General features: G+C 38.2%; 1 protein-coding gene across 2 annotated transcripts; it reads left to right on the top strand.

Moving 5' to 3' along the window:
- Nucleotides 1-11,387: 11,387 nt before the first annotated feature.
- MAP3K7 (mitogen-activated protein kinase kinase kinase 7) lies at nucleotides 11,388-84,366 on the top strand. Of its 2 annotated transcripts, XM_008006642.3 has the most exons (17): nucleotides 11,388-11,695; nucleotides 26,596-26,706; nucleotides 29,776-29,841; nucleotides 37,070-37,115; nucleotides 38,527-38,665; nucleotides 42,022-42,146; nucleotides 45,059-45,187; nucleotides 46,472-46,602; nucleotides 48,071-48,152; nucleotides 50,424-50,554; nucleotides 51,185-51,314; nucleotides 53,925-54,005; nucleotides 62,892-62,956; nucleotides 74,133-74,238; nucleotides 78,620-78,681; nucleotides 79,373-79,488; nucleotides 81,254-84,366. In XM_008006642.3, exons 1-17 carry the CDS (start codon nucleotides 11,576-11,578, stop codon nucleotides 81,432-81,434), a joined length of 1,821 nt encoding a protein of 606 aa, XP_008004833.1. In that variant the 5' UTR covers nucleotides 11,388-11,575; the 3' UTR covers nucleotides 81,435-84,366. The 2 variants fall into 2 exon arrangements, with proteins under 2 accessions (XP_008004833.1, XP_008004834.1); XM_008006643.3 differs by lacking the exon at nucleotides 53,925-54,005.
- Nucleotides 84,367-144,179: the final 59,813 nt, after the last annotated feature.

Raw genomic sequence — 144,179 nt, forward strand, 5'->3', positions numbered from 1 at the left:
ACTTTCTTCATTTAAACAATAGGAAAATGTGCTCGAGATTAAAATGCAATCACTAATTTTTAGTTCTTCAAAATAAATAATTCACATTATTTATTAAAATAAATGCTGCTGCCTATATGTGACCTCAAGAGCTCTCAACTCTGATTGGCCTGTAACATAGAAACTAATGCTGCCATATCAGAGACTTACTGATCAGAATCTATAGAATGGTGACTAACTCTTGTTGTTGAATCATGTTGTTTATTTCTGTTCCTCTATATAGTATTTCATTCATGTTAACATTTTTGAAAACCACATGTTTTCTAGGCTCTGTACTACATACTTTCACATACTGTTTCATATACACTAAAATAGTTAGAGATGGATTGACATTTTAATATTTAACAAAACTGATATGATTCAAATTCCTATTAACAACTAAAACAAAATATTTTAATATTGATAGGAATATAGCATAGCTCATTTAGCTCAATACTTACAGTTAGCATGGTTAGGCTTCAAATATTAAAAGTTTATCAGATTATTTATTTAACAATTCAAGCTAAAGCATGAGTTTAATAATCTGTGCTTAAGATTGTCTTCTGCACTTCAGATAGAAAATTCCATTAAGAAATAGTTGTCATAATTCCACTTGATGAATTTCTTCTAATACTTCTAATATTTCTTTGGATATCTAAGCACTAAATATTGATTTCCCAAACTTATCAAGTGTAATAGAACAAGTGAATATTTTAGATCCAACTAAAACACCATTTGGGGACACTTTTCCCATTAGACTATTTCCCTTAACTTTCTGAATGCCTCTGGGCATAATTAAAAGACCCTGTTACTTTTCCTGTACAGTGTGTTAAAGTTTAAGTGTGGTACAGAATTGAATTGATTAACAATTTTTAGAAGATTAATTAGCATCCCAACAGAAATTTAACAGAACTTTTCATTAATACCTTAATCTTGATAGTACCAATTTCCCTCTCAGAGCACTTTGAATTCCCAGAGATGGCTTCTAAATATGGAGCCTCTATTTACTTAATGGAGCTTTGCACCACTGAGAGTAGCTCTGTGGGGTGCTGGGGAACTCGAAGGAAGATGTGAAATGGGTTGCTAACGAACAAGAATGCAAAGTAGACCCTCTCAGCCTCACAGGTTTCAAGCACTACAATATCCCTTACCCTGATTACAGCTTCAGCAGAGTGGAGTGGTTTGTTTGTTGAAATAATGAATAGTAGATGGCATCCATTTTAGTGGAAAGTTTTAATTTTTGATTCCCTGAGGCTGTGTGAAATGAAATACCCTTATTTATTCCCATAAATGAAACCAAATTGCTTCTGCAGTTTCTTCTGAGAAAGATCAGCTAAGAACATCGATGTGACATATTAGTCTATGATATAAAACATTCAGTGAATGCACTTTTGTAGTGAAGAGCACTATTTCCATGAAGATTATTTTTTTCTGACTCATGTTCTTATCTGATTAAGTTTCTGCCATGAAAAACTGATGCCGAAGTACATCATGATGATGAAGCTTACCTCAGAAACTCAGGAAATAAAAATCTATCTATTCTCTCTATTTTTACGTATTTTTTTTGGTTAGAATATCAGTTATTTCTGAAAGTAATCATTACTGCCATAATAATATCTTATTAACTTTCAACAAGCAAACTATTCAAATTAATTAAATAGGTATTTGGAAAGAACTAAAGTTTACCCTTGGAAAATCCAGGGGGGAAAAAAAAGTATCCTAAAACTTAGTAACTTTAAGATTGGAGAACTGTTGAAACTGACTAGGAGAATAAAGAATTTTCAAAACCCTCAAATACGCAAGAAATCTTCATTACAAATAGTTGGTATGCCAATTATATATCAATTTATTTATTAAATCTTCCCCCAGTTATAGAAAATATTTGGTTAACCCAATCCTTACACCTGAAATAAAGTAAACAGCATCTACTTAGACATGTAGATACTCATTTATTTTCTAAAAAGTTATTAAGTGTCTACTAAACACTTACAATTCTCACCCCAGTTCAGCTAACATCCAATGGGCAGGGCCTGGTAAGGGTTAGGAGGACAGAAAATAATTAAATAAGATGATGTTGATAGGTAAAGGGCTAGAAATAAAACTTAGTAATAGATAGAAGTGAAGGGGCAGGGAGCCAAAGGGAGGACAGTGTCACTATCTCTGAGGTGCTGTTTGAGCTGAGACCTACGGGATAAGGTAGAGACATCTGTGGAATATTTAGGAAATAGCAAATTTAAGCTGGGAACATCTTACCTGTAAATCACTAGTAGTACACAGGAACAGAGATCTAACACATACAAAAGCAGACATTCTCCTAACATCTGTGGGGCTCAGGGTAAGAGTACAAATGGAGCCTCACATATTATATGCCTAAATATTTATAAGCAGTAAATCAAGATAAACTGGAAAACAAAATATATTCCATCCTCCTATCATGACAATATTCCCTTTCACCAGAATGTAGTGGTATAAGCAAAGCTAGCCTCCAACTCCTGATTTATACCCCTGTCCTCCTGCTCTGGGCTCAGTCTACACTGCAAGGGGCCTTTACACACCCACATGTGGGCTCCCCAACCTGCCCATCTGAGCCCATTCACACACACATACGCATACACAGATACTCTTTGGCTAGCCCTCTGGAGGACAGACCCAGAGAATAAACTTGTACACATAGCTTCGGGGCTGTTTGGGGGCTATTTCAGGGTCCTGCGTACCTAGAGCTCTCATCCCATGAGAAACATGCTGTAGAAGGACATTTTAAAGCATGTGGCTCAGAGCAGAGACCCCTCTTACTGGGACTAGTGGAGAGAATATACATAAAAAAAATCACCAGCATGCTTTTTTCCCCTCAACAAATCTCCCCAATCCAGCCTCTCTTTTCTTCCCAATTTTATACCAGTTAGCAACTAAGCTATGATGGGACAATAGCCTCCTACTATCTGTGATGGAGAACTGTTTTCCCCCATTATCACCATATCAAGAAGGAAAAAAGGAAAACTAACAATTACTTCATATTTAATTTCTGTGAACCAGTCACTTTTAATCTGCACCAAAACCTTTGATGTAGGTATTAGATAGATAAACTAAAGTTGAAATTTTAAGTAATTTATTCAAGATGTGTGGCAGAATCAAGATAAGAACTCTATCAGAATTCTAAAACCTGTGCTTTGAAGATAAAGCACAGAAATCCTAACTGCAATTAGTTTACCACCCCTCTCTAAAGCATAAGCAAACTTGAAGCATTTTAAGACTACCAAAGAAACAGAATAGCTTTTGCATGAAGATACCCTAAGAACACTAAATTTAAATACAAGGATATTCATCTCAGTGATATTTAAAGTTGGGGGGAAGTGTTAAAAAGAACCTCAATGTCCAGCTGCAGACAGTTAGATGAATGGCTCACAGACATCCTGACGTCTCAGTTCCTGCCCTTCTCAGTTCCCTCTTTTTCTCCCAATCATATCTCAGATCGAATGTTGCCCTTACCTGAAACTGTACCACCTTTGAAATCACAAATTCAAATGTTTCTCTCTCTAAACATGACCCCAGATCCACCCAGTTTGCCCAGGAAACATTCACCACACCTATTCTTCAATCACATGACAAACCTCCACCCTATTTACCCCTCTACCTTCTCCCAAACTATCATACCCTCCCATTATCTCTTTATCCTCTCTTCAGGTTAGCTCCCATGGCCCATCATTCAGCTATACTCTTTCCAAAGCCCTAAACTCCCTTGCCCCAATGTGGGTTTAATTTATACTGTTCTATATTTTGCCTTCCCTTAAAAATCAAATTTCTCAAAAAGTTGTCCACATTACTGTTCTCATTTCCCTCATCTCTCTCTCACTCAGTCCAACTCATCTAGTTTCTGTTCCTATCTTGGAAACTGCCCTAGTCAAGGTTATGGGTGACCTCTGAGTCCCTAGACCCAACAGACTCTTTTCAAGATTTTCTCATGTTTAACTTCTTATAAGTATTCAACACAAACATCCTTTTCATCTTGGTTTCTACAATATCATAGGTTTTTTTTTATTGTTTTCCACAAATGTCTTTGGCAGTTACTCCAACTCCACCCACCCCTTAACCATTTTATTCCTTATGGCTCTTTCTTAAGTCCTAGTCTCACTTTACACATCTTTCAATTTCTATGAATTTAATTATTAATATCATCAGTAGGTCAGCATCTGTTTCTCTAGCTTTGTCTTTTCCTCGAAAATCAGCTGCCTACTTGATCATAATACTCTCTGGTACCTCTAGCTCAACATGTTTAAAACTTATTTCTGTATTCTCTTCTTCCCTAACCTTGTTCCCGCTCTTCTTCTTGCCTCCTGTAAAAGGCGCCCTTTCTACAACGAATTGCACAAATGAAAAATCTAGAAATCCTCCTCTATATTGCCCTTTCCTTTACCTCCTTCCCCACTTCCAGTGTCAGTCACTAACTTTCACCAATCACTAACTCTACCACTTCTATTTCCTCAATGTCTCCCATTTATCCATTTATCTATAACCCCTATGGCCACTATCCATGTTATTCAAACCACTATTATGTCTTGCCTTGAATACTGCAACAGCCTCCTAACTCGGTGTGTCCCAAACTTTTTCATGTCATGGCACACATAGAAAATGATAATATTTGCCAAATGTGGTGGGTCACAATTCTAATCCCAGCACTTTGAGAGGCTGAGGCAGGCAGATCACCTGAAGTCAGGAGTTCGAGACTAGCACGGCCAACATGGTGAAACGCCGTCTCTACTAAAACTACAAAAATTAGCCGGGTGTAGTGGCAGATGCCTGTAATTCCAGCTAATCAGGAGGCTGAGGCAGGAGAATCGCTTAAACCCAGGAGGCAGAAGTGGCAGTGAGCTGAGATCATGCCATGGCACTCCAGCTTGGGTGACAGAGCGAGACTCTGTCTCAAAAAAAACCAAAAAACAAAAAAAACAAAAAAGAAAAAGATAATATTGTAAGATACTCTGGGATAAACTAGAAGGAATTGAAGTCACCTATTCAGGGCTTAATTTTAAAACCCATCCCCTTTTATTTACATTATATAATTTTGAAAAATAAAATACAATATATTGGAGACAACGTTAAACACTAAATGTGTACAAAACATCAAATGGACTCTCTGAAATTTTAGTAAGAATTTTTAATAAGCTTTCCTTCATGAATATAATTTTAACATAAAATATTATATTTGAAATGACCACCATCAATTCCTAATCCAGACTTTTTAAGGATGATCTCTTGAAATTCTTGATAGTCATCACCAAAGAAAAACTTTCTTCATAAAAGTAAATGAAAAAAGCATTTTTATAACCATTCTAAAATTTACAACAGTTGAAATTAAACAGCTCTCCTTTAGTTGTCAAATACAAGGTTCAAATGTCTTGTGGTAATATAAGCAAATTTCGAGATAAGTTGTACTTTCTCATATTAAGTGTTTAGAAAATGATGGACATTTTTATCTGCAGGAACACACAGACATCATCAAAAGTCACCTATAACTAACTTGGATGGGGATGGGGTTAAAGGAGAGAATGTTACCTGCAAACAGAAATGTCAGCTAACTGTGATGTCAGAGAATGTCTCAGAGTTGCACTTGCCGGAAGCCTCTACTCCACCTTGGCAATGCTTACCCTTAAAAGCTACATTGTGGGTAACTGGAACACCTACCCTTCCTCAGCTCCATGAGTTGGCTAAATTCCAGCTTAGTTTCTCCTGGGATGCCAAAGACCTCGGATGAAGATACGGAGGGTAGAAAATATAGAACAAATGCATACATCAAAGAAATGCTGCTCTCTAGCAGTGTCACTAAAATGCTAAGGGACTGGCTATCCTCTGCATACTCCAGTTCTGAATATAGTGCAGCAGAAAACTATTTCTGAACTTCCTGGAAAGAATAATATTTAACTGGGTTTGGGTGGATTTGGTTCTCAGACAGTAAAAATAGCACTTTCTAGGTATAGAGCTTGTGTTAGGGCTTTCCGGAGAATCAAAACCTGTAAGATATATATAAGGAGATTTCTTATGCAAATTGGCTCATGTAATTTTGGAGACCATGAAGTTACACCATCTGTTTTCCACAAGCTAGAGAACCAGGAAAGCCAGTGGTGTAATACAGTCCGAGGCCTGAGAATCAGGGGAGCCAAGAGCGTAACTCTCAGACTGGCTCTAAAGGCCTGAGGGGAAGACTGGTGTAAGTCCGGAAGTCCAAAGGCCAAGACCCAGGAACTCTGATGTCTGAGTACAGAGGAAATAGATGTCCCAGCTCAAGAGGAGAGAATGAATCATCCTTCCTTTATCTTTTTGTCCTATTGGGCTCTCAACAATGGGATGATGACTCCCTACATTGGTGAGGGCAGATCTTTACTCAGCCCACTTAATCAAATGCTAATCTCTTCCAAATACACCCTCACCCACACACCCAGATATAATGTTTTGCCAGCTAGCTGGGGATCCCTTAGCCAAATCAAGTTGACACAAAATTAACCATCACAGAGCTCAATCTGAATAAACATATGAATAAAGAGCATTTGCTGGTTGCATAGCCACCACCCACCAACCGTTCCCTGTTTTGCTGTTCCTAACAGTATTAAGATTTTTCTTCGGGTTAGCATCTCCTCCTCCTCCTTAGAGCCCATGTTTCCAGGAGCCCTCAATCTAAGTTAAACAACGTACAGTCATGCATTGCTTAACTACAGGGATAAGTTCTGAGAAGTGTGTTGATGGGCAATCCCATCATTATGTGAACATCATAGAGTGTACTTACACAAACATAGATGATATAGCTTACTATACACCTAGGCTATATGGTATACCTAGGTATAACAGGTATACCTGTTTCCAGGCTACAAACCTGTACTGACAAACCATGTTTGGTTTGGTAACCATGTTACTATACTGAATACCACAGGCAAATGTAACACAATGGTATTTGTGTATTTAAACATAGAAAAGGTACAGTAATGATACAATATAAAAGATTCTAAAAAATGGTACACCTATATAGGGCACTCACCATAAATGGAGTTTGCAAGACTGGAAGTTACTCTGGGTGAGCCAGTGAATGACGGGTGAGTGAATGCGAAGGCCTAGAACATTACTGTGTACTACTGTAGACTTTATAAACACTGTACACTTGGGTTACACTAAATTTATTTTTTAAAAGTTTTCTTCAACAATAAATTAACCTTAGCTTATTATAACTTTTACTTCACAAACGTTTAAATTTTTTAAAACTTTTTGACTCTTTTGTAATAACACTTAGCTTTAAAACACAAATACACTGAACAGCTGTATAAAAGTATTTTATTTGTGTCCTTATTCTATACACTTTTGTTTAATTTTTTGTTTTGTTTTTTTTTTAGTTTTTAAACGTTTTGGCTAAAAACTAAGACAAACACGTGTTGGCCTACGTCTACCTACACAGGGTCAGGATCATCAACATCACTATCTTCCAGCTCCACATCTTGTCCCACCAGAAAGTCTTCAGGTGCAATAACATGCACGGATCAGTCACCTCTTAAGATAACAATGCCTTCTTCTGGAATACCCCCTGAAGGACCTGCCTGAGGCTGTTTTATAGGTTTTTTATGGAAGTAGGAGTATGCTCTAAAATAATAATAAAAAGTATAGTATAGTAGTTATATAAACCAGTAACATAGTTCTCATTATCAATATTATGCACTGACATAATTGTATTATACTTCTGTATGACTAGCAGCATCAGTTTGTTTACACCAGCATGACCACAGACACGAGTAATGCACTATAAGTAATGTGTCACGCTATGACATTACTATGGCTATAATGTCACTAGCCAATAGGATTTTTTCAGCTTCATTATAATCATATAGGACCACTGCCACATATGATGTCCGTTGACCAAAAACTCGTTATGCAGCGCATGACTGTGTGTGTATCCTCATGCATCCTGTTCCCCATCCCTCAAGGATACACTTACCAAGGGCTTTTGCAAAAGAATGTTTACCTGCTCTTCTGAGATGGCTACCAAGAGATGCTCTCTGTTGTACTTTGTGATATGTCGTGTGAAGAATGAAACTGCTAGTACATGCATTCTCAATGGAGACAATAACACCTCCAAATGGGGCAAAAACTGGGGAGAGAAAAAATCTTACCCTTTTTACACATAAAGCACAAATATACATACAATACATAAATAGATATACAGTGTATCTGAGGTATTAAAATTTGAGGAAGGGCATTAAGATGTCTAAAATGGCTCCTTAAAAGAGCAATAATAATAATAATAATAATAAAGATTGAGAAACACTATTCTAGAATATAGCAAATACCATAAAAGGCAGAAGAGAATAATGGAAACTCAATTATTGATGTTATCATCAAGCCTATGATGGAAATATGGAGCACTTGTCTGACATATATGTGACCCAGATCATTAAACTGCTGCTACTTTAGTCCCAGTTTCTGCTAAGCCTCCATGAAAATAGGTCCCAGATATCGCTACACCCAAAATGAGCCAAATAGGATCAGAATCTCATTTAGAACAAGCAAAGAGGTGGTGGGAAATGGATTTTGAAACCCTTGTCCTCTCATCCCCTGGAGAGTATAAAAGGGCCAAAATTGAAGACAGAGTTAGAAGTTAGAGAGTAGTTATTAGGGTGCTGACATGAGAGAGAATGGTGGAGGGTGCTCAAACTCAGAGGGACGTCAAGAAATTTACCTAAATAGTTTTGATATGTATCTGGAAATTTGTGGAGACATACGGACTGGTGACTGAAGCTGACATGAAATTGTGAGGTCAAGTTTCTATCCTTTATTCATGAAAGTTAAAGGAAATGCAAAGTCAAAATTGAAGTGAACTGAGAGAGGTGCAGTTCCCCTCCATCATTCCTCTGCATTTAAACTTTATTACTTAGGATTATTTGGTTGGAAGATAATCCTGCATTTTTTGTCATACAAAAAATACAGCTTGGACCAGCTTAAATGAAATGGTAATTTACTAGCTCACATAACCAAATCACAGAATGTGAGAGATGGATTGGACCTTGGGAATGACTGAACCCAAAGACATAAACACTGATGAAACTTTTCATCTATTACCAGAAGCTAGGGAAAAGGCGCAGGCAGACAAAAAAGAAAAAAATAATCTGCAAGCAAGTTGGACAAAAATTGATTTTAGACTGGCATCAATATCAGAAGTCCAAATCAGTGGATAAAACACAGAAGTGTTGGGGTAGAAGATATTCAAAATCATGTAATCAATTCACTTCGAAAAGCATCTAGTAAAATAGTGATGGATGTAAATACGGATGAATGGAGAGATGCACATATGTATATTATGATAAAGCAAGTATAGTAAAATGTTAAAGGTAGAATCTTGGTGGTGGGCATATGTGTTCCCCATAACATTCTTTCAACCTTTCTCTATATTTGACAGTTTTGTAACAAAATTTTGGGGAAAAATAATCAAGCAGGAGAACTGCATTGTGGCTGTAGTAATTAGCCCTTTGTCAAGATTCCAGTCCTAAACTGAAGGTACAGAAAACGTATCTTACACTCCAGGGAAAGGGAAGACTGACAAAAACTATTCATTTGTACAGAATATGTAAGTATTTATTGAGTTCCCACCTGGCAGCAAGATCAAGGTGTTAAAGGGAAATCAGATATAGACCTGCAGTTATAGCACAAGGTAAGAAGTGACCATCCTTGTTTGGAAATGCAAGGGGAATGACAGGTGAAAATGTGCCACTGATTAAATCAGCTTATATTGGGTATCAGTGCACCACACATCATTTCACATGCCCTGACTTCTCAGACAACCAACTGGGTAATGGCATCCTTAAGTGATATAGGAAAATCAAATAGGAATATATTTGTGGTGGGTGACAACTTTTGAATTTGCTGTGGTATCTTGAAGTTTAGGTGTTTATCTAAATAGAGATGTCCAATAGGTCCAGAATTCAGGAAAAATCTTGAGTATTTGGAGATTAGAGTCATCATTATAAAAACGGTATGAGAAACAGAGACCTTGGGTAAGATCATGCAAAGAGAGAGTGTACAGTGGAAAGAAATTATTGCTTCTTTCATTTTTTTATCCACTCATCAAATTGTCATTGCATGTCACTAGAACTGTGAATAAAAAGTGACAGAATGTTTCCCAAGAGTTTCTAACTTCTTGATGGTCAAATCCAATGATCTAGTTGCAATTCCAAATGTGTTTAACATAATTCTGTACAGCATATATTTGGTTGGCTACTTCTTCATTGGAAAGCTCTCCTCTGGTGACGTTCCAATTACTATTTTCCTCACTTCCTTCTTTCAGTCTCTTACTGAAACTTAGAATTTGACATTCGCAGGAATCCATCCTTGGTCTTTAAATCTTCATCTCTAACTCCAATTTTCCACTGTTAGGCTTTATGTCAAACGGACTATATAAAGTTCAACAGTTAGTTTAAAACTAAAACTTGTGCTGGTAGTACAACATGAGCAATACTGACCATCTTCGGGACAGATTGATCTAGTTTGTGAGGACCATAATTGCTTTAAACTCTGAGCGTATTTTCTCATGTCCTGAAAATGGTGATGAAAATATTTGACTTTCAAGAAGACTGTTGATGATTCATTTACCAATCTAAAGCACTAGTGCCCCGCACTCGTAATCCATAACTTGAGATGAACACACCAAAGTATAAATATCTTATCCACCCAATCTGTGTAAAGTTTGTACCACCAAAATATTAACTTCTGTTTTTGATCACTCAGCCTCCATAGTTATTCATGTTGCATGATCTGATTCGCTCTTTTAGAATTTCTCATAGCGTCAGGGACTAGCTCAAAGTAACAGGAGCAACTGCTTCCTTCCATATCCCACATTGAGCAAAACACATTTTGCAAGCCCTCTTAAAGAAACAGGTCAACTTAGTTGAGGGATGAAACTGAAAAGCAAGCTTCGTCACAAAAAACACAGTACAACACCACCTCGCCCGTCTGCAGGCAGCTCAGAAGAGAGAAAGAGAGGCCAAGACATACTTCACGCAGCAGAGATTAAACTCCAGCTTTTATCTTTCCCGCTGGTCCTTAAGGGACCAACCGTACTGATTTTCCGTCATGTTCCGCGCCACTTCCGTTCGCGCACTTTAATTACGTCAGGCGTCCTCTCTCGCGGTATCATCCGGTTGCTGAGGCCCTGTAATAAAGGTCTCGCGAAATTTGTTCTAGCGGTCCAAGCTTGCTTCTTAGTTTACTCCACCCACCCCCAACCTGTCCCTCCTTTGCTTTCCAAGTCACAAAATTCTCCCCTTCCCTCCCCCGGACTTTACGGCCCTCCTCCTGTTTCCGATTTCAGCCCGGAACCGGAAGTGTAGTGGGCGGGGCCCAGCGGCGGAAAACGCAGCGGAGCCAGAGCCGGACCCGGCTGTGGCCGCTGCCGCTACCCCCGCCACGGATCGCCGGGTAGCAGGACTGCGCGGCTCCAGCCGAGGGTCGGTCCGGAGGCGGGTGGGCGTGGATCTCACCTGGATTGTCCGGGCGGCACCGCTCCCGGCCCCACCGGGCGCCGCGAGGGATCATGTCTACAGCCTCTGCCGCCTCCTCCTCCTCCTCGTCTTCGGCCGGTGAGATGATCGAAGCCCCTTCTCAGGTCCTCAACTTTGAAGAGATCGACTACAAGGAAATCGAGGTGGAAGAGGTGAGCGAGGCCCTGCATGGAGACGCCGGTACCGGCCCGGCCCGCCCCTGCCTCTGCCTGGTCCCGGCTCTGAAGGTGCCTCCCCGGCCCCTCTAATTCGCGGGACCCTGTGGGGTCCACCCGGGAGACCCAGCAGCCCTCACTGACGTGGGAGTGGGGGTTACTCTCTGAGCTCAACTGCTCGGGAGTAGCTGCCTTTTTTCCTGTCTTGGGTACTCTTGATTTTGGATTTGATATTCCGGTGATAAACAGGAGGATGAACTGGTGAGACAGTGTGGTCCACCAGTTCTCGTATCTGTAAGTAGTAGTTTCAGCGAAGATCGTAGCCGTTCTGGAGTTTCAGTCCGCTGGACGTGATGTTCTTAATGGCCAATGATTGTATTATGTTCGACTTCTACTTCAGTATCTGGCATGTAGGGGATGCTCAATAAATGCTTGTTAAATTAGTAGATCATCAAGTCTAATAAAGTGTTTCCCTTAGCACCGAATGGTTCTCAGTTTCTCCGATACCGCACAGCAGTACTCGTAATGTTTAAACGCTCGGCTTTCAGTTGGGCTAATGTAGGTGAATTTCACCATAAGTAACAGACTGGTCTACGATCAAAAGATGTTTCAAGTAGCATATTCTGAAGAGATGACGAATGATCGGTGACAATCAGAATATAACATTAGACTGGAAGTCGCTATCAGAAAACCCATATCCTTTATTCTGCAGTAATTTATTTTAGAACAAGGTATTTCAAAGTGACTTTAAAGTGTTGCTTTTCATTTTAACAGAGAGGTAAATTGGGTTCTAATGACTATAAAATTTAGAAAAGTAAAAGCTGCATATATATATTTTAAAGACACTTTAGAACTTGTAAAAACTTTGGTTGAAAATACTATCTCTTACCATTTATTTGCCCTTTTTTAAATTTATTAAGCACTTGCGTTATATATCCCGTGAAAAACCTAGTGAAATATTATAGATTGTCAACGAGTTATGTCTACTTTAAAATTCTAAAATTATTTTTAAGTGTCAGCAAATTCGAAGTAGTGAGATAACGTTCAATAAATAAATTTTTTTTTTCCTGTGCATGTTTTGGAAGAGTAATGGTTTACTGAATTATTTATTTTTTAATCACATAAAGTAACTTTAGAGATCATTGAGAACATCCTCATTTTACAAGATAATATGGTGGGAAGAGCAAGGTCTTTGGAGTTAGAGGAAAGTTCAGGGTATCACATATGCCATTATTAGCTGTGTGATTTGGGGCAAGTTTCCTAATCCCTTTGAATTTTAGTTTTAGAAAGGGCTAATAAATTCTGTTTCATCTTATCTGCATAACAAATCTTAGTAGATAGCTCCAGAGAGGAAATGTGACCTGCTTTAAGGTCACATGGCTAAAAGAAGACCTGTATTTTGAAAAGAGGAGGAAATGTTTTTAAGTTTATTTTTTTTACATTGAGGCTATGATAAATTCCTTTTCCAGAAGTGGATAGTTGATCCAACTTTCATGGCTAATATTCTTTTTTAAGAATAAAAATTCCGTGAGTCAGTATACAAGAATTGCAGTTTTTAAATAAGCGTTTACGTCTGCTCTGTGGTGAATTGCTATGCTTGTAGACTACAAATTGTTATATAATAATAACTTGTGCTTTATGGTCTACTAAATGCTTTCACAAACTTACTTCATTTGGTTCTTACAACCTTAGTTTTTGTATGCTACTTTCTAAAGCTTTTTACATTCTTGATTCATGGAAAAACAAATTACTAAGGAGGTAGTTATCATTTTGATGTTCTTCCCCTAAAGCTATTTCACTTCTAGTTAGGTTTTCTGTGTTTCCAAGACCCTTCTCTCAATTTAGATAATGTTTCAATCTTTGTGTGTTTGTGGGTGTGTGTGTGTTTAGGACATTTCTGGGGAGTAGGTTTTTGTTTTTAGACGAAAATTTGTTTTTAATATTAGGCAGTCATTTGGGTTTTTTGTTTGTTTTATTCCCCTTCATTTTTAATACTCAGTTCATTTTTGCATTAAAGATTGTATTTGGATCTTTCTGATATTGAAAGCATTACATAATTTCCATTATCTTCTTCATTTGCATACATTAAACCAGTGTTACACAATCCAGAGTGAACCATGGACACTTATTAGCTATTTGTCAACTTAGATTACACTTCCAGTTCAGTTGTAAGATAACAGAGGAAGATGACCAGAAACAAAAACTACTTTATGTTGCTTTCAATATTTTATATTGTATGAGAATATTACCTTCTAAATTAAGAAAATCATATTATGTATTTCTCAATATAATTGAATTGCATTATATCAATATAATTAGAAACTGTAAAAAAAAAATAATTCAACCACAGGCCAAATATGCAATCATTTAGTAGATACATATTTCTAAGACATCAGCTGATCTTGCATTTCTAATATTGTAACTCAATAGTATTAGTTTGGGACATCTTAGATTCAGTTCAGTTCAATCAAATTAGGTAAAGTCTCAGCCTCAGAAATCTGCCTAGGTACTTTTTAAAATTCATTTAGTGTTTACCATCTAGATCTGGCTGTAGAGAATGTTGGAATAAAAGAGGGGATGGGTTGCAAGAAGTGTTACACAGGGTGGTATAGTGGAAAGTGTTCTGGACTGAAAATTAGAAAATGTAGATGCTGTACTGATTCTGCCATAATATATTTTTGTAACTTTGAGGAAGTCACCACGTTTTTCTGGGCCTATGGTTACTCATGTAAACTGAGGGATTGAACAAGATCATTTAAGGTCTTTTCCAGTTCTAAAATGAAAACACATTCATTTTTTCCAGTATTTAACTGTTTTCTACAGTAACCTTAGAAGTTCTTTACGGACAGTGATCATGGTCTCCTGTAGAATTTAGTTGGTGACCAACTAATCCTGGGTTGACCTGGCAAATGATATACCATTTTACAGATCTTGACAAGCAGTCATAGAGTTTGACTTGCCAGAAGCTGCATGCCTAAGTAAATGGTAAAGCTGGGAATTGAATATGAGATTTCTCACTTGTGAGTCAGTTGCCCTTTCCACTGGATTTACGGTGTCACTCAGTACTTTCTGAAGTACTCTATAAACAAACCTAATATGGGAAAGGGGAAACAAAAAACTGATTTCCTTTTTAGTATACTTGGTCCTGAGCATTTAATGAGCATTCTCATCTGTGCATAATACTCTGAGGTACTATAAAAGATGAATAGGGCTTGGTGCAATGGCTCACACCTGTAATCCCAGCACTTTGGTGGGCCAATGCGGGCAGATCACTTGAGGCCAGGAGTTCAAGACCACCATGGCCAACACAGAGAAACCCTGTCACTGCTAAAAATGCAAAAATTAGCTGGGTATGGTGGCACAACCTGTAATCCCAGCTACTTGAATGGCTGAGGCATGAGAATCATTTGACCCCAGTAGGCAGAGGTTGCAGTGAGCTGAGATCACACCACTGCACCCTAGCCTGGACAACAGAGCGAGACTCTGTCTCAAAAAAAAAAAAAAAAAAAAAAAAAAAAAGGATGATAGAAGAATCTTAGGATTACCTCCTTAAAATGTCTGACTTAGTATGAGACTGGAGTAAACACAGAACAGTTAACTATAGACCACAGATTTAAAACTGTGAATATAGTGTAAATTAAATACTTAAGCCATAATTTGAAAATAGAGTTAATAACAGAAGGTTCCATTGAGTAGGGACAAGTTTAAAACTAGGTTTTGCATAAGGTTACCATCATGGGTTGGGAAAGTCACTAAGATGAATTTTCTTTGCAGTTGTTCCTCTGCCTGAAGTGCTGTTCCCCCAGAACTTAAAATGACTGACTCCTCACCAATCAAGTCCCACCTCAAATGTTATTAATACTTCCTTAGAGAAGCATTCCCTGAGCAACCTAGATCTTTGTCATTTCTATTATCTTTCATGGTACTTACCAGTAACTGAAATTGTGTCTCTCCTTCAGCAAAATGTAAGGTGCCTTATTCCACTTTTGTAACCCCAATGCCCAGAATCTAGAATCTCTATAAATATTTGTTCAATGTGTACATGAAAGTATCACAGCATAATCATAAGAATTAAATGCCTATCTTGTTCTCTTATATTACATGTGATAAAACAGGAGCTAAGTTACGTGACTTGGCTAAGGCAACACTTACATTAGAAATGAGATCTGAGTCTTGTTTTAATATCAACTCTAATATAGTTAGCAGATACTTTTGTTTAGCAGGGATAAAAGATGCTGTAAAGGGCCAGATGCTATGAGTAAGCCACAAATGGTAGATCTTTACTACAAAGTGCTAAAAAGACCCTATTTACAATGGTTGCTTTTGAAAGGGGAGACCTATAATGCTGACCTCAACTATAGTGTAGGAGCAAAGCTACTGTATTGGACACATAAAATTACTGCAGCATTAGTATATATTCTTCAGCCTTGTTAAGGAGACACACAAAGGTTTTGTTTTAAAAGCTAAAATATACTACAAAGAGGAGATATACACAGTTGCATATATTTTGTAGGTGTAAGTTATAAATATATGGGGAATTGGTATTAGAGAAAAACCTAATTTATAGTGGTCTAAACAAACTGAGTACATAGATTTGTTAGTCACTATTTAATTATAGATACCTAAAATAAATACATTCTTTCATGTGAAAGTGACCACTGATTTCAGTAGAAATCTGGAATTACTAAAGAGGAAGCTACAGAGATAATTTTTGTATTGTACATGTGTAGCTTAAAAGATAGCATGAGCATATTATTTGAAATAAAAGCCTAGTAAACGGGTGAGATGTATTGTGGCAGGTATTAAAAGACTGCATGAAAAATTCAGAAGAAAGCTTGAATAATCAAAGCTTTACTTTTATGTTATCAAATCCATCTTGTCAGCAGATGGCAGTTCCACTCTGCCACAGTTTATTAATAGATATTGAAGTTCTAACATAGTTGGAGGCTCCAAGTCCTAACTAATAAATGTATGATCTATGCTTGTTCTGTCATGTTCCACATTTCTAGCCAGAACAATGCCAGTATCACCAGGGGTCCATTCAGATAGTTCATAGAACAGAGCCAAATGAATCTGAAGCTATAGTCACCGAACTAAAAATAACATGAATTCGGAACAATTAAAAGAATTATTTAATAATAAATTAAGAGCACAAAGGCATACATCCTTTTCCATTTAGTTTAGGTTAGGTGTGTGTTTGGTTGTTTTCTTTAGCATGTCTGAAGGAATGGGGTCACCTTGCATCATCAAGAAACTAATTTTTAAAGGAATTTCTTTAAAAATAACACATACACACAAAACGTGACTTTTGTTTTTGTGCCTTTCAATAGTAATTGCATGGAAATATTCTATATACCATCTCATATTCTTCTATATTTTTATTAAAAAATTAAATTTAAATCTACTTAATTTTATGAGACTAAAGTTTTAGACCCAAAACAAAGAGGATTCAACCATTGGGGGAGCAATGCTTATCATAAAGTAATTAATCAAAAACATTGTGATTTAGAAAACATTCATAAATTTAGAAGGAAATATTTCCAAATTGACCTCCCTTTTATAACCAAAGTCCTTTTTACAGTCCTCTTGTTTTTCACAAATGAAGGGTTATGAAGAATATCTGAAATATTTATTTGTAGATCACCATTTTAGTTGGATGCGTATGATAGGGGAGATACTTGTAACTTGATATGTTCTCCTTTTTACACTTTTGATGAAAATTCATCTTTGGGGGAAAAACAGTCATTTAAAATAATGTTGGGCTAGGTACGGTGGCTCACACCTGTAATCTCAATACTTTGGGAGGCCAAGGTGGGAGATTGTATGAGACCAGGAGTTTGAGACGAGTCTGGGCAACATAGTGAGACCCTGTCTCTATAAAAAATTTTAAAAAACAGAAAAACCGAATTTTTAATTATAGTGTGTCAAATAAACTATATTATTTTTCTAAATAATAGTTTACAATTAGAATAATAGTTTACAAATAGAATACAATTCAGAAAGCATGTTTGATTTGTGAACTTGGACTAGAAATTTAGTAGTAAATAAAAAGTGGCCTTCTTTCAGTGGTTTACAACTTGAATATTAAGTTTTTTCATCGTTTACCTCCATTGCCAGTATGTCTCAAGAGTGGCCATCTATCCCAGTTTTTTCTATTGATCTACCATATGCAAGAAAAACATCAAATGTGCTTTCTGTAGTTTGTAACATTGGCTTATTCCTTATCTAATAATGTACATAATCTCCTTATGTGTTTTTAGGCTTGGCCTTGGTAGTCCAGACATATTATTATTCTACATCTGATCTTCTCCACCATTTTATGTTCTTGATTAATACAACAGGGAAATTTGTTACCAAGATATTTGCATTTGAAACATTTTCTTAGAAGTATATGTGATATATATTTTTTTTAATCTATACACATGTAAGGTTTTCCCCAGTCAGTGGAGTGCTGTTTTACATAGCCTGAGAGAGGTGGAATGCAGACAGTAATGAACTTTCTTAACGAGCGTTTCCTGTTGGAGCAGTGGTGTCCACAATTCTTTGTTTGTCTCCTACTGGTAAAGCAAAACACTTTCTATTTTGTATACTCAGTTTTCAGTGTGTATGTATAAAATAGATATTTTTAAACAATGGGTGATGAAAGGTTTCATACTATCATTTGATCATGGCTGAAGTTGCAATAAGTACTTTGGAAATAAAACCTTTCTAAAATGTGAGAATTGACTTAATTAAAATGAGATAATATCTGTAAATCTACTTAACTAATGTCAAGTAAACTACAATATACACAAGTGAGGGACCAATAATGGAGTCAGCATTTGACATATTGAACTTAATAAGCCTGTAGGGCCCCCTGAGTCTCAAAGCCAGTTTTAAATACATCTTGAGCTTGGGCAAAACCTGGATGGGTGAGATTTCAGAGTATGAAGCCATGAGATTAGAGAACAGATTCAGAAAGAAAAGGGACAAGGACAGAACCCTGGAAGGTAGCAGCATCTAAGCTTTGGACAGAGGAAGGAAGAATCAGTGAAGGAGGCTAAAATAAAACTCTTTCTTAAGCAGAGACAGGCAGAGAAGGGATTGTTGACAGCCGTCTTTGGAGACTACCGTAAACCCTTTATACACAAGCCTTGTATTAACCCAACTTCATTCTTTTTTCTTAAAGGAGATTAGGGCTTTTTAAAACCCCCTTCTAAACAGCTAAAAATTTGATTCGAATATAATCTTTTGAAGAGTTGATTGTTGTTATCATACTTGCTACCTTTGGGTAGATTTTTCTCTGTACCAGGCACTGGACCAAATCCTGTGTGTATCTGGCAGACCTCTGTTTTGTTGGCACCATGAAACATACCTGAAAGCTGACTCTGATTTACTAATTCCATGATCCTTGAATAGGTAACTTCAGTTCTTGGAGCCTTGGTTTTCTTCTCTCTAAGATTGGAATAAAAAATCCTATATATTCATGGGTTTATGGTGACAGACTCCATCATGTTTGTAAGAAAGAGCTTTACAAGTTATAATACATTATTAAATATAAGGTTGCATTATTGTTATACAGCTAATAGAATTGCATTTCTTTAGAATGTTATTTCTTGAAAGGAATGAGAAGTATATTGGAATGCCCTGGCATGCTACATAGCACCTTCTGCCACCTCTAATTCCCATTCAGATTTCTCCCTTAGAGAGCTAATATCAGAATGCAAAATATACCAGGAAACAACTTTATCTGTTGTATATATCATCTAATTATTCTATATTCTACTCTTATGGATATATGCTTGTAGTCGTTTTTGTTTAAAGCACAAAACTCCTGTCTATGGCCAGGTGCAGTGGTTCACACCTGTAATCTCAGTACTTTGGAAGGCCAACGCAGGCAGATCGCTTCAGCTCAGGAGTTCAAGACCAGCCTGAACAACATGGCAAAACCCCGTCTCCACTAAAAATACAAAAATTAGCCAAGTGTGGTGGCACAAATCTGTAATCCCAGCTACTTTCGAGTAGCTGAGGCAGGAGAGTCACTTCAACCAGAGACAGAGGCTGCAGTGAGCTGAGATCGCGCCACTACACTCTAGCGTGGGTGACAGAGGGAGACCCTGTCTCAAAAAAATAAACAAAACAACAACCACAACAACAAAAACTCCTCTCCTTCTGTCTCTATTTCTTACTTGTTTTTAAAAGTTCAGAAGTTTAACTATTTTTCTGTAACTACTATTTAATTATGTCATTCCTCTTTTCAACTCAGTAGAGAAAAGCATTTAATCTTGCCACAACAAAGATATTTACAATGTAATACTTATCTCTTTTAAGTATCTTTGTATTCAGAAATTTCAAGATTAATTCGGTTATTTCAGAATTCAGTCTTCCCTCATAAGGATTTTCTTTTTCCCTTTCTCCTACCCAAGATGACTTATGGGTGCTGTGGAAAGCTTCCACAAATAGTATCAACAGCAAGGGAGGGCTCTCTGGTCTGTATGACGGCTTCCACTGAAATATTTGCCTTATTATGTATTGTTAATGGATTAGCCTAATGCAGTGGTTTTCAAACATTGAAACTACCTGGAGGGCTTGGTAAAACATGGATTGCTTGACCCTACCATCAGACTCAGTAATTCTGGGTTGCACCCTGAGAATTTATATTTCTAATAAATTTCCAGGTGATGTTGATGCTTCTGAACCAGAGACCACACTTTTAGAGCCATTGGCATATGCTTTCATTGTCCTTATATCTGCTTTCCTCCTGAAACGTGTGTTTATTTTGGCTTCTCTGACGTTCTCCTAGTTTGCCCACTACCATATGGACTGTTCCTTCCTATTCCTTGCCCATTCCTTCTCCTCTCTTGTGATCTAAATGAACTGCTTCAGAGCTCAGTTCCTGGACTCCAATATCTCCATATTTATTTTTGGTTACCTCTTCCAACTGATTGCCTAGAAAAACTGACTACATGCTAATGACTCCCAAGTTTGTATCTCTTTGACTTCTCCATAGATCCTCTCACTCACGTTTCTGCCTTCTTACTTGATATCTCCTCTTGGATATCCAGTAGGCATCTTAAACTTCATATGACTAAAACCAAACTCTGAGTTATTTAAAAAAAAAAAAAAAAAATCTGCATCATTCTTATCCCTCAGTAAACTGTTGTCCAGTCTAGGTGTTTTCCTTGATTCATCTCTTTTCTTCTACACCTGTCCTGCCCCGATGCAGAGCATCAGCAAACCCTATTAACTCCACCTCTAAAACATGTCCCAGGTCTGCCCGGTTTCTGCACTACCATTGACCTTGCCCTCGCAGCTATTGTTGCTTGTTTGGACTGCTATAATGGCTTCCTAATGGGTCTCTATTTATATATACTAGCTTCCCTACAATCCTTTCTTTAAATAAGAGCTATAATGATTTTGTTTAAAGTCATATAACATCCTTACTTCCTTGAATTTTTTCAGTTCCTTCACATTGCACTTAGACTGAAATTCAAACTCCTTTTCATGGTAGGTAGAGCCATTCAGGATCCAACCTCTGCCTGTCCCCCCAGCCTTACCTTACAATCACTCTTCCCTTCCTCCACTATACACCAGCCACACCAAACACTCCAAGTATTTTTCTAGATCATTACTAAAATGTCAGCTTTCTCAGTGAGGCCATGAGTGACTACCTTGTCTAAAATTGGAGTGAGGCGGAGTGCATACATGTGTGTATACACACACAATTACACTCCTTTTCTTCTTAGCACACAACTCCTTTCCTTTTTATTTGTCTCTTTCCACAAGAATATAAACAATGAGAACAAGGATTTTGATTTTGTTTGTTCACTCTTGTATCTTCAGTGCCTAGAATAGCACATAGCCCTTAGATGGGGCTCACATCTTGAAGTGAATAAGGTAGTGAGGTTTTTCTTTTCCCTTAGGGCAAAGCTTTATATTCGTTGTTGGTTTTTTTTGTTTTTGTTTTTGTTTTTGTTTTGGTGAGATGGAGTCTAGCTCTGTCGCCCAGGCTGGAGTGCGGTGGCAAGATCTCGGCTCACTGCAAGCTCCGCCTCCCCGGTTCACGCCATTCTCCTGCCTCAGCCTCCCGAGTAGCTGAGATTACAGGCGCCCGCCACCATGCCCCGCTAATTTTTTATATTTTTAGTAGAGGCAGAGTTTCACCATGTTAGCCAGGATGGTCTCGATCTCCTGATCTCGTGATCTGCCCGCCTCAGCCTCCCAAAGTGCTGGGATTGGTGCATTGTGTCATCCGAATGTCAGATTAGTAACCTCTTTATATGGCCTTTTCGAACTGCCCGGCCTGGAGCTGCCACTAGTCTCTCGGCCATAGCATCCTATTTTTTGTTGTTGTCGTTGTTCTATGTGGCATTTTTTTAAAGTCTGATTTTTTTCTTACTCATCTTTTGTTTGTATGTCAATTGTCTTTTCTCCTTCTCCCCTCCCTCCACCTACACTAGAAAATGCATTCGTGTAGATCAGATGAGAGCCTTTGTCTTATTTCTTTCTGTATTTCTGTTGTCCCAAACAGTAGCTGGATGTAGTAGGCACTAAAGAAATATTGGTTTAAGGAGTAAACAAATGAAGTTCATCATTCTTTCAACATCTAGCCTCACTTGCATCAGAAGGCAGAAGGCAGAAGACCTAACCCATTTCTCCCTGCTTGCTGACCAGGCCTTCCCCTTGGCTTTCATTAATCCTCTGAAACCCAGCTGTGTTCGTCATTAAGTATTTGAGCTAGCTACCATCCCACAGACCTCTCATGTAGGTCTCAACACTCTGCCCTACCACAGCCACCTTCCTGCAGTCAGAAGACTCCTTAATTCTCAGTTACCTTGCTTTTTGCTTCACAAGAGTTTTTCTATATCCCTTACATGTTCTACTGGGGCTGAGGGAACCTGAGGTAGGGCCTCCCTCGGTCTGTCTTCCTTGCCACAATCCTTACTCCTTTGAAGCTTCTGGTGTTTGCAGAGCATATTCTGTGAGGATGCCTGCTCTTGGGGATCTAAGTGAGAAGAGAGGGGTATGAGTCTTTTTTCTCTTGAATTCCTACCCTAACCTTATCCTGAAAAGGGAGGGAGGAGTTTATTAGCCTTCATCATGGACCCTTGCCTTTGGCTCTCTTCAGTTGGTAAGTGTTTAAAAGTTTTTAAGTACTATTATTTAGTCTTAAATTTCTTCTCTACTGCACTTTCATTCCTTGAAGGCAGGGGTCCATTCTTTATATATATTTTTTCTTCTTATCCCCAGTGTATCTACCTTTATGCTATTTTTTAAAATGGGAAGTCATTTTTGATACACAGAAACTTAATTCTTTAAGTATTGACTGTGCTTATAATCTCACTCCTTTGAATTCACAGCAGTTATTATTCCTACCATATATTTCAGGTCAGTACAACCTTGGACATCTTCACCTTTCTTTGTTATAATTTTAGACCCTGTCATTTCACTGTGCATGTGAAATATCTTATGGCCCTAATAAGAATGGAGGCTTCTTGATCCCCTGGGCTCATCTTACAGGAATGGGCCTGTTTTGTATTTCAGGGTGTTCTAGAAAATTGCTTTCTTGAGCAAAAAGGAGAAAGTTTATCATGTCCTCATTTGGCCACATTTTGTTCCCATGGCTTTAAGTCGAAAGCCTAGAATCAGCGCTACTCTCATCACTAGGTGGCACTTGTGAATTACAAATAGTCAAATGAATTTTTATGACAAACGTGTGATTCACAAATATAGATAATGTTTGGAATCCCTGCATGGACATTCTTCAAAATAGAGAAAATGGAAGAAGGGGATTCCTAGTAAGTACCAGTTGCTGTGATGTATTTATAAATACATGGTTGAAGAATAAATTACTTGATAATCATTTTGTATTTAATAGTAATATCAATAGATATAGTCTGGTCTCCATGCCTGTGTTCTTAGACTAATGTTGCCATGAAGTTGAAATTTTTTAGGACCTGCTTGCTATTCATCTTAGTTTATTGTGAGAGAAATGAGTACTACAGGTCAGGCGCAATGGCTCACTCCTGTAATCCCAACATTTTGAGAGGCTGAGGCAGGGGGATTACTTGAGTCCAGGGATTCAGGACCAGCCTGGGCAACGTAGTGGGATCCCATCTCTACCCAAAAGAAAAAAAAAAGAAAAGAAATGAGTACTATAGCTCTTTACACTGATTCATACCCAATTCCAAGCACTTACTGTTCTTTGTAGTATTTGAGGAAATACCTGTGTTTAACTTACAAATCCTGTAGATATTTACAAGGGAAAACGTCAGCACTTCTGTTTTACTGTTGAGAAAACAGAAACTCAAACTTTTCCACCATTAAGAGCTAATAGGTGGACAGAGCCCTACATTCAAACTCAAGTCTATTGATTTCAGAGCCTGGGTGTGCTCTTTCATTCTAATGGTACCAGGTAGCCAGTACCCTCTATTCACAATAAAGTAACTGATTGGCAAGTACAAATGTCTGATGAGAGTTGTGAAGGAGAACAAGAACCTAAACCACAGAACACTGAGTGCCCAGGGCTAGGACGAGTGAAATGGAAAGTCATCAAAACAAAGACTAGCTACCAGAGATGTTGGCCTACTTTGCAATTTTGCCTATAGGCAGCTCCATTTCCTTTAAGCTACTGATGAACAGAAGCTGAATATAGAGTATGTTCATTATTACGTGCTCTAGGCTTCAAATCCTGGTTTCTCTGAATATTTTCTGACCATCCAATCTTGGGCAAGTTACAACCATGTGACTCCATTTGCCTCCCTTTTAAATGGAAGTGGATTAAATATGTTAATGCATGAAAAGCACATAGAATAGTACCTGGTACATAGTAAATATTCAATAAATGTTAACCATTTGAGTGGATTTAGACATTGAACAATATGGTAAATGTTCATTCTGCCTTATGTGATTCATGAAGTGGAATTTAATCTATGACTAGTGGCCATACACATCCCAGTTTACAAATAGTATCCTAATATTATTATTATTAATGCCCCCTTTTTAATCTCCAAAGTGCCCTCAGTTAGATAATAACTCATTTGATCAACCTAGCTATAGTCGGCTTTGTTGTAGAAGAGTTTTGTGCCGGGAATTTGTTCATGTAAGTCTAAAGTGAAAGTTCCTCCAAGGGAAGATACTAACTTCTGCTTCCCGACATGAGGCTTTATATATGTGACAAATTAAGATTGGTAACATTCCGGTGTTAGACTACCCAGCATCAGACTGCACTTTAACACTTGCTAGCTATATAGCCTTGGGCAGGGCAAGGTAGTTTACTTCTGTTTTCTTTTTTCTTTTTTTTTTTTTTTTTTGGTGACGGAGTCTCGCTCTGTCGCCCAGGCTGGAGTGCAATGGCCGGATCTCAGCTCACTGCAAGCTCCGCCTCCCGGGTTCACGCCATTCTCCTGCCTCAGCCTCCCGAGTAGCTGGGACTACAGGCGCCCGCCACCTCGCCCGGCTAATTTTTTGTATTTGTAGTAGAGACGGGGTTTCACTGTGGTCTCGATCTCCTGACCTTGTGATCCGCCCTCCTCGGCCTCCCAAAGTGCTGGGATTACAGGCCTGAGCCACCGCGCCCGGCAGTTTACTTCTTTTTAAAGTAAGCTAGGCATTTCAACTGTAAAATGAGGATAGCATTAGTACCTTCCTCTAGGCCCGTGTAAATGAGATATGTAAAGCATTATTTAAGTGCCTGCTACATAGAAAGTACATATAAATATGGTTAAGACATGGAGATTTTTTACTAAAGAAAAAGGCCTTGATACAAAGTGCTTAGGTTCATTGGAAACAGAGATTGGAGTAGATGGTACTTAACTAAGGTCCTTTCACAATGATAAAATCTAATGAATTTACTCTAACAAGTATCAAAAGCTATTTTTGTTTTCTTCATTTTTTTATATTAAGGAAAATGTCAAACATTTGTAAAAATAGGACACCATGAGAGAGCAGTGAACCCATGCAGTACTCATCAGTTGGCTTCAACAATAGTATGACACATGGCTGATCTTTATTTTTATGACTTTTGAAAAATAACTGTAATGGGATATATTTTACACATCATAAAATTCACCCATTTGAAGTGTACAATTTGGTGGGTTTTGCAAATTTACCAGGTTGTCAGCCACCACCATAAATTAGATTTTTTTTTTTTTTTTTTAATAATTTCATCACTCTGTCAGGATACCAGCTACTCATTTACTGTTAATTCTCATTTTCACCCTCGGACCCAGGTATCTATCTATAAATTTGCCTTTTCTGAACATTTTGTATAAATGGAACCATACAACATGTGGTCTCTGGTGTCTGACTTCTTTTGCTTAGCATAATGTTTTTGGAGTTCATATTGTATGTGACATATATCAATAGTTTTTCTTGTGGAATAAAATTCCATGGAATAAATAATACTATATTTTGTCTGTCCTTTATGGCCAGTCTTTTTAACATCTATATTTGTATCCTTTCTCCTCCATTCCCTATCCCTACTGAATTCAAAGGCTATTTTTAATTTCTTAAATATGATAGCTGAAAATATTTATTATATGTTCCTGCTTTTTGTTTTTCCAAATCATCTTCTGTGTTCTCATTCATCTTGCCTGTTTTAGTTTTTTTTTTTCTCCGTTTAACAAATCACTTTACTTTGTTCCTCCGTGTGTCTTTTTTGGTTTTTCTTGAGAATGAATGGATGTACAGATCATAAACTTTCAAAGATAGAGACAAGCGTGCGTTTATCTTCTCACTTTAACAAAAATTCATACTCGTTCAGTGGCAAATCCAGATACTGTTGATTTCCACGTATTTTTTTTTTTTTTTTAATTTAAAGTCTTAAAGATTGGCTTCAGTTTTTTATATTGGGCTGGATCTATTTGATTCCGATTCTTGTGGTATTTTTTGTTTGTTTTTTTGTTTGTTTAACTCAGGTTGTTGGAAGAGGAGCCTTTGGAGTTGTTTGCAAAGCTAAGTGGAGAGCAAAAGATGTTGCTATTAAACAAATAGAAAGTGAATCTGAGAGGAAAGCCTTTATTGTAGAGGTAAGTTGAGATGTCATTTCTTTTGTGTAGTTCTGCACTTAAGATACTCTGTGAATTTAGTATTATGAAAAAGATTGGTTTCTTAGATGTCATTTCTTTGTATTCATGAACATCAGCAATTTGGTTTAATCAAAGGTTAGTGCTGTAGGAACATTTTCTCATTCATACTCTTAATTCTGGTTAAAAATTAGGGGAAAAGAGACTTAACTACATAAGTGAATTCACCCCTGAATTAAAACAGTTTCATCCATGGAATTCAGATCTATTTCAAGGCATAGTATTTTAATTTTAAAATAGAAAAGAAATGGTATGCTTTCCCATTATCTAACATTAAGAAATTTTATACACTTATTTTAAATGGAATGTTTTTAGAAACTCAAATTAGATTATTTTAAAGAAAAATTATTTCAAATTTGATTTTTCTCATTTAGCATGAAAATTTGCAACTCTTCTCTTAGAAATAGATTAGATTGAATGATGAAGGAAAATCCAATAATCATGAGATTAGCATATTATCAAATTTATCCTTTACTAACTTTGTTATTTTGTATTTTGGATCACATTATTTAGTTAAATCAATGTTTTTATCACTATTAAACCTCATTGGCCAATGGATAAGTGGCCTCTACCTCATAAACCTTCTGAATTTATATCTGTTTTTTCATTTAATCATAATTTCAAAATATGCTTCATATTTTTTAATGTATAACATGGAAAAATGAGGACTTAATTGTGATATGAGGAAGTGATTTATAAGTGGCTGAATGAGTTGAGAAATGTTGATAAAGTGATTTGTTGTCAGCATAAAAAAAGATGATTTCTAGTAGTATGTTCTAGGAGTCTGGCCTCAGCTTTGTCTTATGCAATATTTTTATTACAGTTTAGATAAAGCTATTGATCATTTCCTGTTACATTAGCAGTTTCACAAAGCTGAGTGAAATAACATATGTGTTAAACATTAGGAATCACAAGTCAAAAAGATCATAATAGCGTGAAGAAAATTTTTTAAATCCAGATTAGATGTGCATGTAATATAAAATGGTTCTCCAAAATTCTTAATGAAAAAGACTTCAGTCTCCTACACCTCCTCCAATCTAATTTTCTGCTTCCCAGAGACAACTACTTTGAGCTCATTCCTTCATTTATGTTTGGTGTCCCCAGTCCAGATGCTGTTTATTACCCCTTCTCTAAAGAATCAACCTCTAGTCTTTTGCTGGGATGAGAAGAGATAGTCATTGAGCTATTTGAAGTCAAGGAAGGAATCTTTGAGTCTTTTAAGCTGTCCCCTGCCCTGTCCTTTGATTAGCTCATTTGCATAGGTACCTAGCTCTGCCGCCACTCCCCAACCTTTTGGAAGCTTTGTGAGATAAATCTGGTTGCTTCTCCATTTTTCTCATTGCCAGTTTATGATGCAGCTCTTCTAGGTGGCTGTATCAGTTATTGCTAGTCATTTGCTTTCCAGCTTCCAAAAATGTATGCTGTTTGTGCACTTTACATTATCTTCATCCTTCTGAGGTTATGCCTTAAAATTTTTTAAATCTTTACCATCTTAGTGGGAATTAGGGAAAGAGGAGGAAGAAATGCTTGTATAATCCGCTATCTGAATCTCAGTGCTGAACCTTAGCAAGATGAAATATAGTAAATTTATTTTCATATAGTAAATAAATACAATAAATAGTGATACTAATTCTTCTATTAGGACCAAAAATCCACACATGTTGGCTCTATATAGATAGAGCTTTTTGTTAGCATACAGTATGAAGGTTTAGAGACATTAGTGGACTGAATATGAGCCAGCAGCATAATGTATGTAATAGAGAAGAGGAAGAAGAGTGGAAAAAGCACAGAAAAGAGAGGAGAAGGGAGAAAAGAATGAAAGCAAGAAGCAGTTTGCTGTGGAGCGGGATGCATTAATAGAAAGAAGTTTGAAGACAGGCATGATGGCTCACACCTGTAATCCCAGAACTTTGGGAATGGCAGATGGGTTGCTTGAGCCCAGGAGTTTGAGATCAGCCTGGGCAACATGGCAAAACCCCGTCTCTACAGAAAAAGTACAAAAATTAGCCAGGCATGGTGGCTGTGCATCTATAGTCCCAGCTACTCCAGAGGCTGAGGTAGGAGGATTGCCTGAGTCCAGGAGGCAGAGATTGCAGTGACCCAAGATTGTACCATGGCACTGCAGCCTGGGTGACAGAGCAAAACCTGTCTCCAAAGAAAGAAGTTTGAGATCTAGAATAAGAGAAGTGAGTATAGCCAAACCCCTCATTGACCTCAGTATGGATCATTGGGTCAGGGATGATTAAAACTGAGAGGGAAACCAGCTAGTAGGCTATAATAATCACTGCAGCAGTTCATGTTGGGATTACTAAGGCAATGGCAGTGGGAATGGAGAGGAGAAAATGAATTCAAGAAATGGGAAATGGAATGAAGGCAAGTATACAGAGGGAGTGCACATTTTAAGTCAGATAGACAAAAGTTCAAATCCCACTTAACTATAGAACAGGTCATTTAACCCTCTCTGAGACTTAAGGTTAAAATCTCATCTTTAAAATGGAAATGATAATACCTACCTTGCAGAGTTGTGATAATTATACGATATCTCTAAAGTGCATGTTAGGGCCCCATGCAGAGTAGCTAGACTGTTCAACCATAGCTATGAAGATGATGATAACAATGATAACATGACTTCTGGTTTGGATAATGCAGCTCAGTACCATCTCTGGGATCATATCCTAACATTTCTTGGCAGAGTTCATCTCTTCTTTATTCTATATACTCATCATGCCTTGTTCATAACTCCTGTTATAGCACTTTGCACATTGATTTAATTATTTGTTTACATGTCTATCTTTCCAGCTAAACTGTATGAGCTGGAAAACAGGGATTTTGTGCCGTTCTGGGCAGGCACTTGGTATTTTCAGGCTATGATTACAATGCCTGTTACGTAGTAAATAGTGATTGTTAATGATTTAAACAAATGTTTTGTACAACAGTAAGATTTTAATGATACTGTGAAATCAGTACTTCAAAAGTTATCACTTTATAAAAGAAACCTTAATTTCTTAACAGCTTCGACAGTTATCCCGTGTGAACCATCCTAATATTGTAAAGCTTTATGGAGCCTGCTTGAATCCAGTAAGTTTGTTACTTTTTCATTGTCACCTATGGGAAATGACATGGCAGATGTGTGTAGTTTATGTAGCTCTTTTGTTTTTCTTTTTGGCTTTTTTTTTTAAGGTTTTCAAAAATATTATATTTTTTCAAGATAAAAAGGTACCTCCAATACTTTAAAATATCAGCAGTGATCCCAATAGTTCAAGGACTATTATGAGTACATGTGACTATTGTACACAATATGTCATCAACACACTCTAAACAGTGAAAATAGAGCACTACAGCATTGCTCCCACATTATTCTTTTTTTCTTTCTTTCTCTTTATGTATTTATTGAGTTACTTATTTGTTTTTGATATCTTTTTTTATTATTATTATACTTTAAGTTCTAGGGTACATGTGCACAACATGCAAGATTGTTACATATGTATACATGTGCCATGTTGGTGTGCTGAACCCATTAACTCGTCATTTACATTAGGTATATCACCTAATAGTATCCCTCCCCGTCCCTCGACCCCACAACAGGCTCCAGTGTGTGATGTTCCCCAACCTGTATCCAAGTATTTTCATTGTTCAGTTCCCACCTATGAGTGAGAACATGCAGTGTTTGATTTTCTGTCCTTGCGATAGTTTGCTCAGAATGATGGTTTCCAGCTTCATCCATGTCCCTACAAAGGACATGAAGTCATCCTTTTTTTTTTTTCTTTTTTTAAGATGGAGTCTTGCTCTGTCGCCCAGGCTAGAGTACAGTGGCGCAATCTCAGCTCACTGCAAGCTCTGCCTCCCGGGTTCAGACCATTCTCCTGCCTAAACCTCCCGAGTAGCTGGGACTACAGGTGCCCACCACCACGCCCGGCTAATTCTTTTTGTATTTTTTTTAGTAGAGATGGGGTTTCACCATGTTAGCCAAGATGGTCTCAATCTCCTGAACTCGAGATCCGCCTGTCTCTGCCTCCCAAAGTGCTGGGATCACAGGCGTGAGCCACCATGCCCAGCCGAACTCATCCTTTTTTATGGCTGCATAGTATTCCATGATGTATGTGTGCCACTTTTTCTTAATCCAGTCTATCATTGATGTACATTTGGGTTGGTTCCAAGTCTTTGCTATTGTGAATAGTGCCGTAATAAACATACATGTGCATGTGTCTTTATAGCAGCATGATTTATAATCATTTGGGTATATACCCAGTAATGGGATGGATGGGTCAAATGGTGTTTCTAGTTCTAGATCCTTGAGGAATCACCACACTGTCTTCCACAATGGTTGAACTAGTTTACAGTCCCACCAACAGTGTAAAAGTGTTCCTATTTCTCCACATCCTCTCCAGCACCTGTTGTTTCCTGACTTTTAATGATCGCCATTCTAACTGGTGTGAGATGGTATCTCATTGTGGTTTTGATTTGCATTTCTCTGATGGCCAGTGATGATGAGCATTTTTTCATGTGTCTGTTGGCTGCATAAATGTATTCTTTTGAGAAGTGTCTGTTCATACCCTTCACCCTCCTTTTGATGGGGTTGTTTTGATTTTTTTCTTGTAAATTTGTTTAAGTTCTTTGTAGATTCTGGCTATTAGCCCTTTGTCAGATGGGTAGATTGTAAAAATTTTCTCCCATTCTGTGGGTTGCCTGTTCACTCTGATGGTAGTTTCTTTTGCTGGGCAGAAGCTCTTTAGTTTAATTAGATCCCATTTGTCAATTTTGGCTTCTGTTGCCATTGCTTTTGGTGTTTTAGTCATGAAGTCCTTGCCCAGGCTATGTCCTGAATAGTATTGCCTAGGTTTTCTTCTAGGGTTTTTATGGTCTTAGGTCTAACATTTAAGTCTTTAATCCATCTTGAGTTAATTTTTGTATAAGGTATAAGGAAGGGATCCAGTTTCAGCTTTCTACATATGGCTGGCCAGTTTTCCCAGCACCATTTATTAAATAGGGAATCCTTTCCCCGTGTCTTGTTTTTGTCAGGTTTGTCAGAGATCAGATGGTTGTAGATGTATGGTATTATTTCTGAGGCCTCTGTTCTGTTCCATTGGTCTATATCTCTGTTTTGGTACCAGCACCATGCTGTTTTGGTTACTTTAGCCTTGTAGTATAGTTTGAAGTCAGGTAGCGTGATGCCTCCAGCTTTGTTCTTTTGGCTTAGGATTGTCTTTGCAATGCGTGCTCTTTTTTGGTTCCATATGAACTTTAAAGTAGTTTTTTCCAGTTTTGTGAAGAAAGTCATTGGTAACTTGACGGGGATGGCATTGAATCTATAAATTACCTTGGGAAGTATGGACATTTTCACAGTATTGATTCTTCCTATCCATGAGCATGGAATGTTCTTCCATTTGTTTGTGTCCTCTTTTACTTCGTTGAGCAGTGGTTTGTAGTTTTCCTTGAGGAGGTCCTTCACATCCCTTGTAAGTTTGATTCCTAGGTATTTTATTCTCTTTGAAGCAATTGTGAATGGGAGTTCACTCATGATTTGTCTCTCTGTTTGTCTGTTATTGGTGTATAAGAATGCTTGTGATTTTTGCATATTGATTTTGTATCCTGAGACTTTGCTGAAGTTGCTTATCAGCTTAAGGAGATTGTGGGCTGCAATGATGGGGTTTTCTAAATATACAATCACATCATCTGCAAACAGGGACAATTTGACTTCCTCTCTTCCTAATTGAATACCCTTTATTTATTTCTCCTGCCTGATTGTCCTGGCCAGAACTTCCAACACTACGTTGAATAGGAATGGTGAGAGAGGGCATGCCTGTCTTGTGCCTGTTTTCAAAGGGAATGCTTCCAGTTTTTGCCCATTCAGTATGATATTGGCTGTGGGTTTGTTATAAATAGCTCTTATAATTTTGAGATACGTCCCATCAATACTTAGTTTATTGAGAGATTTTAGCATGAAGCGCTGTTGAATTTTGCCGAAGGCCTTTTCTGCATCTGTTGAGATAATCATGTCGTTTTTGCCTTTGGTTCTGTTTATATGATAGATTATGTTTATCGATTTGCATATGTTGAACCAGCCTTTCATGCAAGGGATGAAGCCAACTTGATCATGGTGGGTCAGCTTTTTGATGTGCTACTGGATTCAGCTTGCCAGTATTTTATTGAGGATTTTTGCGTCGATGTTCATCAGGGATATTGGTCTAAAATTCTCTTTTTTGTTGTTGTGTCTCTGCCAGGCTTTGGTGTCAGGATGATGCTGGCCTCATAAAATTAGTTAGGGAGGATTCCCTCTCTTTCTGTTGACTGGAATAGTTCCAGAAGGAATGGTATCAGCTCCTCTTTGTACCTCTGGTAGAATTTGGCTGTGAATCTGTTTGGTCCTGGACTTTTTTTGTTTGGTAGGCCATTAATTATTGCCTCAATTTCAGAACCTGTTATTGGTCTATTCAGGGATTCAACTTCTTCCTGGTTTAGTCCTGGGAGGGTGTATGTTTCCAGGAATTTACCCATTTCTTCTAGATTTTCTGGTTTATTTGCATAGAGGTGTTTATAGTATTCTCTGATGGTAGTTTGTATTTCTGTGGGTTTGGTGGTGATATCCCCTTTATCATTTTTTATTACATCTCTTTGATTCTTCTCTCTTCTTTGTTAGTCTTGCTAGTGATCTATCAATTTTGTTGATCTTTTCAAAGAACCAGCTCCTGGATTCATTGATTATTTTTTTAAGGGTTTTTTTGTGTCTCCTTCAGTTCTGCTCTGATCTTAGTTACTTCTTGCCTTCTGCCAGCTTTTGGATGTGTTTGCTCATGCTTCTCTAGTTCTTTTAATTGTGATATTAGCGTGTCAATTTTAGATCTTTCCAGCTTTCTCTTGTGGGCATTTAGTGCTATAAATTCCCCTCTACACACTGCTTTAAATGTGCCCCAGATATTCTGGTATGTTGTGTCTTTGTTCTCATCGGTTTCAAAGAACATCTTTATTTCTGCCTTCATTTCGTTATGTACTCAGTAGTCATTCAGGAGCAAGTTGTTCAGTTTCCACGTAGTTGAGTGGTTTTGAGTGAGTTTCTTAATCCTGAGTTCTAGTTTGATTGCACTGTGATCTGAGAGAAAGTTTATTATAATTTATTTTCTTTTATATTTGCCGCGGAGTGCTTTACTTCCAACTATGTGGTCAATTTTGGAATGAGTGCAGTGTGGTGCTGAGAAGAATGTATGTTCTGCTGATTTGGGATGGGGAGTTCTGTAGATGTCTATTAGGTCCACTTGGTGCAGAGTTGAGTTCAATTCCTGGATATCCTTGTTAACTTTCTGTCCTGTTAACTTTCTGTCTTATTGATGTTGATGTTGACAGTGGGATGTTAAAGTCAGCCATTATTATTGTATGGGAGTCTAAGTCTCTTTGTAGGTCTCTAAGGACTTGCTTTGTGAATCTGGGTTCTCCTGTATTGGGTGCATATATATTCAGGATTGTTAGCTCTTCTTGTTGAATTGATCCCTTTACCATTATGTAATGGCCTTCTTTGTCTCTTTTGATCTTTGTTGGTTTAAAGTCTGTTTTATCAGAGACTAGGATTGCAACCCCTGCTTTTTTTTGTTTTCCATTTGCTTGGTAGATCTTCCTCCATCCCTTTATTTTGAGCCTATATGTGTCTCTGCACGTGAGATGGGTCTCCTGAATACAGCAAATTGATGAGTCTTGACTCTTTATCCAATTTGCCAGTCTGTGTCTTTTAATTGGAGCATTTAGCCCATTTACATTTAAGGTTAATATTGTTATGTGTGAATTTGATCCTGTCATTATTATGTTAGCTGGTTATTTTGCTCGTTAGTTGATGCAGTTTCTTCCTAGCTGCAATGGTCTTTACAATTTGACATATTTTTGCATGGCTGGTACCGGTTGTTCCTTTCCATGTTTAGTGCTTCCTTCAGGAGCTCTTGTAAGGCAGGCTGGTGGTGACAGAATCTTTCAGCATTTGTTTGTCTGTAAAGGATTTTATTTCTCCTTCACTTATGAAGCTTAGTTTGGCTGGATATGAAATTCTGGGTTGAAAATTCTTTTCTTTAAGAATGTTGAACATTGGCCCCTACTTTCTTCTGGCTTGTAGAGTTTCTGCCAAGAGATCCACTGTTAGTCTGATAGATTTCCCTTTGTGGGTAACCCGACCTTTCTCTCTGGCTGCCCTTAACATTTTTTCCTTCATTTCAACTTTGGTGAATCTGACAATTATGTGTCTTGGAGTTGTTCTTCTCCAGGATTGTCTTTGTAGCGTTCTCTGTATTTCCTGAATATGGATGTTGGCCTGCCTTGCTAGGTTGGGGAAGTTCTCCTGCATAATATCCTGAAGAGTGTTTTCCAACTTGGTTCCATTCTGCCCGTCACTTTCAGGTACACCAATCAGATGTAGATTTGGTCTTTTCACATAGTCCCATATTTCTTGGAGGCTTTGTTCATTTCTTTTTATTCATTTTTCTCTAAACTTCTCACTTCATTTCATTCATTTGATCTTCAATCACTGATACCCTTTCTTCCACTTGATCGATTTGGCTACTGAAGCTTGTGCCTGCATCATGTAGTTCTCATGCCATGGTTTTTGGCTCCATTAGGTCATTTAAGGTCTTCTCTATGCTGTTTATTCTAGTTACCCATTTGTCTAATCTTTTTTCAAGGTTTTTAGCTTCTTTGCGATGGATTCGAACATCCTTCTTTAGCTCAAAGTTTTTTATTACAATCATCTGAAGCCTTCTTCTCTCAACTCGTCAAAGGCATTCTCCGTGTAGCTTTGTTCCATTGCTGGCGAGGAGCTGCGTTCCTTTGGAAGAGAAGAGGCGCTCTGATTTTTAGAATTTTCAGTTTTTCTGCCCTGGTTTCTCCCTATCTTTGTGGTTTTATCTACCTTTGGTCTTTAATGATGGTGATATACAGATGGGGTTTTGATGTGGATGCCCTTTCTGTTTGTTAGTTTTCCTTCTAACAGTCAGGACCCTCAGCTGCAGATCTGTTGGAGTTTGCTGGAGGTCCACTCCAGACCCTGTTTGTCTGGGTATCACCAGCAGAGGCTGCAGAACAGCAAATATTGCAGAATGGCAAATGTTGCTGCCTGATCGTTCCTCTGGAAGCTTCGTCTCAGAGGGGCACCCGGCTGTATGAGGTGTCAGTCGGCCCTTACTGGAAATGTCTCCCAGTTCGGCTACTCAGAGGTCAGGGACCCACTTGAGGAGGCAGTCTGTCTGTTCTCAGATCTCAAATTCCATACTAGGAGAACGACTACTCTCTTCAAAGCTGTCAAGACAGGGACGTTTAAGTCTTCAGAAGTTTCTGCTGCCTTTTCTTCAGCTATGCCCTGCACCCAGAGGTGGAGTGTACAGAGGCAGGCAGGCCTCCTTGAGCTGTGGTGGGCTCCCCCCAGTTCAAGCTTCTTAGCTGCTTTGTTTACCTATTCAAGCCACGGCAATGGTGGGCGCCCCTACCCCAGCCTCGCTGCTGCCTTGCAGTTTGATCTCAGACCACTGTGCTAGCAGTGAGCGAGGCTCCATGGGCGTGGGACCCTCCGAGCCAGGCATGGGATATAATCTCCTGGTGTGCCGTTTGCTAAGACCGTTGGAAAAGTGCAGTATTAGGGTGGGAGTGTCCCGATTTTCCAGGTACCATCTGTCACAGCTTCCCTTTGCTAGGAAAGGGAATTCCCCGACCCCTTGCACTTCCCAGTTGAGGCAATGCCCCGCTCTGCTTCAGCTCACACTCCATGGGCTGCACCCACTGTCTGACAAGCCCCAGTGAAATGAACCTGGTACCTCAGTTGGAAATGCAGAAATCACCTGTCTTCTGTGTCACTCACGCTGGGAGCTGTAGACTGGAGCTGTTCCTATTTGGCCATCTTGGAACCTCCTGTGTAGCTATTTTGATCTACTATCTTAGATGTATTTCTAAAAGAACAGTTATAGTTTGTTCATTTGACTTGTTTCTAGTCTTTTAGCAAAACAGTGTGTTGGAAGAGCTATTTTAGGTGATCTTGTCCAATAACCTCATCTTCTTATGAAGCTTTTGATATCCTGTGGTAGCACCTACTTACTGGCACTGGAGAAAGTCCCCAAAATATCTTGTGATTGTATTTTACATATATCTTCACTCTTAGCGGACTCCTAGAAGACAGTCTTAGGTCATAGATATCTTTTCCTTCCCTAGTACTGTTCACATAGTAGGGGCCCAAGAATGATTTTTAATATATCTGTAAAATCAGAGGAGTGAATTAAATTCTCTCTCAAAGGCCCTAAGATGCTGGAGCTTCTTGGTTAATGCTTCTTGTATATGTTTCCTTTAGGTGTGTCTTGTGATGGAATATGCTGAAGGGGGCTCTTTATATAATGGTGAGTGTCACTTGACCTGTCTTTATCTAGCAGATTAAAATAATTTGAAAACTTTTAATATAAACCATAAGTTGTTTAACATTCTTCACAATTTGCCATCAGAGTCTCAAAAGGACATGATTTTTAAAAATCTACTAAAGAGTAAAAATGGAAAGATAAGATTCTATAACATTAGTTTGTGAAATTTAGAGATCTGTCAATTTTTTAAGTAGATGGTACTTTGCATTTCATTAAAAGCATTTAAGTAAAAAATTTACTTTTTAAATAGATTTTAAAATATCTTCAGATTTTTTTCTTTTTGCCCTCATAACGTTGAGCCTCCTCATTTTAGAACTCTTTAACCATATTTCCATTTCACTCTGCTTTATTTTTTCTTTTTTTAAAAAAAAAATTGTGAAAACTCACTTCACACAACCTTTTATTTGTAGCAATGAAAAAAACCTTGTGTAGTTACCTTTGTAGAATAGAACTCTTTTACCCTAAAAATACCAACCATATGCAGACATGTATTGTCTCTTGTAGCACTAGTTATATAAAACAAATTGTTACATCTTATTTTATAATTAATATTATTTTATGTAAACTTTTACTTGTATTTACTGCCCATGTGTTCTTCATTGTTGATGGATATCTAATACCCTATTGTTTTATTTGATTGAACTACTTCTGGTTTTTAGCCATTACAGAAAATACAGGTGCAAACATCTTGATATACATTGTTTTGTTTCTTTCTGTACTATGCTCTGCCTCTCTCTTGTAGTAGTGTGCCGTAAGACTGCTCATAATTTATATTACTTTATGAAAGTCTTTATGTGTTTGAAAAAGTGTGGTAATGTATATTTGATTTTACTTGAATGTAGGAATAACATTTAATAGATGTACTATTAAATGTTACTATTATGGCAGTTATCCACTCAAAATTATTATATATTTTCATCCTTTTTATTTAGAAAAAAAAATTAAAAGGCCAGGCATGGTGGCTCACGCCTGTAATCCTAGCACTTTGGGAGGCCAAGGCAGGCGGATCATGAGGTCAAGAGATCAAGACCATCCTGGCCAACATGGTGATACCCTGTCTCTACTAAAAATACAAAAATTAGCTGGGCATGGTGGCACACACCTGTAGTCCCAGCTACTCGGGTGGCTGAGCCAGGAGAATCACTTGAACCCAGGAGGCGGAGGTTGCAGTGAGCCAAGATCGCACCACTACACTCCAGCCTGGCGACAAAGTGATACTCCATCTCAAAAAAACAAAAAGAGAAAAGAAAGAAAACAATTAAAAGCAGAACTGATGGAGCATATGTATATGTAGAAAAATACCCAGTCATGCATTCTGATAGTGCTTGCATTCACATTGTGTCTTTTGTTATATGCAATAAAGTTCTTTTTAGTTTGTGCCTTTTTTTTGCAGTGCTGCATGGTGCTGAACCATTGCCATATTATACTGCTGCCCATGCAATGAGTTGGTGTTTACAGTGTTCCCAAGGAGTGGCTTATCTTCACAGCATGCAACCCAAAGCGCTAATTCACAGGGACCTGAAACCACCAAAGTAAGTTCTAATAACGTGACACACTTCAGCCCCTTCCTCCTTCTCTCTCACTCTCGAATTCAAGCTGATTATTGTACAGGAGTTTCTCTTTTCTCTATTTGGCTTACTCAATGTTTACTTTTAACTCACCTTCATCGTTTAGTCATTTATCTAAGCTTGTATTTTAGATGTTGTCTTTAGTGGGATTTTTATTTTTGGTAACTTCTACCTTAGATTAGCATACTTCTAGACTCTGTTAGCCTATAAAAATCTCATTTTGTGCCTGCAGTATATAATATTGCTGTTAGACAATTCCTTGAGGGCAGAGACAGGTCTGACGTTTTTCTTGCTGTGTCCCTAACACCTAGCACATAAACATTCTACAAAAATTTGCAGAGTTGTGATTACTTGCTCTTTCAGAGGAAAGTAAAAGAGCATTTCTTGGTATCTGGGTAGAAATTGAAAATATTCTGGATTCTTCATAATGTGAATACCTGGGACTTTAAAAAACTTACAAATTCCTTAGATAAATATTTTAAAAGACTAAAACTTTGGGGTTTTTGTTTGTATAGATATTCAGTTAAAGAAAATATACACATAAAACATATTTTTTCCTTTTCTCTCTTTTTTTTCTTTTATGCACCTGTGACAGAGTAAAAATAGTCTCCACGTATCTTCTTTACCCTTCCCCAAGCTCCCACCCCAGCGCATTAGTCTTTACAGTAGAGATTTCCCTTAGGAAATCAATATAGTCTTCAGTTATTTCATTCTCTTGATACTGGGTTAAAGCATTAAAACATCCCTTCTGGGTGTAACTTATCACTCTCAGGTCTAATCTGATATACTCTACATAGGTTCCAACTCTTAGAATCACTGTTCTTGCTAGTGTATCTTATCTCTGCTCCCAAACTTAAACTGATTTCTGTTTCCCCAGGTCACTGATAAAATATTGTTTAAGCTTTTATTTTTCCTGAGGCTACTATCGTGGTTACCTGCCTTAACTAATGAAGAAATCACTTCGTCTTTTTTTTCCTGTTTGTGAATATTCCCACTATATTAACAGAGTTGAATTATTAAAGCAAACTCATGAGAATCACAGCTCTTAACCAGCAGCAAACTGACAAATGATCCAAAGGATATAGGCAAGCATCAGGTACAGCCAAAGCATTCTTTTCCTAAAGGAGCCTGAATGCATCTGATGCAACACCCAAAAGTATCCCTTTCCTCCTCATTACAATATGTTCTGGCTTTGGAATAAATTATTAGTTATTGAACAATATATGGAGAAGTATCTTACAAAAGGAAATCATTTCCATTTTCTAACATCTTTTACATTGCACTAATTACACAGCTTAAACGACTATCCCTAATCTTCACCCAACCATGCCACATAAATTTTAGGTTTATTTAGTCAACCTAGTTAGACCAGATGTATCCTTCTAAAATCATTTGTAGATAGAGACTCTCCTTTTGCTAGTAAATACCATTAATATATTTACAGAAGGTCTGGTCTAGGTCATGTATTCCAGGCCTCTCCATGATTGGATTCATTTTGCAGATCATCTTTGGAGGCCCTGGTATACAAGTTAAACTTTAGAATCAGAATTGATTCTAATGCAGAAAGTACTGGGTAAAAGAAAGTTCTTTGGAATGGCTATGCTTTTATATACAATTGGACGTACATGAATACCTGCTATATCTTTTTTTCTTTCTTTCTTTTTTTGAGATGGAGTCTTACTCTGTCGCCCGGGTTGAAGTGTAGTGGGACCATCTCAACTCACTGCCACCTCCACCTCCCAGGTTCAAGCAATTTTCCTGCCTCAGCCTCCAGAGTAGCTGGGACTACAGGTGCCACCACGCCTGGCTAATTTTTTGTATTTTTAGTAGAGGCGGGGTTTCACCGTGTTAGCCAGGATGGTCTCAATCTCCTGACCTCGTGATCCGCCCACCTCAGCCTCCCAAAGTGCTGGGACTACAGGCCTGAGCCACCGCTCCCGGCCAATACCCGCTATATCTTATTGTCAGTGGAAAACCTACAGTTTCTGTGGTCAGGAAGAGTTCCTCAAATGGTATCTAAAGACGGTACATGATCTAGGGAGGTGTTTTATACACAATCAAGTTGTGCTTGTGCTTGTATTTTATCTTTTGCAAGTTTATTCACATGTACATGAGAAATAAGCCTACAAAGATAATTTAAGTTCAGATCTCGGTGAGCCTTGAATTTCCTGTTCAAGGCTGGTGAACTTTTGAAGTCGAGTAAAGGAGTACTAACATAAAACTCATTCGGGAAAATTATCTTGAATTATCAGAAATTATCTTGATATCTTGAATATACCAGTGTAAAACAAGGAAACTAGTTACAGAGTTCTTATAATTTTCTTGGGTAAAAAGTGTAAGAGTTTGAACAAGAACATCGAGATGGGGGAAAAAGTTCTGTTGAAGTACATGTAGAGGTATACTGGATTTAGCATTCTTTTCATTGGAATGATTATGAGAGTCTTTTTGGTATTATGGAACTGTGAATAGTAGTTTATCTGGCTTATTTTAGTCACATTGGACTAAAAGAAGAAATTTCCAAATAATCTCTCCCGATATAAAAACTTTATAAAATTTGTAATTAAAATGAATTCCTATGTACTGCTATTGGATATATTACTACAATGTGATTGTGCAAATTATATTACCTATTTCTATTTCTGTTTGTCGTGAAAAGCAAAACATTGTAAGTAAGAGTATGCTACTTGGTGATTGTAGTTGGGTAACAGTACACCTAGGAAAGTCAGAATCCTAAGTTCAGAAAATTTTCCGGAAGTCTCTCATTAGGTCATTTTAGCTATAATAGATTTTTATTCCTCCCACACATACATAGTCTAAGCACAACAATGGTTTTGGGATTGAGCATTTTTATAAGTATCTTCAAAATAAAGACATTAAATTACAAACCATTTTTTTCCTTCTATATTGGCTTATTTTCTTTAATTATATAGTGTTACTATTTTTTAAGTAGTACATATTTATGATTAAACTCTCATTTTAGGATACCGTAATGTTGACCTACTAGAAGTTTTTTAAACCCACATTTTATTTTGGCCAGAGAGAAGTATAGTCAGGAAAGATTATGGAGCTAGAGATGAAGACATCAGAATGTGAGTCTAGCAGCCTTCCAAAGAGAGCTAGGCTATGGTTAATTAATTTTTGCTTATATTTCTCTGAACTATTAGGCTTTTATAGTAACCACGTAAATTAGTCATCTCACAGAAGGTGAATGATAATATTCATTTTGCTTAACCTTTTCCATTTCCACAAATGTCTCTTCTTTTATTGAGAATAAAATGTTGGCCTTGTAACTTTTGATGTTTTTTGGTTTTTTTACACAGCTTACTGCTGGTTGCAGGGGGGACAGTTCTGAAAATTTGTGATTTTGGTACAGCCTGTGACATTCAGACACACATGACCAATAACAAGGGGAGTGCTGCTTGGATGGCACCTGAAGTTTTTGAAGGTAAAATGGCAAAAGTATGGTATGTTTGATAATCTCCCTCACTCCTTGTGAATTCAATATGTTTTTATAGATTTTCCCCATTTCCATGGTTTTACTTCTGCATAATACATAAAGTATACAATGAAATCTAAGGGGGTATTAAATATAGTGTTATATCCTAAATTTTATAGTAAGATTTAAATCTTCTATGCAGGTTCAAGCATATGTACAGTTGATCATCATTGTTCACCAATTTCTTAATTGCAAAATTGCCTATTGCTAAACTTTATTTGTAACACCAAAATTAATACTCATGGTGCTTTCATGGTTATTTGCAGACAGTGCTTTCATGTATTCGCAGACAGTGTTCATGCACCGAGCAGTGCATATTTTGAGTCATCTAACACATGTTCCCAGCTGAGCCTGAACAAGACAATGCTCTTCCGTCTTGTTTCAGCTCTCATGCTGTAAGCAGGTGTCTTTTTTGTACCGTTTAGAGCCCTTTTTCATTTTTGTGATTTTTGTTGGTAATTTTGGTACTTAAAATGGCCCTCAAGCATAGTACTGCCTAAGTACAAGAAGGCTGTGATGTGTCTTAACAGACAATATACATGTGTTAGATTATCTTCATTCAGGCATGAGTTACAGAAATGTTGGCTATGAGTTCAATGGTAATGAATCAACAGTATATAAGAACCAGGTGTCTTTAAGCAGAAACACACATGAAACAAAGTTATATATTGATCAGTTGACAAAAACGTGGTGACCAGAGGTGCACAGGAACCTACCCCTGTATTTTCCCTAGGAGCGATGATTCGGTCTTCACTAATTCAGTGTTCTCAGAAACTTTATAGAACGTAAATACCAGGAATAATGAGAATTAACTGTGTTTTTGTATTGGTTTCCTAGCAATTAAAAATTGAGAGCCCTACAGTTTAAATGAGGATGCCTTAAAAAGAATGCAAGTGGCCGGGCGTGGTGGCTCAGGCCTGTAATCCCAGCACTTTGGGAGGCCGAGGCGGGCGGATCACGAGGTCAGGAGATCAAGACCATCCTGACTAACACGGTGAAACCCCATCTCTACTAAAAATACAAAACATTAGCCAGGCATAGTGGCCAGCACCTATAGTCCCAGCTACTCGGGAGGCTGAGGCAGGAGAATCACTTGAACCCGGGAGGCAGAGCTTGCAGTGAGCCGAGATCGCGCCACTGCACTCCAGCCTGGGTGACAGAGCGAGACTCCGTCTCAAAAAAAAAAAAAAAAAAGAATGCAAGTAATTGGACAGAAATAAGATACTAAGAATTACAAATAAATTGCTTGACCACCAATAAAGGTCAAGCTTATATGTTTACCTTCTTTTATACCTCCATATGTCACTGAAGTTCTAAAAGAGATGTCTGTAAATTATATACTAGGTTTCTGTATAAAAACATCAAATTATCTTTTAAATGAGAGAAGTGGAACTGAAGATGTGTGATTTGTATGTTAGGAAGTGTGAATGCCCATAAAATTCAGATACATTCAGTTAATCAGACTCTAGTTATAGCTTATTTCTTTTATTTTTGATGACTTTAAAGTTTTTGGGTTTTCTGTTTGTTTTTAGCCACCCCAGAGAAAGAGAAATTGCAACGCAACTAGTCACCTGAGTGGAGCTCTTTTGCCCTAAAATTCAATTTAATAATGAATGAACAATCAGGTGTTATATTACACAAGATTAAATAATGCCTCCTGTTTCATATACAGAATGTATACATTTGACATTGTTTTAAAATTATTTACTTATTTAATATACTTTTGTGTGAGTTAAAATGACCTAATGTTACTGTATGTGGAGTGCAAAAAGATTTGTTTATACAAAAGATTAATTTTATTGCTCTAGACAACCCTTAAGTGTCTAGAGCAACAAAATGCAGACTGTTAGGCTGTGTTTCTTCATTTCTGAAAGATATCAGTCAACCTGTAGCCCAAATTAGATTGTAGCATGGTTGTAGTGCTATATTACAGTGTACTGCTTAGCATGTAAAGCGATAGCTATAATAATTGTTCATTCTTACAGTGGGTTGAGTTTTTGTTTTGGGGAGATTATAAAGGGTGTTTACTGTGCTGATTCAACCACCTACTTAGTTTGTAAATTTTGCTGTATAACTTGGGTTATCCATAATTTTCATTACTTACAACTTACGTTTAAGTTACAAATTAAGAATTTCCCTTCACCATATATTGAGGAAGAAATTGTAACACTAAATTAGAAAGTTCTTCTGCTTTGATAGCAGAGTAGTGCTGTCCATCAGAGAATGGGAAGAAAATTTAAGATTAAAATGTAACAGAAAGGAGGCTAGGCACAATGGCTCATGCCTATGATCCCAGCGCTTTGGGAGGCCAGAGCAGGAGGATCAGTTGAGCCCAGGAGTTTGAGACCAGCCTGGGCAGCAATGCAAGACCCCGTCTCTACAAAAAATTTAGAAAATTAACCAGTTATGCCAGCGCATGCCTGTAGCTCCAGCTACTCAGGAGGATCACTTGAGCCCAAGAGTTTGAGGCTACACTGAGCTCCAGCCTGGATGAGAGTATGAGACCCTGTCTCAGAATAAAATAATAATAAACAACATAAAGGAACGTACAGATGTTTCATACTCTGCCCCAGAGAAAGTATCAGTCTAAATACATAAAAGTCAAGTCCTATGCCTCATGATGAAAAGATAGAAAATAACCAAGTTTCTGAAGTAGATTTTCTTAGTGTATCGTTGATACTTAATTCATTTAAAAAGGTACTTGTTGAAAAGACAAAGTACTTCAAAAAGAGTAGTTTCTTAGTTCTACGTGTGACAGCCTTGTTTTTATCCATGATACCCATTCTCAAAATGTAAGCCATTGTTTCTGTAAGTCATGTGGGAAAATAGTCATTAGGTTATATACCACCTTTTTTTTCTAGGTAGTAATTACAGTGAAAAATGTGACGTCTTCAGCTGGGGTATTATTCTTTGGGAAGTGATAACGCGTCGGAAACCCTTTGATGAGATTGGTGGCCCAGCTTTCCGAATCATGTGGGCTGTTCATAATGGTTCGTAAAATGAAATTTTTCTTAAATGTACTTATTGTGTTTTCTACTTGGAAGACTGCTCCTGTCCCCTTCCCTAAAGAATATCATTTATCTGTAACATTAAAATGTACAATTCTTTGTTAAGAGACTCCTTTACCATTATCAGACTCTGCCCTGTCCCTGCCCCAGAGTCCAGCAGAGCAGGATTAAGAGTAGTCCTGGTCTACACATGCAGCTGAGGATGTTCACTGGCTGCGCTGATTAGGGAAAGGCCATCAGTACACAACCAGAGCCCACTGTCTAGGTTGGCTGTCTCTTAGGGAGAAACCTCAGGCTGGATCCTGGAAAAAATTAAAAAATACATACATAAAATATCTGACATGGTTAATATAACTGGAGAGTTATAGCCCTTTTCTCCTGAAGAAGCAAGGGCCTCATCAAGGAGAAAAAGCAAAGCATAATAATGCTTCACATATTGTTCCTGTTTATATTCTCACCCACCCTTTGAAGGTAAGTACTGTTGCCTCATTTTACAGATTAGGAAACTGAGGCCTAAAGAAGTTAAATAACTTGCTTAAAGTCACAAGATTAGTAAGTGGTAGAGCTGGGATTCAAATCCAGATGCTTCTAACTTGAATGCTCATATCTTCAGTCATATTGGCTTATGGACTCAATGTCCTTGCATCCATCCTGTTTCTTTTATAGTTCTGATATTGTTTTAACCACATATGATGTTAGAATGCATCCTCTTCATTAGGAAAGGTACTTTACATTTGCTTGGGAAAATAGCTTTTCATGAAGGAAAATTACTTAGCTTCTTAACTTTAGCACCACTCAAGTTATTTCATTTCTATGCCTTGTTTATAATCATGTGACTAATGGCCATTTTTTACGTTATTCCACAAGTATAAAAACAAATGTCTGCCTAACTATTTAGGTCACTCATAGATTTATCAAACAGTACCATCATCTGAGTAATCTTAGCTGTTTTTACCAGTTTCCTATACTGCCTTTAATATTACTACCATTAGTATCATTGTAGAGACTGTGACAGCATTGACCAGGACAGCTTGCTTGCTTGCTTTCTGTCAGTTTTCAGTAAATAATTGAACGTCCATGAGGTAAGGAATAAAAGAACTAACTTGTTAATTGATAAAATTACAAAGCACTTTTATTACTCCAAATTATAGATCTTAAACTACAAGATCTATAAAATAAATACCACTTTGGAAATATGTACAAAGAGTTTGCATCATTCTTTGGGTAAATACATTCTTCCTCTCTTCCTCTAATTTTCAACTGTAGGTACTCGACCACCACTGATCAAAAATTTACCTAAGCCCATTGAGAGCCTGATGACTCGTTGTTGGTCTAAAGATCCTTCCCAGCGCCCTTCAATGGAGGAAATTGTGAAAATAATGACTCACTTGATGCGGGTATAATCCTTCTTTTGAGGGGCTTTGGATTTAGGGGAATTTAATATGTGCTGAGTTTTAATGATATTCTGCTTTATATATTACTATGTTTTCTAAGTGAGAATGGGCATTTATTACTCATAGTCAGAAGAGGAAACATTATTTTGAGAGGGAAAATCTAGTTCTTTATCACCGGAAAGATGGCTGGACTAGGTTTCTAGACTTGCTTTTTTCTTTTTGCTTACATTAGTGGACAAGTGTGTTTGTCCCTGGGCCTGTTGCCTCATCTGTAACGCGGGAGAAACTGAAATAATCTCTAAAGCCGTCACAGGACTTAGATACATTAATATTATGACTTCAATATATGCTAAACTAAATTTTACATTTTTCTGATACAAATTTTCATCAAGCGTTTAGTCATTTATGCAAGGCAATAGGTTGCATTCTCAGACACATTTATTTGAGTGACTTTTACTATTTGGCCTATTTTCAGGTTTTTATATCCCAGTAAAAAGTTAAACTTCCTTCTGTTTAGAAGAACTCTTTTTAAATTATTATCAAATTTTCCTAGTCTATGAATTAAGCACCATTAGAATTATTTGGAATATTTTACATGTCTGGTTTTTGTTACATTAACAAAAACTGTGAAGTGATATCTTGACTTTAAAAAGTTCACGTATCTGTGAAAGTGCCTGAATTTTGGAACAGTTTGTTCAGTAGAAGAATCTTACAATCTTCTTAAATATAGACTAAGTGATTTCCTAAATGGTAAAAGGTTGTTTATTCAATCTATTAAAAATTTTTTAGGCAAAGCAGCTTGAACTAATCTACTAAAAGTTTACCATCATATTTGGATACCAGTCATATGTAGAACATTTTGCATAAGAAAACAACTTAGTCTCTGTAGTCAGATTACTTAAAACTTTGGGATATGTAAGTTGTTGAAGTTGTAATTTTGCTTCTCTGTGCTTTGTCTAATTTGAGGAGAATACCTTTCCTTTTTTTCTCTAAATTCTAATATTTTTGTCCAGCATATACTTTGAATATTATGCCTCCAGTTTGTAGAAAGATATTCATAATCTATTCTCTTAATATTTAAAATGTTCTAACAATTATTCTATGGTATAATAGTCTCAGTTATCAGACTAACAGTCATTGCAACAATATGGAAGTTTCAATCACTATTGTGAGAACATGAATATGTTTTATATAATTATGAGAAATGATACTATTTTATTTCATATGTTTCTCTAGAGAAATATTTGCTGTTTTCTTCAAGACTATCTAGACTCCAATGTAAGCTAGATTCTTAGGTAGGTGCATGGCGTTGATCAAAGTTGAAATCCAAGAGTACATTATTGTAATCTTTGTAAAATAAAAAACTTAGGCACCTACGAATTTAGTATATACCTTAGGGAAAATAAAGCATTAAGAGGATTTAATTTGTATTAAGGAAATTTTAAGCTGTGGTTTACTTTTTTATATATAGTACTTTCCAGGAGCAGATGAGCCATTACAGTATCCTTGTCAGTATTCAGATGAAGGACAGAGCAACTCTGCCACCAGTACAGGTAAATGGCTAGTTTGGAAGAGTATCGACTCGATTTTTCTTTCATCTCTATTCCCATGAAATTATAATCAAGAAGTAATGAATAATGTCTCCATTTGCATTTTAATTCCTTAATTTCATATGATTGACTGCAATTTAAGTTTACAGGTGCGTCATTCTTCATGAAGATACCCTGATTAAAGAGTTATTGAAGACCTGCTTCCAAGTTTTGGAATTCCTACATAATTATGAATAAAAAGATGGCATATTGTATTGCAGTGAATGTCATTCTTAACTTTAAAGATAACTTTTAAATGGATACTACTAGATCAAGTGGTATTAGAAATTATTGTAAATGTATTTAACACATTTCTTCATCATGAACACCCTAATTTTTGTTCTTTTCTACAGAGACTCTGATTTAAGAAGCTATGTTAAAAGTTCCTTAGTTTTCCGAAATGTGAAGTAGTAGTGGGACATGTAATTTGTGGTCATCAAAAAGATAGTAGAAATAATACTGTAACTTAGAAATATTGTACTTCTCAAAATATAGTGGCATTATAAGCATTTCATTATTAATTAAAACTAAAAACTACGTGTGTGTCTATATGCATATGTATTTACCCTGCATTTATTGACAAATACTTTTACTGATCTATTTCTCCCACCTCAATAATAGTTTTATTTATTTTGAGATGGTTTATTGTTTGGCTAGTTATTCTCAAATTCCAGTTTTACTGAAAATATTTTGAGTTGCTCTGAATTCTAAAATATACTTCTCTAAAATTCTATAATTTGCATCTCCCACGTCCTCCAAACCCTCTCTTCGTTTCCTTACTGTGACCTTGAGTTTTTTTAGCCTCCCACCTTTTCACTGGTCCTCAGTCCTCTTTTCTTTCTCCCTCCACTTAATTCCAATCAACTATTATAATTCCTTTGGGAATAATTTTCATCTTTCTAGCCTCTCTCTCAAGCTTGCTTGGCTAAACCACAAGCCTAATAAAAGCTGACACTCGGGTTACCCCTTGCCTGTACCAGTGCAGCTGAATGTGGCTGGAGATATCCTCACATGCATGTTTAGTGCTATTGGACAGTTGTACTATATTGTAGTTCATCTCTTTCCTCCTATATGTCTTAATTTTATACTGTAGCCTCTCCTTGGGCTTCAAACACCTCCTCGCCACTCCTCGCTCTCAGCTGATCTTGTTTGCTCTTCATCTGAGAAAAGTGGAGTAATCAGAAGACAGCTTCCACAACATCTGTGCCCATCTACTCTGCCTTCGTCTGTTACTCTGGCTGAACTATCCTTACCTCTGGCCAAAGGTGTACCTTTCTGCCTGTGCATTATATCCCATCTGCATTATATCCCATCTACTCTTCTGAGCAATTCTCCCCTCTCTCGCATCATCAGCTTTAACTTTCTACTGGATCATTCCTAGAACATACGTAGTCTGTATTTGCATTCTCTAGTTTCTCTTTTCCCCTTCTTTCTTGAGCTGACTCCATTCAGATATATTATGCCAGTACTTCAGAATTGTTCTTGTCAAGGTCACTAGTTATCTCTACATCACTACATTTAAGGAATCATTTTCATTTCTCATCTTGACTCTCAGTAGCACTTGACCTAATTCATTACTTTTTCCTTCTTACACACAGCACTTTATTCAGTTGGCCTCTGAGATACCATACTAGCCTAGATTCCATCTTACATCTCTGGCCATCTGTTCTCAGTTTTCTTTGCTGGTTATTCCTCATCTCCCCAGCCTAGAAATGTTGAAGTGCCCAGGGCCCAATCATTTGGCTTCTTCACTTATCTGTCTGCACTCATTTCCTTGGTAACCTCATCCAGTATTGTGGCATTATATACCATCTGCTGGCTCATAATTTTTTCCGTCTTATACCTGAACTCTATACTCATATATCCAACTACTTTCTTTACATCTACTAGAAACTCAATATTTTCCAAACAAGAGTTCCTGATACTTCCTTCAAACTCAATCTTCCTGTAGTCTTTCCCCATCTCAATTAATAGCCCTCAGTTCTTCTACTAGCTCAGGTTAAAAACCTTAAGTTATTCTTGACTATTAGAAGACTATTTAGGCATCTTGGTTCCTTTTTGTGCTAGCCTTAAGTTTTGCTTAAAATGGGTTTGTTTGGATATCTTCATTAGCTTGAAAAGTCTTATTTCTGTTCCTGCCTGGCTAGTTTATAAAAGAATGTAAGTTACATAATACTAACTGAAGCATTTGTATTATTTCCAACCAGTAGTCATAAATGTTTCTGCTTTTCCTAGGCTCATTCATGGACATTGCTTCTACAAATACGAGTAATAAAAGTGACACTAATATGGAGCAAGTTCCTGCCACAAATGATACTATTAAGCGCTTAGAGTCAAAATTGTTGAAAAATCAGGCAAAGCAACAGGTTCGTTTTGTTATTACAAGTAAAATTGGTAACCTTAACAGTAGTCACAATATTATACTAAATGAAATTAATTATTTACCATCTTCTATTTTATAAATCCTGAATTTTCTTCCTGAAACATATAGAAGAGCTTACAAATAGAGACTTGTAATGAGATTCTCCTACCATTTATTACCAAATGGTTTTTTCCTTCTAATGATTGCTACCTTTGCCAACTCTAACTCCCTATCTATAATAATCCTTAAATGTAATGGTTGATGGTTAAAAATGTAAAACGGATATATTTTGGCTGTGCTGCCCAGTTAGAGGAGTTGTCCTAAGTGTATCATTTCATGCTATTCAGATTTATTATATTTTTGCCGTTGTTGATTTTTAAAGATATTGTAAGGAGTGAGTTTATTCATTTTGCCTGAGGCATTTAGGTTAATGAATAATTGGGGCTTTTAGAAACAGTATCCGCAGCTTGCTTTCCCTTACTGCTGTAGCTCCCTCTCGTGCAAACTTCCCTCTCCTTTCAGAGCAGAACAGGATCCATCAGAATCCTACTTGCCATCTTCCTCCTTTTAGGTTGCCTAAGACTGCTAAATCTAAAGAACTTCAGTAATTCAGATTGACCTGTAATTTTAACAGAGTGAATCTGGACGTTTAAGCTTGGGAGCCTCCCGTGGGAGCAGTGTGGAGAGCTTGCCCCCAACCTCTGAGGGCAAGAGGATGAGTGCTGACATGTCTGAAATAGAAGCTAGGATCGCTGCAACCACAGGTAAAAAGGAACTACAAGTCTAAAGAGTGAAAATGTATATAAGCCTTTTTGGCCATGGTAGTTTCAGTTGTCAGAGGTTTTGTGTGTGTGTGTGTTTTTTTTAAATAGGAAGTAGGTTTACAATATATTTTTCTAAGTTACTAGCAATAATTTTGCATTTATCTCAAATTCCAAATAAGGAAGGTATGACTTGTAAAATTATTTGGATGAGAAAGTATGCCTTCCTCATTTACAGATTTTATCAAATGTAATTCTTTCTGCTCAAACATGAGTTGAAAGTCTGAGTGAGAAATTCTGCCAAAACCGGAATATTTTGGGGATTTTGAGTGATACTACTAGATTTTTTTGCTCTAATAATAGCAAATATTTTGTTCCAAATTTAACAGAAAAATGTATTCCAGATCCACGTATGATTTGACCTTCTATCTGCTCCTTCATTCCAGTGACAAAATATTAGCTAAGCTGGTTATGGTTAATTTTTTTAATTGTAAAGTAAAAGATCATAATTTTATTGGATCTTGGAAAAGCTAGCATTTAAATTCCATTGTTCAGTTCTTAAAATTATTAATCATGGAAGAACTGGTCAGCACAAAAACAATTACATGTTTTGTTACCTAAGTAAACTGACAACCTAATTTTCTGACCAGGTTTCATTTTAGTAATGCTGGTTTAATTTGGACTTTGTTGTTTTTTGCTGATTCTTTCCAGGGATTGGGGGGAGCTGATTTTAAAAGTAAACACATTTCTGTTGTGGAAAATGTGGAAATGTAAACAAGCCAAAAAAACTTATATAATTACCCCACTCAGAGATAAACACTTAACATTTTTGTGTATTTACCCCAGTCTTTTAGCTATATATATACGTATAAATGTCTATTTCTATGTGTATTTGCATCTTTTTTAACTTAGCTAACCAATGTTTTAGGTATTTTTTTCACTTATTTGGTTTTTTTCTAAATAGAATACTCTCATTGTGTGTGGAGCTCTTTCAGAAAGAAGTTGTCAAGATGGACCATCATACTATACTTGTCTTCAACTAATCATGATCATTGATTTTTATCAGCTAGTATTAGAATCCATTAGATATAACAGATTTCCAAAATAACAGTGTCTATAACACATAAGCATTATTTTTCACACATAAACAAGTCTGAAGGTAGTGGGCTCTGTGATCTTGAAGTAACTGGTCTCCTATTTCTGTGCCGTAATCCCTATTGTATAGCTTCCATTCTCAAAGTTATCCTGTGCTCCAAAATGGTTGTGAAAGTTCCCTTTCATCACTTCTACATTCCAGGCAGCAGGAAGGAAGACATGGGGGTAGGGCAAATAGGCATCCAAGTTCTTTGAAGGAACATTCCCAGGTGCCTCTCTTAACAATGTCCACACGTCCTTGGTCAGAGTAACATGGTCGAATGGCTACATGTAGCTCCAAGGGAAGAGGAGATCTGCCCTCTTTTATCTGATGACTTTTCTGTCCTAAATAAAATCAGAGTACTATTGCTAAAACAGAAGGGAAGAGTAGAGACCGGCAGAAGATAGCTGTGTCTGCCACAGATGGATCTTCAGAAACTATTAAGTTGAGAAGTCACCAGCCACTGACAAGCCCAGAGTCTCCATGAATCACAAGTATTTCTTCGGAGTAGGGTTGTCTCACTGTAGTGTCAGATGAACCCTACTCACAGGGACATACCCTCACGCTTTGAGGAACCCTTTTCACTTCAGGGATGTTATTCAGGATAGATCTGCCACATTCTAATTGCTGTCTCAAAACTGAAAATTGTTGTAATAATAGTTTCATGTCTTTGCTAGTATCATATTTCTAGTCAAGCACTGGTTTTTTATTATTATTTACAGAAATGACTTTGCTAGAAGGATAACCACACGTTAAAATTACCCTATCTTTTTTTGCCTAAATGTAGAACAAATGCTATTGTACATCCTTTGAGTTTTACACAATTTAAATTTTTTCATGAATTGTCTTACTTAGAAAGATTCATACTTTCCGTCTTTTGACAGACTTTGTGTTTACTGTGAATGTACCCTAAACTTTGGAAAATATAGTAAATATTTGGTTTACTAGAAATATGTATGATTACAAAAGTATATACATTTCACACCTTGATTCAATAATTAGTATTTAATCATTGAATTTTACTTTATAGCACACTTCAAGAATCACCTAACTTGAACATACATTCCTGTGTTTGTGTAATTAAAACAAATATGACTACTTACTTTTTAATGCCTTTCTTCTTTCCTCCTTCGTTCCCCCACCCCCATCACATATCAGTGATTTCACTTAGGTAGACTGTTTCTATGAATATATTTGAAATTTTGCTTCCTCATTACCCTGCAGCTTTGTCTCTGTTCTTTTTATTTTTTCTGCTGATTAAAACCAGTGTGTAAGACATCTTGTATTTGGTAGTTGTTTGCTCTTTAATCTCGCCTTTTCTGAGCATGGATGAAAAGTTAGGTAGTTCTGCATGCCATTCTGCATGAAATGTTATTAACATGAACTATTTGAAAATGAGTCTATTTTTGTAGTTAATCATTTTCTGTGTTACTGTTTGTGGTTGTTTGCATGTATACTGTATATATGTGTTTTTGCAGCCTATTCCAAGCCTAAACGGGGCCACCGTAAAACCGCTTCATTTGGCAACATTCTGGATGTCCCTGAGATCGTCATATCAGGTATCACAGACCACCTGAGTTGGTCTAATAGCTGTGGAACCAGAATAATGATCCCTGGTACTTGTAAAATGCTTCTTGCTCCAATTTTTACAGGACATGAAAAATGGATACCTTGCATGCAGTAATTAGGGAGACATATTGAAAAACTACATTTATTCTGAAGCAGTCTTGAAAAGATACCTCTGATCTGCAATAAATGAGAATAAAATAGAAGAGAAAGTAAACCTTTTTGGAGAAGGGAGAACACCAACCCAGAATTCTACCAACTTCCTCTCTACTTTTAAGTGAGCGCATGAGCTTAAACCCAGACCTTTTTTGCACCCAACAGGAAGAGGAAACTCCTAATTAAAATTTGTTCTTTTCCTTGGCTCCTTTCCTTCCTCAGTTACTGCTTTTGGGGTCCCCTCTAGACTTTCTATCCTAGCCTCTTTCTGTTGGTAGCAAGTGAATACGAAGTTGAGAGAAGAGAGTTGCTAAATAGCATTTCGCCTTAACTTAGAAAACAAAAAGTAAAGCTAAATGAGATGTGCTGTTTTGCAGGGTATCTTGCCAAAGAATCATGTAAAATAATTGGTCAATTCTGATTTTTGTGTATTATCAGGAAAATCTCATAAATTACATGTTTTTATACCTAACTTACACATGGTACTTTAGTGTCTAAAATTGGTAAACTGCTTTATTCTTATGGTGATCATTTCATAGATGAATATGTTACCATTTTTAATAGAAATTTAAATGGCATATTGACCTTCAATATTGATTAATGTGTTATCAAAATGATCATTTATTTATCCCTTTAGGTTTTTCTCTACCTCTTTACCCAAAATCTTGATAAGGAAATACATATTTTCCACACATGTTCATGAGTGTGAGTTGGATGAATTCATCAGCACGCTGTCTTTTACCTGTGATTGTTTTTAGTAGTGTTGATACTCTAGTTGAATACTTAATGGTTATTTTCTCCTCTACTAAACTGAAAACTATGTGAGGATAGAAACCATATTTTTGTGCATTATTTTTTTCTTGGTGGTGGTGGTTATTATTGATTTTATCAGCAGTTGCTGGCTCGGTGCTTCACGTATTAAGCATATTAACATAGTGTTTAATAAATATGTTTATTAAGTAAATGAACAGACTTACTAAGCATCTCCACTGGTGAGGGACTAGCATACAAAAACAAAAATATGAATTATACAATTCTTAGGTGCCATTTTGTCTGTACAAAACTATTTTATATTTATTTTTCCCTGGTTATCAAAGTGGTTTCTTATTTTACAACATCATCACTATTGCTATTTAAAGAATAGAGTTAATCCATTTTTCACTTGGTGATTTGTACTTATTGAATCTGGACTGCTTTAGAAATTAACAAAGATATTATTTTACATGGAGATCATTTTACCTCCATGCTGAAAGGTACTGTGTATAAGGGACTAGTACTTTAAAGAGGTGGAAGCATTTAAACTTACGTACTGCTGAACCGTGATTCCCTTAAATGTTTGAGGGAATCAGGAAAACTTAGACAGTTGGCAGTATAATCTTATGGCTAAGCATTAAGAATAAATTTATATGTGGCAGTATAGCCCATACTGTACAAGATAATGGGGGAGGGAAAAATAAGGAAAGAATAATAGTTTGCAACTGTCAGGTACTACTGGCATCTAGTAGACAGAAACCAGGGATGCTGCTAAACATCCTGATTTGTACCAGGCAGTCTCCTCCAACAAAGAATGATCTGATCCAGCCCAAAATGTCAACAGTGCTGAGGCTGAAACCCCCCGATTAGATGTTCTTTGTGCCCTACAAAGTAGCTTAAAGTACATATTATTTCACCTTTTTGACAACCTTATAACTAGGTTATCAGATGAAATTAAAGCTGTTTAACGGATGAAGAACTTAGATCTGATGATGTTTAGTAGTTTTTACAGAATCATATAGCCAGGACCATGACCTGGATCTTTGACTCCAAATCACATCCATTTTTTGTTCTTTTGTGTAAGTCAGAGAAGCTAGAGTAATTTCTTCTTGCTTTCTCTTATTGTTCACATTAAGGAGAGCTCTTCAGCCAGGGAGATCCTCTTTTATGACATTGGGCCTTTATGGAATCAGGTAACCTTAATTCTCTTAATTGCCAGAGCAGCAGTGCTATTCATGTGAAAATATTATTCAGTAGTACCTTTAATTTTTTTTTTTTTTTTTTTTTTTTTGAGACGAGTCTCGCTCTGTGCCCCGGCTAAGTGCCGTGGCGCGATCTCGGCTCACTGCAAGCTCCGCCTCCCGGGTTTACGCCATTCTCCTGCCTCAGCCTCCTGAGTAGCTGGGACTACAGGCGCCCGCCACCTCGCCCGGCTAGTTTTTTGTATTTTTAGTAGAGACGGGGTTTCACCGCGTTAGCCAGGATGGTCTCGATCTCCTGACCTTGTGATCCGCCCGCTTCGGCCTCCCAGAGTGCTGGGATTACAGGCCTGAGCCACCGCGCCCGGCCCTTGTATTTTTTTTTTACTAGAGACGGGGTTTCACCGTGGTCTCGATTCCCTGACCTTGTGATCCGCCCGCCTCGGCCTCCCAAAGTAATACCTTTTATTAAACGTTCTTTTTAGGCTTCTCCCCCCTCAGATATCAAACATTAACTTACTCAGATGCACTTTTTTTAATAGAAGAATACAAGCTGTAGAATTGATACTAGTGGACATAAAAGCCAGTTATGAATGTGCTCATAGGTATTATTTTTTTAATTAAATATAAAAATACCGCCCACCCTTTGGGAATATCTCAGATTTCATACATGACATTTTAATTATAAAAAAGGGTGATAGTTAATTTCCAAAATTTCTTAATACTTTCTAGAATTTTTTTTGTTCTAAGTGGATTTCCCACAAGCTTTATGGTGTTAGCAAATACGTCTTGATATATTCAAACTGTTTAATTAGCATTGAAACCCAATTGCAAGCATTCTTTTTAAATATAGCTTTTTTAAAATCTTATTTATATGGATAAGTAGTTTCAATAATACTTCCCTTTGGCCAAGTGCAATATACTAAGTCTAATGTACTTCTTGGAATGAACTACCTCTCTTAATAAGAGCAATCCTTCAAGCATCACAAAAAGGTTTTGTATATACATCTTTATAGTCACGAAAATGTCCAGCCTAGTCACAGATAAAGAAATGCGAAGACCCTAATATTGTTTTTTGCTTGCTTTTCAAAATATGTATACTATGCCATCAGTCAAATGTGAAAGAAAAAGCAACTTAGCAAAACAGCAGTATTTATCAATTTAGTAGTCTCTCAGGTCATACAGAAATTAACCTTTAATACCTTAGGACTCCCTGTGGGTCAGACTGTACAATTTTTTATACCTCTTCTACCATATCACTGGCTCTGAAGAAGAATTGGCAAACCTTTGTATGGTAATCCTTCCTTCTTTCCACTGTCGATCTGCCCTTAGAAGAATGAGCTTTATAGATTAGCCTGGCTCCTTTTTACAGGGAAGACATGCAGCTAAAAGCAAATTACCAGTAGAATGTGTGACATTTTGCTGACTCTTCCTTTGTAGAGGAGGTCCTGCCAAGCGGCAGTGTGCTACCTAAGCAAAGTAAATGTAAATGTGGAAGTTTGTTGCCCAGTATTTAGACCTTTTGAACTACAGTATTCTAATACATTTGCTTGCTGATAAGTTGGAAGGGACTTAGAGAAAAAAATAGGTTTTCTTAAATGTTTTTTGTTAAAACTTGAGTTTTAAAAACCATATCTTTTCTCCTTTCAGCCAGTATATCTAATTTGTTACACTTATATTTGAAGAAAAGGGAATGGGTGGCAGATTGTCGGATTCTTTGAAGTTTTTCTAGGCTTTTTTTGTTGTAGGACTTTAATAAGGGCAGTAAGAACATAGATCTTTGTTTTGCTTGGATTTTCTTTACTTTCCCCCGTATTTTCCTTTTGTCACTATCCAAGCTTCCAAGAATCTATTTTTCACCCACCTTCATCTCAAATACACAAATGAAATAGATTATTGTGATTGTGAAACTATATAATACATTCAATGCAGTTCATCTGATGTTAGAAGAATACCTAAGTTTTACATTCCTTTTAAAAATCCAAGTGTCGGCCGGGCGCGGTGGCTCAAGCCTGTAATCCCAGCACTTTGGGAGGCCGAGACGGGTGGATCACGAGGTCAGGAGATCAAGACCATCCTGGCTAACACGGTGAAACCCCGTCTCTACTAAAAAAATACAAAAAACTAGCCGGGCGAGGTGGCGGGCGCCTATAGTCCCAGCTACTCAGGAGGCTGAGGCAGGAGAATGGCGTGAACCCGGGAGGCGGAGCTTGCAGTGAGCTGAGATCCGGCCACTGCACTCCAGCCTGGGCGACAGAGCGAGACTCCGCCTCAAAAAAAAAAAAAAAAAAAAAAAAAAATCCAAGTGTCAAAGAGGAACAGGTAGAATGCCTAAATATTACCAAAAAAGAGGAACAAACTTTTCCAGTTTAACATGTAGAGTAAGAGAATAAGTAGTTAAGAAAGCGAATTTTTTTTTCATGTTTGTAGCTTCAATAATGGAAGATGGGCACTTCTGCTCTGGAGCCTTTGTGTGAGTAGTTATAGCATTTAAGGAAATAAACTGTAATGATAATGCATTCTAAAACCTACTGGAAAAAAATACTGTCATATGCATATATACTTACCATCTATAAACGATTTAATTAAACATTAGTCTTCTGCACTTCTACTCTGATATAAAATTTGTTGTACATGGTTCATACCTGCTTGTTTGCTTTTGTAAAGTGAAACTAGTTTCCCAAATGTGATATGCAAGAGTAAAATTTTCTAAATTACAGAAATTTTTAATGCTATTATATCATCATAGATAATTCTGAATTTATTTCTTAGTTCAGATTAGATTATAATGTTTGATTTCGTTTTAAGTACTTGAAAACTATCCATTCTATAGATGAGCATTGCTTTGAAGTGCTTCAATTTGAGAACCTTGAACATTGTACCTTTTGTTATTTCTAAGCCCAAATAATATGGCATAACATTCGAGAGCAATAAAATGCCTTGACCAAAGAGGATTTTCTGTCTTACATACTGTTCTTAAGGATATGCAAGAGAAGACTGAATATACAAATGTTTTTGAGTCAGATCTTACTGAAATATGTAAGATTTTTGTCTAGTTTCCTGAAGAGCCTGAACTTAATTGATATTTATTGTTTGTAATATCTTTCTTAAAGCTAAAAAGAAACCTTAGGTGTCCTTATGATTTCAGCCGCATTTAGATCAAAAACTTAACACGTATTCGCTTTTAATTTCAGTCAAGGACGTTTAGCTCTATTAGTATATTGGTTTTTTAACTTTTTACTAAGAGTATGATACATAGTAAATTGTAATAAGTAGAATGTAGAAAGGCCCAAACGTTTTAACAGAAAAATAGATGGATAGTTAGGCTTCTAATACTTGTATCTTGTTGCCCTCCTTCAGAAGTTTCAAATGTCAGATATTGGCAAATAAATTACCTAGGTGGGGAGGGCTTTATAGAATGCTTAAACAACTGGAAGCAGAGATACTTTTCAAGGACATGTGAGCACTATTTTGCTTTCTCCACCAGGATGAAAAGATCACTCTTTTAATACTATATTTGGTTCAAGGGCTGGTCGATAACTAATGTTTGTAAGCCTATCTTTAACTGGAAGCGTGTAAGTTATCAAATATTTCCCCCAAACTACTGCAGCACCAATATGAAGAGGCAATGAGAGACAGAATTGAGTTTTTCTAGATCTGGTAAGTTCTTACCTAGCACAGGTAGTGTCATTAGCAGTTGTAAGCCTTTGATAGGGATCCTGGGGTTAAGGGGTGCTATATACTAAGATGTACTGTACTAGTTTCTGTATATAGCCACCTCACTTTCAATAAAATTCTGTATTTGTGGCAAATTAAATAGGGAAGTTAATCTGACTTTATAATGAATATTTAGGTGGCCTTTCTGCCATATTGAATAGTGTACCAAGATCACTTTTTGTAATCTAAAAAAATTCAACTCTAACCTAACAAAGCTGTTGTATTGCAAAGCAAATAAACCACCTGACCAACCTTTCCAGTGAAAGAGCCAGAGTTTGTTGAAATTAGTAAAGAAATATGAAACTTTGGCCACCTAAATGAGAACATATATTTTAAAATTACATGTTCAGTTTACTATGAAGTAGTAATGTGATGCTACTATATCATGCTATGCATTTTTTTTTTAATCTTGGGTATTTTACACATGAAGAGAATGGTGTCCCATAATTTGTAATATTCAAAACTTGTGAATCTCAAAATTTCTAACATTTAGGTTAAGAGAGGTCTCCCGGAAAATGTAGTGCTGATTTTTACATGAAGACAGTCTTCAGGAAGTTTTAAAGTAGAAAATGAGAGTAGTGTAAGTCAAGGAAAACTATGAGCTTAACTGATAAGAAAAATCATAGGAGTGACTGTCTGGGATCTAAGCCAGCAGTCTCTGGAAGAACTCCGGGATAACTTTTAAATACCAGCTCAGGAAATCAGTTGTACTTAAAAGAGCAGCTTTTTTGAAGAGGGGCTCTGTCTTAATGACATTACTGTAAAAAGAATGGAACTGACCCCTAAGTTGCTTTCTATTTGCAGGGGGCAGGAGTGCAGATTTAGTATGCACTGGCAATGTGATGTATTCTTAGAAGTCATTCTAAAAAGTGTAATTTGTTCTCTATTGTAAGACATGAACATTCCAGAATTCATTACAGAATGAAATACTCAAGATAGCATATGCAGGTTTCAGATTCCTTGATCAGGCATCTGTTTACATCATGCTGTCCTCATTTCTACTACATTTTCATCTACACTACCATGTATAATATAGGTATGTACATATCAAAGGACCAAAAAAGGTAAAATGAGTGAATGTCTAAATTAGTATTCTGTTGGAAAAAACTTCAGAATCAATTCAAATTTACTGAGAACACACCCAGTAATTTTCATTTGAAGTAATAGGAGGTTGATTTTTCTTACATTCATATTTCTAAATTATGACTTAAAATTTAATATTGGAGCAACAAGTATTTGTTGATTGCAATCCTGTTTTGCTTTGTCTGAACTATCTGCCAGATGGTTTCTGCCATGGTTGTGCTAATTAAAATGCATTGCCTAACACTGCTTGCTTTGATTCATGCGGTAGCTTCAAGATTTTTCGTTTTATGGCATTTGTTAACTGTCAGCTCTTCTTTACCTTACTTCCTTAAAAGTTTTTACTTCCCCTTTCTCCTATTCTTCCACCTAAATTTGAGTTCAGTTTTTGTTTTTATTGCAATGGTGATGTAATGGTTTATAGACACATGTGTTGGGTGGTTCCTCAGATTCACAAATGTTGCCGTGTTGCTAATCTGAAAAGAGAATTCCAGACACTTTTTCAAGCCTGTCTCATCACCGCTAATTTTAGAATGAGTGTGTTGAATGAAATGTGCCTAAAATTGCTTACTAGTCATGGTTGTGGGGATCCTTTTTGTCCTCAGGAAACAGGGGTAGTTGAAAGTATTCATAAAAGTGATCTAGTGGGTCTAATTCAATACATGCACAGTTTGTTGTTTTAATTTGTAATGAAAAGTTGAAATTTTTGGAATAAAATGGCATTTGAAGTAAATTTGAATTCAAATTATGCAAAGAATCATGAAACATAACTTAAAATGGAGAAAACTGATGATGTCTTACATTTGCAAGAGGAGTTACAAATTTGAGTTTTTATATTCACTACATATATTATTCTATTAAACATTCTTATTCCATTGTAAGATCCTTTTAGTTTATCTGCAGCATAATAATGGGGTCATGTGGGTTAAGGTGCTAAGTTATATTGCTGATTGGTTTTAAAAAGATGTTTCTATGAAAGATTCTGGAAGTCTAAAATTTTAAGAATGAATTCTGTCTACTAATCAGGAAACTACAATTAGAGTGAGTACATGTTCTAAGTGTTGCCACTAGTTGAGAAATTACATAATACAGATTTCAGAGTCAAAAGAATTTTGAGTATTGTATCAGCTGTTACTCAGTATTTTGGTGTTTCCTTTTAGACAGCTGATCTTTCATGTTAGAAGATACTGCATAAACAGCCTTATTCCCAAATAAAAGTGCTGAGTGAAGCTATTGCTCAATTCATTGTTTTGCTGAGGACTTATATGTGTATAATTCTTTCATAAATTGATTTTTAATGAAATAAATTATAAGCATAGAAGTTTCTAAAGCAGAATTAACAAAATAGCCCATTTCAACAAGCTGTATATTTGAGAACAGAGTGACAGTTACTAACATCCAGTGGGAAATTAAGAGTTGTTGTTCACAAATAATAAATTACTGGATTCTGACAAAGACTAATGGGGATTAAGTAAGCGTGACTCAGTATAATAAATTTAAGCCTAAGCATCTTTTAGACCCTGAAATGAAAAAGATATTGCTGCCAGTTAAAGTCAGTTGTGTCTTACAACCTGCTAGCTGTCTTGCTGTAAAAACTGTAACGTAAGGCCCTTGAAATAGATGCCGTCATCAGCCCCAGCCCCCAAGCATTCATCTATTTAAACACATGACAGAAGATGGTGGAAGAGAGTTCAGCAGCTATTCATGTGGTAGAAGTGGTTATTGTATTAGGACATACTCTGTTGTAGGCCAGCAACTTTTGAGTTAAAACACTGCAGCTGTTTCTCTTCCTTTCTTTACATCTTTCTCTTCTTTTTTTTTTTTTCTTAGCAATAAACTCACTTTTTTTTCCCCCCACAAACATTTCGTGTAGATACAAGGAGCAACAAATTCCAACTTTCTGCTGTAGCAATTACACCCTTTTTGTCTGTTTGAATAGATTTTAGTATTTTACTTTTTTTCTTCTTTTTAAAGGCAACGGACAGCCAAGACGTAGATCCATCCAAGACTTGACTGTAACTGGAACAGAACCTGGTCAGGTAAGACAACATTCAAATTTTCTATCTTTGAAGAATACTAGGCAGAAACCAAGAATTAACTGTAATCTACTCTGCAAAACTAGTTTTATGAGTTGACCTAAAGTTGTGATAGAGAAATTCATTGCACCTGAGCTTAAACACTTAGGGGGAAAAAACATAGGTGCCATTGTTAATTTAACTTGAAAGATAATTTCTGAAAGTAGGTTTATTAAACTCCATGAAAAAATAAATTGTTCTTTAGCACTGTATATATGTTATATGGTGTTTATATATGTTTTAGTAAGTATTCAATTTTATAATGTAATGATTTATCATTAAAGGGTCCTTTAAAGTTAATCATTAGTGTGTCTCCTTTTTAGTAATAAGGGTAACAAACATTTCCCCAATAAGTTGCTACTCCTCTAGGGCCACATAGGGCATTGGCATACGTGGAGAACTCTAACATCTTTTAACTTGGCATATCCACTGGATCAATATTTTTTTCAAATATCCTTAAGATAATATTTACTGAGCAAATGTGTAAACTCTCGAAAGCTTCTATTCCAGTTGTTAAGATTTCATTGTTTATATTTCTGGATCCTCCTCTAAACTCTCCTTATCTCTTTATTACTGCTTTGCAGATGATGCAGACAGTGTTATAATTTAAGCCATTACTGATTAGTGCAGAGTTTTAACCCACCAGGTATATAAAAGTAGCTCAATCATTGTTTTTTCTGTTATTCAGATTAATACACTTGACATATATAATTTATTATATACTATATTCTGTAAAATGAAGATTAATTATGAGGTGTTTGTTTTCAGCTGTATAAGTTTTATGACAGCAGCATAAAAGTAATGAAATTAATAAAGTAATGAAATTATTATGTATTAAGAAGTATTAAGCATTAAATTATTCAGTATTAAGTAATGAAATTATTACTTCATGATCCATATTTTTATAAAATTTTAGCATTTATATATTAAAAACAATCTGATGTAATTTATGATAATGTATATTAGTACTTGTCATCCTAAAAAGGTATTTTATTATTATATCATTTTCATAATATACTTTAAATTTTGAAGATTCTTTGTAGTCATTAATAAAAAAGCCTTTTATACCCATCAACTTAACCAGCTTACCAAAAACCACTTCAAATATTTAAGTGGTGAATATCCTTGATCTTCATTTATATCTGGAAATATGTTTATTTCACAAAATGCTTATAAACACACATATATAAATAAAATATATATAGACACATTAATTTATTATGTTTTGTGATACTAGTGACTCTAAATCTTGATTTCATTATTTAATGATAGTTTTTGTCGGTATATCTTTTTTGTTAAGACCCCAGAACTTTTGGCTGAAGTTTCCCATTTTCTCCCCCTCAGATACTGAAAAGTTGTAATCAGCCCATTTAGTAATAGATAGTTTGACATCTGCTATTTGCTTTGATTCTTCGGAGGCTTGATGAGCTCAGCCTTTTAAACTCTGTTTACTATTGCCACTGATATTCCAGTTATGAGAACTTCTAGCCAAGTGTTTGACTAGGAATGAGAAGCTTGCCCTAAGACATATCAGGAGCAGCTACTAGTTTGAAAGCTTTTCTGTAGACTCTAGAATAAAGGTGTTGCCATAATTCAGGACTGATCTTCCCACACCAGGTCTTACTTATGTCTTCACAAGTTCCACATTATTTGAGATTTTGGTTGTTATCCTTTTAATTCACAATACCTTCAGGTAGTAAAACGCTGGAACTGAGGCCAGCTATGGGTGTGGGACAGTTATTTGTGGAACTGTCATAGACCACTCTGAAAGATTTGGGGTGAGGGAGAGTTTGATATGGCAGTAAAACCTGTTTTGAAACAGGTGATATATGACCATTATGTAGCCACATTTTAAAACTGATCCACTCTTTCAAAATTATTTCTGTTATAACCTTAAAATACCTAATGTTCAGCTTGGCATGAGGGTGGCAAATACTAATCCTAATGTGCTATGAAAACATTTCTCCCAAAAAGTGTATGATAAGTGACCATTAAATCTTTTAAATTACTCACAAAGATAATATTCATTTGAGGAAGAAAAGTATTCACAATATGTGTTTTCAAAATTGGAAGGTGCCGTCCTTTTTGAAGTCTGGCTAAGTGTGATTAGGCAGATGCTCAGAGTTAATTTCTTTTTCTTTTTCTGGCCATGGGAATGCATGAAGAAAAGACTCTGGCCCACTGAGTACAATCATCAGAGAAGAGAGAGAGAACTTCCTAATAAAATGTAATAACATTACATCTTGTAGAGGAAAGTAAACTGATTGTACTGTGGCTCTTGACTCAAAACATAATCTTAGTAAAATCACTTAGAATTTCCAACTGTAAACTAAAATTAAATTGGTTGTTTTTCTGCTGCCATCCATTTGAGAGGAATAGTAAATGAAGCAAGCTTCTTAATTAAAAGTAATGATATAAGTATAGTTGTAAAAGATTGCATTCTTACAACATACAACTCACTTTTAAACATGGTTTTTTCATTAATTCAGGAAGCTTTTTAAACGCTCAATAGATGTGACTTCCTAGAAGCTTTGAAAAGATACTGAGAAAGAAAAAAGCAGTCCCTGACATCCAGGAACTGATTTGACACTGTGGCCTCACTGTTGTTAGAAGCTGGCGTTACTCTCAATGACTGGCTGTCAGAGCTAGACCATGTTACTGTCTTATTGGATATAATCTCTCAGAATACCAACATCAGACAAGATAATGCTGAGCCCATGATAAAAGGAGACAAAACAAGACTACATCGGAATGTTTTCTAAGCACAGACAAAAACAAGGTCAATGTTCCACCCACAAAATACTTAACATTGTCCTCTCCCAGCTATTAAGAGTGACTGCTGCTTCTGTACCTATTACAGCTTGGTCTTCACTCTGGACTGCCCTCCCTGCGGAATTGCCCTTGCTTTCTGACAGCAGCCAATCTGGAATGAACCCCTCCTTCCTTAGAGTTTCCCCAAAATCACCCAACCAAAGCCTAAATTCTATAATACATTCTTTTTCTAAAACCCTCTTACTGATACAACCCATGCTGCCCCATGGTAAGCATTCTCCTTCCCTGCAATAAATATCAAACCCAACTCTTTCCACTATTGGTGTGTTCCTGGCAGTCTTTGGCTAGAGGGCTTTGACAATACCAATAAAGCCTAATCCCCAAGCACCTCATTTGGAGAGATCAGACTTATGCCCAAATCAATTAGAAAACTAGAGTAATAACAGCTTCCATTTGTTGTGCACTGACTTTGTGCCAGATAGGCTCTTAGCATACATTATCAGAATGTTAATCCTGTTATCAGGATCTTAATCCTGTGAAGTTGGTGCTTTTTCATCTCATTTGCAGCCAAGTAAAGTGAGGATGAGAAAAACTGACCTAAGTCTCTTACTTCCTTATACTGCCAGTAATTCTTATAACCAGGTTTTGTATCCAAACCTGATTCCAAAGCACACAAACTCTATACTCTAATCATTCTATCTTGCATGTGAAACTAGATGTAATGCATGCTGTTATAGCCCTAGATCTCTTACATTTGGGTATTTTAGCTTCTAATAGTCTGCATTGTCATTAATTATTTAAATAGTTGTTAAGTGATGATGAATTGTAGCTGTGTCATATCATTGAGCAAGGTTAACCTATCTTGGTAATAAATTTCTACCGACGACCGCACAAATTTATGTTTTAACCTGGGTAAGCCATTCTGTGTTTCACTAAAACAATATACATTCTTATAAATGCCTGAATACCACTTCTGGAATTGTATTCAGTATAGATCTATATTCAAGAATTCTCTTAGAGGGGACTGCAATCAGTGAAAATTATGACTGCAAGATGATACAGTTAGGATTATTTAGAGAAGTGGACATATTACATTTCCATATGGACCTTATAATCTACTTTTATTGTCAAATATGTGACTTTGGGCGAGTTCCTTAATTTCCCTGAGCTTCTGCACCCTTATCTACAAATAGGGACCATAACACCCAGCTCCCAGAGTTCTTAACAGAGGTGAAAGTACCAGGGCACACAGTAGATACTAATCCATGTTGTATGCCGGCCTCTCCACAGTGTGCCTCACCGGGCTCTTGACGCCACTTCCTTGCTCTCATGATAGTGTGTTACCATCCAGAAACAAAAGGAAAATAGCACTTGGAAAGGGAAAGAAGTAAAACCCACCAGTGTTGTTTCTGTTCATAAGGAAACCTTGTGTCGAGGATCATGGAAAGGATTTGCTTTAAAGGTCTCGTCGCATATTGAGTGATATTAATATACATTGTTATTACGTATTTAAGGGATGTGATTTATCATACTACTTTTGTCCATCTTCATTCTGCACCTCCTTTTGTGTAAACAAATGTTCTGTTAAACTCTAAATCAAAAACTTACGTAATAGTTTTGAATAATTCCTTCTTCATACTATACCTTTCTATTGGAGAATAGACACCTTTCTTTTTTTTCTTTTTTTTTTTTCTGAGACAGTCCCCCCGTCTTCTGAGACAGAGTCCCCCCGTCAACCAGGCTGGAGTGCAGTAGTGTGATCTCGGCTCATTGCAACCTCTGCCTCCTGGGTTCAAGTGATTCTTCCACCCCAGCCTCCCAAGTAGCTGGGATTACAGGCATGTGCCACCATACCTGGCTAATTTTTTTTTAATTTATTTTTAGGAGAGACAGGGTTTCATCATGTTGCCCAGGCTGGTCTTGAACTTCTGACCTCAAGCGATCTGCCTGCCTCAGCCTCCCAAAGTGCTAGGATTACAGTCGTGAGCCACTACGCCCAGCCTCTGTTGGAGAATAGATACCTTTCTATTGTAGAAGACCATGTAAGAATAATAAAATTCTGAAATTCCCTTATGAAACACTGTAGTGAAGCCAAAATTAGATCAAGCCTACAGACCTTTAGATTAGAAAGAATATTTTCAATACAACCTTCATGTATAGATTTAATTATCTGTGACTACCATAATAAAGTACCCATGGAAATCCACATTACCAACTTATACCCATTTTAAAAATATTTATATTATTGAGAAGTTACTTTAGCAAAAATATCATATAAGTCATCATTTAATCTCTGTGTTTTGTGCTTATATAATTTTAGCTACTAAGATTTCTGAGGGTATTAAATAGGTTTTAAATGTCAGTCTAAATAATAACACTGGGCGTAAATTCCTGACTTATGAAAATATTTTCCTAGTCTTTCAGGTAAGATATTAAAAGCTGAACTTTATTTTTGTCCGTAAAATAACTTCCAATTCCTTTTTATAAATATAGGGATAAATTTCTGGTCAAAGGCCAATTCTAGTTCATGTCTACTGATGGTAGACTGCCCCTGCGGTTTAAATTTGGCTTAGTATTCTTTTGCTGCCTTAAATTGCTGTGTTGCTTTTCTGTACTCTTGGAACCACTTTCATATCCAATCCTTTTAGTAAGTCAGGTTTGCCTATATCTCTTAAACTTTGCAGTTAATGTGGGGATAGAATAAGTAATTGTAAATGTCTTAAAGGAAGGAGCAACTTCAATGAGTTTGAATAGTTTGAGAGCATTTGCGACTCTCAGAATTTTATCAGTGATTTTAAAAAATAGCTACTATAAAAACTTCTTCAGTAGTTGGTTACAAGCAGTAACATAAATTCAGCCACAGACTACTTTTGAGTTTTTTGGTTAATTGTCAGACGTTATGTGTTCCTCTTATTTATGCCTTGTATTATTCACATATTCAAAAACTACAGTTATGCCTTGTTTTTAAATATTTCCTTAGTTTTTTTATACAAACGTATTAGCATATTATTTATTGAGATAGACATTTCTTAAAATATAAAGATTTGTTTATTAGTTTATGGATTTAAATCTAACTCTATGCTGATCTAAAGACAGTTTTGAAATTGCACTAAAAGTGCAAGTCTTATATTTCTTAGTTTCATAGCTGTTGGAAATGACAAGGGGGACAAACAAGCATGCATAGAAGGTGCTAAGAGTTTCTTGGAAAGTAGAAGGTAAAAAGAAACATGTAGCGAAGAATCGTTTTGCAAAAGATTTAAACTTAAGGAGTAGTACTGTGAAATTCGTATTAGGGCCAACTTATTTGTTTTAATATTGCAAATGTTCAGTGGCCTCTTTTTTAAATATACTGAATCCATTCTCATTTTCAAAACCTAATTATTACTTCTACTGTATCTTGTTGATTTCTCACAACTGATACTGATTGTCACATGTCACAAACATGTTTCTCTTTTTAAAATGTGCATTAGCAATACACTGACCCATAAATATGTACCTACTATATACCCACAAAAATTAAAAATTATTTAAAAAAAAAATGAGAGGAAAACAAAGTACCTCTCACTGTTTATTATCCTGAATCCATTGTGGGTTTTCAAGGCCTGAAATCATAGAATTTTAGCACTATATGGAACACTTCTCATCACATTCTTAACCCAGCCCCAACCCCTCTCCAGATAAAGAGAGGTTGAAGTGATCTAAAGCAGACATTACAGCATAATTAGAACTCACATACGATGGATTCTACTCAAAGGTACTTTTGTATTGCATTTCGTTTTACTTGTTGCAGTCTTGAATTTGAGTGTTTTATGTTAAAGCTAGATATGAGATTCTTTATGAATTTATTTTATGTTTTATTTTCTATTACTCTGTGTTCTTTTTAAGTTCTTTTTAAGTCTCCTTTTTGGTACTCAGTAACACATCAAGGACTTTTTAAAAAGTCCTTATGAAATCCATTTTGGAGACTGGGCGCGGTGGCTCACACCTGTAATCCCAGCACTTTGGGAGGCCGAGGCGGGCAGATCACGAGGTCAGGAGATTGAGACCATCCTGGCTAACAAGGTGAAACCCCGTCTCTACTAAAAATACAAAAAAAAAAAAATTAGCTGGGCACGGTGGTGGGCACCTGTAGTCCCAGCTACTCAGGAGACTGAGGCAGGAGAATGGTGTGAACCCAGGAGGTGGAGCTTGCAGTGAGCCGAGATCACAGCACTGCACTCCAGCCTGGGCAGCAGAGCGAGACTCCGTCTCAAAAAAAAAAAAAAAAAGAAATCCATTTTAGTTTCTGTATCATTTGAAAGGTTTTAATATATGAAATATTAATACGTAGATAAGAATGCATATAATATATAAGTTATGAAAATAATAAAATGAACACTTGTGAACCCACCACCCAACTTAAGGAATGGAACACTAACAATCCCAGTGAGGGTTGGTCCCTGTGTGTTCCTCACCTGTGGCCTTCCCTGTCATTCCCCCACCGACCCTCAGTGCCACATTCTGTCATATATCATGTTTCCAGATATCATAAATACCTTTTATCTGATTAAGAAATCCTCTTCCCACTGGGCACAGGGGCTCACACCTGTAATCCCAGCACTTTGGGAGGCCAAGACAGGAGGATCGCTTGAGCCCAGGAGTTCGAGACCAGTCTGCACAACATGGGCGAGACCCCATCTCTACACAAATATATTTTTTTAAAAAATTAGCCATGCATGGTGCCGTGAGCCTGTGGTTCCAGCTACTCAGGAGGCTGAGGTGGGAGGATTACTTAGCCCAGGAGGTCAGGGCTGCAGTGAGCTCTGTTGGTGCCATTGCACACCAGCCTGGGCAACAGAACAAGACCCTGTCTCAAAAAAAAAAAAAAAAAAAAAAGAAAGAAAGAAAGAATAAGAAATTATCTTCTCATACATAGAATTTAAGTTTGTTAAATGTATTTTTTATAAGTAGATGTTAAATGCTTTTTCTGCATCTGTTGAGGTTTTGTCCTTTAATCTGTTGATGTAATGAATTGTATTAATGGAATTTCCTAATGTCAGATGAGTGACCTTTGCAGTCATTTGCAAAGTTGGATAAACCAAACTTTTTAATGATTTTTATTGCTTGTACACTGCCACATTATATTTGCTAATATAGTTTTTAGAAATTATGACTTTTGTGTCTCTTTTTATTTTTATTTTTTTATTTTTATTTTTTGGAAGTGAGGTTCAGTTGTAACTTTCTTTCTCACACTGTCCTTATATATTGATTTTTACTGCCTTCACAGAATGAGTCAGAAAGTTTCTTCTTTTTTTGTTTAGGATAATTTAAGATTGGGAAAATCCTTTTCTTGAATGTTTGATAGAACTTACCTGTAAAACCCTCCTCTGTGCTTGGTATTTTCTATAATGTATAGGAATTTTGGAAACTTTTTTTTTTAAGAATGTGTTCATTTTTATAGGTTTGTCTCTGATTTCAAAATACTATCTTTTACTATTTTTCATTTTGGGAAGCGAATTCTTTTTTTTAACTAAGTTAGGTCTCTAGCTTATAAATTATCAGTGTTTCTGTTTTTTTCATATATATATTTAGAGTTAAATATTTTCCTCTAAGTGCTCTTTTAGTCGCATCCCCAAGTGTTAGCATGATCATGTTAAAATTCAGTTCAAGTATTTTCTAATGTCCCTTTTGTTTTCTTTGACCAATGAATTATTTAGAAGTGTTTTTCAAAACAAAAGATTTTTAAAGGTTTTGAAATCAGTATAAAAAGTAATTAAATTATGATACTGAAATGTTTTTAACTTCTTTGAGATTTGCTTTACAGCTTAGTACATAATCAGTTTTCATAATCAGTTTTCATCAGTGTCCCATGAATGCTTAAAAAGAATGTGTATTCTTCATTTGCTAGGCATAAAGTCACTTATGTTTAGATTAAGCTTGTTTTTTAATGGAGTTCAAGTTTTACTGTGTGTGTATGTTTTGTTTTATTTTTTGATCTCCTTTTATATAATTTACAGAAGAATATTAAAATATCTTACTGTGGGGCTGGGCACAGTTGCTCACACCTGTAATCCCAGCACTTTGGGAGGCCAAGGTGGGAGGATTTCTTGAAGCCATTAGGTCAGCCTGGGCAACATAGCAAGATCCCATCTCTACAAAAAGTTTAAAAATTAGCCAAGTGCAATGGCATGTAACTGTAGTCCCAGCTACTCGGGAGGCTAAGGCAGGAGGATCACTTGAGCCCAGGAGTTTGAGGGTACATCCTTGAGTTTTTTTGCTTTATCTGTTTATATGTACAGCATATAAATTTTGAATTGTTGGCCAGGCACAGTAGCTTATACCTGCAATCCCAGTGCTTTGGGAAACTGCAGAGGGAGAATCACTTGAGGCCAAGAGGTTGAGACCAGTCTGGGAACATAGCAACACCCTGACTCCACAAAATATTTTAAAATTAGCTGGACACAGTTGTGTGTTCCTGTAGTCCCAGCTACTCAGGAGGCTGAGATGGGAGGATCGCTTGAGCCCAGGAGTTTGAGGGTATAGTGAGCTATGATGGTACCACTGCACTCTAGCCTGGGCAACAGAGCAAGACCTTGTCTTTAAAAACAAATCTCACTGTGATGGTGGATCTGTCCTTTTTCCTTGCAGTTTTTTTGATTTATCTATTTGTACATACAGCATATAAATTTGGAATCGTTGGCCAGGCACAGTGGCTCATGCCTGTAATCCCAGCACTTTGGGAGACTGGGGCCAGGAGGTTGCGAGAAGCCTGGTCAATGTAGTAAGACCCATGTCTACAAAATAATAATAATAATAATTTTTTTAAAATAAATTTTGAATTGCTGTATTCTGAATTGAACCACTTACCATATTTCTCTAGTAATATTTTGCACCCTAAAATATATTCTCTCTGATACTAATATAGGTACTTTATTTGGGGTAGTTTTTGCCTGGTTTTCTTTTTTTATCCTGTAACTTCCTGTTTTCTCTGTCTCTGTAAATTAGATATATCTCTTATAAATAGCATTTAATTCATCCTGACAATCTGATTTTTTTTTTAAATATCTTAACTGGAGAGTTTAATTCATTTACATTTATTATGGTTACTGATAAGTTTGCTTTCTTATGTTTTCTCTTATTTCTCTTTTCAGCTTTCTTTTGAATTGAATAAATTTATTTTTAATTGTATTGTTTTCTTTCTGGTTTGGGAGTTACATATTACTACTTTTTGTAAATACCTTTGAAATTTTAACATTCACGCCCAGCCTAGTAAAGATCTGTACCCTCATCCTGAACAATACAAGGATTTTTAAATCAGTGCTCTTCATGCTTTTGCTATTGTTATTTATAATTTTAGTGCCATCTTATTTATTTGTTTGATACTTCTATAAATTCACTGTTTCCATCACTGAATGTTTTCAATGTGTAGATTTATTTTCTGTTTACCTCTATTCCTTATTGTGTCTTGATCCTTCCATCAAGTAAAATTTTTCTTCTTCCAAAAATACGTGCTTGAAAAATTTCTGTGGTAAAAATGTATGGAAGGTAAACTCAGTTTTTGCCCATCTAAGAATGTTATTTTGGCCTCATTCTTCAAATTTTGTTGGCTAGACAATTCTAGACTGGCAGTTACTTTCTTTCAGTACTTCGAAGATACTGTTCTACTTTCTTCTGGCTTCTTTTTCTATCTCCTATTGATTGTTTCCTAGAATTTGAATGTATACGTTCCATGTTAAACTCAATTTGTGAGCTTCTTCCTGTTTCTTATGCTTGGGATTTGTTGTGGTTGGAATTTGTTGTAACCTGCATCCAAACTGGAAATTTTTTGTGGATTCACAGTTAATACATTTCTCCCTTCCACCCAGAGCCATTAACCCAAGAGAGACAAATTTATTTCCTGTCCGCTTTTGTAGGACAGATTTTTTTTTCCCCTAGTTGTGTGACCTTTTCTCTGAGAGTGAAGCCTTTGCTGAGCTTTAGCTTTAAGCAGAGGTTTCTGCAGTCTTACTTCCATCCTACAAAGGCCCAAGGCTTTATGATCCATTCCTCTGAGTGCAGCATCCTGTGAAAACAGTAGCTCTAGGCCATTGGTGTTCAGTTGAAATTCCCAGGGCTGTCAGCTTAGGCACTTGCTAGTTTCCTGATCTTGTTTTGTTTCTAATCTCAGAGTATTTCTTAGTTTCTTGCAAGTTCATCAGTTTTTAAGAGGTATCATGTGTGAGTGCATATAAATTTTTACATATATATAAGAGAGGATTTATTTTGTTGTTTACAAGAGTTTTTTGGAGATCTCTAAGTCTCTTCTTTGCCTTTTAATGGAAACGTTCTCGTCATTTTTTTTTTTAATCAAAAAATCACATTTTGTTTCTCCTGTCACTTCTTGCTGTAGGTGAGCAGTAGGTCATCCAGTCCCAGTGTCAGAATGATTACTACCTCAGGACCAACCTCAGAAAAGCCAACTCGAAGTCATCCATGGACCCCTGATGATTCCACAGGTGACCAGTCTGTTTCTTCATACTTACGAAGTTCAATCAATCACGTTTATATTCATTTTCATTTGACCATGTCATTACTCTAATTTTTACAAAGGCAGGCATTATACTGTTGTTTAGATTTTTATATGAAATAAACTATTTAGCAATACATGTTAAAATGCCATTTTGAATCCAGAGACAGAGACTGCCTTGCCTTCTGTATTTTTTTTTATCCAGATACTAAACTTGTATTTTAAAGATCATCTGTCTGGGGTTTTTTCCAGTTGCAAAGCATATTGAATTCTTGATACTTCAGCCTGTGATTTTCCTACTAGATGCATCTTACTAGATGATAGTAGTAAAGTCATTATTTTTTCAGTAACCAAAATCGGAGAATGGTAAAAATCATCCTTATCATCTTCCTCTCAGTCTTTTGTTCTAAGGACATAAGATGTACCTTAAGGTGAAAAAAATTCTGACCATTGACCTTTTGAATTATTTTTAACTGATAAGAGACCCCATTTTCAGTTATACAAATATTCTATTAGACCTTTAGAAGCCTGTGAAGAGTTATTAAAGCTCCCCAACATGAATAACTAACTGGTCACAATATTAGTATTAATGTCTACCTGCCTAAAGGTAGTGATGGCACTGTTTCATTATGGGCAAACAGGAAATGATGTGCCACAGTAGAATTAATTTTTCCCCTAACTTTAAAAGAATACCTTGATAAATGTTTTTAAGTGTACTTATGAAATTTTTTATTTATATTATATTAAATCATGAAGGGAAAGATGATCTCTTAAGCCCTTGGAAAATTAAAGCATTTGGTATTTTATATAAGATCGACTATGTTATTAATAGTAGCAATTAGATTGAAATTTAAAAGTCAGCTTTCTGTCTTTACAAACTAAAATACAACTCAAGTATTTATAGTTATCTGATGTGGTTTGGTCAAGTTTATAATTTAATTTAAAAAATTAACTGGGTGGTTTTTCTCTGTGTCATGTAAGATAGAACTATGTTTAGCCAGGGTGTACTCTCCAGTTTTAGGAAGTTTAAATTTAGTGGTGGCAAAAACTCCTGTTTCACCCCTAGCACAGCCCAACCTAGGACTGTCCAGAGCATTCACCACTACGCAGCACACGTATAGAATTCATTATACACTTGCTCCTCCCCAGTGGTAGACAGGGAAATGCTCTTACCCAATTTTATCATTAACATTGAGGTGACAGCAGCTCTTTTTGATTTCTGAACCCTTTGGCAAAGGAGTACGCTCCCTGACGTTACAGCATTTGCCCAGGTCTGATACTCAACTCAGCAGAGCCTCCTGTCTTCAGTCTATACTAATCTATATATGCCAGTCAACAGTGTGGCAGATTGTGACTTCATGGGGGTAAAATAAAAAATGTTTAAGCCTCTGTCTCACATAACTGCTACATTTCTGCTTCATGTGTTGCTTCTACCTTCCAACTCCTGTCCCACTGTTTCTTTTTTGTACCTAGAAACACCACAAAATACCAATTGCTAGAGATAATTTGCAATATCAGTTGAATTTTGTCTTTGCCTTGAAATATATTGCAAATGTGTGGCTATAATTTTGAATACATTTTGAAAATGGATGCTCTGGTTTAAGTTTATAATTAATTCAGCTTTGCAGTATTTCTAAGAAAAATATTGATAGCCAAGCTAATAGATTGGGAACCCTAAATTAGGGAACAGATAGGTAAAGTCTTTTTCTTTGCAGGCCCACTGACCAAGGAAAAAATTAAGAGTGTAAACCTAAGTTAAAACAACCTAATTAAATTTTTTTAATTTGAGAGGTTTTTGCATATTTTCAGAGAAAGCTAAAGAGCAAAACAATTTAATAATCCTAGCCAATTATGAGTGCTCTTCAGTTCCTATTTATAATGTAATGGGTGTTTAAAAAGATACACATACTGAGAGGATCTAGTGAGAGATATCTAGACGCACAATAGAGGGAGCCGCAGAGGGGGAAACTCACTAAAGAATTTTCACCTGTGCTTAGTACTTTGCGAAGATGTATTAATATAAAGTATAAGGCATGGCCCCATTCCTTGCAGTCTGGTTAGAGTCATAATACTGACACATTAAAAATAAACTTATACTATATAATAACTTACTAAATTTATAGTACAAGCTGTTTCAATAGTTATAAGCGAAATCAATTAAACAAGACCTGGCATGGTCTCTGACCTTTTCATAAAATGATGAGACTTGTTCTTTAGTCATAAAGCAGAAAGGAGAAGGCAACATTCCACTGAAGGGAATGCATACTCAAAGAATATGAGATAGTAACAAGTGTTGTGTTTGAAGGGTCAGAAAAGAGAGTTTGCCTAATTTAACCAAACCGACATATGCCTTGACATTCAGGAGAAGCAATCAGATTTGATTAGCAATTGAAACACACACACACACACACACACACACACACACACACACACACACAACTTTCATTAAATAATCTTCCAATCTTTGGCCAATTATTGCTAGTAGGCACTGGAAGTTCAATTTCAGTTTAGTTTGAAAGTGAGAAAGTGAAATCCCACTTACTTGTTTTAGAGAGAAGATGAAATTCAATGAAGGACCTTAAGTTCCCCACCATAGAAGGATTTTAATTATTTGAATAACACAATCCTTGGACTTTTTTTCCACTCTCAGAATACCATGCAACATTGATGCATTATACTTAATTCTAAAATACATATCAGATACAAGGTGCTGATATAATGAGATATATAATGTATCAGTGATCTAAGAAAGAATAATAGGAATGGAAATCTTAAATTGAGGAAACTTTTTCAAGACACTTAAATTTTTCTAGTAAATCAGGAGGAAATCAGTCATTTTAAATCAGTTTTAGTTTTGTGGAAAGCAGTATTTATGTGGGAGCATAGTTTGAAACTACTGTTGGGGTGGGAGGAGAGTTGGTCAGAGAAATAACAAATTAAGTGTATTTCTTGTTGAGCCACTTCAGAAAAACACACATTTATGTTAGTACTGTGTATGAGCTTTAATGGTAAGTGCCTTAAGTCTCTACTGTTTTTCTGTATTGCCCTCCAATATTTAATAAACATTATTTTTCAATATACAATTCATACTATACTGTTTTAAATTGTTCTTTCTAATTCTCCATTTAATATGAATGATAATGATAACTACCGTCATGTGTTGAGTGCTTAATATACGCCAGCATTGCATGGTGTTCCTCACAGGTATTATCTCATTTGGTCTGATTTCGCTAATTAGCTTTTGGAGTTTCTTGCAAGCACATTCTCAGTGGCTTTAAAAAAAAACAAAAGCAAAAAAAAAAAAAAAAAAAACTGGAATATCAGCTAACAGTAAATTGGAAGATTACTGAGCCAGCAACCCATCTTGAGTTTTTCTGGATTGCATACAGTGCATCTGCTGTCATCCTGACTTGCCTTTATCCACACCACTCCTTCAAGGAGTTATTCGTCAGAAAAAGGCTGAACAGCTCACTCATTTAGCTCATTTTTTCTCTACTAACAGTGGGAAAGCAACTACTTCTGAAGTAGAAAATTCTGTATTACTTCAGAGTTATTCTGCTTACTTCTGGAACTGTTCTACGTAACCATTAATGTTGAGAAGAGACTATCCCATGCATCTCAGTGAAGTTGTATGGCAGTTTTACCTCTTCTGAAATATAAACAAAAGCGTTCTATTCAAATAATTTTATAAAATTGACTGGTTGTTTGAATTAATCAACTTACCTGTTTTCGGCATGACATTGAGCCACAGGTTTCATCCTCTTTCTGGTCCCTTACTGTTCATATTTGTAATACACTCGCATCACCAACATCTCATTTTCTGCAGTGATTCTTACTAGGAAGGGTGAGGTGAGTGGTGGGGGTCACATTATAACCTATATAAATTGAAAGTGATCCTCTGGAAGAGAATGTGTCTCTGCTTTCTCCCTTTCCCTGTTAAGGAACATGGATATTAACAGAGTTGACATAGCCTTCTATAAAATAAACTTAGCATGATAAAGAAAAGAGATGTGGGGTTTGATTAGATAGGGTCAATTAAGACTGAATTTAAAATATAAAGGTCTCATATCACTGTTTTTGTTTTTAATTAACTCAGAGCTTAGAAGCTCTGATATATTGTGTTCTATTCAGTTCATAGTCAACTTAAATTATAGGTATGAGAATATGATTGTATTCTAATATCTGATAATTGAATATCCCTTTTTTAACCTTTAGAATTCAGAAACAGACTCTTCCATTACCAATAGCCATAACTTTTAATTTACATAATATTTACTTTAGGAGAAAAAAAGCATTTCATTCATGCTTTCTTGCTGTTCATTTATAACTATTTGTGACAGAAAATGAATAAAATACATGCTTGATTCTAGATACCAATGGATCAGATAACTCCATCCCAATGGCTTATCTTACACTGGATCACCAACTACAGGTAAAGGAGTACTTTCTCATTGGAAGCTGACGTTTTTCTTCTGAGAGAGTTTAAAGCTGACAATTGTGTTGCCACCCATCATTCTATAGTCCTTAATTTATCCTTTTAGTTGGCCTCCTTGAACTTTTTAGAATCAAATCAAAATAAACAATTTTTTTGGTTAAGTTAATTAAACATTAAATTGGCAGACTCATATTCTTATCTTTTCAGTCATCTTAAAATCCTCCAGTATCTTTCCTTAGTACTGCTAAGCATTACATTTTCACTGTTTAATTTTAGTGCGTTAAAACAAAACTCATAGGTTTATTTCTATCTAATACATTTGTGATACATTCTCGTGTTCATAGTGACTGAAAATGTAAATAATATACTTCAGTGCCTCCTCATGAGTATGAGGGCTATAAACATCTTTTAGTTTGATCCTGTTTGCAACCTGAAATGTCATACCAGAGACTACAACTCCAACAATCATGGTTCTCTGTAACAAACTGTTAAAACAGCAAGAGTAAATTTAAATGCTGAGTTAACTCTGACAAAAGGACCCTGAGATTTTCTAGGGCATGGTTTAACAGTTATTTTTAAAAGATCATTGCTTTAGTGCTATAAAAATATATCACAGTCTCTGTGTTAACTCTCAGCTAGATATTGAAATTTGATGTAATTATGTTTTAACATTCCTGATTATTTTCAGCCTCTAGCACCGTGCCCAAACTCCAAAGAATCTATGGCAGTGTTTGAACAGCATTGTAAAATGGCACAAGAATATATGAAAGTGCAAACAGAAATTGCATTGTTATTACAGAGAAAGTAAGTTATTTTTTATGAATAAAAATAAAAATACATTAGTATTTTGAGTTTAAAATATGATAAGGTGCAATGAAAACGTAGTTTTTAGAATTAGTCATTAAGTATACTTTCAACTTGTTTAAGCTTTAAGCACCCTTTTACTAAAAATTTCTTATGCAAAACTCAATCCTTTTGGCTATATCATATTAGTGCTATGGAAAATAAACTGGTGCTCTATACCCATTGTTTTATGTTCTTAGAACTGTTTAGATTTATTGTTATAAAGATTTATTGTTTTCTTGTACATAGATAAAATAATTTGATTTACTAACATTCAGTTATGCCTTATCTTGAAAACATTTTTGTAGATACACTTTTTCCAAGTGTATGTTTAGGGTTGGATTACTTATTAAAAGACTGTATTTCATAACTGAGTGTTTTTCTAAGGTGTTATAGAAACTGCCTTCCTCCCTTTTTAAAGAAATCCAGTCTAATTTCCTTACTACTACATTCACAGTTCTTAAATATGTATGTATCTTCAGTTTTCTTAAGCATGACCTTCAGGAAGTTTTATACTTAGGAAACTGAATTCTTAGTGGGAACTAAAATGAAGTGTTAAGGAAAAAATTTTGGCAACTTTATATATGTATGATAATAGGATTCCCTTCATTAATTTTAATCTAAATAAATGAAAGGTTTTTTTCTGAATTTGTGAAAAACTTTCTGTATGTGCTTCAAAAACAAAGAGAGAATAGATTGTTTTTTCACAATTTATTGATACTGTGATTTAAATGGAACCAACCTAGTATTTGAAAGGTAAGCCTAAATAGGAAATTAAATACTACAGTCTGGAAATCGTAGAAGTAATTATGGAACTGCTGGCACTTTATGTTAAAAAAGCTTGATTTCTTATTTCACGTGTTTAACCTATACTTTTGCCATACTTTAATCATTTGAAAGAAGAGTTCTATGCTGGAAAAAACAAATGGTAGAGTAGGCTGTTGGCTGTGAAAACTGTGACAGTTTTAATTAATTTTAAATACTTTCAGAAATAGTATTAGGTAATTATTTTGCTTAAGGACCTTTTATTGATTATTCATTTATATCCAGTAACCTCACTTTAGGAAATGCCTAAAGATGCATCTTTTTTGGGAATACTTAATAGTTCCTGAATAAAAGGGACTTAAATAAGTTTATCAGACTATAAAAGAATGAGGGTCTTTCCTGAAAATGCTTGCAGATGTAAGTATTTTAAAAGAAGTGGTACTTTGTAATTTTTCTCACTGCTTTAAAATGGGAAAAAGCTTTAAATTCGATAGCATTTATTTTAATTAGCTTGCAAATTTTCTGTTAGCTTACCACTCTCTACTATAGTTAAGTAGGATTGTGACTTCAGAATGCGAATGAGTATAAAAGTAGAATGTGAATGATAATAACTTCATGATATTTTCCCATAGCCAGATAGAACCTTTCCCAGCCTTTTTTCATCCTTCCTATACAAAAAGAGGATAGAAAATGAAATTTTCTGAAACTTTTATTTTACCATTTTATGTGCTTCACTATTTATCCAAGTACAGTTACTTAATAAAAGGATTATGATATTTGCATGATTACACTAGAAATAGATGAGAGTTCTACCCTAGTCCATAATTATGCTTGAGCAGTGTACCTAAGATGCAAAATGATAAACCCAGAATAAAAATTCTCATTAATTGAGCTTCCATCATCAGCTAGTAAGGTATGAATTTTTCCATCATGTGTAATATTATGTGGTATTTGTTTGTAGGCAAGAACTAGTTGCAGAACTGGACCAGGATGAAAAGGACCAGCAAAATACATCTCGCCTGGTACAGGAACATAAAAAGCTTTTAGATGAAAACAAAAGCCTTTCTACTTACTACCAGCAATGCAAAAAACAACTAGAGGTCATCAGAAGTCAGCAGCAGAAACGACAAGGCACTTCATGATTCTCTGGGACCGTTACATTTTGAAATATGCAAAGAAAGACTTTTTTTTTAAGGAAAGGAAAACCTTAAAATGACAATTCATAAGTGTTAGCTTTTTGGCGTGTTCTGAATGCCAACTGCCTATATTTGCTGCATTTGTTTCATTGTTTATTTTCCTTTTCTCATGGTGGACATAAAATTTTACTGTTTCATTGCATAACATGGTAGCATCTGTGACTTGAATGAGCAGCACTTTGCAACTTCAAAACAGATGCAGTGAACTGTGGCTGTATATGCATGCTCATTGTGTGAAGGCTAGCCTAACAGAACAGGAGGTATCAAACTAGCTGCTATGTGCAAACATCGTCCATTTTTTCATATTAGAGGTGGAACCTCAAGAATGACTTTATTCTTGTATCTCATCTCAAAATACTAATAATTTTTTTCCCAAAACATGGCATATACCAAGTTAAAGACAGGGTATTATAAATTTAGAGTGATTGGTGGTATATTACGGAAATACAGAACCTTTAGGGATAGTTCAGCATAAGGGCTTTGATGCCAGCATCCTTGGATCAGTACTGAACTCAGTTCCATCCGTAAAATATGTAAAGGTAAGTGGCAGCTGCTCTATTTAATGAAAGCAGTTTTACCAGATTTTGTTAGACTAAGATTTGATTGTGATACATTGAACAAAATGGAACTCTTTTTTTTTTTAAGGAGTAAAGATTTTTAATTCTGTGATTGTGTGTATGTGTGTTGAAACTGTAAAGCTTTTATGACTAATATTAATCTCTTAAATGAAATTAAAAGGCAAAAGAACATGATTGAGCTTAAATGATCATTTCTTCCTGCAATGATTCTTGGATTGTTTTCTCATGTATTTGAAAAAAAAATGAAGAAAAATAATGGAAAATAGAAATTATTGCTCCAGCTAAAAAAGGCTTGGGCTTAAATTTCTTTTTATGATACCAAATGAGGAATAAACCAGGCAAATCAGAAGGAAGTTAAAAAAGTAAATATAAATTCAACAAGTATCCTAACTATCCTGGATATTGAAATAGTTGATTTTCCTTACAATCCCGTAGAATTCCTGCTGCCTTTCAACACTTTTAAAATAATTTCAACACTTACAGAGTATTTATATTGTTACCAGTAATTTTGCTACCAAAACCTTCAGAATAACTTTAATAATAATATGACATTGAAATAATAGACTATGCAAACTGTATTTTTTCAGTTGGTGTTAAAATAAGTCACATTTTGATACCAATACAAGGTGTCTTTCAAACAAGGATGTCATCAATCTGATTTTTATAGCATTAATGTTTTAGGAAGAAACAGTTCAAAATGAAGGCATTAATTGCTGTGATTATTAGAATTCTGTCATGACCGTATTGCAGTTTTTGCTCTATTTCAGATAAGCAAGATCTAAGAAGTTATCAAAACTATTCTTTAAAATGCTAAAGCAGGTAACTTTTTCTTCCATTATTTTTCCCTCCTACCACTGAGTTTTATAATGAATTCCTTGTGTATACAAGCAATACAGGTGAAGGACAGTTTGTACTAAACTGTTATTTTTAGCTTCTTCAAAAGCTATTTTAGAAAGCTTCCCGGAAATAAATGTCTTCTATCATTTAATTTAAATAAAAGGAGTGTTATTGTTCCCAAATAATTTGATTACCTAGCTGAAACAGATATTGGGTTCAGCATAGTAATAGTAAAATAAAATCGGCAGAGAAAATAACTGTAGACTAGGATAAAGCATGACTCCTCCATAGCATTGTTGCTTGTATGTACATCTGTCACTCCACTGAAAGGGACCTAGTCACTTTAAAGAGGCCTTTTATCTCGGAGCACGAGATATCCAAGCGTGAATGCTAAGGCTTGATGTTGCCATTAGGATTTAGCATTCAAGATTTCAGATTTTATTTGTAGTTATTGATGTGTTTTGCTGTATCATAACACACTTAAAGGGAAATTTTATTACAGTTTTTACTTGTAGTCATTTCATAAAAATATCCAAATAGCTAAATGGAAGAAAATAGTAGATTTAGTCATGGTACCAAATGCAAGAGGCTGTTGAACAGTTGCTTGTTTGTTTACAGTAAGTTCCTTGGGATTTTCAGTACTGTAGTTGCCCCGGATAATTGAGTACAGTTCAGCCTTACTCTGTTTTTAAGTAGTTGTGTTGTCAATTTCATGCTTTTAAGTCCTGATGATCCCTGGAGATGGGAGAAAAAGATACTGGGGATAATTAAAATCCACAGCCAGTTTCATCAGTGTCCTTATCCATCAAACCTGCAAATAAAAATGTTAACAAGGAGCCAAACTTATTCGCTGTGGTTTTACAATGTATTTTGACCTCCGTTTTTTGGGTAGAAATCACAAACAGCCAAGCAAGTGGCTGGAATGCTCCAGTCTAAGAAATTCAAAAACAATCACTGAGTAAGCCCTAATTACATTTTACTCTTGCCTCCAGGGAAAGAAAGAAAGCTTTTATCTAATCTAGTGGGAAGTATTCATGAGCAATAAAAATCACTTTTTTGAGTTGAAGAATAATCAGTTAAGAATATTTACCGTATAGCAACACAGCGTATAAAGATTTGTTAAAAGTTGTTTACAAATGTTTGACTATTTTTGCTGAAGTATTTTAGAGTATTGAATGTCTTCTCTCTTCAAGTTTCTTTCATGTTCCTAATTTCAGCTCCTGTAGCCAGAGATCACAGGTCTTCCCTGTGAAACTTTGGTTTCTTTCTATAAATGTGTGTGGTTTTCAGCGCTCAACTCCTGTCTTCAAATGGTAGTAAGTTCTACTTCTACTTCTGTCATTCAGAACATTTTATGTCAAATGATGTAATGCAGAAATTCTTGTCCATACTTGTAATTGAAGGAAGCTTTTTAGATTTATTTTTGTTTTTAATAAAATTCAGATTACTATTCTAAACTGGTACGTAAAAGTGGTGAGTGACTTGTATCAGCAAATGAGCTGTGAGGTGTTCTGCTGTAGCACCACGTTTACCTTACACAGAACCTAGTGAAAACTGAAATGGCACTTTTGTACGACAATCAGGGTTTTTAAGAGGCTGGGTAATTGGCCGGTTAACACATCATCTCTTGCATTTCAAAGTTGTGTGTTAAATGGAGCTCTTCACAATTTCATGAGTCCTAATTTGTATGAAGCACAACACGTCATATATCGCTAAGTGATTCTTCTCATCAGAAAGCTGTTTTCTTAGAGTATTTCTAAGTTAAATTAGGTATTTCATTCCTTTATCAACCTGCTGGCTTTCCAACCTAAACATATGCACACATTCTTATAAACTTTACCTTCATTTTAGTAAATCCATCCATTCATTTGCTCATTCTTTTAATAAATATTTGTTTATCATATATTATAAACTGCACTGCTATTACCAATACCAAGTTACATGTCCATTTCAGTCACACAGTAGTTAGATAGTATTCCCATCTTACAGATGGGAAAATAGGCTCCTAAAGGTTAAGACTTGTGCCTAAGTGCTTTTCCATCATCATCTGTTTCAGGCAGAATCTCATGCATGGGGACGCCGTGGCCACTGTTAGTCCATGATGCAAAGAAAGCATAGGAAAAATCTTAGATTGAATGGCAAACAAAGGAAGAGAACGAGATAACATAACTAGAAGATACAGGGGCTTTGTGACCGCTCTATAGATAGCAACAAAGCCAACACTGAGACCCACCCCTGTGTCTTTTAAAACCCAAGTCTATGATCTAAACAACTTTGCCATGCTGTAATTTTAAATGCTCTCCAAATTCTGAGGTGATTTAGCTTTCACATTGACTTATTTGGCAGGTGGGAGATCTGCATGGTTTCAAATTGGGGTATAATTCATGTATGATAAACTGCATCCAATTTTTTAAAATGCAGATATCCTACCTGCCAAATAAGTCAATGTGAAAGCTAAATCACCTCAGAATTTGGTGAGCATTTAAGTAAAAGTGTGCTGCTTACAGAGTTTTGACTTATATATTCACTTGAGAAACCACACCAGCAGTCAACATCCTCAGTATGTCTACCACCCCCAAAAGTACCCTCCCGCCCCTTGCAGTTGAGCCCTCCTCTCACCCCAGTCCCCAGACGACCACTGTTCTGCTTTCTAATAATATAGATTAGTTTGCATTTTCTACAGTTTTACATAAATGAAATCCTAAAATACGTACGCTTTACTTCTTAAGCCTTTTCCCCCACTTGAGTAGTTTTTGTAATTCCTTTGAGAGGAATTTTAAGTCTTCTGTTGTTTTTCTTTTCTTTATTTTTTTAAGTTGCAGCTGCTTTCTGTTTGCTCAAAATCCCGGGAAAGACTAGGTTGGTTGTTATGCCACAGAACAATTTGCAAAACAGTATTTTCAGTAACAGTGAAGATAAGTCTTTGTAAAACTGTTTGACACTATCTTACACAGATGTTGTCAGTGGTCCTTCCTGATATGGTGATGCACATAGAAATAATATTTGCATTGGCAGATGATATAACGCTTAACACCAGGCCCTATGCTCCTTTTCCATCCATGACTAGACACTGATCTTGGAGGTTCCAACACCCCCTGCCATGCAGTTCCACCAAAACAGAACTTCAGTTTTAATGACCTGCCCATCAGTTACTTTAGGCAGCCTTTAAATCAGTAGCATCTGTGTTATGCATAACTTGAGTCTTCCAAAATACATATGTCCACTTTTCAATGAAGCTTTTTTGAGAAATGAATGGCTATTTAACTCTATTTGAGTGTCATGGTACTTTCAAATTTCCAAGTCATGAAAGGCATTCCTTTTCCTTTAATTTAATGGTTAATGATATCTTATCAGTGCCATATAGCAGCAGGATTATTGCTTTGAAAGCACCAGAAATTACTGAGTAAATGCTGAATATTTATCCTCTGAAAAGCAAAAGTAACTTACAAAATGCAGTTACTTTTCAGACTTATTGCCTGTTTCTATTTATGGATATCTCTTCTTTAGTTATTACTGGAATGATTACATTAATCATTGATTGGCTCATTTACTAAATTCAAATTAAGAGACTGAAGAAACCTGAAAATGGGTGTGACTTAGGTTGTAGAATTAATGGTGGTATTCCCTCATCACATGCTCTAGAACCCTTTTGGCTTTTAATCAGTTTCCTACAAAAGTCCTTAACTAAATATCTATCTAAAATGTGATAGACATCTTACTTAGAAAAATTGACACCACTCTTGGTCCTTTTGCATGTACCCTGAGAATATTATCTGAGTTGCATATGAAATAGATGAATTATATGCTTACAAAGCAGATCTACTTCTGTACATTGGGCCCGTGATACTATTAGTACATTCTTAGAATTATGTAGTCAGATTTCAGTTTCACTATCTTCACATTCATGGTTCCAAGTTTTATGTTTAGGAGGACTGAGGAAGTAGTGTAGATTTCCTTGGCCTACACCGAAGATTTCTTCCTATTGTACTTTATTTTTTATCCATATCAGAAAATTCCTTAACCTCAGTGCCTCAGACCATGTTCACTATCTCTCTATATTCACTAGGATGTAAGTTTGGCTGCTGCCCAAAATAATGGCTGAAAGAAGTTAGCAGTTCTTTTTTTATCATATAAAAAACTAAAATAGTATAATTCTACATATCTGTGTTGCTGCCAAAGGGAAGAGGAAAAGGATAAGAACTGGGAAGGTGCACATCATTTACACTTATGTTTTGACCAGAACGTAGTCACATGGCCACTCCTAGCTGCAGAGAGGCTGGGAAACATCTGTATAATGGATAGCCACATGCTTCACTTAGGAGATCAGATAGAGTTAAATTACAGGTGGAGGACTGAAAGGTTGTGGGGGACAAGAATAGCCTCTGCCACACTCCCTTGGGAAGGAAAGTAGGCCACTGCCTTAACCACTTCCTCCTTCCCCACTCTCCACAATAAAAGGGGAGCAGGAAAACTTGGCCTCTCACTAGAATGCACAAGTAACTTGCATCTTCATTAATGTAAAACTCTGATCAATATGGTATACACATACCTGGAGATTTTCATGTATTTATAATTGATACAGCTTGGAAAAATAAAACTTTAAAATGTATTTTAAGTTGAAACACCTTAGCTGGAAACTAGACTTGAAATCATTTAAATATTCAGTATCAGACAGTGTCCCTTAGAAAAGAAACTTTGGTAGGAAGTCCATTATGAAAAGAAAACAAAATTTAATTTACAAGGATAAAAAGGTGTTAACAAACTTAGAGATGTCAACAAAGACAAAGAGAAAGAAACTAACATTTATTAAGTGTCTATTGTGTTTCCGACATTTCTTAAATGTGACCCTTGCTTTAGAGGTAAGCTGAAGCATAGAGGAGTTTGAAAGTTTGCCCAGGTAGTAAATTATGGACTCCAGTTCAAACCCAGGTCTTCTAAGCCTTAAGCCCTACAAAACTCTATTTTTAATTAGTGTAGAACTTGGGGTGTATTTTCTTTTTAATAAAAGGGAAGAGAGCTAGAGTCCTAGGCTCATTCACAAAAAGTATATTTGATCCTTAATATAAATGAAATAATAATGCCATTGAATGGAATAATTACAAAAGCCTCTGAGAGAAAATTTAAAAGTGAAGTGGTTAATGTCCAGATGTTGGCATTGTGGTGATTTTTCCCTTTTAAAAGTTATTTCCCTTCTTACTGTTTTCTGTGCAATAAAAATAAAAAACCAAGATGTAGGGAAGTCTTAGACAACACTCTGACCAAGTTTTATTGTTGTGGGGAACTCCAGAGGACAGCTTACTGGGCCAGGTACCCAGGCCCTTTGCCATGGACACAATTACATTCAGCCTACAAGAGCTGGGATTTCTCCTCCCACTATTGGCCCCAACCTGGATTTCTCCAGGTAAGGGTGGATCTGAAAGGAGGGGATTCTAAAGGTATTCCCATGGATTTGATGGGAGAAATGTTGTTTCCAGAGTTTGATGGGAGAAAGTATACATTCTGGGGAAATTCTGCTTCACAATGACAGTGTAGGACCAGGGATATAACTTTTTTCCCAATTCCCCAAGTGATTCTGTTGCACAAATGTGGGAACCACCAAGATTTCTGGTTCCAAAATGGTAGCACAGAAGCAAGCTTGCTTTACTCCCCACCCCTCTAACTCCCACACACAAAAAAAGACAACATATAGTGCTGAAATTATCACCAGCAATATTCTAGAATTAAATATAAAGAAGATATAGTTCCTAGAACCATAGAGAAGTTAAAAGACCACGTAGTCATAGAATTGGACCTCCATGTCCACAGTGCCCTTCCCCCCAAAATTTCACCCCCCAGCTCAGAGTTCCTACACTGGAAAAAGAGATCAAGGTTAACAAACACCTTCCCCACCATCTTGAGTTCTCTGTCAGGAGACCTGTTCCTGCCTCAACCCATGGGAAGCATCAAGAGTGCCTGAAGGGAAAAATATCCCTGAAGTCATCCAGAGACAAAGGCAGGAGGCAAGCCTTGGCAGCACTGTAACTCAGCCAAAGGAAATACCAAATCAGAGTGGCTTCTCAGCAGCATCAGGGTATATAAGGTTCATTCCACAGGCTCCCTGGGTGTGAACCCCTGGCCAGCCTTCCCACACTACCAAGATACCCCTTTGGGTACCTCTCTGCCCCCATTTGGGTGGGTGGCAAACCTGGGCTTAAGACACCGTCTAGTGCCAGAAAAGAGGCAGCGACTTGCAGGGGGGTGGGATGGGCAGGGAAATCAGTAGGTCGATGGCAAAAAAAATCTCTAACAAACGTATCCAAAAAAAAAGCCATACAGAGAAGACAAGAGTAAATAACTAATGCTTTGATGCAAAGACATAAATGTATATCCACAGGAAACATAAGCAAACAGGGAACTATGACCTCCCAAACAGACAAAATAAGGAACCAGGATGCCAACAAGGTTGTGATATGGGAACTCAACAAGAATGCAAAATAACAGTTACAAGGAAACTCAGTGATCCTCAAGATAACACAGAAAATCAATTCAGAAATTTATCAGAGAAATTTAACAGAGATTGAAATAATAAAAAACATCTTGGAATTGAGAAATATTTGCTGAATTGAAAAATTCGCTAGAGACTTTCAACAGCAGAATAGATCAAGCTGAAAAAGGAATCAGTGAACAGAAAGATAGTCTGTTTGAAAACAGAGGAGAAAAAAGAATGAAAGTAACATACCAGATACAGAAAATTACCTCGAAAGACCAAATATAAGAATTATTGGTGTTCAAGAGGGAGTTGAGCAAGAGCAAGGGGTGGAAAGCTTATTCAAAGAAATAACAGAAACCTTTCTAAAACTTGAGTAAGAGATAGCAAGATACAGGAAGGTCAGAGAACACCAAACAGATTTAACCCAAATAAGACTACCCCAAGGTATATAATCAAACTTTCCAAAGTCAAGGACAAAGGCGAGGCGCGGTGTCTCATGCCTGTAATCCCAGCACTGTGGAAGGCCGAGGCGGGTGGATCACTTGACTACAGGAGTTCAAGACCAGCCCGGGCAACATGGCCAAACCCCATCTCTACTTAAAATACAAAAAAAAAAAAAAGTTATTAAAATATAAAAAATTTAGCTGGGCATGGTGGCATGCACTTGTAGTCCCAGCTACTTGGGAGACTTTGATAGGAAGATCACCTGAGTACAGGAGATGGAGGTTGCAGTAAGCGAAGATCACGCCACTGCTCTCCATCCTGGGTAATAGATTGAGACCCTGTCTCAAAAAAGAAAAAAAAAAGTCAAGAGTCAAGGAGAAAAGAATTCCAAAAGCAGCAAAAGGAGAGAAGCAAGTAACATATTAAGGAGCTCCAGTTCATCTGGCAGCAGACTTAACGGACACCATGCAGGCCAGGAGGGAGTGGGATGACCGTTCCAAAGTGCTGAAAGAAAATAACTGCCATCTAAGAGGGACACAGCCATCAAAACTATCAAACAAGAGAGGTGATCTTTGTAGATGAGCAAAAGCTGAGATAATTTACCTCCACCAGACCCATCTTACAAGATAAACTAAAAGGAGTTCTTTAATCTGAAAGAAAAAAAATAGATACAAAAATCCTCAACAAAATACTAGCAAACTGAATTTAACAACACATTAAAAAGATCATTCACCATGATCAAATGTGATTCATCCCAGAGTTGCAAGGACGATTCAAAATATGCAAGTCAATAAACGTAATACATCACATTAACAGAACCAAGAACAGAAATCATATGGTCATTTCAATAGATGCTGAAAAATATTCAATAAAATACATTCCTTTATAATAGAAACTCTAAATAAACTGGGTGTAGAAAGAACATACCTCAAAATAATAAAGGCCATATATGACAAACCCACAGCCAACATCATACTGAACAGTGAAAAATAAAAAGCCTTTCCTCCAAAATCAGGAACAAGACAAGGATGCCCACATTCACCACTTTTATTCAACATAATGTTGCAACTTGTGGCCAGAGCAACTAGGCAAGAGAAAGAAAGGGCATCCAAATTGGAAATGAAGTTAAATTAGCCTTGTTCACAGATGACATGATCTTAATAATTAGAAAAACCTAAGACTCCAACAGAGAACTGTTAGAACTGATAAATTTAGTAAAGCTACAAGATAAAAAATCAGCATACAAAAATTAGTAGCATTTATGTACTCCAACAGTAAGCCATCTAAAAAAAGAAATCAAGAAAACAATCTTATTTACAGTAGCTACGAATAATATAAAATACCTAGGAACCAATTTAACCAAAGAAAGATTTATAAAGGAAAACTATAAATCACTAATAAAAGAAATTGAAGAGGGCACAAAAAATGGAAAGATAGTTCATACCCATGGATCAAAAGATGTAATACTATTAAAATGACAATACTACCCAAAACCATTTGTTGATTCAATGTATTTCCTATCAAAATACCAATGACATTTTTACGGCAATAGAAAAAAAAAATCCTAAAATATATATGGAACCAAAAGAGATCCCAAGTAGCCAAAGCAATCCAAAGCAGAAAGAACAAAGCTGGAAGTATCATGCTACCTGAATATTTTTTAATATTCTAAAAAGCTGTGGTAATCAAATCAGCATGGTGGTAATACTAGCATAAAAATATAGAGAGGCCAATGTAACACCATAGAGAACCCAGAAGGAAATCCATGTGTTTGCAGCCAACTGATTTTTGACAAAGTCTCCAAGGACATACAATGGAGAAAGGAGAGTCTCTTCAATGAATCATGCTGGGAAAACTGGATATCCATATGCAGAAGAATGAAACTAGACCCCTATCTTTGACCATACACAAAAATCACATCAAAACGAATTTAAGACTTAAATCCAAGACCTGAAACTATGAAACTACTAAAAGAAAGTAAAGGCTCCAGAAAATCGGTCTGGGCAAAGACTTTTTTTGTGTAAGATCTCAAAAGCACAGGCAACCAAAGCAAAAATAAGTGGAGTTACACCAAGCTAAAAAGCTTCTGCACAATAAAGGAAACAATAAAGATACAACCTACAGAATGGAAGAAAACGTTTGCAAACTATTCGTCTAATAAGGGATTAGTAACCAGAGTACACAAAGAGCTCAAACAACTGAATAGGAAAAAACAATACAACTTTAAAATGGGCAAAAGATCTGAATATACATTTCTCAAACAAAGACACACAGGTGACCAATGGGTATATTAAACAATCCTCAACCTCACTAACCATCAGAGAAATGCAAATCAAAGCCACAAGGTAATATCGTCTCACCCCAGTAAAAATGGCTTTTATCAAAAAGGGAACAATTTGGTGAGAATATGGAAAATGAGGAACCCATGTACATTTTTGGTGGAAATGCAAATTAGTACAGCCACTATGGAAAACTGTATGGACGTTCCTTAAAAAACTGAAAATAACACTACCATGCGACCCAGCAACTCCACTACTGGGTATATACACAAAAGAAAAGATATCAATACATTGAAGAGATATCTGCACTCACATGTTTATTGCAGCACTATTCAAATAGCCAAAATATGGAATCAACCTAAGTGCTCATCAGCGGATGAATGGATAAAGAAAATGTGGCATACAGAGTAAATGTAAAACTATAAATTATTAAGTCAATGCCAAAGTACTTGTGGTTTCTGTTGTTACTTTTAATGGCAAAAATCTCAATTACTTTGGCACCAACCTAACTTTAGAGATGTACTACTCTATAATTAGGTTTATCACAGCATTGAGTAAAAAGAGAAAAAGACAACTTAAATACTCATTAATCAGGGTTAAGTAAGTCATAGTAGAGCTACACCATGTAATACTGTGTAGCCATTAAAAAGCATGATATAGTTCAGTTGGTGAAATCTGTCCATATTGAATCCCTTAAAATATTAAAAGATTGACACACCAAGAAGCAGGGTTTATAATACAAATGCAACATTTTCATTTATTATGTATTCATTATGTAACATGTTAATTATGTAAACAATTATGTAAGCAATGTGGTGAATTATGTATCAATTATGTGATATATTAATTAAATAAAGGAGAGAAACTACAGTTATATCAATAGATGCCCAAATGACATTTGATAATACTTACAAATAAAACAGGATTAAAATGAAATTTCCCAAACTTGATAAAGAACACTCACCAAAAACAACAGCATATTAATTAGTGAAAATGACTACTATCATTTTAATTAAATGTGAAATAACTAGGGCCTGAAACAAAGCAGAGATTCACTTTCTATCATCATCTAACATTTTTTAAAAGTTTCAGCACAATGGAAAAAACCCTCAAAAATGAGAATAATTAATAGTGTAAATGATGGAAATTAATATTTTTTTGTTTGCAGGATATACAATTGTATAGAGGGTTCATGAGACTCTACTTAAATACCGTTAGAATTAATAAGAGAATTTGATAAAGTGACTGTATCTGATATATATCAAAATCAGTAGTTTTTCTTTATAATAATCGGAAGTAAAAAATGATATTTTTAAAAGTTTAGTGGCAAGAGCAATAAAATTATAAAATATCAAGAAAAACATTTATCAGGAAATAGCACTAAAGTAAAGAGGCTTCATAAATAATGTAAAACAAGACCTGAATTTAACATTTTCCTAAATGATAAGACAATATCAAATATTTGGTATAGATATACATGCATATAGATTATGTATTTGTTTAATGCAATTTCAATTGGAAATTCAATGGAGTTGAGATTGGGTTTATTATGAACTGGAAAAAATTATTTTAAAGTTCTTAAGAAATAAATGCTCAAGGGTTGAGGTATAATTTATATGCAAACTGTACATTTAAAGTGTACGATTTGATAGGTTTTGTCAAAATGTATTCTCCTGTGACACCACCACAATCAAAATTGTGAGTTTCCCCAATCCCAAAAGATTCCTTGTTGCCTTTGATAACCCATCTCTCCTCCACCCTCATCCCCAGGCAACTACTGGTCTGCATTCTATAACTATAATTTTTTGCATTTTATAGAATTTCATCCTACAAGATGTAGTCTCTTTTTGGCTGACTTTTTCACTCAGCATGAGTTGATATTCACCCAAGTTATTAACATATATTAATAGTTTCTTCCTTTTTTAAAGCAGGATTCCATTGCATAGGTGGAACAAATTTTGTTTATCTTGTCACCTATTGATGGATATTTTGAGTTATTTCCAGTTTGGCACTCTTACAAAAATGAGTTGATATGGATGTTTGTGTACAAGTCGTTATGTAGACATGTGTGTTCATTTCTTTTGGGTAAATACTTAGAATAGCTCAGTTTCATGATAGGTATATGTTTAACTTTTCAAGAAACCGCCGTACCTTTCCAAAGTACTATGTAGTTTTATATTCCCAGCAGCAGTGTATGAGAGTTGCGTTTACTCCATATCCTTGCCCACACATGGTATAGTCAGTCTTTTTCATTTTAACCATTCTAATAGGTGTGTGGTGGTACCTTATTGTGGTTTTAATTTGCATTTCCCTGATGACTACTTTTAGCCCCTTGGCATGTACTTATTGGGCTTTCATATAATTTCTTTTGTGAAGTGTCTTAAAATATTTTGCCCATTTAAAAAATTGTGTTGTTTCCCTTCTTCATATTGAGGTGTAAGACTTTGGTATATTCTTGTTACAGTTTATTTTCTTTTATGCTTGCCTTTCTATTTTCTTACTGATATTTTTCAAAGAGAAGTTTAATTTTTATGATGTCCAATTTATTAATTTTTTATTTTATGCTTCCTGTGTTCTCTTTTGAAAAATCTTGCCTACCCTTCACAAAGATTTTTCTTTCTGTTCCTTCTAGAAGTTACTTATTAGGTTGGTGCAAAAGTAATTACTTTTAATGGCAAAAACTACAATTGCTTTTGCACCAACCTAATAGTTGAGCTTTTACATTTTGGTCTGTGATCCATTTTGAGTATTTATTATCTTTGGTTTAAGGTAAGAATCAATGTTCATTTTTTTTCCATACAGATATGCAGCTGTATTCCAGCACTATTAATTGACTTTCTTTTCCTCATTGAAGTGCCTTATTGCTTTTGTTGAAATCAGTTGACCATATGTATATGAGTCAGTTGGATAATTCACTATTTTTCTCCATTGTTGTAGCTTTTTCATGTTGTAGCTTTATAGCACCTCTTGAAATCAGTAATGTAAGTCCTCCAATTTTATTCTTTTTAAAAACTTATTTAGTAATTTCTGCATAAATTTTAATATCAGCTTGTTAATTTTTACCAAAAAAAATGTCTGTTGGGATTTTGATTGGGATTGCCTTAAGTTTATAGACCCAACTTGGGGAAAATTGACATCTTAACAATGTTGAATTTTCCAATCTATGAACATAGGAATTGTCTCCGTTTAGTTAGATCTTTTCTAATTTCCCTCAGCAATGTTTGTAGTTTTTAGTGTAGAGTTCTTGGACTTGTTTTGTTATAGTTCTTACCTAGAAAGTATTAATATATTATTAATTTTGTTATATTTATTATATATTATATATGATAATGATACATAATATATTATATTTTGTTATTACTTAGAAAGTATTAAATATAACAAGGCAAGCATCTATTAAAAGTAAAATTATACCCTTGGACACAACATTCCTACTTTGAGGAATCTGTAGCATTAAGAACATCTGTATGTAAAGACATAGATACCAAGAAGTTATTTGAAACACTGTGTATAATGGCCCCCAAATTTTTTATTTAAAAAAAACCTCAACAACAAAAATGTCTATCAATAGGGGGAAGATTGAACCAATTATGGTAAATTAATATTGTATTTTTAAAGGAATGCATTCAATCTATATATATAGATCTACATGGATGTCTGTGACCTATTGCTACATGAAAATAGGACATTGAAGAGCAAATATTCTATTTTGGTTAAAAAAACTGTTAAGCAAGACAAAAATATTATAATATGACATGCATATGAATACAGAAAACAGGAGGGAAGGATGCTCTTAACAGTGTTTATCCCAGGAAGGGTGGATGGTGATGGAAAGGTTATTACCATTTTTCTTATACATTTCTTAATCACTTGACATAAAAATACATGGTATAGGCATTATAGCATATATAATACAACTGTCCCTGATATCAACCTGCTGTATTTACCACAGTCTGTAAATAGCGTGGCAAAGAATCTAACCTTTTGAGGAGAAATGTGAAGAAAGGAGAGAAGACACAAGAGCCCAGCATAATGAATCAGTCTGTAACCATTGAGAGAGAACAAATTGTGACTAGCAGTTTTCCAGATTATTCTACAGTAATAACCACCTACATATACGTGAATCATAAATCTTTCTGCAGCCCAATAAGGTTTTCAATCTGAAGCACACAAGGAAAGCTACAGGAAGTGGTATTGTCTCTTTTGAGGGAAAGAAATGGAGGCACATTCATTAATCTCTGAGAAACAAATCTCAATCTCTGCTTGCCCTGGAGACACTTAGTTTATGGAGTTGTCAACAGACTCATCAACAGAACATACACATGAATCTTGCATAGACAAAAGCACCTTTATGCCTAACTGATCAGACACTGAAACTGGGAACCAAAGGAGCATGTCATCTTCATGCTCACATACCTTTAAGAGCAGAGTGAAATGGCCTTTAAACTTTGCTTAGTCATTCATTCAAACAGATAAAGGGAAAGTTTCCTGCTGTGCTCTTATTCAGGCCTTGCCAATAGATGACACTTGCCAGCCACTTGGGGACATCACAGCAGACCAGAAAAATTACCCTAGAGAGATACCTTAGTTTTAAACATGGTTTAGCGTATTTGCACATTTGGGAGGCATCGGGTTAATCTACTTTTTCCCATATTAGCCATGCCAATTATTGCAGTTAAAACTGCATACTCCTAATTTAGGTGACTTTATGTTAAAATCAACAGAAATCACACACTCTTTGGGTCGGCCTATAAATCAAAAATATAGGAAATATGCATTTTTTTCTTGCCTAAACAAGCTTGTAGTTGAGACAATTTTGCTGCCTGAAATGTTTAAGCATTGTTGCTATAATTGGTCCTTAGAGCTTCATTCCTTAGTGCTTCATTTAGGCTTTCAACAACCTGCCATTCCCCGTAAATAACAACCTGTCATAATGACAAATGTGGAGGTGGTTGGTCCGAAATGCAAAGTATTCAAGCAGGCTGTTGTAGCAGACTGTTCCGTGGATAAGCAAGAGGCAGGTTCATCAAAATGAAACAATGAAACAGCCAAGTTTGCCCCAACTCAGAGACAATGCTTTGATTATTTGAGAGAAAAAATGTCTTATTTTGTACTTTTTTTCCTTTTTTAAATTTATGGTATTTATTTATTTTTTTTAATTTTTTTTTTTTCTTTTTGAGATAAGGGCTCCCTCTCGCCCAGGCTGGAGTGCAGTAGTGTAATCACTGCTCACTGCAGCCTCAACCTCCTGGACTCAAGTGATCCTTCCACCTCAACCTCCCACATAGCTGGGACTTCAGGCACGTGCCACAACACCCAGCTAATTTTTCAATTTTTTGTAAAAATGGAGTCTCCCTATGTTTCCTAGGCTGGTCTCAAACTCCTGGGCTCAAGTAATCCTGCACCTTGGCCACCCAAAGAGCTGGGATTACAGGCGTGAGCCACCATGCCTGGTCATTATTTTATACTTTTAAAAAGCCAAATGGGACCACCAATTAAATATTTATTACTTAAAAAGTCTCCTTTACCACCTTTGTTCCAAATTCTCTTATACTGCTGGCAGTTAGGAGTAGGGCATTTTAGTAGCCACAAATATGTGACCTTTCATCTTACAAGACTGTCCCTCTTCAAGCTGATTTTAAGAACATGTGGATATGCTCCCTTTAATTATTTTTATGAGTAACATTTTTTAGTGATCTTTATATGTGTGTGTATATGTGTATATATACATATACTGCATATATGTAAATGTGATTTATATACATATACGCAGAGGGATAGCCCAGATCCAATTCCAAATGCCTGTAATCTTTCAGTATTGTTAATGTTACCATCCCCATTCTCCACTAGGGATAATTCGTTTCCTCCATTACAGATATTTCAGGTGTTAATGATAAAAATGTATCAAAATATTGGGCGAAAAATAGAATTAATGTGAATTTGTTTATTCCTCCTTTTAGAAAAGATGCTAAATCCTCTCACAGTTACAACAATATTAACATAAATTCTTCACAGTCATCTTGAAAACATTACCTTGATTTAAGAATCAGTAAATATCCTGGGAACAAAGGTAAAGGTCAGGCTCCCAGTGGAAGATCTCTAGGACAGTAGGAAGAGTCCTTGTGCCAAGTTACTGCTGCTCTGTAAAGGGATGCATATATACACACACACACACACACACACACACACACATATACATGTATAGTGTGTATATCTGTATATATGTGTATATATCTGTATGTAGGTATACATATGTACATATATATGTATTTACCACATATACGTATATACATATATACACATACGTGTGTATAAGTATATATACACATATACATGTGTACATATATGTGTACATATTTACAATGTATATGTACATATATATTTTCTTTTTATATAACATATAAAGAAAATTATACAGAATATATATGATATATATGTATATAAGTTTATTTATATATATATAAAGAAAAAGAGGAAATGGAAAAGGGAACAACCATAGTAATGGGGATACAGACTATTCACTGACATGACAATCTCCAGTTTTTATTATTTGTAATTCCAAGGTAGGCTTGCCAACGAATGAGAACATTTCTACTTTCTCTTACATCAGCATTCATAAAATCGCACTAGGATGCAGGAAAGGAGCTGCAGTCATCAAATGAGTTTGACTTTGGAGCCTCAAAACAGGATGATTCGAGCTGATTGCATGAGCAAACAGCAAAGATCTGGGAGGCAGATGCGTGCTGGCCCTCACTGGACACCGCTTCGCAGTTTGATCTGGTCAAGCCTGGCCCCAGTTTCTTCACTAGGTGAACGCAGAGGGATGGCCCAGATCCAATTCCAAACACCTGTAATCTTTCAGTATTGTTAATGTTACCATCCCCATTCTCCACTAGGGATAATTCGTTTCCTCTGTTACACATACTTCAGGTGTTAATGATAAAAATGTATCAAAATGTTGGGAGAAAAATAGAAATAATGTGAATTTGTTTATTCCTCCTTTTAGAAAAGATGCTAAATCCTCTCACAGTTACAACAATATTAACATAAATTGTTCACAGTCATCTTGAAAACTTTACCTTGATTTAAGAATCAGTAAATATCCTGGGAACAAAGGTAAAGGTCAGGCTCCCAGTGGAAGATCTCTCGGACAGTAGGAAGAGTCCTTGTGCCAAGTTACCGCTGCTCCGTAAAGGGGTGTGTTGGCAATACCAGCTCACTAGCAAGTCTTTAGGATAAAATGGCAGGGTAACATTCCCAGATACAACATATGACCCATTGTAAGTCTTGTTATATAAACCTGAGGGACACCGAGAAAAACAGCTACTTCCAAACATAAGTGGAAATTGAACTTAATACTCTAATCACCATAAATTGGAGCGATTATTTTTGTAAAACCATAAATGTACACTATGACTAAATGAGTCATTTACAGAATATCCCTTCAGTTATTAACGTGGCATAAATACTAATCCCTGAAGATTAAGTTGAACACTAATCACTTTGAACATTCAAGGACCTTTTGTAATCCTGACTTTTGTATTTACATATGGTAATTTCCCCTGTGATAACCGGGCATAGCTAGTAGGGTAGATCATTGCCATGTAAGCAATAATGCATGACAAGGCATACTGTAACAAGGAATGGGGTTTCCATCTTTTCTCCCAGTTCCCCCCTCCACCTTCATTCCCCATGTGAGCTTAATTAAAACTCCTCAGAACTTGGCTGTGTTTAACGCAAGGGCAAAACAAGCCCAGAAGTGCTGACAAGCTCTTCCACCTCTGCCTGCGGGGTCAGCTCATTAAGGGCCATGATTTTATGGCACATGCATGGTGGCCTGGCCACAGGTTTGGAGAAGCCTCAAACCAATAAGCAGAATACACCTTAGTAAATTAACAATTTGCCTTACCTTTTAAATGTCTTTTATTGATGAATTTTAATTTTTAAGATAATTCGTGCACATAGTTTCTAAATCAATTTTTTTTTTTACAAAATGAGCAGCTGCTGCCCAATCTCCTGCTCTGAAACCATTTCTTCTATTTACCCATATGTGTAAATAACATGCTTATACTGCTATTTCCTCATTTATCAATTTTGCACACCAAAATTTTGACTAAACCATTTCTTCTATTTACCCCATATTTGTAAATAACATGCTTATACTGCTATTTCCTGATTTATCATTTTGCATACCAAATGTTTGACTAACATGATAGTAATGGAGGATTTAGCTGGTTTACGCACACCTCTGCCATCTCCTTTACCCTTTTATCCCTGTAGAGTTGGATCACAATGTTAGAATCGATCACAGTAAATATTGCATTATTATTTTATGATATCAAGCTTATGACTATGTAATTTATGTTTACTGCTGATTCAAGTAATGTAGTACTATGATTGCAATGGTCTGAATGTTTCTCTCCCCTCAACATTTATATATTGAAATCTCAATCCCCAAGGTGATGCCATTAGAAGGCAGGACCTTTGGGAGGTGATTAGTTCATGAATGTGGAGCCCTGGTGAATGGGATTAGTTCCCTTATGAAAAAGAGACCCTGGAAAACTCTCACCCTCCTACCATGTGAGGACACAGTGAGAAGATGGCACTATGAACGAGGAAGCATGTCCTCATCAGAAGGCAAATCTGCCGGAACTGTGAGAAATAAGTTTCTGTTATTTATAAGCTGCCCGATCTATGGTATTTTGTTGTAACAGCCTGAATGGAATAAGAAAATAATTATATTGCCCTTCTCTTAAGATTATTTGTTTTCTCCTGGTACATTTTTCATTTGCCCATAGATTTATCACCCTTTTAAATACGTGCTTCAACACATGTATCACCCACATCTATCAATAATTTTTCAACACCAGACTGCTCAAACACCAGACCTCTCAGATCCATTTCTCGTTCAAAGACATCTTTCTGCAGTTGCCTCATACAATTTCTCCAGCTCCAATACAAACTCTGTCTAGGCCGGTGCTGAGCTGTCATCCTGTGACTTCCTTTTGCTGTTTTCTTGGGATGGATCCCTACTTCCTGGATTTCATGTTTTTCTTTTTCATGGCTTACTCTTTCATTCACTGATTTTGCCCAATGGTTTCACCAGAAAGGGCACAAATGAGGTAAATTTTTAAATTCATTATATGTCTGAAAGTATCTTTATTCTACACCAGCTGCCCAGTGGCCCCTTTCTTTCTTTCTCCAAAGATGCACCCAAGTTGTGCAGTCCCTGCCTTCTTGCTCAACTGTTTTTGGTACCATTTTAGACTTGGGGGACTGGTCTTTTCAGCATTGAAAGGTCCATCCTGTTACCAGTTAAGGAAATTCTTGCCTGAAAAAAAAAAAAAAAAAAAAAAAAAAAAAACCTTGGGTTTTTTTTCTGTACAAGGACATGGATTGGGATGAGGGGAGGGAGAAGGTACAAGTGAAGAACTCAGTGGCCTGAAATCGACTCTCTTTGGACTATGAGGACTTGGCCATTTTCCACAACAGAAAGTGTAGAAGAATGCTGTCTTGTGCTCCTCCTCATCCAGCACCTGCTGCCCTGTCTCACCGTGGGCCACAAGGTATGGTGGCAGGTCTCATATGCTCCAACATCTGGCCCTGAAGAATCATGGTTGGCCAATCTCAGAGGGAGGAATGAGCTGTAAACCTATAAGACAATCAACACCAATTTTTCTCTAAAGTATCCAAAGCAGTTCTACATACTTCTGACAAGGAAGCAGGAAGGGGAATCTAGAGTGCTGCTCAAATTAAAGAGAAAAAGAGAAGAAAGATTATTGACTACCACCATCTCACTCACCCTCCCCCTTGCCTACCTCACTCTGTAGAGGCTAGAAACACAAGATTTGCATTTCTGGCTCTTGTTGCAAATCAGAGTAGCTGAGTGACCCACATTTGGCCAATGAGCACTTGGGGGGGCAGGCTGCTGGGAGGCTTCTGATGGAGCCTTCTTTTTCCAGACAGGCAGAGGCTTGGGAGGAAGCAAGCTCTTGCTCCCACCTGTCCTTCCTTTTTAGGATGTGCTGTGAGGACCTAATGTCTGCAACTATCATGTATGAAGGTGACAAAGAGCCCAAATGCAGCTGAAGGAGCGGAGAATGGGAATGACCTTGATGGGCTGCACCAGCAATCCTGAGACCACACATCTAACTTCTTAAGGAAGCAATAAATGTCCCTTTGCAGTAAGCTACACCAACTCAGGTTTTCTGCCACTTGTAGCGGAAAGTATGCCTAACTGATGCCAGGAGTCAAGGAGAGCCTTTCGTATACCACCATGTCCCTGCCGTGATTGTTCATTTGCTTGGTTCAGTCCTATCCACAGATGGGGGATGTGGGTCATGCAGGGACTTACCATCGGCTTCTCCTTCCTGCTGATCTAACTCTGAGCTTGTACCCTCATAGGATGACTGCTTCACTTTAGGGTTGGAGTCCTGCCTTGATCTTCCCTTGCTGGCCCTAAACCCACCAATGCCCATCATGGAATCTCGAATTTTATATACCCCATTCGGTCAGTAGGGACCCTCTTAGCAGTTCACCCATCCTTCTTGGGCTGGGCAATTCCATGCTTGTCTGGACAAATATGGTCTGTTGCCAGATGTCCCATCCAGCAGCTCATGAGACCCTGTCACCCTCTGGTGGACCTTTTCAAGGTCAGCTGCTTGCCTGAATGATCACACCATTACCTTCTACTGGGCACCTTGCTCTCTGGACACCAGAGTCCTCCCGCCTGGATAAACTTCTTTCCTAACCTTCAGCTGAGTTTGCTGACCTTTCCTTCCCCAACCCTTGTTCAACCTCAGAGAGGTGCCTGGCTCCGTGTCCTGCCCCCTGAGTAACATCACAGTACCCAGCAGATGGCATCTAGGCCAAATGACTTCATCCCTTCCATGGCTTCTAGTCTGATTAAATCCCTCATTCTATTACCCATTATGTTGAAGTTATAACTACTTCTACTTACTTTTCAGATGAGCAGAGTATAATTGCTCAATAAACTGAAGGTTAATCAGAAAGTGGATAGAATAAAAAATGTCTCTATCATGTAGGTTTTGCTTAAAGAAAACAAAATCATCCCCTCAAAAATTACTTTCCATTCCTAATTATTCCTAATACTGTCCCAGATTCGTTTTTATCAATTAAAGGCTGATACGAATATATCAATATCATATTGATATATCAATACGAATATATCAATATGAAAATTAAGTTTAAGCTATAATGCCAGGGAATGTTCTCTTTTCCTTTCTTTTGATAGGTGGTGATTTTTTTCAAACAGGCTAGGGATTCAAGAGAATATTTTTATCTGTTGAATCAACATCATGGCTATGATAACCAGACCAAGGTTCCCAAGGCTACTGTGACTCCAGAAGGATGTGTTTTGCTCCCGTGGGTGACTGGAGTGTGCTCCCCAGGCAGCAGCAGTCTTCCTGGGCCCGACATCGGCTGATCTGTCTTCACTCAGCAGATAAAGGAGTAGGTGGGATTGTGCAGACAGGAGGTCCCAGCAGCCGCAGCTGCACAGCTCCTGTTGCTTCCTCTTCCTCAGATGGGATTTGTTACTGGCGCAATTACCAGCCACCATTCTGAGTGTATTACAAGTATGAACCTACTCCGTGATTACAAGATCTTTCTGAGTTAGGTACCATTATTATCCACAGTTTACAAATGAGGACACTGACGGAGTTCAGAACACGCTACCCCAGAATACGTCATCTTGGCATACTATGTATTTTAGACTCGAAGGAAATTGAGAAAACCACAAAAGCAGAAGGTCACTCTCTGATCTTCCGTCGCCCTCTTTCCCCTGAAATGGGCCATTAAACCTCACTGACCTTCCCCCGAAAATTGATCGTAAAACTCTCGTTTCAGAAGGGCCCTCCCTATACCCAGAAGAAAAAAATAAGACACAGAGAAGACTGAACAAACAGGCCTTACTAAATTCTGCCCCCCGCCCCCGCAGTTTATTACCATTAGACCGTAGCCTTTTGTCCTCCAGTCATACTTCCGTGCAACTATCCATAAAAATACAGAGCCCCCTCTTACTCATGGAAATACATTCCAACATCCCCAGTGGATGCTTGAAACCATGGATAATACTGAACTCTATATACACTGGGGTTTTTTCTGTACATACATACCTGTGACAAGTTTAGTGTATAAATTAGGCACAGTAAGAGATTAACAGCAGTAACTGATAATAAAATAGAACAATAATAAAATATAACTGTAATAAAAGTTATGGGAAGGTAGTCTCTCCAACATTTTAATATACTCACCTTCTTGTGTTGGACAAAGGATGTTTCACATCCTAGGTGAAACACTCAGAAGAGTGCACAGTTTAAAACATGAATTGCTTATTTCTGGAATTTTCCACTTATTACTTTCAGGCCATGGTTGACCTCGGGTGACTGAAACCATGGATTAGGGAAGATTACTATACACATATTTCCCTGTTTCTTGAAGTCTTCATTTCTGAAAGCTCCCGTGCCCCGTACAACTTATATTAAATAAGTTTGTATGCTTTTCTGTTGTTTTTGTTCATTTGTTTTTAGACTGGGTCTCACTCTGTTGCCCAGGCTGGAGTGCAGTGATGCAATCTCAGCTCACTGCAGCCTTGACTTCCTGGGCTGAAGCGATCCTCCCACCTCAGCCTCTCTAGCAGCTGGGACCACAGGCTCGTGCCACCACACTTGGCTAATTTTTTGTATTTTTTGTAGGGTTGGGGTTTCACCACATTGCCCAAGCTGGTCTACAACTCCTGAGCTCGAGCAATCCTACCACCTCAGCCTACCAAACTGCTGGAACTACAGGCTTGAGCCATGGTGCCTGTACTTTTCTCTTGTTAATCTATCTTTTGTTATAGGAGTCTCAGCCATGCACCTGATGGGTGGGCAAAATATTATGTTTGGTCCCTATCACACAAAGGCGTGGGGAGGTGAAACAGTTTGCCTAATGTTACTTAGCTAGTGAGTGGCAGAGGTGAGATCAATGCGGGCAGTTTAGCTCTGGACTCAACATTGTGCTGAAGTCTGAACACCACTCCAGGGGAGATAGTAGGTGAATGTTTTGAGAAAATGTAAAAGTCCTGAAAAACATTGAAATGAATTTTTTTCTGAATTTTTTTCCCTAAAAGAGGAAAAAAATTGGCCAGCACTTATAATCTGTGTATGAGATGTTCATTAGAATTATAATATCTTGATTAAGAAATCAGTTATAAACTGGCAGTTTTCATATTAAAGAACTAGAAACGTGATCATGGAAAATGAGGGAAATTTTTCTGCTAAAAAACATTTCAACATTTTCCAATGTGTTATCTTTACAAAGGAAAGTAATGGTGAGAGGCTTGTTCACCACTGAAAAGTTTGGAGAACTAAAACATAATTCAAGCTTTATAAGGATGGAGAGATTCTGAAAAGTGGGAAAAGGCAAGCACTTCAGTAAGGGGCAGTATCTGTGGGAGATGGAAACGAACATCCTCAGGAGAAAAAAGATAGGGGGTTAAACAAGAACTCAAGGGAAGATTGAGGAGCACCACTTGAGTTCTAATTCACTTCTCTTGAAAGAATTCATTAATTTACTCAGGCGCATGTGCTAGTGACACCAGGACAAATGAGTTTCTGCCCTAAGGAATTCATTACTTAAGGGAAAAATTCAGGGGGATAAAGGAGGTTGTGGCCACCTGCTATGGTATCCGCTGTGGTAGAGTTAGGCTCAAAGTGCTGGAAGGTGCTTCAAAGTCAGGCCCTATTAAAGCCTGGAGCCAGGACAACATCTGGAAGGAGGTGATGCCTTAGCAGAATGGTGAAGATTGGAGAGAACTTGGCCAGGCAAATACGGGGAAACATGCCCAAGGAGGAGCAGACTGTTCCAAGGCCTGAAGAAAAAGAGCTCACCTCTTGAACTTCCTATGGCTAGAGCAGAGAGTGTGAGGTGGGCAGAGAGAGAGACAAGCCAGGGGATCTGGGGAGGGACTAGGTCGTGGAGCCTTGTGTGTCCCCTGGAGGGATACAGACTAAATTGACAGCCCCAGGGAGCCTTGGTCACCATTGTCCTTCCCTGTAGCTGCTGTGATTGCGCCCCTGTGGGCCATTTCCACAGAGCAGCAAGAATGAACTTGAGAACAGATAGATTGTTCTGTCGTGGTCCCTGGCTGAAAGACCTTCAGTAGATTTCCCAAGGCATTTGGGTTAAGATCGGGGACATGTTGCATGGCCTACAGAGTTGTACCACATCTGGCCCCTGCCTCCCCTCAGTTCCATCCCATACCCTCTTCCTCTTGCCAGGGACATGTTCTTCCCTACATCCTTCTCCCAGCTAGCTCTTGCTCAGTCTTTAGGTCTCAGCTCAAAACCATCCTTGATCCCCAATCTAATTTAAGCCCCTTGTTATACTCTTTTTTTAAATGGAGACGAAATTCACATAACAGAAAACCACTTTAAAGCATATAATTCAGGGTGGCATTTAGTACACTCACAATGTTGTGCAACTACCATTTCTATCTAGTTCGAGAATGTTTTCATCACCCCAAAATAAAACCATATACCCATTAAGCCGTCATTCCGTATTTCCTCCTGCCCCCAACCCCTGGAAACCACCAATCTACTTTCTGTCTCTATGGCTTTACCTGTTCTAGATATTTTATTTAAAAGGAATTCTATCATATATAACCTTCTGTGTCTAGCTTCTTTCACTTAGCATAATATTTTTGAGATTCGTCTCTGTTTAGCCTATATCATTGCTTCCTTCTTTCCTTTGACTCAGTAACATTCATTGTAAGAACAGACCACATTTTGCTTATGCATTCATCATTGATGGACATCCGGATTCTTTCTTCCTTTTGGCTGTTGTGACTAGTGCTGCTGTGAACCTTCATGTGTTGTAGATATATTTGTTTGAGTACCTGTTTCCAATTCCTCTGAGTATATACCTAAGAGTAGAATTGCTGGTCATTTAGTAACGCTATGCTTTATGTTTTGAGAAACCCCCAAACTGTCTTCCACAGTGGCTATGTGCCTTCCAACTTTTTTTTTTTTTTTAATGTTTCTATGCATCTTCCTGTTTCTGTTTTTTACCTGCCTTGCAAGCTCTGTGAAGGTCCCAGCCAAGCCTGGTTTACTTACCACTGTATCTCCAAGGGCTAACAAAGTAGATACTCAAAAATATTTGTTGGCTGAATGAAAAATGAGTGAATGTGACAGATCAGTCTAGACAGATCTTAACTGTGAGTCTAGACAGATCACTCCGGATGCAGGGTGGTGGGTGGATTGGAGGGGCGAGGTGTTACAGAGACCAGTAGGGGCCACTGTGCTAATCAGGAGCCTGACTGGACTCTTCGACCACGTGACAGACCGGCCTGCCAGCTGTCATCGCCGCAGAGCATGGCTCCCTCACACAGCACAGCACACTGCAGTAGACCTGTTTGCTTGACTTCTTCCCCTGCTGGGCTGTGAGTTTCTAAGGGCAGCTCTCAAGTTTTCTTGACATTGCCAAAGTATATAGTAGATTCTCAACCAAGATTTGTTGAATGAATGAATGATGAATTAATGTGAATGGAGAAACAGATACTAGCTATATGATCTTGGGCAAGATACCTACCCTTTTAAGTCTTAGTTTCTTCAGTGGTGACATTGAGACAGTGATGTTCCCTGCCTCACAGGATTCCAGTGAGGAGCAAAAGAATTGAAGCCAGTAGGGGCTTTTGGCACAGTGCACAGTGCTGTGCATTCTTTATGACTCTGAGGTCATAACTAAAATGAATGGGCCTAAGGTAAATGGACAAAGTTTCAATTAAAAAAATAGAAGAACATTCTAATGTAAACTTTGAGAGTCAGACCACATCTATCTCACTCCCTTTGGTATCCCCAGTACCCCCCGCACAATGTCAAGGGAAACTGTTGAGTGAATGTTTAGTAAATGAGCCTGATCAAAGTGGAATGGGCAGCCTATGAGTAGAGAGCTACTCATTACTGAAGAGAATGTGGGCCCCTCAACCTCAGACTTCTCAGCCTCCAGAAATGTAAGAAACAAATCTCTGTTGTTTATAAATTGCCCAGTCTCAGGTATTCTGTCATGACAGAACAAAAAGAACTAAGACACCTGCCTTGGTAAGATGATGGACAAGTTCGCACAGAGATCCCTACATTTCTGAGATGATTCTTGTTTTGTGATTCCTCTTATAAGACGGTGAACTTCTCCAAGGCAATGATTGGGAACAAAGGAATACAAAAATGTCTCTAGGGATAAGGGCTACAAAATATAGTATTTTTATGCTCTCTCACGGGAAAAAGGAAGCATGCATTCAAATGCTTCAAAGCTGAAGAGGCCAAAGGAAATCAAAATTTGGAATTTTCTTGGGAGCCTAAGTTTAAGGAGGAAGGAAAGCTACATAAAAAGTTAAGAGCCTAAGACTCTCATCAAATTGTGCTTCAGTCAACATGCTTTTCCATAGCAATTGCAGATACTTTCATATTTGCCAGTTGTACAATTCTGAGTATTATTTTTATTGTGGTGAAATATACATAACATTAAATTTACCATTCAACCACTTTAAACTATAGAGTTCAGTAACACTATGTACATTCACATTGTACCATTACCACCATCCATCTCCAGTACCTTTTCGTCATTCAATCTAAACATTACTTTTAAATATAAATATTTTACCTAGGAAATGTGTTCAAAAGTTGGAAGTATACTATTGATCAGCAATTAGCAATTAGCTTTTTTTTTTTTTTTGAGATGGAGTCTCGCCCTCTCATCCAGGCTGGAGTGCAATGGCGTGATCTTGGCTCACTGCAACCTCTGCCTCCCAGGTTCGAGCAATTCTCCTGCCTCAGCCTCCCAAGTAGCTAGGATTTACAGGCGCGCAACACCATGCCCAGCTAATTTTTTTATCTTTAGTAGAGACAGGGTTTCATCATGTTGTCCAGGCTGGTCTCGAACTCCTAACCTCGTGATCCAGTTCCCTTGGCCTCCCAAAGTGCTGGGATTACAGGCGTGAGCCACCGCACCCAGCCAGCAATTAGCTTTTTTTAAAAAAGGAAAACCAGGCCAGGTGCAGTAGCTCATACCTGTAATCCCAACACTTTGGGAGACCAAGGAAGGAGGATCGCTTGAGCTGAGGAATTCAAGGCTGCAATAAGCCGTGATCATGCCACTGTACTCCAGCCTGGACAACAGAGTGAGACCCTGTGTCTAAATAAATAAATAAATAAGTAAAAGGAAAACCAAATATAATGTTATTTTTGTCAGTATAATCAGATTAAGTTGTTATCAAGAGGAATAAAGTAACTGAATTTCCTGAATAGAAAAGGTGTTTTCAAGATATTTTCTATGTTTATTAACTGTTGTTTAAATGTCCTTTATGGATCTGGAGAAACAAAAAATGATATAGATTTTATGCATATAAACCATGCTGGTCAATAAAAATCCCCCAAACCTTCTATGTCAATAGCCAATAAATGCAGCTTTATAATCATAGGTGCTACTGGAAAAATTAAAATCATTAGCCTCAGGTAATCTGGTTATTTGCTTTATTTGCAGCTATTTGAAGTACAGTTGCTTTCACAGCCAGCAGAATTAGCATCTCCATGTGCCCAAATCAGAATCCTACAGATAAAACTTGAAATCTGCTAACAATCAAAGTCATTTTTGACAACAGAGTTGGTTCCTATTTCTTCTCCAGATGACCTCATGGGGCATCTTGAATCAGGCCAGCTCTGTGTGCAGGGCTTCACGGGGCCTGAGCTGCGCAGATCACAGTCACCTGGGAGGCCACATCATGACAGCCCCACCACAGGACCTAACAAGAGTGCACAGCTGGCCCAACAAGACCGATTATAATCAGCTTCATATTGTTTTATTTTACCCCCTTCATTTGCTAGAAACGAAATCACCAAATCCAAAAGATTACTGAGCAGCAAAGGTGAATGAAGCAGACAGCTAATATCAGACACTGTTTCAAAAGCAACTGCCCGGATAAGCCTCTAATGGAATTTCCCAGTTTACAGCTCTGAAGATGAAGAAGGCAAGTTACCATGGAAACAAATAGTCTCTTTAAAGAGAGACAGGCTCTTCTCTTAGTCTGAGCTCTTTCCAGAAGGGAGGAAGGGGGAGGTGGAAAAGGCAGGCCAAGGATCTCTGACTAGAACAATGAAAAGTTTTCTTCTCATTATTAAAATTTTACCAATGAAATCTGTGTGCAGGTTCAGCTCAAGATTCTTTCATTTTCTTGGCTATACCATTAAAAACTTCAAGTTAGACATTTTGAGATACTTAAACAGGGTGACTTTTTACTGATAATTTGTTTAAATTGTTTTTCTTTATTCAGTTAGTGACACATGCTGGGAGCCCTCCAGTACAATTACATAAAAGACAGAAAGGAATCACGTTTGCTCTTCTTCCACCTCAACACACACTCTCTGAGGTAACAGCCTGTTGTTTCTGTACCTCTGCCTTGTCTATATATAAATTTAAAAGAATATTTCCAAGCAAAAACCACACAACTTAGTTTAAAAATGGGCAAAGGCCTTGAATAAACATTTATCCAAAGAAGGTATACAAATGGCCAATAAACACATGAGAACATGCTCAACATCACTACTCATTAGGAAAATGTGAATCAGAATGAGATCTCACACCGAGATACCACTTCACATACTTTAGGATGCCTTTTATAAAAAGAATAATAATAGCAAGTATTGGTGATGACGAGAAGAAATTGGAAGTCTTGTGCACTGCTGGTGGGAATATAAAACGGGGCAGCTACAATAGGAAATAGTGTGACAGTTCTTCAAAAAATTAAAAACAGGATTGCCATATAATCCAGCAATTCTACTTCTGGATATATAACCAAAAGAACTAAAAACAGAGACTTAAACCCCCATTTGTATACCCATATTTATAGCAGCATTATTCACAGTAGCCAAAAGGTGGGAGCAATCCGAGTGTCCATTGATGGATGAATAGAAAAGGAAATGGGGCCGGGTGCAGGGGCTCACACCTATAATCCCTGCATGTTGGGAGGTTGAGGGGAAGGACCCCTTGAGCCCAGGAGTTTGTATATACATACAGTGGAATATTATTCAGCTTTAAAAATAAAGGAAGTTCTGATACATGCTACAACAGGGATGAACCTATATTAGGCTAAGTGAAATAAGCCAGTCACAAGAGGACAAACACCATATGACTCCACTTCTAAGAGGTTTCTAGAATAGCCAAATTTATAGACACAGAAAGTTAAATCGTGCTTACCAAGGGTTCTGGGGAAGGGACTGGAGAATTATTGTTTCGTGGGTATAGAGTTACAGTTTGGGAAGTTGGAAAAAATTCCAGAGACAGACAGTGGTAATGGTTGCACAACAATGTGAACATACTTAATGCTATAAATCTGTGTACTTAAAAGGAGTTAAAAAAGTTAAACCTTATGTATATTTTAACATAACATTTTTTACTTTAAAAATATACATGCAGATGTTCAGGAGTGTTGGGTTTTGTTTTTGCTTTGCTCGCTTTCTCTTACTAAAAGAGAGTTATAACATACGTATACTTCTGTGAAACAAACCACAACCCTTAATGGTACAAAACAGCCAGTTAATTATGCTTAGAATGAGGGACTCCAGGCAGCAGGAATTTGACTTTGGCACAGAAGGGACAGCTGTGTCTGCTCCATGGCATCGGAGGCCCCCTCTGGAAAGGCTCAAAGACTCAATAGCTGGAAGCTGGAATCATCTGGAGGTTTCTTCACTTATGTGTCCAGCACTTGATTCTGGGTCCTCACCTGGACGGTTGATCGGAACACCTATCTGTGGACCCTCCATGTGGGCAGCTGCTTTGCACTTCCTCACAATATGGCAGCCACATCAAAGGGCCACATTCCAAGGTGCAAAGCAGAAGTATATAGAATTTTTACAATCTAACAGTAGAAGAGAAACTTTACCCAAAATAAATTTAACAGCGTATCTTTGAGCAAAGAATGACTTGAGAATTAAGTAATCCTCAGAACAAGAAAAGGTTCCAAGAACTCCACTCTGCAACATGGACAGTGAGTATTTACTGAGAGAAAAAGGCCAGAGAAGGCAGAAACAAGGAACAAAAAGCAGATTGGTCATTTCAAAGCTACTTTCCTTGTAAAGCAGATTGGATTTTCCTATCCTGCTGGCCAAAAGTGATCTGTTTCAGAATTTGGCTATTATTTCTCTCTCTTTCCTGACTCCTGGGAAGGTCAGACAAATATTGGTGTGGTGATATGAAACTTTGTCATGAGTGATGCTGTTTTGGTTTGGTCTGTTGAGTCTGCAGGAGCTCAGTCCAAAATAGTGAGCTCCTGTAAACTGTATTTAACACTAGCCTCACAAGTTACATTGTGTCACTGCCAGAGGCCTTGCAACCAGAGTGACTTCCTCTTGAATAGGGGCTGGGTAAAATGAGGGTGAGACTCATTGGGCTGCATTCTCAGGAGGTTAGGCATTTTTAGTCATAGGATGAGATAGGAGGTCAGCACAAGATACAAGTCACAAAGACTTTGTTGATAAAACAGGAAGCGGCGTAGAAGCCAGGCAAAACCCGCCAAAACCAAGATGGTGATAAAAATGACCTATGGTCACCCTCACTGCTCATTATACATTAATTATAATGTATTTACATGCTAAAAGGCACTTCCACCAACACTATGACCATTTACAAATGCCAAGGCAACATCAAGAAGTTACCCTGTATCGTCTAAAAATGGGAGGAACCCTCAGTTCTGGAAATTGCCCATCCTTTTCCTCCAAGTAGCAATTCTTTTGCTCCTTTACTTTCTTAATAAATTTGCTTTCACTTCACTCTGTGAATTCACCCCAAATTCTTTCTTGTGTGAGGTCCAAGCACCCTCTCTTCTTGGCGTGTGGATCAGGACCCCTTTCCAGTAGCATCACTTCTACTACGTTCAGCTGAGGCAGTTACAAAGGTCTGTCTGGGTTTTGGGGGAGGAGCTCAAAGGAGGAGTGTTAAGGTTCCATGGGAAGAAGAGCATGCAGCAGTGGCAATCTTGTGACCATCTTTGGAAAATTCAATCAGTAAGGTGTAATTTCTCAATTTTTCTCATTTCTTTATCATTACAAAATTACTTAAAATCCTAAAAGTAATATAAATACAGTAACAAAACTTAGAAAACATAAAAGAAAAATCCATAATTGTCCTCCTTCATGTAATTGCCTCACAGGTTCTTCCTGCCTGCTGCACAGACAAAATCAATCCACTGACACGATGGCATTGCAATAAAGAAAGAGTTTAATTGAGGTGAGACTGGCACACCAAGCAGGGGAAGGAGTTATTATTCAAATCAATCTCTCCAGAGGCTAGAAGGTTGGGGGTTTTTCAGGTGGTTTGGTGGGCAGGGGCCTAGGGAAAGGGTGCTCCTGATTGTTGGGGGATGCAATCATAGGGGTGTGGAAAATGGTCCTTATGTGCTGAGTCCCCTTCTGGGTTGGGGCCACAGAACTGGTTGAGTCACAGGTCCAGGTGGGGCCATCCAGTCATCAGAAATGCAAAAGCCTGAAAAGATCTCAAAAGGTCAATCTTAGGTTCTACAATAGTGATGTTAATTACATGAGTAATTGGGGACATTTCCAATCTTGTGACCTCTCCCATCCCCTTAACCTGGTGGACTTGTATTAGTTTTACAAGGGCAGTTTTGTTTTTGGGAAGTGTTATTATCATTTACACTATAAATTTCTCCCAAAATCAGTTTGGCCCACACCCAGGACAGCTTGGAGGGTAGAAGGATAGCTTGTACATAGAGTTTAGGGAGATTTTTAAATTTTTCTTCTTTACATTTTGTTGAAGAGACAGAGTCTCACTCCATCACCCAGTCTGGAGGACAGTGGCCCTATCACAGTTCACTGCAGCGTCAACCTCTTTCTACTTCCCCTGTGGAATATAAGCTCAAAACTTTTGTTTTCCATTCACACTGCTGATAAAGATATACCTGAGACTAGGCAATTTATACAGGAAAAGGGGGTTTATTGGATGTACAGTTCCACATAGCTGGGGGGGTGGTGGGTTCACAATCATGGCAGAAGGGAAGGAGGAGCAAGTAATGTCTTGCATGGATGGCAGCAGGCAAAGATAGAAAGCTTGTGCAGGGAAACCCCTCTTTATAAAATGATCAGATCTCCTGATACTTATTCACCATTGTGAGAACAGCACGAGAAAGACCTGTCCCCATAATACAAACAGCTTCCACCAGGTCCCTCCCACAACACTTGGGAACTGTGGAAGTTACAATTCAAGATAAGATTTGGGTGGAGACACAGCCAAACTATATCACCTACTCCTACCTAAAACTCACTAAGAAAGATTACATCGAGGCTTCCTTAGTCTTCCATCTTCTCTCTCTAGTGAACATGAAGCAGAGCCACAACACACCAATTATGGAAAGTGCTGTCAGAATTACTTTCTGACAGTACTTTCAGAATGTCAAGTAACGCCTACTTCCACAGTTGCGGAAAGAGGAAGCAGGTGACTGCCCTGGGCATAGAATGCCAGCAGGTGAATCTTAACTCACTTTTCTGCTACAGAAGGTTGGCTTTGGCGTTTCTACAGAAAACATGGATCTAGCATATTAAGTTAAAAACAGCCATTCCCCAACACTAATCTAAACTACTGCCAGTTTTCACTGGTCTCCTGTAAAATGAGAAAAATAACTACAATGTGCTGTGTTTTTAATAAAACTATATTCAATTAAAAAAAAAAAAACCTGGGCTTTATTCCAAAACAGTTCCTTATTTTTTAGTATAAAACATTTATTTTCTTTAAGGCATAATTCTGGCCATGTATTTTCTTCGTATTCCTAATTAGCAAGATTAAAAGATGGCAATCCTACAGTCATCCCCATATTGAGTTTCAAAAATGTTACCAATTTGTGACACCCAGTGATCCCCTCCAAACGACTGCCTTCTGGGGACTCTTTGGGGTCCTTGTACATTGCTTATCAAAAAGGGATTCCCTTCTGAGGTCAGAACAAACTGCTTGGCATGAGAAGCAGGTCCAAAACTCTGAATTCTGCCTGTGACAGTCCAGTTGCCTAGACAAGTCATTTATCCTCAGGGCCTCTTAGCCATCAAATTCAGTCAATAGCTCGGGCTTCCCCCCCACTGGGCCGGGAGAAGTGAAAGGCTTAATTGTGGCAAGAGCAGAGCACTGTGGAAGTGCTGAGTGTCTTCATTGTGCAACATCCTAGGAGCTTTCCTTCACAAAGCCTGCTCAGCAGGTCCTGTAATAGCTGGAGAAAAAAATGTGAGGAGGGAGACTCTAACACATCAAGTATTTCCCTGGGAGTTTCTCATTTCAATGAGAAGAATATTCTCTAATTAAAATGCCACTACATTTTTTTAAAACAAATTGCTGTCTAATTTCCCTTTGATCTTTTTTCTTCATTTGGGTTGTAAGGTTTTACAGAAACTTTCCAAACGTTTAGAGTCTGCAGTTATTTTCTTTTATTCTGATTAAACTTCAAAGGACAAAACAAAAAGCCATCACAGCAAGCTAAGCTTTTTTTCTGCGTATGCAATAAGCGTCTATGGGGCATCTCCAGCGTGCCTGTCATTGTGCTGGGTGTTGGAGATACAAAGATGAATAAATACAACACAGAACTTGCCCTCACTGAGTTCAATGTGTCCAGGAGGTGATCACACCATCAACAGAACACTGGAATGCGATGTGGTAACAGCAGAAACACCATCACTCAGCCATCCTACATAGGGCACTGTGACTGAGCTGACACTTTAAATGAAACTTAAAGGATGACTAAAATGCACCCAAAGGACAGCAAGGACATCCCAGGCAGAAGAGATAACATATAAGCACAGGTTCGGGGGTGGCAAACATGTCATGGCCTGTGTGTGTACGTGTGTGTGTGTATGTGTGTGTGTACGTGTGTATGTGTGTGTGTATGTGTGTGTACGTGTGTATGTGTGTGTATGTGTGTGTGTACGTGTGTGTATGTGTGTGTACGTGTGTGTACGTGTGTGTGTACGTGTGTGTACGTGTGTATGTGTGTGTACGTGTGTATGTGTGTATGTGTGTATGTGTGTGTGTACGTGTGTACGTGTGTGTGTGTGTGTACGTGTGTGTACGTGTGTGTACGTGTGTATGTGTGTGTGTGTGTGTGTGCGTGTGTGTGTGTACGTGTGTGTATGTGTGTGTACGTGTGTGTATGTGTGTGTGTGCGTGTGTATGTGTGTATGTGTGTGTACGTGTGTGTGTGTGTGTGTGTGTGTATGTGTGTGTGATTCTGTCTCCGTAATGAGAAAGGGTCAGAGTGGCTATGGTTTAGGGAGACTTTACTGAATGACATGGGCACAGGCCTGCTAACCCGAAGCAGACCATAAAAGAATTCCCTGAGCTTCCCCTAAAGTAGGTCATAAGGCCTTCGTTCCATGGGTGAGGAAAAGATATTACCTTCCCTCCCCTACATTGTTATTATGGGGTGTGACTTCTATACATGAAGCAAGGCCAGTCACATCTGACATCACAGATGGGTCAGGATTCAAAGGTTTACTTTAACAATGTGGAAAGAAATTTAAAAATGATTCCTGCATAAATAAATTAGACTTTAGTGTGTGTTTTAAATACATACACCCCTACTGAAGGATTTGCAGATACCTTTGCTGACCCTGGAGGGAAGAATTATCTTGCCAACAGTTCTCCTGTGTAGTGATTTGAGGGGCACTTGCCCACTAGGGGCCAACCCAGGGCTCAGAAGGAATGACTGGAAATCTTGTTAAGATGAAGATTCTGATTCAATGGGCCAAGATTTATCATTTCTAACAAGCTCCAAGGTGACCGCCAGTGCTGCCGGTCCACAGACAACACTTGAATATTGAGATCTAATCCATCACTGCCCACCCCATCCCCCAGTCTTGATGGCACAGCAACTGAGATGAACCATCCACTGCCTTCAGCTCCGTGGTCAACAGTGCAGAGGCTGCTGGAAGACTGTCCAGATCCTCCCTGCACCCGAGGCACAGGGTCCCATCCAGCAGGAGTCCAGCCAGGCCCTCAGGGCTGGCAGAGAGCTGATTAGTATGTAACTAAGTCCACAGACCCAGAATTGGATGGTGGGGAGGAAAGTGGGGAGGAAGGAGGTAGAAATTGTGGGATGGAGCTGGTGCTTGCTCAGAAAATGGGCCCAGATATCTCCTATGGAAGGAGCTAAGAAAGATACTAAGGGACATAAAAAGAAGGATAGACGAGCTTGGGCAAGGTACCAGGCAGAGCCTCTGAGTCATGGCATCAAGCACTGATTTTGTGCCAGGGACTGTTTGCATGCATCACATAGATGTCACATTTCCTCTCCACACAACATCCTTGCAAAACAGATTTTAAATCCCTGCTAACAGATGAGAACTTGAAGTGCAGAGCCGTTCAGCAAATCACCCAATCTCAGCTGGCACACAGTGGAGCCCAGCTCACACCTAGGTCTGCACAATGTGAAAGCCCAGGTCTTTCAGGTACCCCCTGCCCCGACTGTGCACTATCTTCATAAAGATGGATGAGACAGGACGTTGTGCCCTAGGGGAGGGTCTTTAGATATCTGAATCTGAAAGCAAGTGATATCAGTGATGACTGAAAGAGGTGCTAGGCCAAGAGAAAGCAGGTCAAGAGAAGGTGACGTCTAAAGAAGACCTGAGTATCTGGAACTGGACCACCTTTGGACAAAGTGACCTGGTCTTCCTGGTCCTGAAGGGGATTTGCCTTCATGTGAGCCAGCCAGGGATTCATGGCACCTCATAGACTTGGCATGCACTGGTTAGTGGGCATCTTGGCAGAAATGGAATATTTACCTGAGAAAAAAGAAGACAGATGTATTAGTTCATTATCACACTGCTATGAAGACATACCCAATACTGGGTAATTTATAAAGAAAGGAGTTTAATTGACTCACAGTTCCACATGGCTGGGGAGGCCTCAGGAAACTTACAATCATAATGGAGGGTGAGAGAGAAGCAAAGTCACATCTTACATGGTGGCAGGCAAGAAAGACAGCAAATGAGTGAAAGGGGAAGAGCCTCTTATAAAACCATCAGATCTTGTGAGAACTCACTCACTATCACGAGCAAGGCTCATGGGGAAACTGTCCCCATAATCCAATCACTTCCCACCAGGTTTCTCTGTAAACATGTGGTGATCCTATGGGGATTACAATTCAAAGAGAGGTTTGGGTGGGGACACAGAGCCAAACCATATCAACAAAGAACTAAATGGAAAAGGACTATCACATGACAAGGTGTCTAGAACACAGTAAGCAATCAACACTTGGTAGCTGCTATTTACTACTATTGTTGTGGTGGTGGTGGTTGTTGATGAAGATGAGTCTCAAGACATGCTACTGCAATACATAACACCTCAGCATTTTAGAAAACCGAAGCAGGAAGGTCTCTCTGACCTTCTCCTGCCATTCTGCCCTGAAGCAGGGCGTGAAAGAATTATCTGACCTTCCTCTGAAGTAGGTCCGAAGGCCCTCCTTCCATGAGTGAGGAAAAGATACCACCTACCCTTCCTTACACTGTTGTTGTGGGGTACTATTTCTGCACATGCCTAATAACCAGTCAGCAGTACGCTAGGAACATTCTCAGGCATAATTATACATAAAAGATTTCTGAAAATCCAAAGTCTGAGTAAGTCCAGCTAGGTGGCCAAACAAACCAGCCAAAGTCGCATAACTTATTATGAAGGCGCATTCACCCCATGGTGTTTTACATCACTTTTATTTAGGTATCAGGATGATGTTAGCAGGTGGTCAGTCACTGCTTATGCCTACTTGTCCCTCCTTACTGAGCTGTGATAGTTTAAAAATTGTTTTTCTAGATGGAGGGAGCCTCCCTGCCAAAAGAGTGTCCGCCTGGAGTTGAAAGACCCACTCTGCTCCTCACTGATGCGCTCTCAGTCTCCTCATCTGTAAAATGGGGACAATCAAATCACACCTGTGCTGCCCACCTCAGGATCACTGCTGTGAGGACCGAGCAACATGATACGTGTGAAAGAGGGGCAAAATGGCCAAGTCCTCCACACACAAAAGCCATGCTGACTTTGCAGACGTCTTGCCATTCTATTCTAATTTGGGCACTAACTCTTTATTAAAGTTTTATTTTTATACCTTCTGTGTTTCCTCTAAATGCCTCAGATTCTCTGGGGAACCAGCTGGCATTTACTTCCATGTATACCTCCATAAAAGTTTACATGGAACTTAAATGAAAACTTACATGCATATATCATTCATATGTAGATATATGTATGTATACACACACATAATTTTTATATATACATAAAATTTCTTCTCTGTACTACATTTAAAGGGCTTCTTGTTAAAGCAGATGAGACGTTTGCACAATCAGTTTAAAAGATTATTATTTAAAAACGGAAATTGCCCAAAGCAGACAACTGGAAATCATTCCTCACTGCAACTCAAATGGAGGAAGTCGTCTAATTCTTGGGAATTTAGACACTTGTCTAGTAATGTAGCACAAAAATGGGCCTGGCTCAATCTGCTCTTCACATTTTGGTAATTTAAAAGGACATAACGGAATTTTATTTTAATGGTAATTGCAAACTCATGCAGAAAATGTAAATGCACATTTCATGATTAGCTTGCAGCATAAACTATGGCTTCTATTAATGCATTCCAATTTGTAATTCTTTTCACAGTATGAGATTTGAAAGCTGTGATTAAAATTAATTAGGTTAAGTAAAGTTTATCCCCCCTGAGCACTGCTATTGGGAACAAGCAAGAGGAAAATGCGAGCTACATCTGGCTCTGCAGGAAGCTGTGTCTTCACAAGAAGTCGGCTGACTTCTTTTCTCCCCACAGAGGTTGCATGCTGCTTATTTGGCATATCTCAACCACCATGTATCTCCTCAAGGAGCTAATTGAACCATTAAACTATTCTTTGCTGGCTCACAAAACCACATAGGCTGCGACTACATCATCTTCAAATAATGATAATAGGTGGATCCATCAATTGTTTAAATACAGTAAATCTTGCGGGGGGAAACACATACACCTAGTAAACCTGAGGTAGTGGTGGTTACCCCAAATCCAGTACTGTAATTGCTATAGAAGAGGTGCCAAATGAGGGAACAATCATAAAGACAGTAACTAACACCAGTACGGGCCTCTCTGCTTTACACAAAACTGTCTCAAACATTACCTCACTGGATCGCCTTAACGATCCTGACAAGTTCTTATTATATAGTCCCATTTTACAGATGAGGGTGCTGATGTTAAGTGAGGAGCCCAGAATCAAAGGGCACTGGAGAGTAGACCAAGGTCTTTGGAGTTCCCGTCCTATGCCCCTTTGCGCTCACACACCACATTGGAGAAGTTTAAACTTCCCTAACAGTAGGTTTAGAGACTATTGACCCTTAGGATCTTGAACCTATCACTTCAACACAACACTCAAATTTTGTGTTTCAAGAGCTTGGCACATTTTGGGGTAGAGCTGGTGTAACTGTTGCTATGTCAAGGAGAAAAGCACCCACAGAGAACGGGCCCATATAAGCATTGTTTGATATTCCTGGAGCAGTTGATTCACGGGAACAAACCCACGTTCTGAAACCAAAGGGTCTCCAGAGACAGAAACTATTTCGCTCAAATTCAGAAATTAAAAAGAAATGCAAAGAATGTGTGCTTAGAAGCCAGAGAACATGGGGCCAGGGAAGCAGCATGCTAGAAAGAGGAGAACAAGTGTCTCCACATTTCAACCTCACAACCATTTACTGAGAGGTACACTTGGGGAATTAACTTCCATTTTTTTCCTAGAGCAAACAGAAGGTTTAAGTCACTTCCTCCAAGTTACACTGGGAGTTGTCACTCAAAGGAGACTTTGAACTCCTAGGCTGGTGCTCTTCACTCTATTTTGACTCTCACAAACTTTTCAGTGCTTTGTTGGGGGAATGATGAAATTAAATTAGGAAATTAGCATGCCAAGTTTTCAATAACATATTCATCTTATTAAATTTTCATGAGGAAGATGCTGACTTAATGTAATGATTGCATAACTCGGACTATGGGATCCAGGACCCTTCCCTGAGCGGGCCTTACTTTTTTTAACCACTAGGTGGCAGTACAAGCACAGCCTTCCAAGGGCCCCTTAACGTTGCCTGCTCTCAGCAGTGACAGGGGAGAGTTTTCCTACCCAGGCAGGGTGAGTCATCGCACAGCTCCAGTGTGTGGTGTCGCTGTCAGTGTACTGGGTAATCTGGAGTTTTCTCTGTGCTCTCCAGCCTCACCAGAGGCTGTGTAGTTTTGCTGGGGAGATTCCTACTATGGGATCTTGAATATAGTGAATGAGAGAAGAGCTTAACTGGACTCCCCACCGTTTAAATACCAAGTCATTTCCATCCTTATGAATAAGCAGGGCCTCTCGGATCCAGAAGGCGACACTTCAGATCTCCTCCTCTACAGAAGCAACTCCTCAGGCTGCAAACACTCCAGTTCCTTCCACGTTGTGACCAGCCATAGAGTACGCGCTGTTAAAAGGAAATCAGAGACTCAGAGGTAGGGATTTACTAGCAGCAAATTTCTTCCAAAACATGATGTTCAGCACGCATCTCAAAGCATCTTTTAGGATGATCCAGCCTGCTTGCCTCTAGAAAGGAGCACCCTGCACCAATGTTATTAATATTCGTTAATGCACATTGGACACACAGTAAGTGCTACATTATATACTTTATGTAGATTATCTCATTTAATCTCACAATGGCTTTAAGAGGTAGGTGTTCAAATGGCCTGATTTTCAAACAAGAAGGCTGAATATTAGAAAGGTGAAGTGACTTGCCCAAGCCCCAGAATTTGAAATCAGGGCTCTCTAATTGAAAGTTAGAATTTGACTCGCGATATTAGTGTTTAGCACATCGTTTAACAGGGCATAGCATCTCACTTCACCCATCTCTGCCACAGAAGGTTGCACACCCATGTTCTGGTTCAGAATTCTTTAGTGAGGTCAAGCAAGATGGCAGGAGGGAGAGCCTGAGCTGACCCTCCCCACCAGCCTGGAACCTGAATGCAGTTCTGACAGGCCTGGTTCAGGAGAGGTTCAGCTCAACCACCCCATCCCAAGGGCCAAGGAGGCTTCGCAATCATCAGTTTTGATCCTGACAAACAGAAGGCTGAGGTGGTGCAGATGAAGAGGGAGGTGGCTCAGCAACACACCCAGTACATATGCAGTGATTCCTGTGTGCTCGCCTCATCTTAGTGAGTGTCCTAGTCCATTTCTGCTGCTATAACAAAATCCCTGAGACTGGGTAATTTATAAAGAAAAGGAATTTATTTCTCCCAGTTCTGGAGGTTGGGAAGTCCAAGATCAAGGTGCTGGTAGGTTCAGTGTCTGATGAAGGCTCATTCCTTCCTCATAGATGAGGCCATCTAGGTGTTGTCACGTGGTGGAAGAGCAACAGAGGAGTCTAAGCTGGCTCCTTCCAACCCTTTTATAAGGCACTAAACTCTTCATGAGGGTGGAGCCCTCACAACTTAACTACTTCCCAAAGGCCCCACCTCTTAAGACAATGCAGTAGAGATTAAGTTTCAACACACGAATCTGGGGGACATTCAGACCACAGCAGTGAGTTTTATCAAATGGCAATCCCTGTTTCTTCTTTGTGCCTCTGGACTGAAACTTTACTTAGCTCTTAGATTCATTCTGAAGATAACATACCACAAGATCAATTATCTTAATTTCACTCATGGAAACACAACCTGGAATTATAAATCTTCCTCTAGGTTTATTTCCCAAATGCTTGTTCATGATGATTCTTTCACTGGTCTGCATCAAAATGGGCACAAAAGGACAGTGTGGTAAGTTTTTCATAAAGCTACATTTGGGGTTTACAAGATAATTGCTTATTTTGAGATTCTATCCTTTCTATTTCTCCATGACTAAAATGTTTCTCTTAGGGAGCAGTGGAAGTTGATTTATATCTTAATGATGTCCCCCGGCAAAATCAAAACTTGGCAAGTCAATGGCTCTCTCCTGTTTTCTTTTTTAAAGGCAGGGTCTCATTTCGTTGCCCAAGCTGGAACGCCCAGAGTCTTGTTTTGTTGCCCACACAGTGTGATCATGGCTCACTGTAGCCTCAACCTGCAGGCTCAATCAATGCTCCCACCTCAGCCTCCCAAGAAGCTGGGTCCACAGGTGTGTGCCACCACACCTGGCTAATTTTTTTATTTTTTGTAGAGATAGGGTCTCACTATGACTGGTCTCAAATTGTACTCAAGCAGTTCTTCCACTGCAGCCTCCCAAAGTGCTGGTATTACAGGCATGAGCCACCACACTCGGCCTTCTTTTTCTTTTTAAAACATTTTACAGATGAGAATCTGGGAATCGCAGCTCTGGGCAGTTTTCAAACTTCATTCACCTGAGCACCTAAGAAGTGTTTTATATACTGTCATCTAGTGGTCATCCTAGCTCACCCTCGCCAACTCTTCCCTTTGAGAACACAAATGGTAGGACTACGGAGCCCCAACGTGTGTGTGTGTGTGTGTGTGTGTGTGTGTGTGTGTGTGTGTGTGTTTGTGTGTACATTAAGATGCCGACAGCAGAGATGTGCTAGTATAAAACAATGCAGGTTTTGAAGACTGTGTAGAAATATTCAGAGGGAACAAACCTCCTGCACCAAACTCATGTGGGCAGAATTGAAAGCAGGCGCGTAGGATCAGCAGTCTATTTTTTCCAACGTACCCAAAGGGCAGCAGCACAGAGACTTTCATGCTCAGGAGTGTTATCAGCTAAAAGGACATGAAAAGTTCTAGAAGAAAAGTCTTCAAAACTGCAACCAAATGTGTTCACAATTGAACAACAGAAAATACCCCTTCAAACTCTCAGAAGACCTGTCAACCTTTCAAACATGGGTAAGTATATATTTCTTCAAGAGCCTGGTGCCCTAGAGGCAGGAGGGGAGGTGGTGCGGGTTTGCAAGTGTCAGACAGTCCTTGCCTTCTGAGTATCCTCCATGTACACATGGCCTGTCCACTAGTGCTCCCACATCCACCTCTGTCCTGCCCTCCATGGCTGCTGCAGTCTCTGCAGCTATCTCCCCTCAGCCTCCCATTGACATCCTCCTCCCAGCCAGCCGTTCCCCCTCCAGACAAAGGGGACTCCGTTTCTCACTGTTTTTTGTTTGTTTGTTTGTTTTGAGATGGAGTCTCGCTCTGTCGCCCAGGCTGGTGTGCGGTGGTGTGATCTCAGCTCACTGCAACCTCTGCCTCCCAGCTTCAAGCAATTCTCCTGCCTCAGCCTCCTGAGTAGCTGGGATTACAGGCACCTGCCAGCATGCCCAGCTAATTTTTGTGTTTTTAATAAAGATGGGGTTTCGCCCTTTTGGCCAGGCTGGTCTTGAACTCCTGGCCTCAAATGATCCAACCACCTCAGCCTCCCAAAGTGCTGGGATTACAGGCATGAGCCACCACCCCCAGCCCACTTCTGACTGTTTAATAACAGAGAGATTAGAAGGGAAAGAAGAAAAGCAGAGAGATGGCAAAAAGCCCCAAGGCTGGGGACACAGGAAACTGGTGGTTGGCTCTTTAGAAGGTCTGCATGTGGACAGCCCTTCTGAAACCCAGAAGACCACATATAAAAGGAATTTCAACCATAAGGTGTTCTGTAATTCACCTGAGTCATTTTCAACTGAAACATAGAACAGCAGTTTTTGGACCTTGGTGCACAAGCAGGCGGCATATAACTTGCTAGCAGTTATGTTCTGAAATGCCACGTGTATTGTTACTGTTTGAAATTTGAAACACATTTACACATAAACCCAGTGAATGACAGTGCTTAGGTTCCCAGGCTAGCTCAGGAAATCCCTTTAAGCTTTTCTGTATTTCTGAACTTTGGTTCTGACCTCCTTCGAGCCACCTGAGCTTTCCCTATGCTGGGCAGAGGGTGGGGATGAGGAAGTTCTGCAGAAACTTAATTGTTAATTATTTTAATGATTCTCAAGTACAAACCCTTAGCACATCAGAAAAAAAAAAAAAACTAGAAGTAAATAAATCTAAATATCATTAATCACATTTGCCAAGGGGATGTGTTCGAAGAATTGTTAGAGAAGGCAGCAGCCAACCAATAAAGAAAGAAATTCCAAGAGTGAAAACAGAATTGTTATGATGCCCTGGCTCTCCTGGGCTTCTGGACACCAGGGTTTACTTTCACTTGTTTCAGTTTTCTCCTTGACTGTCTGCCAGTCAGACTGTATGCTACAGGACAGCTCTGCACCCCTATGGGTGTGGCTTACAGTTGGTACACAATAAGCATCTGATGATCCGAACTGCCAAAACCGGACATAATCTATTTCTTTCATTCATTCTATTTACATTAATCAAGTGCCTGCTATGAACAAGGTGTGTGCTAAGTAGTAGGATCAACAGCGAGCAAGGCAGATCAAGTCCCTGCTTTTATAGCTTGTCTAGGCTGAATATTGAGTCCTCCAAAGATGTTTATATCCCAATCCCCAGAACCTCTGAATATGTTAGCTTACATGGCAAAAGGGATTTTGCAAGTGTGATTGTGTTAAGGATCTTGAGATGAGACAATTATCCGGGATTATCTAGGCACGCCTGATGTCATCACAAAGATTCTTCTGAGAGGGAGGCAGGAATATGGGTTAGAGAGCTGAGGACCACGATCCAAGGAATACAGGCAGCCTGTAGCCCCTGGGAAAGGCCGGGACACAGATACTCCTCCGGAGCCTCCACAAGGAGCAAGGTCCTGCTAACATCTTGATTTTGGCCCAGTAAAACTGATCTTGGAATTCCAACTTCCAGAACCGTAAGATAGTGAATTTGTGTGTACTTAAAGTCACTGCGTTTATGGTAACTTGTTACAACAGCAATACGGAATGAATACAAGCCGAATGTAGCTTTAGTTTATGAAACATCTTGCCTCATGTTTAACAGACATTTAAAACGTCCCAATACAATGTGATAATGGAAGAAGTATAGAGTGCCATTAGCTCATTCACCTTATTATGGCTTCGCAGACTGGCTTAATAATTTATTCTTCTCTTTGCCAATCAGAGTACCTGCCTATCTGAGGCTATACCTTCCTTGGGTAGCAGGAATCCAGTTTGTAGCTTCCAGTGCCAAAGCCTGAGGCTGCGAATACTTATAGAAATCATTGAGTAGTGAATCCCTCACCATCATGACAGTTTGTACTTAGAAGGAACTTTGCTCCTTAATTTTCAGTCAAGTTCAACTTGGTTTTCCAGTCACGGTACCTTTAAGAAATAGAGGGGAGCTCTTACTTGCATCCCCTTTTTCCAAAGAGGAAACTGAGGCAGCAATCTCCTCAAGTTTCCTTCACCACCCAGGAGCAAGAATGTGAGCTCAGCTCTTTGACACCTCAAACAAGGGTATTCCTCTGGCCTCTACTTACTGTTTCCCAAGGGAATAAGGAGGCAAGAGAAAAGGATTACACTTAGAGGAGGAAGGAGATTGTTAAGGTACCAGAGGGAGAGGAGAGGAATTTTGGGGGGAAAAAAACTAATCGTTAAAACCTATGAAATAAGAGAGACCTCAGTTTTAAAACTTAAAACCTGGGGGAAAATTTGACAACTGGATGCATTTCATTTTGAAACTTACTTAACCCTAAAAGTCAAAATGAAACTCCAGGGGTGCAAACCCACAACAATCAAAATAAAAACAAGTTTTTACAAGCCTGCTGCAAAGCTAAATATAGATTTTTAGCTAGACCTACTCACCTCCAAGTTCATGACTTTTTTGAACGATTTCAAACATTATGTCAAAAAAGAATGTCAAACAAAAGAAAGGTAGTTTTATGTGGGAGGTGGAGGACAGGCTGGGCTGTATAAATATGTGGGAGGTGGATAGTTTTTTGTTTTGGCCCCTCCAAACCGTCGAGATGTTTTCAAATACCATTTGTGGTCACTACACTGGTAATATTTTCTAACTGTGGTCAAAACAAGCTGACTAAAGGTTCATGTATTTGCTGCAGAAGGAAATGTTGCTGTCATGTGCCACTGCCTTAGTGCACAGGTGCGTTCTGTCATCTCCTTTATGACCTTGTTTGCTGGTGCATTTGGATGCAACTTTCTTCATTCTGATATGATGAAAAGCAAAATTAAAATTGGAAACCAGGACGCTTGTGGTGGCTCACACCTGTAATCCCAGCACTTTGGGAGGCCGAGACGGGCAGATCACCTGAGGTCGGGAGTTCGAGACCAGTCTGGCCAACATGGTAAAACTCTGTCTCTACTAAAAGTACACACACACACACACGCACACACACATAAAGGCTTGGTGTGGTATCAGGTGCTTGTAATCCCAGCTACTTACTCAGAAGGCTGAGGCAGGAGAATTGCTTGAACCTGGGAGGTGGAGGTTGCAGTGAGCCGAGATCACACCACTGCACTCCAGCCTAGGTGACAGAGCAAGACTCCATTTCAAAAAAAAAAAGAAAGAAAGAAAGAAACCAAAGTCCTCTGACTTCAGCTGGGGACACTAGGGGCCTTTCCTTTTTCTCATCCCGTAGCACCTCTGGGCTGAGGAGAAGGAAGTGGAAGGGTTCAGGACTGACAAAGATGAGGGCGTCTCTAAAACACCCTGTGCCCTTGTGCAATCTGTTCAAAATCACCCGTGGCCTGAGGGTTACCCGGAACAATGGCCTCAGGTTCGTCGCCTTGTGAGGAGGGCTTTGAACCAGGGCGTTTGAACTGCTGAGCAATTTCTTATTAAGGCATGAGCAGAGTCAGCTGGGGTTTTAGGCTTTTATTTGTGGTGGGCTGTTTTCCTGCCACAGTTGTTGTGGTTTACCGTCTACCTGAGTGTTCAAAACTGCTTTGCAAAATCCAGTGACTTTGTTTCAGATCAGGCACCTCTCCTGTGCCTGACCGGCCTTGGTTCCCCGTGACACGCCGCTGTCCCATCTCTCGGGCCTCTGTGAGTTACCCTCAGGAGAAATCAGCTGGTGAACAAGCACTAGCATTCTCAGACCTTCAGCATAATGTGTGTCTCTAGGAATGGCCATTTGGGGAGATCTAAGATGGACCTCCAGACTGCTGTGCAAAAGATAATTTCACAAATTGGGCAACAAAAGCCAATCATCAAAGCATATAGTGCAAAAAGGAATCTTTTGTTCACTTGTTTGGAGACAAGGTCTCACTTTGGCACCCAGGCTGAAGTGCAGCCCCGGCCTCCCAGGCTCAGGTGATCCCCCCACCTCCGCCTCTCGATTAACTCAGACTGCAGGGATGAGCCACCACACCCAGCTAATTTTTGTATTTTTTGTAGAAACGGGGGTCTCCTTATGTTGCCCTGGCTGGTCTCAAACTCCTGGGCTCAACTGATCCTCCTGCCTCAGCCCCCTAAAGTGCTGGGATTATAAGCACGGGCCCCTGTGCCTTGCCAAGAATTGTTAAATTAAAAGGCTTAACATTTTGCAAACCACCCCTAGAGATTTATGCTAAGGAAATAATCATAAATATGAAAAAAAAAAAGTATAGTCACAAAAGTGCCCACTAGGAGCTTGTCTATAATAACAAAAATGGGGAAAAAAAATTCCTAAATAATCAATAGGCTACTGGTCAAATAAATTATGTTAACTATATTATTGCCATAGTCAATTACTAGCATTTACTGAATGCTAACTATGTGCTAGGTGTTATTAATTGCTTTATGTGTATTATCATCACATTTAATCCTTTAAACACCCTGGGGAAATGACACTTAGAGTACTCAGGAAGTAAAGCTCTCAGAGAAGCTCTCTTAGAGGTACTCAGAGAAGTGAAGTTCCTTCTCCAGGGACACAGAGCGAGGGTAGCAAGATAAACAATGACTCCCCTCCCCCAAATTCACGTCCACCCACAACCCAGAATGTGACCTTATTTGTAAATGGGGTCTTTCCAGATATAATTTGTTAAAGATCTTGAGATGAAATCGCCGTAGATTTAGGGTGGGCCCTAAACTCAATGACTGGTGTCTTTATATGAGAAAGGAAGGAGCGACTAGAGAAACACACAGACACAGAGCAGAAGTTCATGTGAAGATGGAAGAGAAATTGGAGTCACGTGCTTCCAAGCCAAGCAATGCCAAAGGTTGCCGGCAGTCATCGGAAGCCAGGAGACAGGCAGGGGACAGACTCACTCTCAGACCCTCCAAAAGGAACCAACTCTGCCAACACTTGGATCTTACACTTCTGGCCTCCTGAACTGTGAGATTAAATTTCTGTTGTTTTAAGCCACCTGGTTTGTGGAAACAAACACAGCTAGTGAGTGGTACACTCCGGATCTGAACCCAGAGTGACTCCAGAACCAGAGCTCTTCCACCCCACTATGCTGCCTCTAACAGCAGGGCCCAAGATTGCATGTACAATATCACATTTGTATAAGAAATGTGAATATATGCATGGAAAAGAAGTGGAAGAATAGACAGCAAAATGTTTCTTTCTGGGTGGTGGGATTCCAGATGGATTTTAATTACCTTCTTTTGCTTGTCTGCTTTTTCTTTTTTCAGCACTGAAGTGCAATACTTTTCATAGTGAGATACACTGAAGGATGTATGAGTAAAGCAGCATCGTGCTGTAACTTACTTTGAAATCATTCAGACAAAAAACTAATAATGTAGATACACATGGAGAGAAAATGATAGAGTAAATAGGGAAATCAACTATTGGAGAACCTGGGTAAAGAGCATGTGGAAATTCTTTGTATTATTTTTGCAGCTTTTCAGGAATTCTGAAATGAGTTCAAAATTTTAAATTTATCAATTTTTTTTTTATTTTGAGAGTCTTAACATGAAAGAAGTCCACAGTTGAAACAGAAATGACTTTATAAACATAAATACCAAGAGGACTGCCAAGAATTAGAAAAGTTTGAGGGATAGAAGAGAATATTTGTGTTATAGCAAAAATAACTTTCAAAGGAAAAAAAAAATACAGAACGTAAGAGAGAGACAAGGAAAGAGGTAATAGAACAAAGCAATGCCCAAAGTCCCTGTTGAATGATAGGCTAGGATAGGCTGTGCAGCCTCGCTCAGTTCTCAAATATCATTTTTTGCACATACTTAAGACCCTATAACATAGGGTGAGGCCTAGACAAGAAGTCAGAAGATGAGGGTTCGCCTGACCTGCAGGAAGGGAAGAGAGGCCAAGATCATCTTTACAGTGTTTTCAAGCTCTGACAGCAGCTTCGAGTCACTGGTTACTCATCCCCACAGAGGGTGGTCATCAATAATTCTACAGGTGACATTTAAATATAATATAGATAGAGACAAGCCAGAAGAAGGTTTTGTGGTCGTTAGAAAATGTTAAAGTATTAACAAGCTACTCGATATTTTTATTTTAGTAGGACAGAGATTCTAATTATGTGCCAATTTTAAAGCTCACTTCCAACCAACATGTCTCGTTTACCATCTGGGCAAATACAGGGAACAGTATGTCCGTAATTTGGACTTATCTAAAAGGGGAAAAAGTCACATTACTAAATGGCATTATTTCAGATGGCCCACTTCCCTATCACGGATTTCTATAAAAATCTGTGGCCATTACAAAAACTAACCTAATGTTATTGGCATCATTCGACTTGTGTACAAGATATTGTGCAATGGAGCTTGTTCTCATCCATCTGAAGGAACTGCTTGTTCCTTTCATTCCAAGTTGGTAAGGGCCAGGGCTAGGGCCAATGGGCCTTGGGAGTAGTCCCACCCTCAGTCTCAAACAGCAGAGGTAAATATATGGTTTGGCAAAAGCAGACTGAATATATTATGTGCACTTAATTGAGTCAAAGAACAATAGGTCCGTTTTTATTCTACTCTCAAGTTGTTTCACGTTCAGCATTCCTTCATCACAAAGGTTTGCTAATTGTTCCAATTTGCAGCGCCAAGTAATTTGTGCCTAGTAATTCCATAAACGTTGGCATTTCTGGGTTCCTACAAAGCAATCCTACTTCACAGTGCCTCCAAGTAGCCATTGGTAGGGAAATGGTCCCCCAAAGAGCACAGGTAGAGTCCGCACCCTGTCCTGCCATCACGTGTGCATATTCTACGTGTCCCTGAAGATACGGCGAGTACACAATGATGTATCAGCTGCACAGGATGCCACCCACAGACCCTCCAAATAGAAGGACCAGCAAGGGGGAGGGTGTCTGGGCGTGAGGTTTGTTGTGTGTACATGTATTTTTTCCTAATGTATTTAAAACTCATTTGAAGTACAAATGGGAAGATTTCTTTTTAGCCTGACTTCTTATGGAAAGAAAAGCAGCGTCTTGGTAAGATTCCAGGCCACCAGCCCCAACCCCACTTCAAGCTGTTTTGAACCCTTTTTTTTCTGGTTTTATTAACACTTTCTCCTTGGAGCCATCATCATGAGGTACAAAGAATGTTTCCCTTTAAGCCCCCAACCCTTCTTTTCAAAGTAAAATCTCCTCCCAAAGCCTGTACTGGTCAAGACATTTTGGATTTTTGTTCTTATTGTGTGTGTGATAGCAATAGTGCTTACAAACTTACACATAAAGCATGACCTACTGATCATAATGAACTCTGAGTCTAAGAGTAGTTTTCAAATCAGTTAGGTCAGCCAACCTTAACAGATAAATATCTGTGGAGCTGGTGACATGATTAAGATGCTTTCATCCAGCCTGGGCCACTAGACCCACAGTCCTGCAGAGAAAGGACTGAAGCCATTTACTGATAAATTTTTAGTGGATCCAATGATAAAGTTAAAACCTTGCTTCTTGGAATAACACTGAAAACAGTGTTATCTTTTCAAAAATGACTAGTGTTTTCATGATTTTCGTTGAGACTGTGTTTTCATATTTGAACTCGGGGCACTTCGCCTACATACATTCTCTGGTCTGTGTTCCTCTAGTCCACTGATAAGGGAGGGAAGAACAACGTTGTTGCATTTCTTTGTATACTTCCAGGGCACAAGGATTACATTCATTGTGTCTGATGAATTCCATTTTGTCCTAGAGTCAGAAAAATGGTTTTCCCTGAAGGTTTACACATTGAGTTCATGATGCTTGGGGCAAAGGTATCTTTTATAGCATTGGACCCCAACCTTTTTGGCACCAGGGAAGACCATTTTTCCACATATGGGGTGTGGAGAAGGAGATGGTTTCCAGATGAAAATCATCCACTTCAAATCATCAGGTATTAGATTCTCATAAGGAGTGTGCAATCTAGATCCCTTGTATGCACAGTTCACATTAGGGTTCTCACTCCTATGAGAAATGATTGCTGGTGCTGACCTGGCAGGAGGCAGAGCTCAGGTGGTAATGCTTACCTGCCACTCACCACCATCATGGCCCGGGGTTGGGGACCCCTGTCTTAGAGGATTGCTTATCTCTGAGACAGTGATTCTTGAACCTGCAGTCAGTGCAATGGTCACCAAGCTAGCAAAAGTGCCTTGGGTTTAGGGAGGTGACTCACAAACTCCAGTGTCCATAAGAATCACCCATCAGTGATGGAAGTAGTAAGAGTGTGGGCTCTGGATGGGTGTGGTGACTCATGCCTGTAATCCCAGAACTTTGGGAGGCCACGGTGGGAAGATCACTTGAGCCCAGGAGTTCAAGACCAGCCTGCACAACAAGTGAGACCCCATCTCTACAAAAAATTAAAAAATAAAAATGTGGGCTCTGGAGTCCCTACCCCAGGTATTGGTTCTGTAGGCTGGGGGAGATTTGCATGTTTAGCAAATACTCTGGGTAATTCTAATGCACATAGTTTGCATTGAGAAACACTGTTCTGTAAATTCTGATGGAGAATATTTAGACATGTGCTTTATGGTTTTCAGATTTTCCCTTCACAATTGTATTATTTCAAATATTTTTCTTAATAAGAAACATTTAGGACATGAAAAGATAACCAACACCATTAGTCATTACAGTTATGAAATTGAATTGAATTATGTAATAGAAAATTGCAATGAGATACTACTATACACTCATTAGAATGGCTGTAATCAAAAAGATTGACAATGCCAAACATAGAGGATGTGGAGGAACTGGAACTCTCACATACTGGGGAATGCAAATGATAAAACCACTTTGGAAAACAGTTTGGCAGTTTCTTAAAAAGTTAAGTATATACTTACATATGACCCAGTAATTGTACTCCTAGCTATGTACCCACAAGAAATGAAAACATGTCTACACAAAAACTTGTACATAAATGTTCATATGAGCATTATTCATAATTGCTCTAAACTGAAAACAACCCAAATGTCCATCTACTGGTGAATGGACGTACAAAATGGGATATAGCCACACAATGGAATATTATTCAGCATTAAAAGAATGAGCTACCAATACATGGTACATGGATGAACCTCAAAAACATTATGCAAAATGAAATAAGCCCGACACAAAAGACTGTAGATCATATGATTCCATTTAGATAAAATTTCTAGAAAATACAAATCTATAGAACTAGAAAGCACATCAGTAGTTGCTTGGGGCTAAGAGGAAGGATTGACTGTGAATGGCAAAAGGGAACGTTTTAGTGAGATGAGATGTTCTAAAACTGGACTGGGGGAATGCAGAACTCTATAAAGTTACCCCCCAAAATCATTCAACTATACAGCTACAGGGATTAATTTTCAGGTAGGTAAATTATACCTCAAAAAAGGTGTTCGAAAAAAGAAGACTCCCCCAAATGGTAATTGAATGGTAGATGAGTGAATGAATCTAACAATTAAACAGTATTTCAAAGTATTTAGGAGATGGTGTTCAAAGATATATATATCTCTATATGACTAGGTAGTGCTTTCTGCATTTTGTTATCAGCTATGGTCAAATGTCAGTCTCGCTCGTAGGTGGCTTTTCTTCTTTTCAACTCACTCTGAGTCACAGTTTCAGCCCCAGCCTTCACTAACTTATCCACAACTCGCAAGCAGCTTTTGTCAATTTTAACTACCATAAGGCTCTTCCCCTTTAGGCTAACAGGCTATTAGGTCCTTTCAGCTTTCGTAACGGCCAGAGAGGACAGTGCACCATTACCTCTGACTCATCTGCTTGCTTTTCCATGTGGCAGGAGAAGAAAAAAAGAGTTTTCAGTCACATTACATGTCTCAGTGTCAGCAATTCAATTGTTCCCTTAGCAACCATCGCTTTTACCGCTGGCTTTCTGAGACACGCTGCCTTCTCAAAGAGCTGAGAGTCACAAAATGTCTTGGTGCATGCCAGAAGCTGTTTTCTAAAAAGGCCAGTATGTCTTCTAGAGCAAATCCTTTTTAAAACAACGTTCAAACACAGGATACCATTTTTAGACAAGGGTGATAATGGAGACAATGCTGAGGAGATGATACTTCTTGGGGTAATTTGACTTCCGAGATAAGGAGTGTGTGCAGTCACAGACTCCCTGCTCCCATCCCCACCGGTGAATGTGATGGGTCACAGGGAACTCAAGAGTGGAGAGGAGAGAGAATGACTCTGGGCAGAAGCAATGCAGTGACTCTCCTGCCCATGGAGGGATTGATGGAGATACTGCTTTTGCGTATGAAGCATCCAAATTTACCATTTTCTTATCTGACTCATGGGATTATACTGCCCCTCCTACATTTCTACAGCCAGGTGACAACTAAGACCAAGGGATAGCTCAAAAGTGTGGTTTCCTTTATTATTCCATCCATGATTTATTTTCCAAGAGGACCTTGTGATGGTTAATACTGAGTGTCAACCTGATTGAAGGATGCAAAGTATTTTTCCTGGGTGTGTCTGTGAGTGTGCTGCCAGAGGAGATTAACATATGAGTCAGTGACTGGAAGAGGCAGAGACCCACCCTCAATCTGGGTGGGCACCATCTAATCAGCTGCCAGCTCAGCTAGAATAAAGTTGGCAAGAGAAGATGGAAGGGCAGACTTGCTGAGTCTTCCAGCCTTCATCTTTCTCTGGTGCTGGATGCTTCCTGCCCTCAAACATCGGACTCCAAGTTCCTCAGTTTTGGACTCTTGGACTTACACCAGTGGTTTGCCAGGGGCTCTCGGGCCTTTGACCACAGACTGAAGGCTGCACTGTCAACTTCCCCACTTTTGAGGTTTTGGAACTTGGACTGGCTTCCTTGCTCCTCATCTTGCAGATGGCCTATTGTGAGACTTCACCTTGTGCCGTGTGAGTCAATACTCCTTAATAAACTCCCTTTCATATATACATCTATCCTATTTGTTCTGTCCCTCTAGAGAACCCTGACTAATACCTGTAATTAAAAAACAAAAAACAAATATTATCTGTTTACTACTATTTGAAAAACAAGGACATCTCAGAATATAGAGATCATGTGAAAGTTGTCCAGAAAATATTTCTCAAACACTTTGAACCGGATGTGGAGTCTGTGATAATTCTACTTCACAGGTCCGTCTCTAGGAATAAAATATCTTACTAACAACTTGATAGTTTTTTTAATTAGTAAGAGTAGAGAGGTATTTTAGCACTATTTAACGTTACCTGTACTTCAAACAATTGATACCAAATCTCTTTAATGAGACTGTGCTAAGTATTAATTCTTATGTACTAGAAGTTGGGTAGATTAATTACAAGATTCTGGTAACTGCCTTATTCTTATTTTTTAGAATTTCGTATTTCTACTTTTCTTTTAAATCAGTTCTCTCAGGTTTTCTTTGAGAAGTGCAAATTAAGGAGATTTTCCTATATACAAATATTTCAAAACTGTTAACCCAGGGTCTACTGACCCAGTGGGCTTTCAGAAAAGGGAGGAAATCCTCTGTTGTGTTTTATAACCTGCAGGAGAGAGACTCCTGGCTGGTAAGAGTGTGCCCCTGCTACACTGTTGCCAAGAATCCCAGCTTTGGGGCATGCGTGTCTCCAAATCAAGGTGTTTGGAAAGATCACTTTTCAGGCCCATCCGCTTCCTTAGGTTTTCCCAAAATAATACTACGTTACCAAGAATGAAAAATCCAAACCACAAGATAAAGTTCTAACTCCACTCAGAAGGCTCTGAAGATAAGATCCACGGGCGATTTATCTTGCACAGCCTATGCGTAAACACATTCAATCTTTCCCCACCCACAGAAAGACAAAGAACGATTTACTTTTCAGTTCAGAAAAGGAAAAAGGATTCATAACAATTTGAGTTTGCCTTCAGGAAATCAATAAAATTTGGGACCGGGTACAGTGGCTCATGCCTGTAATCCCAGCACTTTGGGAGGCCAAGGCAGGCAGATTACCTGAGGTCAGGAGTTCGAGACCAGACTGGCCAACATGGTGAAACCCCATCTCTAATAAAAATATAAAAATTAGCTAAGCATGGTGGTGCGTGCCTGTAATCCCAGCTACTCGGGAGGCTGAGGCAGGAGAATCACTTGAACTAGGGAGGCAGAGGCTGCAGCGAGCCGAGATCACTCTACTGAACTCCAGCCTGGATGACAGAACAAGACTCTGTCTCAAAAAAAAAAAAAAGTTTTCTTATGACAGAAGAAGAATATATGTCTTCTTAATTCCTCTCTTCTTAATAAAAACCATCACTTCTCGCTGAAGCAGGCAGACATGTGTAGGTCTACTCTGTGGTCATTGAGCTACTGAAGAGTGGGGCTTTCCTGACATCTCTGGGTGTATTCCCTCACCTGCAAAGAGAGGGGCTAGAATGAATGTCCTCTGGGGTCCCTCATGGCTATGATCTGTGTTTCTATCTACTTCCTCCTGGTGGACTGCGGAATTTCAAGGCCTTCAGCTTGTCTGTCCCCGCTGCCCGCACCTTTTCCTGGGGACCTGTTTCTGGGCACCCAGCAGCTCTCACATGCGGTGTTCCTGCCTTTCAGTGGACACAAGCATTTCTTCTCACCACCAGCAAAGTCCCAGTCAGAGATGCGAAAGGGAAGAAGGAAAAAAATAGACACAGACACATACATGTGAATACATGCACATATAAAAATATGTGTTCTAGAGCAGATTCAGAGAACTGGGATAACCCTGAGTTTAGTGCTCTTTCATCTCATCAAGTCTCATCAAGGTAACTCTCTTGGGCAGGAAATGACCCAGTGAACATCCTGCCCAGTCACATGGGGCCTCCCACACATCCTGTTCCTGGCTGGGGAAGGCTTGCCTGCCACCCAGCTTGACTTTTTAGGCCAAAGTGGCTGACCGATTGGGTATCTCCTAACCATTTCACAGTTTCTATAATAAAGTTACAGGGCAGCATGTCTCAGGAAATGGCGTGCTACCACCCAACCCCTCAGTCCCACTCTCACACATGTGGCCTTCCTAGTTCCTTAGCAAAACTATATGTTAAGAAACTGCATGTCCCGTGGTCATTTGCCCTGAGTCAAAGGCTGATAGGAAAGCCTGAAGCTACTCACTTTCACTGTTGTCTGCTTCTGTTACAAACAGGAGCCAATTTATTATTCCCAGGGGTTTTGTTTTGGTTTGTTTTTGGGGCAGGGTCTTGCTCTGTTGCCCAGGCTGAAGTGCTGTAGTGCCATCTCAGCTCACTGCAACCTCTGCCTCTCACGTTCAAGCAATTCTCTTGCCTCAGCCTCCCTAGTAGCTGGGATTACAGGCGTGCACCACTAGGCCCAGCTAATTTTTGTATTTTTTAGAAACAAGATTTCACCATGTTGGCCAGGCTGGTCTCAAACTCCGGACCTCAAGTGATCCTCCAGCCTCAGCTTCCCAAAGTGTTGGTATTACAGGCATGAGCCACTGTGCCTGGCCTATTCCTAGGGTTTTTCACTCTCATTCAGGAAACAAGAAACAGAAATCTCCCCATGCTCTTGTCTCAGGTTTGGTCATCTGCTCCTTTCCCCATCAAAAATAGGTCAGAGCCAGGATGATTCCCATGTTAGGTGAAGGCTTTGAGGCTGTGACTTGCTGTCACTTTTTAAAATAAATGAATTAATGATCAATTGCTGTGTGACTGCCAAAGTAATACTGATGTTCATTATAGACGATGGCTTTCTGGGCTATCACAGCAGGGACTGGGTAGGGGTATGGATATTGAAGGTGTAGAATTGAAAAGGGGCAGGAGGGAACAATCAAAAGAGGAAAACAAAGAAAGACCACAGTATGAATGTATGTAACTTATGCATATATACATGCATCTATTAAATCATATTAAAAGATTTAGAAAATATAGAAAAGTTCAAGAAAAAAAATTAAGTCTATAACTTTGCTTTGCAGAGAGGACCTTTGCTAAAACTAGGAGTATTTCATGTACCTTATTTTGTTTGTTTACATAAATGTAATGTAAGCCTCCATTTCTGTAACCTGTCTTCCTTCCAGCTAATAATATATCACAGACCATTTTCATGGCTAGTAGCTGTGGGTCCCAGGCAAGGCTGAGCTCCTTGAATCACTCCAGGAACCACTGCAGCAATTTATTACTTATTTTATGACCAAGGATGCAACCTTTGGTTTACCTGGGTTCAGTGATAGACTCACTCAGTCCTCAGATCCTCAGAATTATAGCCTATGAGAGCTCAAAGGGACCATGAGTGATCCTGGAGATCAGGCCTCTCATTTCAGACGAGAAAACTGAGGACTGAATCAGAGCCAAGCACAGGACTAGATCCAAATCTGCCACTCATGGTCTATTTCACCCTTGCACATCCAAAGGATGAAAAGTCTAACAGCAAACAGCCCACAGGAGGACTCGAAGTGGAAAGGGATATGCAGCCTTGCACAGGATTTTACTTAGTGGTGTGTGCTCATCCTCACCAAGTGGAAGGAGAGGCCATGGCTGGGGATGGGGAGGGTATGGGCTGGGGATTTGGCAGGATACAGTGGACCAAAAGCCCAGCTGTTCCAACACAGCAAAATGCAAACTCTACTGTTCCAGAGAATGGGGCCTCAGGTGTTGGAGGTGTTAGCTCTGCCTTCTGTATGAAGAATTGGGCCACTTCTCAGCCCTCTCCTCAGCTGCCACCCTGTTCAGGGCCACCTCCTGTTTCCTGGATTATTGCAGGGGCTCCTTACTGGAATTCCTGCTTCCACTGTGCCCACCACAATCCTTAGGCTGAGCTCTTACAAAAGCCATCCGGACCCTTTTAAAATACAAAACCACTCGAAATCTGCAGTGGCTTTCTATCTTACTCAGGCCAAAAGGCAAAGTCCTTCAAGTATCCACAGGGCTCCACCCTGCTCGTTTGCTTCCTGGTCCTCCCACTACTTTTCTCTCCTGTTTACTGGGCTCCTGCCACGTTGGTCCCCTTAGTGTTTCTCAAACTTGTCTCCACTAGAATGTAAGTTCTAGGAAGCCTGGGATTTTTGTCTGTTTACTCAGGCAAGCCCCTTTCTTGCTAGTCATAGAAACCAACTACAGCTAGCTTAAGGGGAAAAAAGGAAACAATTTACTACAAGAACTCATGAAATACAACAGCAGGAGGGAAACCTGGACTTAAGAAAGGATTGGATCTCTGGGAGAAGGCTCTGCTCTCCTGTTGGCCTCTGAACCATAGAATAGGATATGACCACTCTAACTCCAATTCATTTATTTAACTACTACTTTTTTTTTTTTTTTTTGAGACGAGATTTCACTCTTGTTGCCAAGGCTGGAGTGCAATGGCACGATCTTGGCTCACCACAACCTCTGCTTCCCAGGTTCAAGTGATTCTTCTGCCTCAGCCTCCCGAGTAGCTGCAATTACAGGCATGAGCCACCATGCCCAGTCAATTTTGTATTTTTAGTAGAGACGGGGTTTCTCCATGCGGGTCTCGAACTCCCGACCTCAGGTGATCTGCCCACCTCAGCCTCCCAAAGTGCTGGGATACTACTAATTTTTGTATAATGTAGTGGCAGGCACTGGTGTGGGTGCTTGGGATGCATCAGGAACAATGCTACATTCTAGTAGGAAAGGTAGACCATGAGTGTAATCAATGACCACATATAGCTTGTTAGATGATAAGGGTTGTAGAGAAAGAAGGATGGAGTGGAGTAAGAGGGGATCCAGAGCAGGAGGTGGCCTGAACAGGGGTGCTGTGGGCAGGATGCACTTTTAAACATGGGCAGAGTAAACCCCAGGGAGAAGGTAAGACTTGAGGAAAGACTTCTGGTCACCACAGAGACTGACTTGGAAACCCCCAGGTGTTGTCCACCTCTGGTCCAATCAACTGTCACTAGGGAAGGCAGAGTCCCATGAAGCAAGCATGGTTTCTGGATGGAGTGGAAAGGTGAAAGCCATTCCCAGAGAAGATGGAGTTATCCTGAGCTGGGAAGATATCTCCAAATGTATCTTCCCCTAGAGGGATTTAGGGACCGTCTGTTCTTACCGCTGGAGTGCCAGCAGTGACTTTATAGCCTGGTTTTTTTTTTAAGTTGTACTCAAATTAAACTGTTCAGGTGACTCCCCTGTTGGAAGTCTGTGGTAAACCAGACACCTCGCCCCCCACCCTCACCCCACAATCCTGCCACTTTTCTGGGAAGGCGGCATGCTGCTAATTTCCTGCTGAATTGCTGAAGACAAGAGGATAGAAATGATGATATCATAAGGAAACTTGCTGAATGCATATTGACTCAGAATGACTGAAAATGATGCACCACATCCCCAACTGACAGGCTGTTCCTGCCTCCTGGGGCAGGGTGGCCCATTTGTAGGACAAGTGAACTCCTTTCTCATGCCTACCCTAAGGATTTTCTCCCTGAAAGAGCAAAAAGCCACAGAGAATTAAGGGCTTGAGAGGGAATAAGGCATGAGACATATTGGATGACATAATGGCAAAAGCTATGCGATTTGGGTTATTTCCTTGTAAGGTAAACAAAAACAGGAATGGAAAATTTGATAAACCCCAAGTCCTCTACTGCTTTGCAAGAAAAGCCTGAAAGAATTTTGAGTCTGGAGGATGAGCTCAGAGGACCCTCAGATATTTACAACCTTATCTGAATTGTTAACCTTTGAAAAGGAGAGAAGTGATATTTATAAACTGATGAACTTAGAAATGTTAGGGTGCCATTATTAGAAGCAAATGATGTGAGACTCTTCTGGAGTTTCATGTAGTTTACTATGGCTGTGAGGTCATGGCAGAGCTCTAGGCTGACCTCTGAGTTTGGAAATCTCTCCCCTGCACTTCCCACTTTACAGGATTTGCAGGCAGCAGACACTAAAGTCTTGACATGTGGAACTCCTTGCTGGTGGAGAAAAATGCTGCAGGTAAGGTGGAGACAGAGTGGAGCTACAGGATGTTCTTTGTTTGCCATGGTCAAAAGAAGAGTGTGTGCATGTTTATGGCTCCAAGTCACCAGGGCGTTTTTATGGGGGCCGCCTGCCCAAAGCCATCCAAACCTGAAAGAAAGTCCCATTCTGGCTCACACCAACCTAAGGGAGCCAGAGGCTCCTGGGAGCTTGTTGGTAAACAGAAGATGCATTGTCCCTGGGTCACCCATGATGGTCTGCCTCCTGAGAGTAAACAATTAATGCATACAGTCACAAGGAACACTGAGGATTTGCAGCAGTCAAAATTAGGAAAATGTCTTCTGATTTGCCTTTGAGTCTCAAGAGAATGCTAAGCACTGACTAGCCTGCAGATCTTGTTATATTTACCTGGGCTTCCCTTCCATAGTTTGAAACAGATCCCTCAGAAGCTGCCTCCACCCACGGGTGGCCTCTGACTGTTCAAGGGATCATACAGCAAAGACTTCAAAAGCATTTTGGAGAATCCCAAGGCCATGAGAGGTTGGTCTGTAAAGCTAGGGGATCTTGGTTTTATAAACCCAGTAGAAAAATATCCCTATAGATTTTCTGGAACAGAAGGAAAGACTCCCAAGTGCAGCTGGCTCTCTCTCTACAGAAAGTTCCATCTGAGGAGCCACAAGAGGTTCTGTGTGCTGCACCTTGGCACAGCACCCAAGGATCAGACTTCAGCAAGCCAGGCCTCTCTGCCTCACATAGGTCCACGTCCTGTGCTGGCGCAGAAGCGTGGAACCCAGGGCTGCCAATTTGCCACATGCTGCTCCCTGCTCATTTTACCATTGTCCAGTTTGGGTCCCCCAGGAACCTGGGCTTCACCTTGCCACTGTAAAGCTGCTTTCTGTAGAAGTAATATGACCATAGCACTTTCACTTTTCAAACTGTGTGCCTCCCATATTTCCCAGATACCTCACTGAGTTCCTGGAAAGATGAACAAGAACCTGCCCAGCAATGCGTCATCCTGTAGACGTACAAGAGCACAAGGGACTGCTGTACTCAGGGGCCAGTGGAGAGTCCCAGGGTGAACTGGCTGCCCCCACTCAGTTCCAGACAGCACTCGGGTGATATCTTCAACATCAGGATGACACTTTTTCTCTTAAATGACTTCAGGGAGTTGTAAGGGAGCAGCAAGTGAGTAATACTTGAAGCCTCTATAAAAAGAACATGTAGCGATTATGAAAAATGTATATTCTTTCATGTGTAGATTACTCTAGGCTATTTTTGTTGCAGGTACAGAGGCAGTGACTCTGTTGGGAAGAGCATAGGCTTTAAAGCCATGTAAACTCAAGTTCAAATTCTAACTCTGTCATTTCCTCATATATAGTCCTGGGCAAATCATTTACCATCTCTAAGCCTCAGTTTCCTATCTGTGAAATAAGGACAGTGATCTTCATCTTGCAGTGGGGATTACTGTAACTGTATTGGAAGCAAGGTAGAAAAGTCAGCTAACACAATGCCAGGTACACTGTAGGTAGTCAATAAATGGTAGTTGCAGCTTCTGTTGTCATTTTAAATAAAAATAATGACAGCAATGAAAGTAAGAAAAATGAAATGATCTGGGAAGGTATATTCACATGCTTTCCCCAGTGCCAGAGAAGCAAGTTAATAGATTAGGCAGAAAGACCTACAAAATGTGATCATCAGTGTGGGCTGGCCATTCCTAACCCTCATTCCTTTTTGTTTATTTTCCACTGTGGGGACAAGAAAAGCTAAATAGCCACTTTTCCAGCAAAAGATTGCCATAAGATATAGTTCTGGCCAAAAAGATATGGGCAAAGAGCTTCTTTCTTGATAAAACATGGCCAGTGCAACTTTTCCTTTCCTTCCTCCTGCCATGGATGGGGGCATGATGGATGGAGCTAACACGGCCACCTTGTACCCATGAAGTCATGAGCTAACATGGTTAGGATGCCAGACGAGAACGAAAAAAAGTCTTCAGTTCTTATCAACATTGTTGAGCTGTTGCATCAGCCTTGAGCTGCCTGCTTTCAGACTTTTGTTTTTTGTTTTGTTTTGTTTTGCTTTGTTTTTTGAGATGGAGTCTTGCTCCATCACCCAGGCTGGAGTACGGTGGCGTGATCTCAGCTCACTGCAACCTCTGCCTCCCAGGTTCAAACGATTCTCCTCCCTCAGCCTCCCGAGTAGCTGGGATTACAGGCACCCACCACCACACCCGGCTACTTTTTGTATTTTTAGTAGAGATGAGGTTTCACCACGTTGGCCAGGCTGGTCTCGAACTCCTGACCTCAGGTGATCCGCCCACCTTGGCCTACCAAGTGCTGGGATTACAGGCGTGAGCCACTGTGCCTGGCCCAGACTTTTTAGTTTTATAAGAAAAAATACCTTTCTATCTATTTCAGTGACTCAGATGGGCTTTCTGTTGCTTACTGCTGAAAACATTCTTATCTGATAAAGAGTTTTGTGATAAACTTCTGAAATACCTTGCTGACCTAGCAGAAAAATTCACAGTCACTTTGACTTCCTAATCACACTCTCAAGAGCATTAGCTTTGTAGATATTAGATAATCCTAAATATTTTAGTGAAAATGAACATATATCTATGAACATGTATATATACACATATATTTACATAGCAGTTTATGAAATCTGAGAGATTTGCTTTAGATGCAATTCTTGACCTTTAGTGTGCACATGTGCATCATAATCGCAGTGGAATCTTTTAAACACACCCACGCCTGGGCTCTAACGCCAGAGCTTCTAGCTTCACACACCTCCAGTGAGCGCAGGGCATTACAAAGTTTTAAAGCTCCCCAGGTACCTATGTACCAAAGGAGAACTACAATGGAGCCCTCCCTGACAGGGACCCAAGCTCAGAAAACTCTGTCTCCTACATAACTAACTCCTCCAAGAGTCGGCTTGGAAAGGTACAATAGTTTTAGGGGCAGCCTGGCATAGCTGTACTATTTTAACTTAACAGAATTATTGCACATAATTACAAAAAGTTATCAA

The sequence above is a fragment of the Chlorocebus sabaeus genome, chromosome 13, assembly GCF_047675955.1.
Source record: "Chlorocebus sabaeus isolate Y175 chromosome 13, mChlSab1.0.hap1, whole genome shotgun sequence".
In the NCBI taxonomy this organism is placed as follows: domain Eukaryota; kingdom Metazoa; phylum Chordata; class Mammalia; order Primates; family Cercopithecidae; genus Chlorocebus; species Chlorocebus sabaeus.

Bases quoted from the DNA above. Each gene is read 5' to 3' on its own strand.
- MAP3K7 (XM_008006642.3), top strand. From the start codon at position 11,576: ATGTCTACAGCCTCTGCCGCCTCCTCCTCCTCCTCGTCTTCGGCCGGT. The intron at 62,957-74,132 runs GTAAGACAACAT...TTCTTGCTGTAG, and splicing joins CTGGAACAGAACCTGGTCAG to GTGAGCAGTAGGTCATCCAG. The intron at 74,239-78,619 runs GTGACCAGTCTG...GCTTGATTCTAG, and splicing joins GACCCCTGATGATTCCACAG to ATACCAATGGATCAGATAAC.